The sequence below is a fragment of the Scyliorhinus torazame genome, chromosome 4 (assembly GCF_047496885.1).
Source record: "Scyliorhinus torazame isolate Kashiwa2021f chromosome 4, sScyTor2.1, whole genome shotgun sequence".
Lineage (NCBI taxonomy): Eukaryota > Metazoa > Chordata > Chondrichthyes > Carcharhiniformes > Scyliorhinidae > Scyliorhinus > Scyliorhinus torazame.
In genome coordinates this window covers 307,256,113-307,400,291 of record NC_092710.1, presented here as the reverse complement: position 1 = coordinate 307,400,291, position 144,179 = coordinate 307,256,113, and the positions used below count along the sequence as shown (strand labels likewise).

General features: G+C 50.3%; 1 protein-coding gene across 2 annotated transcripts; it reads left to right on the top strand.

Moving 5' to 3' along the window:
* Positions 1 to 32,484: 32,484 nt before the first annotated feature.
* LOC140411054 (probable G-protein coupled receptor 139) lies at positions 32,485 to 136,667 on the top strand. Of its 2 annotated transcripts, none has more exons than XM_072500041.1 (3): positions 32,485 to 32,753; positions 89,741 to 89,881; positions 135,629 to 136,667. In XM_072500041.1, exons 2-3 carry the CDS (start codon positions 89,803 to 89,805, stop codon positions 136,609 to 136,611), a joined length of 1,062 nt encoding a protein of 353 aa, XP_072356142.1. In that variant the 5' UTR covers positions 32,485 to 32,753; positions 89,741 to 89,802; the 3' UTR covers positions 136,612 to 136,667. The 2 variants fall into 2 exon arrangements, with proteins under 2 accessions (XP_072356142.1, XP_072356143.1); XM_072500042.1 differs by lacking the exon at positions 32,485 to 32,753 and adding an exon at positions 64,465 to 64,538.
* The last annotated feature ends 7,512 nt before the right edge of the window (positions 136,668 to 144,179 follow it).

Here is a 144,179-nt window from a genome sequence, read left to right as displayed (position 1 = left end):
CCCCAATATCTGTTAGGATACTGGACCAGACCCCAATATCTGTTAGAATACAGGACCAGACCCCAATATCTGTTAGAATACTGGACCAGACCCCAATATCTTTAGGACACTGGACCAGACCCCAATATCTGTTAGGATAATGGACCAGACCCCAATATCTGTTAGGATACTGGACCAGACCCCAATATCTGTTAGAATACGGGACCAGACCCCAATATCTGTTAGGATAATGGACCAGACCCCAATATCTGTTAGAATACTGGACCAGACCCCAATATCTGTTAGGATATTGGACCAGACCCCAATATCTGTTAGAATACAAGACCAGACCCCAATATCTGTTTGAATACTGGACCAGACCCCAATATCTGTTAGAATACAGGACCAGACCCCAATATCTGTTAGGATACTGGACCAGACCCCAATATTTGTTAGGAGACAGGACCAGACCCCAATATCTGTTAGGATACTGGACCAGACCCCAATATTTGTTAGGAGACAGGACCAGACCCCAATATCTGTTAGAATACTGGACCAGACCCCAATATCTTTAGGATACTGGACCAGACCCCAATATCTGTTAGAATACTGAACCAGACCCCAATATCTGTTAGGATACTGGACCAGACCCCAATATCTGTTAGAATACTGGACCAGACCCCAATATCTGTTAGGATACTGGACCAGACCCCAATATCTGTTAGAATACAGGACCAGACCCCAATATCTGTTAGAATACTGGACCAGACCCCAATATCTTTAGGACACTGGACCAGACCCCAATATCTGTTAGGATAATGGACCAGACCCCAATATCTGTTAGGATACTGGACCAGACCCCAATATCTGTTAGAATACGGGACCAGACCCCAATATCTGTTAGGATAATGGACCAGACCCCAATATCTGTTAGAATACTGGACCAGACCCCAATATCTGTTAGGATATTGGACCAGACCCCAATATCTGTTAGAATACGGGACCAGACCCCAATATCTGTTAGGATAATGGACCAGACCCCAATATCTGTTAGGATACTGGACCAGACCCCAATATCTGTTAGAATACGGGACCAGACCCCAATATCTGTTAGGATAATGGACCAGACCCCAATATCTGTTAGAATACTGGACCAGACCCCAATATCTGATAGGATACAGGACCAGACCCCAATATCTGTTAGAATACAAGACCAGACCCCAATATCTGTTTGAATACTGGACCAGACCCCAATATCTGTTAGAATACAGGACCAGACCCCAATATCTGTTAGGATACTGGACCAGACCCCAATATTTGTTAGGAGACAGGACCAGACCCCAATATCTGTTAGGATACTGGACCAGACCCCAATATTTGTTAGGAGACAGGACCAGACCCCAATATCTGTTAGAATACTGGACCAGACCCCAATATCTTTAGGATACTGGACCAGACCCCAATATCTGTTAGAATACTGGACCAGACCCCAATATCTGTTAGGATACTGGACCAGACCCCAATATCTGTTAGAATACAGGACCAGACCCCAATATCTGTTAGAATACTGGACCAGACCCCAATATCTTTAGGACACTGGACCAGACCCCAATATCTGTTAGGATAATGGACCAGACCCCAATATCTGTTAGGATACTGGACCAGACCCCAATATCTGTTAGAATACGGGACCAGACCCCAATATCTGTTAGGATACAGGACCAGACCCCAATATCTGTTAGGATAATGGACCAGACCCCAATATCTGTTAGAATACTGGACCAGACCCCAATATCTGTTAGGATATTGGACCAGACCCCAATATCTGTTAGAATACAAGACCAGACCCCAATATCTGTTTGAATACTGGACCAGACCCCAATATCTGTTAGAATACGGGACCAGACCCCAATATCTGTTAGAATACGGGACCAGACCCCAATATCTGTTAGGATACTGGACCAGACGCCAATATCTGTTAGGATACAGGACCAGACCCCAATATCTGTTTGAATACTGGACCAGACCCCAATATCTGTTAGGATACAGGACCAGACCCCAATATTTGTTAGAATACTGAACCAGACCCCAATATCTGTTAGAATACAGGACCAGACCCCAATATCTGTTAGAATACTGGACCAGACCCGAATATCTGTTAGAATACTGGGCCAGACCCCAATATCTTTAGAATACTGGACCAGACCCTAATATCTGTTGGGATACAGGACCAGACCCCAATATCTGTTCGGATACTGGACCAGACCCCAATATCTGTTTGAATACTGGACCAGACCCCAATATCTGTTAGAATACGGGACCAGACCCCAATATCTGTTAGGATACAGGACCAGACCCCAATATTTGTTAGAATACTGAACCAGACCCCGATATCTATTAGAATACAGGACCAGACCCCAATATCTGTTAGGATACCGGACCAGACCCCAATATCTGTTAGGATAATGGACCAGACCCCAATATCTGTTAGAATACAGGACCAGACCCCAGTATCTGTTAGAATACAGGACCAGACCCCAATATCTGTTAGGATACAGGACCAGACCCCAATATCTGTTAGAATACTGGACCAGACCCCAATATTTGTTAGGATACTGGACCAGACCCCAATATCTGTTAGGATACAGGACCAGACCCCAATATCTGTTAGAATACAGGACCAAACCCCAATATCTGTTAGAATACTGGACCAGACCCCAATATCTGTTAGAATACAGGACCAGACCCCAATATCTGTTAGAATACAGGACCAAACCCGAATATCTATTAGGATACTGGACCAGACCCCAATATCTGTTAGGATACTGGACCAGACCCCAATATCTTTAGGATACTGGACCAGACCCCAATATCTGTTAGGATACTGGACCAGACCCCAATATATTTTAGGATAATGGACCAGACCCCAATATCTGTCAGGATAATGGACCAGTCCCAATATCTTTAGGATACTGGAGCAGGTTTACCAGGATGTTGCCTGGTCTGGAGGGTGTTAGCTATGTGGAAAGGCTGAATAAACTCGGACTGTTTTCATTAGAAAGACGGAGGTTGAGGGGTGACCTGATAGAGGTCTACAAGATTGTGAGGGGCATGGAAAGAGTGGATGGACAGGCACTCTTTCCCAGGGTGGAGGGGTCAGTCACCAGAGGCATAGGTTTAAGGTCCGTGGGGTAAAGTTTAGAGGAGATGTGCGAGGCAGGTTTTTTTTACACAGAGGGTGGTGAGTACCTGGAACGCGTTGTCAGGGGGGGGGTTGTGGAAGCAGATACATTAACGGCGTTCAAACGGCATCTCGACAAATACATGGATAGGATGGGTATAGACGGATAGGGCACAAGGAAATGCTGACGGATTTGGCAAAGGTTGGTATCATGACTGGTATAGGCTTGGAGGGCCGAAGGGCCTGTTCCTGTGCTGTATTGTTCTTTGTTCTTTGTTGAGTGTACAATTCAAAGGATAAGAAAAAATGTTTAGTCGTTACGGGTTACCAGAGCAACATATGACACAGAATGGGCCGTAGTTTGTCTCACAGGAGCTTGATAACTTTGAGATGTAATAGAATTAGATGCATCATCTCTGCACCAAATCATCCATCCACTAACAGATTAGCAGAGAGATTTGTTCAAACCATGAAACATGCTTTCGGTCGTCACAAGGACATTCCTCTATTCGACAATGTCTGGATACATTTCAGCTGACACGCGGAAACATTCCACACACTAAAACTAAAATATCTCCAGCACTCCTACGAATGGGACGGCAATTGCGCATTTGCTAGGATATGCTGAAACTAACGAAAACACAACAGGCTTTGCAAGATCAACAGCACAACCGAGTTAAGATAAGGATACAAAGGTCAAAGCCATAAACTTTCTGTTCTGGACAAGACTTTTTAGCTTGTAATGATGCTACTGGAGCTAAATGGGTTCCTGCTACTGGGATTGCTCAGACTGGACCTGTTTCGTACACAGTCCAAACAGTGAATGATCTCACATGGCAGAGACATGTTGACCAACTGTTGACAAGTTTTGCCAAGTCCAACTCGATCTCTGGACACACCCCTTCATGGAAGATCCTGATTTCACCACTTTCGGCTCTAAAACAAGGAATGCCAACTCCAGTCTCACCTCCTCCGTCTAACTCGACTGAAGTTTAAGTCGTTTCACCTTTGTCATGTTGGGTGTTCCGATACACAAACGAACCAACACGGTTGTAGATGGTACAACTCTGTTTTATTATTCTGTACAATAATAACTATTAACTTCTGGCTGTGGTTCGTACTTCACCAGCTAACCTGTGGACCCAGCCCTAGCACCGTCTTAGTGAGGCACTCAGCACATGGTGTTTGTCTGAGTGGCACGCTGTGAGCTCTGTGCTCTGAGCTATCTCCTGGTAGAATGAGCAGGAACTGTGGTGTTCCCTGTTTTATAGTGCGTGTGCTCTCACTGGTGATTGGCTGTGATGTTGTGTGTGTTGGTTGGTCCGTCTACCTGTCCATCAGTGTGTGTGTGTGATTGCACCATACAAAGAACAAAGAAATGTACAGCACAGGAACAGGCCCTTCGGCCCTCCAAGCCCGTGCCGACCATGCTGCCCGACTAAACTACAATCTTCTACACTTCCTGGGTCCGTATCCCTCTATTCCCATCCTATTCATGTATTTGTCAAGATGCCCCTTAAATGTCACTATCGTCCCTGCTTCCACCACCTCCTCCGGTAGCGAGTTCCAGGCACCCACTACCCTCTGCGTAAAAAACTTGCCTCGTACATCTACTCTAAACCTTGCCCCTCTCACCTTAAACCTTTGCCCCCTAGTAATTGACCCCTCTACCCTGGGGAAAAGCCTCTGACTATCCACTCTGTCTATGCCCCTCATAATTTTGTACACCTCTATCAGTCTCCCCTCAACCTCCTTCGTTCCTGTGAGAACAAACCGAGTTTATTCAACCGCTCCTCATAGCTAATGCCCTCCATACCAGGCAACATTCTGGTAAATCTCTTCTGCACCCTCTCTAAAGCCTCCACATCCTTCTGGTAGTGTGGCGACCAGAATTGAACACTATACTCCAAGTGTGGCCTAACTAAGGTTCTATACAGCTGCAACATGACTTGCCAATTCTTATACTCAATGCCCCGGCCAATGAAGGCAAGCATGCCGTATGCCTTCTTGACTACCTTCTCCACCTGTGTTGCCCCTTTCAATGACCTGTGGACCTGTACTCCTAGATCTCTTTGACTTTCAATACTCTTGAGGGTTCTACCATTCACTGTATATTCCCTACCTGCATTAGACCTTCCAAAATGCATTACCTCACATTTGTCCGGATTAAACTCCATCTGCCATCTCTCCGCCCACGTCTCCAAACAATCTAAATCCTGCTGTATCCTCTGACAGTCCTCATCACTATCCGCAATTCCACCAACCTTTGTGTCGTCTGCAAACTTACTAATCAGACCAGTTACATTTTCCTCCAAATCATTTATATATACTACAAAGAGCAAAGGTCCCAGCACTGATCCCTGTGGAACACCACTGGTCACAGCCCTCCAATTAGAAAAGCATCCTTCCATTGCTACTCTCTGCCTTCTATGACCTAGCCAGTTCTGTATCCACCTTGCCAGCTCACCCCTGATCCCGTGTGACTTCACCTTTTGTACTAGTCTACCATGAGGGACCTTGTCAAAGGCCTTACTGAAGTCCATATAGACAACATCCACTGCCCTACCTGCATCAATCAACTTAGTGACCTCCTCGAAAAACTCTATCAAGTTAGTGAGACACGACCTCCCCTTCACAAAACCATGCTGCCTCTCACTAATACATCCATTTGCTTCCAAATGGGAGTAGATCCTGTCTCGAAGAATTCTCTCCAGTAATTTCCCTACCACTGAAGTAAGGCTCACCGGCCTGTAGTTCCCTGGATTATCCTTGCTACCCTTCTTAAACAGAGGAACAACATTGGCTATTCTCCAGTCCTCCGGGACATCCCCTGAAGACAGTGAGGATCCAAAGATTTCTATCAAGGCCTCAGCAATTTCCTCTCCAGCCTCCTTCAGTATTCTGGGGTAGATCCCATCAGGCCCTGGGGACTTATCTACCTTAATATTTTTTAAGACACCCAACACCTCGTCTTTTTGGATCTCAATGTGACCCAGGCTATCTACACACCCTTCTCCAGACTCAACATCTACCAATTTCTTCTCTTTGGTGAATACTGATGCAAAGTATTCATTTAGTACCTCGCCCATTTCCTCTGGCTCCACACATAGATTCCCTTGCCTATCCTTCAGTGGGCCAACCCTTTCCCTGGCTACCCTCTTGCTTTTTATGTACGTGTAAAAAGCCTTGGGATTTTCCTTAACCCTATTTGCCAATGACTTTTCATGACCCCTTCTAGCCCTCCTGACTCCTTGCTTAAGTTCCTTCCTACTTTCCTTATATTCCATGCAGGCTTCGTCTGTTCCCAGCCTTTTAGCCCTGATAAATGCCTCCTTTTTCTTTTTGACGAGGCCTCCAATATCTCTCGTTATCCAAGGTTCCTGAAAATTGCCGTATTTATCCTTCTTCCGCACAGGACCATGCCGGTCCTGAATTCCTTTCAACTGACACTTGACAGCCTCCCACATGTCAGCTGTTGATTTGCCCTCAAACATCCGCCCCCAATCTATGTTCTTCAGTTCCCGCCTAATATTGTTATAATTAGCCTTCCCCCAGTTTAGCACATTCATCCTAGGACCACTCTTATCCTTGTCCACCAGTACTTTAAAACTTACTGAATTGTGGTCACTGTTACCGAAATGCTCCCCTACTGAAACATCTACCACCTGGCCGGGCTCATTCCCCAATACCAGGTCCAGTACCGCCCCTTCCCTAGTTGGACTGTCTACATATTGTTTTAAGAAGCCCTCCTGGATGCTCCTTACAAACTCCGCCCCGTCTAAGCCCCTGGCACTAAGTGAGTCCCAGTCAATATTGGGGAAGTTGAAGTCTCCCATCACCACAACCCTGTTGTTTTTACTCTTTTCCAAAATCTGTCTACCTTTCTGCTCCTCTATCTCCCGCTGGCTGTTGGGAGGCCTGTAGTAAACCCCCAACATTGTGACTGCACCATGATATGTTAATATGGATATCATGACAACCTTCACCAGCATTAGATAAGACTTCAAGTTCAGGTTGTTATGGGCCAGGATTTAGAGAACCCCAAAGTGTATCATGGACCCACAACTTTAAATAGGTTATGGTTATGGGGAGCCTACGGGCTTGCTCTGCAGGTTGATGCAAACAGAAATCTACAGTACTTTTAAATTAAAACAATGTTTATTTGTGAAACCAGTTAACACTTTATAAACCCACAGTAAACATCTTAACAACTATCAACACAAATAAATCCCCAAAGAATGCAGTACTCGACAGATAACCCTTAATAAATTCCCAAACAACATCCGGAAGACAAAAGATCCTTTTTAACACCAAGATCAGGTTGAAATTCACTATTGAGAGCAGTCAGCACTTTAAAATCACCCAATTGATTTGGAGACAGTCCTTAGTTTGCAGAGAGAGATCCTTATGCAGCTCCTTGCTTTGCCTGAAGCTATCCAGCTCTCAAAATGAAATAACCACACCTGTAGCAAACAGCCTAAAACGAAAGTAAAGCAGACAGACAGCCCAGCTCCACCCACTCTCTGACATAACTGCAGCTATCTAATAAACACCCATTTCTTAAAGATACACCCAGTACAGTGATTTTATAAACCCCCATTTCTTAAAAGGTACACCCAGTACAGCTATTTTAGAGAACAGAAATGGACTGTTATTATTAAATGTTTGCGTGTTTTGTTTTGTTAAAAAAAAACGTATATTCATTGTCCATATTTCTTAAAGGAAAGTGAAAAGGTGAAAAATGAAACCATCTTGAAGTTGATGGTTTATTTTTTTTTCTTAGGGGGAGGTGTCATGTGAGGGCACCTTTAAGATCGTCGATGTATACCGCACAATTGGGTTAACAATTAGTTAACCATTGAAATGTGGCTGCGGCGTTTTTCATGCCAAATGGCCTAACTTTGAATTGGTACATACCATCTGGAGTCACACAAGCTGAAATTTCCTTCGCCCTTTCAGATAAAGGTACCTGCCAGAAACCTTCAAGTAAATCCAGTTTCGAAATAAAAGCTGATTGTCCCACATTCTCAATGCAATCCTCCAAACGTGGAATAGGATAAGAGTCCGTTCTTGTAACTGCATTAACTTTTTTATAGTCCACACACAACCATTGGGTACCATCCGGTTTTGGTACCATCACTATGGGTGAGCTCCATTGGCTGCAACCCCTTTCAATTATGCCATTTTTAAGCATACTCTCAATCTCTTTGTTAACCTGTGCCTATTTTAAAGGGTTAAGTCTATATGGATGTTGTTTTGGAACAGCATTTCCCACATCTACATCATGGATAGCCATTTTAGTGCTTCCCACCTTATCTCCACAAACTTGCCCATGTGATATCAATAACTCTTTCAGGTCAGTTTGTTTTTCCTCTGGAAGGTAACTCAACAATTTATCCCAATTTTTAGGGCAGCACGGTGGCACAGTAGCTAGCATTGCTGCCTATGGCGCTGAGGACCCGGGTTCGATCCTGGCTCTGGGTCACTGTCTGTGTGGAACTTGCACGTTCTCCCTGTGTTTGCGTGGGTTTCACCCCCACAACCCAAAAATGTGCAGGATAGGTGGATTGGCCATGATAAATTGCCCCTTAATTCGAAAAAATTATTGGGCACTCTAAATTTTTTTAAAAACAAACAATTTATCCCAATTTTTAAGAAGATCCTCGTTTTCCAATTTAATTTGAGGTATGTCAAATTCCAAGTCATCTGGATTTGGTTCATCACTTTGCATTAAAATCATTAAAACCTCCTCCTTTCTCTCTCCTTCCCTTTCAAAGTACCTTTTAAGCATATTCACATGACACACTCGGTGAGTTTTCCTTCTATCTGGCGTCCGTACCACAGAATTCACCTCACTTAATTTCCTTTCAATCTGATAAGGTCCACAAAATCTTGCTGTTAAAGGTTCACCTACCACTGGTAACAATACTAAAACTTTATCTCCACTGGCAAAACTACGAACTTTGGATTTCTTGTCCGCTACCCGTTTCATCATATGTTGTGCACCTTTTAAATGTTGTCCAGCCAATTCACCTGCTCTATTTAATCGTTCCCTAAAATTTGACACATAATCCAATAATGTAATTTCCGATTTCTCACTCACCAATTTTTCCTTAATCAATTTAAGTGGTCCTCTTACCCCATGACCAAAAATTAGTTCAAAAGGACTGAATTTGGTTGACTCATTAGGTACATCCCTAATTGCAAACAATACGAATGGAATTCCTTTATCCCAATCCTCTGGATAATCTTGACAATAAACCCTCAACATTGTCTTTAATATCTGATGCCACCTTTCTAACGCTCCCTGCGATTCTGGATGGTACGCAGTTGAATTAAATTGTTTATTCCTAAGCTATCCATAACTTCTTTGAATAACCTTGAGGTAAAATTTGATCCTTGATCCAATTGTATTTCTGTGGGTAGTCCATATCTAGTAAAGAATTTAAGTAATTCCTCCACAATCATTTTAGCTGTAATATTAGGTACTGGAATGGCCTCTGGAAACCTAGTAGACACATCTATTATAGTCAATTTTGATTCCCACTTTTTGTTTCAGGAATCAGTCCCACGCAATCAATTAGGACCCTTGTAAAAGGTTCCTCAAATGCTGGAATGGGTATTAAGGGCACTGGTTTTATCACTGCTTGAGGTTTCCCTATCACTTGACATGTGTGACATGATCAACAAAATTTAACTACATCTTTATGTAGTCCAGTCCAATAAAAATGATTTTGGATTTTAGCTTGAGTTTTCCTTATTCCCAAATGACCTCCCACTAGTACCTCATGTGCTACTCGCAACACCTCTTTCTATACCCTACCGGCAATACTACTTGATGAACTTCTGCCCACTTTTCATCCGCCTGCAGATGTAAAGGTCTCCATTTTCTCATCAAGACATCATTTTTACGGTAATAACACTCTGGTATACACTCAGATTCCTCTTCCGTGTATGCTTTCTGATACATCCAGTTTATTTCTACATCTTTCTGTTGTAACTCCATCAATTTTCCTGAACTAAAAATATCCGCCTTAACCTCCACCTGTTCTTTCCCAACCATCTGATCAAATATCGTTTCTGATAATTGCACTTTACCTTTATCTTCACTCTCTGATTTCTCCTCTTGTCTTAACCTGTGACTTTGCGACCTTGTTACTACACAATCCGGAAAATACCAGGATACTCGTCCTTCAACACTTTAGTTGTCTGATTTTTCACAGGCTTATCAACCACAGTAGGCATCACTCCCACTTGCGATCCAGCTCTATCGTTACCCGAGATAAACTGTATTCCTGGACAAGATAGTTTCTCTATTACTCCTACTGCCACTTCACCACTCTTCACTGGACTTGCCAACCTTACCTTATATAATGGAACACTACTCCTCTCACCCTGAATTCCACATATTATCACCTTTTCTGGCAACATTCTTCCAAAACTACATGACTCCTCATCTCTTACCATCAAAGATTGACTAGCTCCCGTATCTCTTAAAATTGTGACTTCTTTACCTGCTCCTCCTGATACGCATGAGTAAACTTTACCCACACAAGTAAATTCTTTAAAGAGATCTGGCACCTTCTTATCAATCACCTCTTGATCAGGCTGTACAACCTTTTGCACCTCTTTTGCCTCACTTGGGCTTTCCTTCACCACTTTAACAAACCCCACTGTTTTATCGTGTTTTACCATATCAGCCTTCCCAGTGCTTTTCTTCAACCACCAACACTGTGACTTTACATGTCCTAGTTTATTACAGTGAAAACATTTTAAACTTTTAATGTCTCTTCCATCCTCCTGGATTTCCTTTTTAATCTGAGGTATACTCTCCTTATTATCTCCCATCCGATCACCTTTACCACTTGAGTATTTCTCATGTCCCCAGTTTCTATCCCTCACAGGCTGAAACTGATGTTGTAAACCAAACTTTGATTTATGAACTAATTCATAATCATCTGCCATTTCCGCTGCTAATCTCTCAGTTTTAACCCTCTGTTCTTCCACATGAGTTCTCACTACATCAGGAATTGAATTTTTAAACTCCGCCAAAAGTATAGTTTCTCTGAGAGCTTCATACGTTTGGTCTATTTTCAAAGCCCTTATCTACCTATCAAAATTACCCTGATTGATCCTTTCAAACTCCATGTATGTTTGACCAAATTCTTTCCTTAAATTTCTAAACCTTTGCCTGTAGGCTTCAGGCACTAGTTCATATGCACCTAAGATGGATTTTTTCACCTCCTCTTACGACTCAGATACCTCCTCCGCTAGTGATGCAAACACTTCACTAGCCCTACCTACCAGCTTTTTTTGAATCAGTAATACCCACATGTCCGGTGGCCATTTCATTTGTTTAGCCCCCTTCTCAAATGAAATGAAAAAGGCTTCTACCTCCTTCTCATCAAACCTTGGACATATTTAAATAGATCCCCACCAGGCCTTCGACTATGAAACTCTTTCACTTCATCCTCTTCACTATCCTCCAACTGTATGTTTTTCTTTCGCCAATCTTAACTGACTGACATGTTTCAGGGCTATTGTCTGAAGTTCAAACTCTCTTTTTTTCCCCCTGTCCTCTTTTTTTCCCTGTCCTCTCTCTCTTTTTCCCTTTCCTCTCTCTCTTTTTCTTTTTCCATGATCTGTATCTCCCTTTCTCTTTCTTTTTGTTCTGCCAGGGCTATTCTTTTTTTTCCCCTCATTGCGTATTCAAGCTGCTTTAATTCTTTTTCATGTTCAAGTTGCTTAATCGGCAACTGGATCTTTGTCATTTCCAATGAGTCAGACTGTATCTCAGGCAATTTTAAATGCTCAGCTACCGCCATAAGTACCTCATCTTTTCGCATTTTGTCAGGTAATGTTAACTGCAATGTTTTTGCCAAATCTAAAAGTCTGTTTTTAGTCTCTGTCTTTAAGGAACTGCGTGTGACCATCTCCACCCCCAAAAACGTCAGAGCCTCTGAAAGAGCCATTGTCCACAACACACTCCCTACTTAAACTAGAACACCACACCTGAAAAGCAACCACAATATGCTCACCCCTCACTGTCTTTAAGTTCACTGAGCCAATCCAATAGATAGACTTTTATCCCCCTCAAGCCCCCAATTTGTTATGGGCCAGGATTTAGAGAACCCCAAAGTGTATCATGGACCCACAACTTTAAATAGATTATGGTTATGGGGAGCCTACGGGCTTACTCTGCAGGTTGATGCAAACAGAAATCTACAGTACTTTTAAATTAAAACAATGTTAATTTGTGTAACCAGTTAACACTTTATAAACCCACAGTAAACATCTTAACAACTATCAACACCAATAAATCCCCAAATAATACAGTACTCGACAGATAACCCTTAATAAATTCCCAAACAACATCCGGAAGACAAAAGACCCTTTTTAAACACAAAGATCAGGTTTAAATTCTCTATTGAGAGCAGTCAGCACTTTGAAATCACCCAATTGATTTGGAGACAGTCCTTAGTTTGCAGAGAGAGATCCTTATGCAGCTCCTTGCTTTGCCTGCAGCTATCCAGCTCAAAACAAAACTAACCACACCCTGTAGCAAACAGCCTAAAACGAAAGTAAAGCAGACAGACAGCCCAGCTCCACCCACTCTCTGACATCACTGCAGCTCTCTAATAAACACACATTTCTCAAAGGTACGCCCAGTACAGCTATTTTATAAACACCCATTTCTTAAAGGTACCCTCACATGACAAGCTACAAGACCCAAATTGTTATTCATCTCCGAGGAACATTACCGTGTAAATGGACCAGAAGTCCGCTGTAACCCACATTTGCAGAGAAGACTTCCTGAGTGTCTGAATTATACTTAAGGCAAACACATGTATTAGTTTTGGAGGCAATCTATCCTCTTTTGCTAATTCCAAAAATGGTTTGTTAAACCAATATTTCCAATAAGTGGGGCAGAATATGTCGTGTATTGTGTGTTTTGTCTGGCTTACCGTACTTTGCAAGCCAGTGCATTGTGGGATTGCAGGATCCATGTTTTCTCATAATTCAACTGAGACAGCAACAAAGGACTGTTGCAATGTTGATCACCCTTTCCCCCCCCCCCCCCACCTCCCCCCCCCCCCCCCCCCCCAATCTGATTGATCTTGGAAGTTACCAAGACTCAAAAGAGTAACAACAGACAGCGCGGTGGCACAGTGGTTAGCACTGCTGCCGTACGGCGCTGAGGCCACAGGTTCGATCCCGGCCCCGGGTCACTGTCCGTGTGGAGTTTGCACATTCTCCCCATGTCTGCGTGGGTCTCACCCCCACAACTCAAAGATGTGCAGGGTAGGTCGATTGGCCACGCTAAATTTCCCCTTAATTGGGAAAATGTTTTAAAAAGATTTAAGCATAACAGGAGGTATCTGTGAAATATACTCTTGAAGACACATGATGGGTTTCAAGGAGCTAGTTTTGTATCTGGAGAATGAGGAAACCAATGCGACACATGTATTGTGAGATCTGATTGAGTCTGCTCCGACCCTCTGAAATCTGTACACAATAAATAATTCTGTCTCTCACTCACTCAAAAGGAGAATCACAGAGGGGGCTTCCGGTTGCGGCTATGCGAAGCTAAGTCACACGTTCAGTAGCTCCCGCCAGAAACGGACTTTTGGGCTCTTTTTGGTGGCATTTGTTCGAAGGTTCCCAGTGTGGTAAGGTGACAGTAACATTTCCCCGGCACTGTATGGATTGGACCAGGAGTGGAGCGGTGAAAAAAGTAGTTTTGGAGCAGCGAAAAATGTGAGGGAGGAAAACCAAGATGGTGGCGGGTGGAGACCAGGCAGCGTGGGCGCAGTGGTCGCAGGAACAGCAGGAGTTTCTCCAGCGCTGCTTCACGGAGCTGAAGGCAGAGCTGCTGGAGCCGATGAAGGCTTCGATAGACAAGCTGCTCGAGACCCAGAAGGCCCAAGCGGCGGCGATCCGGGAGGTGCGGCAAAAGGCCTCAGAGAACAAGGACAGGGTCTTGGGCCTGGCGGTGAAGGTAGAGGCGCACGAGGAAATGCATAAGAAATGGCAGGAGAAGTTCGAGGACATGGAGAATCGGTCGAGGAGGAAGAACCTGCGGATTCTGGGTCTCCCGGAGGCCGTGGAGGGGTCGGATGTTGGAGCATACGTGGTCACGCTGCTGAACACATTGATGGGCGCCGGGGGCCTTCCCGAGGCCCCTGGAGCTGGAGGGGGCCCACCGAGTCCCGGCGAAGAGGCCCAAGCCCAACGAGCCGCCTCGGGCGGTGCTGGTGCGGGTCCACCGCTTCGTGGACAGGTACTGTGTCCTAAGGTGGGCAAAGAAGGAGCGGAGCAGCAGGTGGGAGAATGCAGAGGTCCAGATATACCAGGACTGGAGCGCGGAGGTGGCCAAGAAGAGGGCCGGGTACAATCGGGCTAAGGGGGCTTTGCATCGGAAGGGGGTGAAATTTGGAATGTTGCAGCCGGTGTGACTGTGGGTCACTTTCAAGGACCACCACCATTACTTCGAGACGCCGGAGGAGGCGTGGACATTTATCCAGGCCGGAAAGTTGGGCTCGGATTGAGGGTCGGTTGCGAGGGGATGTCGAGAGGGGATTGATGTGATTGTTGTGTTTTGGGGGGGATGTTCTGTTCTGTTTGGTACTGTTTTTGTTTGGGTGCTGGGTGGGGTAGGGTGAAATGGTTCGTAGTAGGGGTTTGATGAGAGTGAGGGCGTCGGTGGTTGGAAGAGGGCGCCCCATTGGGGGGGGGGGGGGGGAAGGGGAGAGGGGAGGCCCGAGGTGGGGGAGCTGGGGTAGGCCGCGAAAGGGAGCTGCGCCAGAGGAGGCGGGGCCGGCTTGGTGGAAAGCGCGAGCTTTCTCCCACGCTAGGGAAGGAAGGGGGCGAGGTCGGAGGGGAGGGGTGGTGCTGGAGAGGAGGTTTCTGGACCAGATGGGAGGAGTGGACCCATGGAGGTTTGTTAGGCCGGGGGCCAGGGAATTCTCTTTCTTTTCCCACGTCCATAAAGCCTACTCCAGGATTGACTTCGTTTTGAGCAGGGCGCTGATCCCGAGGGTGGAGTGTCGTGTTGGGTGCTCTGCTACACAGACGAACCAACACGGTTGCAGATGGTGCAACACTGTTTTATTACTATCAATAACAACATCTGTAAACTTGTTACTGTGGTTCGTTCATTACCCTTTAACCTGTGGGCCCAGCCCTAACACTATCTTAGAGAGGCACTCAGCACATGGTGTATGTCTGAGTGGCCTGCTGTGAGCTCTGTGCCCTGAGCTGTCTCCTGCTGGAATGAGAGGGAACTGTGGTGTTCCCCGTTTTATAGTGCATGTGCCCTTGCTTGTGATTGGCTGTGATGTTGCGTGTGTGTTGATTGGTCCGTTGATCTGTCCATCAGTGTGTATGTGTGTTTGCACCATGATGTTTATCTGAATATCATGACATGGAGCCATAGCCATCTCAGACCATGCCCCACACTGGGTGGAGCTCGAGCTAGGGGAGGAGAGGGACCAACGCCTGCTGTGGCGCCTGGAGGTGGGTTTGCTGGCAGATGAGGAGGTGAGTGGGCGGATCCGGGGATGCATTTAAAGATACCTAGAGGTTAACGATAATGGAGAGGTGCAGGTAGGGGTGACTGGGAGGCGCTGAAGGCGGTGATTAGGGGAGAGCTAATCTCCATTAGGGTCCACAAGGAGGGGAAGGAGAGGAGAGAGAGGGAGAGGTTGGTGGGGGAGATTTTAAGGGTAGATAGGAGGTATGCAGAGGTCCCCGAGGAGGGACTACTCAAGGAGCGATGAAGCCTCCAGGCCGAGTTCGACCTGTTGACTACCAAGGAGGCGGAGGTGCAGTGGAGGAAGGCGCAAGGGGCGGTGTATGAATACGGGGTGAAGGCTAGCCGGATGCTGGCACACCAGTTGTGGAAGCGGGAGGCGGCAAGGGAGATTGGGGGAGTTAGGGATAAAGGGGGGATCACGGTGTGGAGTGCGGTGGGAATAAATGGGATATTTAGAGACTTCTATGAGGGGCTGTATAGGTCAGAGCCCCTGACAGAGGAGGGGGGGATGCATCGATTTTTGCACCGGCTGAGGTTCCCGAGGGTAGAGGAGGGGCAGGTGGCGGGGCTTGGGGCACCGGTAGGGCTGGAGGAGCTGACTAAAGGGCTGGGGAGTATGCAGGTGGGGAAGACACCGGGGCCAGATGGGTTCCTGGTAGAATTTTACAGGAAGTATATGGACCTGTTGGGCCCACTACTAGTGAAGACTTTCAATGAGGCGAGGGAGGGGGGGGGCCTACCCCCAACGATGTCCAGGGCGCTGATCTCGCTGATCTTGAAGCGGGACAAGGACCCTTTACAGTGTGGGTCATATAGGCCAATCTCGCTCCTCAATGTGGATGCGAAGCTGTTAGTGGAGGTGTTGGCTACCAGAATTGAGGACTGTGTCCTGGGGGTGATTCAAGAGGACCAGACGTGTTTCGTGAAGGGAAGGCAGCTAAACACCAATGTGCGGAGGCTCCTAAATGTAATCATGATGCCTGCAGTGGAGGGGGAAGCGGAGATAGTGGCGGCTATGGATGCGGAGAAGGCCTTCGATAGGGTGGAGTGGGGGTACATGTGGGAAGTGTTGAGGAGGTTCGGGTTCGGGAAGGGGTTCGTTAGTTGGGTTAGGTTACTGTGCGAAGCCCCGGTGGCGAGTGTGGCCACAAATCGGAGGAGGTCGGAATACTTTCGGCTGTACCGGGGGAGGAGGCAGGGGTGCCCCCTATCCCCCCTGCTATTTGCGTTGGCAATTGAGCCTTTGGCGATGGCTTTGAGGGAGTCCAGGAACTGGAGGGGGCTGGTGAGGGGGGGGGGGGGGGAGGAACACCGGGTATCGCTGCATGCAGACGACCTGTTACTGTATGTGGCGGACCCGGTGGGGGGGTTGCCAGAGGTGATGCGGATCCTCAGGGAGTTTGGAGACTTTTCCCGGTATAAGCTCAACATGGGGAAGAGTGAGTTCTTCGTGGTACACCCAGGGGACCAGGGACGAGGGATAGACGAGCTTCCACTGAAGAGGGCGGAAAGGAGTTTTCGGTACCTAGGGATCCAGGTGGCCAGGAGCTGGGGGGCCCTACACAAGCTCAACTTGACGAGGCTGGTGGAGCAGATGGAGGAGGAGCTTAAAAGGTGGGATATGCTGCCACTCTCCCAGGCGGGTAGGGTACAATCGGTGAAGATGGCGGTGCTCCCGAGGTTCCTTTTTATATTCCAGCGCCTCCCCATCCTGATCCCTAAGGCCTTTTTTAAGCAGGTCAGCAGGAGCATCATGGGGTTTGTATGGGCGAAAAAGACCCCGAGGGTGAGAAGGGTGTTTCTGGAACGGAGCAGGAAGAGGAGGGCTAGCGTTGCCTAATCTGTGTGGGTACTACTGGGCTGCCAATATGGCGATGATATGCAAGTGGGTAATGGAGAGGGAGGGGGTGATGTGAAAGAGTCTGGAGATGGCGTCCTGTGTGGGCACGAGCCTGAGAGCGCCGGTGATGGCACTGCTGCCTCTCCCGCCGACAAGGTACACCACGAGTCCAGTGGTGGCGGCGACCCTCAAAATTTGGGGGCAGTGGAGACGCCACAGGGGGAGGCAGAGACTTCGGTGTGGTCCCCGTTCCGAGAGAACCATCGGTTTGTCCCGGGGACAATGGATGGGGGGTTCCTGAGCTGGCACAGGGCAGGTATTAGAAGGATGGGGGACCTGTTTATAGATGGGACGTTTGCGAGCCTTGGGGCGTTGGAGGAAAAATTTGGTCTCCCCCCTGGAAATGCCTTCAGGTACATGCAGGTAAGGGCGTTTGTAAGACGGCAGGTGAGGGAATTCCCGCTGCTGCCAGCTCTCGGGGTGTGGGTTGGAGAAGGCAAGATCTCGGCGATCTACCAGGAGATGCAGGAGGAGGAGGCCTCGGTGGAGGAGCTGGGGGAGGAGATAGACGAGGGTACATGGGCGGACGCGCTGGTTACGGTAAATTCTTCCTCCTCTTGTGCCAGGCTTAGCCTGATACAATTTAAGGTTTTGCACAGGGCGCACATGACTGAGGCAAGGCTGAGTCGTTTTTTTGGAGTAGAGGACAGGTGTGTGAGGTGTGAGGGGAGCCCAGCAAATCATGTCCACATGTTCTGGGTGTGCCCAGTGCTGGATGGGTTCTGGAGGGGCGTGGCGAGAACGGTGTCTAAGGTGGTAAACACCCGGGTTAAACTGAGTTGGGGGCTCGCACTATTTGGGGTATCGGACGAGCCGGGAGTGCAGGAGGCGAAAGAGGCCGGTATTCTGGCCTTTGCGTCCCTGGTAGCCCGGCGGAGGATTCTGCTACAGTGGACGAATGCGAGGCCACCAAGCGTGGAAGCCTGGATTAGCGACATGGCAGGGTTTACTAAATTGGAGAGGGTAAAATTTGCCTTTAGAGGATCTGTTCAAGGGTTCTTCAGGCGGTGGCAACCGTTCCTAGACTTTCTAGCAGAGCGTTAGGAGGTGGACAGTAGCAGCAGCAACCCAGAGGGGGGGGGGGGGGCAAGGGGGGTACTTTGTGTTTACTACTGTGTTTATTATCGTTTAATGAGGGGCTTGTATATTAGGGGAATACGTGACTGAGCTGTAAGATGTTTATTTATGTGTTCTTTGTTTTTTCTTATTTCTGTAATGGGGGGGCGGGGGGGTTTGTTGAAAATATGTAAAAAGTTGAATAAAAAATATTTTTAACAAAAGAATCACAGAGAGAAGAATAGTGAAATATCGCGGATATTGGAAATCCAAAACGTAACAGTAAATGTTGGAAATTCATCAAGTCGATTTGACTCCTTACTGTGAGCGCTGTAGCATGTCAACACCATGCGGGAGGATGACCCTCAGCCAAATGACTCCCTCTTTTCTCGAATTCCTAAAAGAAAATTAGTAAGTGCTGAAAGAAAGATGTCGCATCGATGTATGTCCCTCCTAAAACACATCCACAAGCCATCAGAAAGTTCCCCACAATGAATTACTTCCGAATTCCACTAACCTGCTCGGTTTGAAGACAACGTTTACAATTCCCTTTCAGACCTTTTAGCATTTGCCATTTTTAAAAAAAAATTATCTCTGAGGTTCGTAGCAGCTGGACTTGTCAGCTTAGAGTGGCTGTAAACTTTACCTCATGTAAAAACAAAACAACATTTCCATATTTAGGATTTTATGACCATGAAATACTCTGATGTGTGACGTAGGCCAATTTGTAGTGTCATGGGACTGTCCCTTTTAAGAAGCGTTTTTGTCTTATCACGTGGCTTCAGTGATATCATTGTGTAGGTGGAGCTGGGCTGTGGCTCTGGGTTTTTACTTTCGTTTCTGAGTTGGGAGCTGGGCTGTGGCTCTGAGTTTTACTTTCGCTTTGAGTTTGAGCTGGTTTTGCTCTGCTTAGGTTGGAAGAAGATTTTTTTCCTTCATTTGCATTTTACAAGCTGTTTCCAGACTGCTTGATAACTTGAAAAGAAATAACTGCTGGAAGGAGTTCAAACCTGCTGTTTTGAAAAGGACACAAGTGCATCCAAACCAGGCCTCGAGTGCTGTGTGCTCTCTTTGAAAAGGGTTTTCTGGTTTATGGGATCTTGTTATTAAATTGGAACAGCTAACGTGGGAATTTATTAAGGGTTATACATAGAGTACTGTAGCTGTGTGAGGCATTTATGTTGGTAGTTGATAAAAATGCTTACTGTGTGTGTTTCTAAAAATGTTAACTACATTTGTAGAATAAAGCTTGTTTTTTTATTAAAAGTGCCTCAGGCCTCTGTTGACTAATACCTGAAAGGCAGGCCCTTGTGCTCATCATAACCCAAATCAATAACCAGTTATAGGTCAGGTGAACTCCATGATATACTTTGGAGTTTTCTAAACCCTGGCACATAGCAGGGACATGCGGGGGCAGGGTCTGCAGTGCAAACTGAGGCCACCGTGTAGCCTGTTGGACCTGGTTGGGCACGAGGGTACGCACCATGCTGAAATGGTGGCCTTTCGCCCCTTGCAGACAATGGATATTGGAATAATCCTAGTCGCCGCAGCCCTGGGTGATGCACTGTGGTTGTACGAGCTGGAGTTGCTCGAGGAGGAGGAAGCTGCAGCAGCGGAGCATGTCCAGAGGAACAGGAGGCAGCCGCTGAGAATGAAGAGCTGGCTGGCCAACAGGCTGTTGCTAACTTTTGGTTGGTTCAATTGGCTCTGTTTTATAACCTTTGCTCTAGAGTCGCCAGGTATCTTTATGATACCGCCACGAGGTTCAAGTTCAAGTAATGATCAATAACTCAATACACCAATTAGTAAGATTCAAATCAAAGCACATTTATTAAACACCGTAAATCACTACTCATGCATAAACTCTACTTTCTAGGCTATTTCTATAACTAACAGGCCTATACTTAGCTTCGGACTGGCCCACCAGGTCAGGGGAACAAATGGCCTTTTGTTTGGGTTCTGAGTCTGCGGGATTCGAAGTTGGTACGGATTGGTAGCTAGGAGCACCTATCTCATAGCGAGCGTTGACTTGAGACTTAGGTTCTTGGAGGCAGCTGGACAGGTCACTGTCAAGGGTTGCTTCGCGTTGCTGAGTGACCCTGTCAAGAAGGACGATTTGAACTTGGGGGCTTTACTTTATAGTCCCCAGGGGCTTCCCGCCTTTCGGGGCGGACCCCATACCTGGTTTCAAGTGATTGGATTTTGTTCCAATCGCTTGGTTCGATTTCTCCAATACTGGAGCTGTTCCCTGATCGTTGGGCGGTCTTTAAGTGTCCATTAACCTCTTTTGTGTTGGCTCCTGCTGGCGCTGAGGAGTCTGGCTTGGCCTTGTTTACCTCAAATGTTTTGATTGATCCTGGGGATCGCTCATTACTATGTAGATGGCTGCTACATTACTATGCAGATGGCTGCTTGTATCGATGCTGTCTGGGCTTTTGCAGAGTCTAACACACAGTAAACTTGCACCTGCTAGTTTTTGCCTGTGTTGGCTGAATTTCCCTTCAGCCTTTGCAGTTCTCCATTTTAAGTCGGGAAGTGGCCAACTCAGGTGGCTACACTCCTCCTTGTGATCCTAACGCGAAGTGTGAAGGATCACATAGCTGCGTTGTCTTCATTCCCTGACCCAGCGAGCACTCTTCTATGGCCTCTACACTGACCATAACTATGCAAGAAAATTTTTAACTAACAATTCTAAGTGGTGCTATGTCAAAACAGGGACATGCATTACAAAGTAAGAAACACGGTACCTCTAACTGTCCTTAATAAACTCCACTCACTCAAACATTCAATCGTACTAACGTCTTAAACAATACACACAAAATCATGGCAGCATTATTCACATTTTTCCTGGCTTGGCAGTCAAGCTCAGGATTGTACAATCGCTCATGAAACACATTTCTTTATTCACAAAACAAAAGAACGCAAACAAATGTTCTTTATTATAGATCGCGGGGGTCTGGTCATAACCGAAAATAGGGGATCTTATCCTATATACCGGGGTGCGAGCGCGGTAGTCTCTCCTTCGCCATTTCCTTAGGCGAATAGTCTGCACGATGCAGCAGAGTATCGCCAATACTAGTAGGGATTCTATTAAGTAGCACAGGGAGTACCAGGTTATAAACCTGTCACACCAAGATGGTGTGGTGTCGCTTGTGACTGGGCTCTGGGTACTATGGGGAAGTGAATCATTAACGGCTGGGGGGGGGGGGGGGGGGGGGTTGGGGTCAGGGGGTTCGCGTTCGCGCGCAACCAAATGTTCATTAGGGTGATGAGCAACACGGCGGATGTCCTCATGGTTCTTCTTCTTTCTCTTCTCTTCGCTGGAGCTTCTGGAGTTCTGTGGGATCAAGCAGTGTCTGTTACTATCTTGGTTTAATATCTCGTCTGTTAGTATGTCTGTCCTTCAGTGCCAATTATCCCGTTACAATTTGTCACCATGTGTGACTCCCTCGGTTTTTTTTAACTGAATATTCCGGACAAGACACATTTAACAAATACTGAGACAGTGCGAGCCGTCTCGCAGGCTGTGCGATTTACCATCCAAATGTGTGAGGATGTAAATAGCATAGGGATGGCAACCTAAGGGTCACCTGAAACAAACCAAAATTGCCGAAATGAGGTGCGTATGAGCCGCGACGGGTAAGATTTGGATGGAATCCCCGGGTAGGACGGCGACCAATGCTGTGTGTGCTCTACCCGAGCGTAGCTGACCAGAGGGGGGTTCCCAGGCAGGGCGGGTCCCAATGCCGTTTCTCCACTGCCTGAGCAACCGACAAGAACGGGCAAGAAATGTAGTCATCGTGGGGGGGGGTTGCCGTATTGGTTCTTCCTTCGAACCAGAAGGACAGTTACGATCGGGGGTCTATGTTTCTGTCGACAGACGCGTTCCTCTGAACTGGCGTCTGGGACATTAACAAGTCTCTGCGGACAAACTAGTTCCTCTGAACGAGCGTCCGGGACAAACTAGTTCCTCTGAACGAGCGTCCGGGACAAACTAGTTTCTCTGACTGCCAGTGGGTGTCAGAAGGGTAGTGGAATGGGGCATAGTGATGCCAGTCCCGGTGGCCCGCTGGCGTCGTGACCTGGGTCTGCGTGTTCACGGTCACGGAGCACAGAGAGTGGACCGCCTCCGTCTGGGACGCTCTCAGCCGTGGCCCACTGTGACTGGGCCACCCTCTGGAGTGCCGCTGCAATGTCCAGGTGGCTCTGGGACATGGCTGCCTTCCTGGGTCTTGGCCACCGACTGCCGAGAGGGCACCAGGCCTTGGACATGGCCAAAACCTTCAGCACCAAGGCCTCCATTGCAGATGCCACCTGTGTGGTGTTGGCCTGGGTGGCACGCATGGTTGGCACCACTTCCTGTCTCTGCAGGTGGTTGGACTCCTCCAGCTGCTGGATGCTCGCTGCCAACCCCTCATGTAGTCCCTGGCTCTGGATGACACAAGTGCCATAGGGAACCACAAGGGGTCTCACTTCCTTGCCTGATGCCGACCTCCACCCCAGAAACTGCCCTTTCCTCTTGCCTGCTGACCACGTCCAGTGCCCACTGTTCTGCTGAAGGGGGGGGGGGGGGGGACAGAAGACACAGTGCTAGACAGTGTGATGCATGCAGCCCAGGGGGAGGGTAGCTGGTGGCTTCAGTGGCCAGGACACCCGGCCCTGGCGGCCGGTATGGGTGCCGGCATGTGGGGCAGGGTGGGGGGCCCTCCGGGTTGGGTCGAGTGGGGTTATGGGTGTGTGGGACGGGTGTTGATGCTCGGGGCACAGGTGTTGCCGACTCACCCTGGCCGCCTTGATGAAGTCATGTGGTTTTTCTGGCACTGGTGGCTGGTCCTAACGGTGTTGCCTACGGTGCTGACCGCCTCTGCCACCTACGTCGAGGCCCGGCACCCCGGGTGCAGAATCGCCCACCTCTCCTCCACAGCATACAGCAGGGTCTCCAGTTCCGAGTCGGAGAACCTCGGGGCCGTGCATTTTGCTGCCAGCTTGCTGGGATGGTGTGTGTGGGGAGTGTCATGTGTAAATGTGGCTGCAGCTTGTCAGCCTCCCGGGTGTCAATCCCGGACCTGGCGAGTCCCGCACCATTTCTCATTGGAATCGACTGTGTCCCACCTGATGCCGCTGTTAGCCCCATAATGGTCATTGAATTGGTCCAGAAGCGGCGCCAGTTTTGCTGTCGTCGAACTCCACGAATCTTGCCCCTTAAGTCTCGGGAATGGAGAATCCGGCTTCAGTCTTTGCACTTCAGCTCCCAGGTCCGCACCATCCGGAGTCCTGCTCCCAGGGGCCCACACAATCTCCCCATTGGCTAGGGTTCACGGCCTCCCACGCAATTGATCCTGAGCTGGTCACGTGATCTGTGGAGCCCTCCTCCCTTAAAGGGACCAGGCTACCACCTATTTAGTATCCAAGCACCTATTGGTCCCTGTATTCAGGACATTTATTAGCTGAACATCCACATCCCTCTGAGATTGGGCATTCCAAAGATTCTGGACAGCAGGGTAGCATAGTAGTTAGCACTGTTGCTCCACAGCTCCAGGGTCCTAGGTTCGTTTCCCGGCTGAGTCTGCACGTTCTCCCTGTGTCTGTGTGGGTTTCCGGGTGCTCCGGTTTCCTCCCACGGGTCCCGAAAGACGTGCTGTTGGGTGAATTGGGCATTCTGAATTCTCCCTCAGTGTACCCGAACAGGTGCCGGAATGTGGCGACTAGGGGCTTTTCACAGTAACTTCATTGCAGTGTTAATGTAAGCCTACATGTGACAATAAAGATTATTATTATTGTGGTGATCTCTGTAGGTGCATGCACACAAGGGGTTAATGGGTAGATAGCAGCACCACATGATCACCAGAGGGCTGGACCAACAAGGGTATAAAGGGCAGCCACACGGGGTCTCTGTCTCTCTCTCGGGTGTGCTGTGAACAGGGAAACATCACAATCACATAGATAGTTAGTGGAGTTACATTTAGTTACAATTGTTAAATCTTGTTATCCAATTCCTAGTTCCCATGTTAAGGTAAAGAACTCCCGCATTAATAGTTATAGTTACTCAATAAACCTTTGTTGTTACTGGATGAGTTTGAGTCTTCTTCAACAAGATTCAGAGGACCTCACCATCAGCCAAGGATTGAGTAACACGTGTTATCGACCACGCAGGTAACACTACATGGTACCACGGAGTGTGTTGGCCTTAACAACAAAAATAGAAACTAGCTAGCTTAGGTTCGACAGACAAGAGAAAAAAAAAAAAGAAAAAAAAACCTGGGTAAGATATTCGGCCAAGGAAGGCATCGCTACACTCGGATCTCTCGGGCACAAACCGGTAAGATGGAATCACTTCCAGAACACCTCAGAACCTCTGGTAATCTCCAGTATAATTGGAAGATTTTCCTGCAACAATTTAATTTGTTTCTGGAAATTAAGGACATGACCACTGCGCCAGATAAAAACAAATTGCATACCTCTTAGCTGCGGCAGGGAAACCGGCCATGGAGATATATAACTCATTTACCTATGCCGAAGGGGAGGACAAGAGTAAGTGGGACACAATTATAAAAAAAGTCGATACGCACTGCAAATCGGAGGTGATTGAAACATTTGAATGCTTCAAGTTCACCAGGCGTATACAAAGACCAGGAGAATCATTCAGCAGCTTTCTCACTGACTTAAAGCTGCTGGCCCAATCCTGTAATTATGAGACCCTCCGTGGCTCCCTCATCAGAGACCAGATTGTCAGTGGCATTTCTGGTGAGGGACTCAGAAAATCTCTCCTTAAGCACAAAAATCTTGATCTTGAAATGGCTACACAACTATGTTCTGCTCATGAAATCACCCAACCCAGCTTGCAAAAAAGATGACATACGGGGTCAACACTGCAAGCACAAATGAAAGTCCGCTACTAACGTCAACTTACTTCGACCATTCCGATGTCTCATGATGTCCTCACGGACACACATAAACACTGACGGTCACAACGACATGGCGACATCAACACTGCCACCTCAACGACAGGCCAAAGGATCAATCCACCTGATCAAACGCATACAGTCTGGACTCACAAAGTTCTCTACCACAGAAGGCTGTGGAGGTCAAGTCACTGAATGTATTTAAGAAGGAAATAGATAGATTTCTAGCCTGTAAAGGTGTCAAAAGTATGGGGAGAGCCCTTGAGAATGGTGTTGAGATAAAGGATCAGCAATGATCATATTGAATGGTGGAGCAGGTTTGATGGGCTGAATGGCCTAATCTTGCTCCTATTGTCTATGTTTGTAATAGAATCCAGCAAGTTCACTACCACTGATGTCCTCTCTCCCTCCTTTCTTGAAAAGTGGGGTTAGATTTGCTCGTTTTCAATCCAGGGAAACCACACTAAAATTGAAGCATTCTGGAAGATCAAAACTATTGCATCCACTTTCTCTGTAGCCACCTCTTTTAAACCCCTAGTGCACCAGGATTGCTGACTTGTAGTCACACTAATTTCTCCAGGACTATTTATTGACTCGCAGTTATTAAGTTCCTTATTCTCGCCGGCTCCTTGGTTCCCCACTATCCTGAAATGTTTTTGCATCTTCTACTAAACATCAGAACATAGTGGGGATCCCCACTACAATGTCTCCTGTCTCTAAGGGACCCTCATTTACTTTTGTAGACACCTTTCTTCTTGTGCACCTGTAGAAGTTTTTAACATCCCATGATCTTTAAAGCAGAGATGAGGAGGAATTTCTTCAGCCAGAGGGTGGTGAATCTGTGGAACTCTCTGCCACAGAAGGCTGTGGAGGCCAAATCACTGAGTGTCTTTCAGACAAAGATCGAGGTTCTTAATTAATAAGGGGATCAGGGGTTATGGGGAGAAGGCAGGAGAATGGGGATGAGAAAATATGATTGAATGGTGGAGCAGACTCGATGGGCAGAGTGGTCTAACTCTGCTCATATGTCTTATGTTCTTAATAAAGATTATTATTATTAAGCTGAGTGGGGCTGTCTGTGCAGGATCGTTGCTGCTCTCCCTCATTAGCGGGGGGCTGGCGAGCGTGGTCCCGGCGAATCAGCCGGTGAGACCATCATTTGTAGCATGAATCCTGCGGTGCATCGTTAAGTGGACCGATGACATGAAAGATGGTGGTGTGGAACATAACAAGGAGGAAAGTCTGAGATCACAGGGTGCTATAGATGGGCTGGTTAGGTGGGCAGAACAATTGTGAATGGAACTTAACCCTGAAAAGTGTGAGGCGGTGCATTTTGGGAGGACTAATAAGACAAGAGAATACATAATGAACGGTACGATGTGAGACAGTATGGAGGACCAGAGGGACCTTGGGGTGCCTGGGTTCATAGGTCCCTGAAGGCAGCAGGTAGATAAGCTGTTTAAAAAGGCATATGGGATACTTGCCTTTATTAAATGAGGCATAGAATATAAGAGCAGGGAGGTTATGATGGAGCTGTATAAAACACTTGTTACGCCAAAGTGTGAGTACTGTGTGCAGTTCTGGTCACCACACTACAGGAAGGATTGTACTGGAGTGGGTGCAGAGAAGATTCACCAGCAAGTTGCCTGGGCTGGAGCTTTTCATAGAATCATAGAATCTACAGTGCAGAAGGAGGCCATTCGGCCCATCGAGTCTGCACCGGCTCTTGGAAAGAGCACCCTACCCAAGGTCAACACCTCCACCCTATCCCCATAACCCAGTAACCCCACCCAAGGGCAATTTTGGACACTAAGGGCAATTTATCATGGCCAATCCACCTAACCTGCACATCTTTGGACTGTGGGAGGAAACCGGAGCACCCGGAGGAGACCCACACACACACGGGGAGGATGTGCAGACTCCGCACAGACAGTGACCCAAGCCGGAATCGAACCTGAGACCCTGGAGGTGTGACGCAATTGTGCTATCCACAATGCTACCGTGCTGCCCCATGAAGAGAGGCTGGTTAGGCTGGGATTGTTTTTCTTGGAACAGAGAAGGCTGAGGAGGGACCTCATCGAAGTGTTCAAAATTATGAGGGATATAGTTGGGTAGGTAGGAAGCCTTTTCCCCTTAGTAGAGGGATCAATAACCCGGGGGAATAGATTTAAGGTAAGGGGCAGGAGAATTAGAGGGGAATTGAGGAAAAATGTTTTCACCCAGACAATGGTGGGAATCTGGGACTCACTTCCTGAAAGGGTGGTTGAGGCGGGAACACTCACAATACTTTAGAATCATTTAGATGAGCACTTGAAACGCCACAGTGTGCAAGGCTATAAACCAAGTACTGGAAAACAGAATGAGAATAGATAGGTGCTTGATGGCCAGCACAGACACAATGGGCCGAAGGGCCTCTTTCTGTCCTGTAAAACTCTATGATTCCACAATTATAAAATCCTTCGACTGCTAGAGTTCTCCCAATCCTCAAGTTTACTACTGCTTTTGGCGACATTGTAAGCCAAATAGGCTTTAATCTAATACGCACTTTAACTCGTCTCTTTAGCCAGATTAGGTAATTTTCCCCATGAGGTCTTATTTATCAAGTTGAGTAATATCATGAATTAATTATTTAAAATGTTAACCATTGCTTATTGATCATATATTTTAATATAGATTCCTGTTTTCCCTCAGTCAAATCACCCCCTGTAAACATAGTTTCCCATATTGAGATTTAAGACCCTAGTCTTGGTCGTAATTAAATGACTCTCAATGTAACATATTATGATCACTCTTTCCCAAATACTCCATCACTACAAGATTATCAATTAATTCTGCCTCGCTCCACCATGAGTGTATTACAGTTCACTCGGGAAAGCCAAGTTACTCTGGCCAAATGCTGTTTTGCATGCTGCAGCCTGGAGGTTAGGATAGCGATGGCTGGTAGGTAGAGGATTCAACATTTTTTCCCCCATACGTGGCTTACCAGGAATCTAGCTCACTCTTCCCCACATTGGTGCCTGTTGGAAGGATTCGAAGGTTGATAATCAACCATATTGAGCTCTGCCATGAGTGCACTTTCCTTGGCTATTAAGTCCTGGGCTGGGACTGGGACTGGGGATGGGGCTGGGACTTGAAATGAAATGAAAATCGCATATTGTCACAAGTAGGCTTCAAATGAAGTTACTGTGAAAAGCCCCTAGTCGCCACATTCCGGCGCCTGTTCGGGGAGGCTGTTACGGGAATTGAACCGTGCTGCTGGCCTGCCTTGGTCTGCTTTCAAAGCCAGCGATTTAGCCCTGTGCTAAACCAGTCCTGTAGGGGCTGAACCTGGAGCTTTTGGTTTAGCGACATAGAAACATAGAAAATAAGAGCAGGAGTAGGCAATTCGGCTCTTCGAGCCTCAATAGTCTGTTCCTGCCTTCCCCCCTGTATCCATTGATCCCTTTAGCCCCAGGAGCTATAGCCAACTCCTTCTTGGAAACATACAGGGCAGAATTCTCTGTTTCAGAGACTGAGGGTTGGATTCTCTGATTTTGAGGTTATGTCCAAGGAAGTGTCTAGTTTTACAATGAAAAAGTCTGCGGCGCCCCCACACCGATGTTCCACCCAGTGGGGGGCTAGCAGCCGTGCACGTAAATCCCTCAGATTTACCTGCAGATACGGATGGAGAATTGCTGGGTCCGTGGCCGGGCGTGGTGGTGCCCTGCGGCGGCCGCGCCCGACAACATGACACTAGCTGCGTGTGGACCCGGCTTGCCAGATAGTGCCCCCCCTTCGCCACCCCCGAACCAGTCCCCCCAGCCCCCGCCGAAGCCATACCAGCCAGCAGAACGGCTCCACCCCCCACCCCCACACCCCGACTGTGGCGGTGCTGGACACAGTCCTCAGCCGTCACACGACCGACGCCGTCAGGAACATAAGAACATAAAAACTAGGAACAGGAGTAGGCCATCTGGCCCCTCGAGCCTGCGCCGCCATTTAATGAGATCATGGCTGATCTTTGTGGACTCAGCTCCACTTTCCGGCCCGTACACCATATCCCCGAATCCCTTTATTCTTTAGAAAGGCATCTATCTTTTTCTTAAAAACGGTTAAAGAAGGAGCCTCAACTGCTTCACTGGGCAAGGAATTCCAGATATTCACAACCCTTTGGGTGAAGAAGTTCCTCCTACACTCGGTCCTAAATCTACCTCCCCTTATTTTAAGGCTATGCCCCCTAGTTCTGCTTTCCCCGACCAGTGGAAACAACCTGCCCGCATCTATCCTATCTATTCCCTTCATAATTTTATATGTTTCTATAAAACTCCCCCCTAATCCTTCTAAACTCCACTGAGTACAGTCCCAGTCTACTCAACCTCTCGTCATAATCTAATCCCCTCAACTCTGGGATCAACCCATGGAAGTCAGCCCATCGGGGGGAGGAGCATCAGGGGAGGGTCTCCGGTGACGTCCTGAGGCCGTCCCAACGGCGATTAGGCTGTTTTTGAGGGGGCGGAGCATCGCCAAAAGTGACGGTGGTCCCAGGATGATTCAGGACATCCTAATATGCTGGCACCAGCACCACATGGAACTAATGCAATTCCAACAAACACTGGCGTGTGATTCGCCGTGGTTGGGATTGGCATTCGAGAACTTGACAAGCTGCAGCTCCACATAAACACACCACTCCCCACACACGCTCAGTGCATCCAAGACGATGACACCCCAAAGAGCGGCTCCGAGGTTTGCTGCTGCAGAGCTGGAGATGCTACTGGATACCATGGAGGAGGAGCGGCACACCCTGTTCCCAGGGGTGGGAAGCAAGCTGCCAACGACCTATGCTGTCCGTGCATGGATGCCCTATGCAGCACGGTAGCCTTGTGGATAGCACAGTTGCTTTACAGCTCCAGGGTCCCAGGTTCGATTCCGGCTTGTGTCACTGTCTGTGTGGAGTCTGCATGTTCTCCCCGTGTGTGCGTGGGTTTCCTCCGGGTGCTCCGGTTTCCTCCCACAATCCAAAGATGTGCAGGTTAGGTGGATTGGCCATGATAAATTACCCTTAGTGTCCAAAAAGGTGGGGTTACTGGGTTACAGGGATAGGGTGGAGACATGCGCTTTAGTAGGGTGCTCTTTCCAAGGGCCGGTGCAGACTCGACGGGCAAAATGATCTCCTGCACTGTAAATTCTGTGATTCCGGTCCCATGGGAACCCCCCGGCCCATCCCCTGGTCGCCCCCCCCCCCGCTACTCCTCCTGGCAGATGCCCCCCCCCCTCACCAAGCCAGCGGCAGGACTGGCAGACCACGTGGGAACCATGTGGCAGCCTTTGGGAACCGGTCAGACCTTCTCCACCCCACCCTCCCAACAGCCACGCGTGTTTCCCGATTTTAAGTACCACAAGTGGACCTCCCCATTGGCAATTCCGCCTGGCGGAGGCGGGGCATCGCGGGAGGCCCGGAGAATACTGGGTCAGGCACGTTAATGATATGCCAATGGCCTTTACTGTACAATTTCCATGTCCACACCGTGGGCAGCGAGGAACGCATTCACACCGCTGTCAACGCTTCAGGGCATGACATTCTGTTGGGTGCCCGGCGCCACCCTCCATCTTTGGTCCGGCATTGCTGGATGAAGAATCCCGCCCACAATGTTTTGGCTTCAACTGCTTCCTGTGGTAACGCATTCCACAGGCTCACCACTCTCTGGGTGAAGAAATAACCCCTCATCTCTGTCCTAAATGGTCTACCCCGTATCCTTAGACTGTGACACCAGGGGAGGGATTCTCCACAATCGGCGCGATGTCCGCCGACCGGCGCCAAAAACGGCGCAAATCAGTCCGGCATCGCGCCGCCCCAACGGTGCTGAATTCTCCGCATCTTGAGGGGCCGAGCCCTCACCTTGAGGGGCTAGGCCCGAGCCGGACTGATTTCCGCCCCGCCAGCTGGCGCGCATGCGCAGTGGATGGGGTCTCTTCCGCCTCCGCCACAGTGAAGACCATGGCGAAGGCGGAAGGAAAAGAGTGCCCCATGGCACAGGCCCGCCCGTGGATCGGTGGGCCCCGATCACGGCCCAGGCCACCGTGGGGGCACCCCCCGGGGCCCGATCCCCCACGCGCCCCCCCCCCAGGACCCCGGAGCCCACCCGCGCCGCCTTGTCCCGCCGTTCGAAAGGTGTTTCAATCCACGCCAGCTGCCGTGGGTTGACAGCGGCGGGACTTCGGCCCATCGCAGACCGGAGAATGGCCGGGGGTGGGCCCGCCAACTGGCGCGATTCCCGCTCCGGTGGCGGAGAATTCGGGACACGGCGGGGGTGGGATTCACGCCGGCCCCCGGCGATTCCCCTCCGGTGGGGGGTCGGAGAATCGTGCCCCTGGTTCTGGACACACCCACCATCGGCAACATCCTTCCTACATCTACCCTGTCCAGTCCTGTTAGAATTTTTATGTTTCTATGAGACTCCCCACCCACACCCTAATTCTTAACTCCAGCCAATATGATACAATCTCTCCTCAAAGATCAGTCCCACTCACTATCCCAGAGGCACACCGACTCCACCCAAAGACCTCAATACTGGATCTAAAATCAAAAATCAACTTTGTGGCAATGGTGTACAATGGGCACTATCCAATTTCAGCTCTTATATAAGTCTGATTTCCTTTTCCAAATCATCAGAAAGGAACAAACGGGCATTGAATGGGCAAGTAACACCATTTTACACCATTGCCCCGGTGTTAAAACGATCCCCCTTGTCTTTGTATGAATTGCAAAATCATAACATGCTGGAAAACCTTGGGAACGTGATGGGAGACTGTTGGAATACCTTCACATTTCCCTTCACCAATTTCTAAAAAACTGTTTCCGATGAGGATCCTGTTCCTGTGCACTGCTGAAGTTTGATCAGTTGCGCACACCTCCAATTTAAGCTCAGGATAAACTGCAAATTTCAGACCAGGGTTTTGTGGACTTCAGTAAAAGAGACTATTTTTGCAGGCGACGATGCCAGCTTCCCCGCCTTCAGTGTCTGCCAGCATCAAAGGCAGAATCCCCTGAGTTATCCACATTGTGACTGGAGGGGGGAGTGTTCGCCGATAGGAGGGAGGTTCAGGGAACAGCACAGGGGCTGTCACAACTCTCAGCCACCAGAGAGAGAGAGAAGGCAAGGTAGAGGAGGGGAAGGAGCTAAGGAAGCAATTGCACCCTGCCGGAAATCTCACGGACAGGAGGTAAGAGACCAGCTACCGAATCACCATGATTAAAAGTTGATTTCGTGGTTTCAATGGCATTGTAATTGAGTTGAAACGCCTAGTGAGCCCTGGCTGTTAATAAATTAAACCTTAAAAAATAAATCTGCGATTTGAATGAGGGGGGAAAGGGTTTTTTCCGAGACCCCCTTGCACTGAGCAAGAGGTATCACTTTCAGAGAGTGGCTCTATTTCTATATTCCTGCTCGGCTCTGGGATTGTTTTATTTCAATACCTATATCTGGGAGTGAGATTTGAACCCACGATCTATCCTGTATATCTGTATGCAGGCGAGAGGCGGCTTATCTTTTACACCATGCGGCTTTGCCAACTCAGGGCTGGGCAATGCTGAGTCCCAGTGGGTATTGTATTGTGGCGGGTCCCAACCCGCCTGGAATCCCTTTTAGTCTATTTTCCGATTTTACCCATTGTGTGTGTTTGTTTGCTGGCCACATCCCTGTGCGTGAACTAAGCCCAATGAATGAATGCACTTCGACATGCACTCTCTACCGTCCCCATTATATTCCACTCCATCCTGCACTCTCTGACAAATATGGGTGGATACCGTCAGAAAGATGTCCCCAGGAGTTGGGTGCCTGGACTTGCCGGGGGGAGGTGATTTTGACCATGTTGAAGCGGGGCTGACTTGGAGCTGGGTTGCACTGTGCGTCCCTCGCTGCCTCACACGCACACTGGTGCTTCATTGTAAGTGACACTTGTTGAGCGGCACCGTGGTTTGGCCACCCGACAGGTTGCTTCTGTTGCTCCCTCCGAGTCGACCCAGGGGTTTGGACAGCGTCCCTTAACGAAAAAGAAACCTGATCAGGCACCAATCGAGTTTGAGTTAGTCCCTGGCCGTTCCCAACCTGGACATTTTCAACCCCACCACTTGGGTTTGGGGTTTTAAAATTTAAGTTGCGTTTAATTTAGATTCGAGAGAGTCTCAACCATCAGAGCTGGGCGCGGGGAAATAGCAAATAATATCAGAGTTTGTTTTAAAAGGAAGCATATATACTTATTGAAAATATATGACCAACTTTATAACTTCAATTGGGTGATCAGCCTGAGGTTGTCACACCCACTGAGACTCTCCAAAATCCTACTCCCCCCCCCCCCATCTCCCCCATTTTCCAACCATTCCCCCATATTTCCCCCCCATCTCCTCCATTTCCCACCCACCCAAAAATGTCTACTCTCTCCCTCTCCCTCAAGCCTGAACTGTACAATTTCTCCCCCCCTTGCTCTAGACACAAAGATAATTCGCAAAACCACACTTTTAAAAACATTAATTTAGAGTACCCAATTCGTTTTTTTCCAATTAAGGGGCAACGTAGCGTGTCCAATCCATCTACCCTGCACATAGAATCATAGAATTTACAGTGCAGAAGGAGGCCATTCGGCCCATCGAGTCTGCACCAGCCCTTGGAAAGAGCACCCTACCTCCACCCTGTTTTTGGTCACTAAGGGCAATTTAGCAAGGCCAATCCACCTAACCTGCACGTCTTTCGACTGTGGGAGGAAACCGGAGCACCCGGAGGAAACCCACGCACACACGGGGAGAACGTGCAGACTCCGCACAGACAGTGACCGAAGCTGGGAATCGAACCTGGGATCCTGGAGCTGTGAAGCAACTGTGCTAACCACTGCACCACCGTGCTTCCCTCAAAACCACACTTTTAACCTCTAGTTAATGTGACCACTTGTACACATTGCCCTAAACTTGGTGACAATGGGGGTATTTCAAGATGTTCCACTTATCTGAAGTTATGCAAGCTTCATTTTCTAATGTTGCATTTGGACAGGTCAGGGTGATATGGTGTATTTTGGATAGATTGGACACTCACCTCCTATAGATACACTTGTAATTCTCGGGTAGGAATGTTAGGAAAGATCCAGCCTTCAGCAACTGCTTAATTATTACTTACTTATTGTCCAATTACAATGTAATTGAAGTTCACTACTTAGTAGGTTACTAATGGTCTAGGTTAATATAGGTTAGTATGCTTCATGAAATAGTTTGCTTGTATGCAGGGACAGTAAGTAATTAGGAAAACTAATATAATATCATTTATTGCGAGAGGAATTGAATACAAAAATAGGGAGGTTATGCTTCAGTTGTACAGGGCATTAGTGCGGCCACATCTGGAGGATTATGTACAGTACTGGTCTCCTTATTTAAGAAAAGACGTAAATTCACTGGAAGCCGTTCAGAGAAGATTTACCAGACTGGAATAAGAGGATTGTCTTATGAGGAAAGGCTGGAGAGGTTGTATCCATTGGAGTTCAGAAGAGCAAGAGGTGACTTGATTGAAACCTACAAGATCCTGAGGGGTTTTGACAGGGTGGATGTGGAGAGGATTCTGGGAGAATCAAGAACTAGGGTCCCTGTTTAAAAGTAAGTGCGTCTCCCATTTAAATGGAGTGGCACAGTGGGTAGCACTGCTGACTCACAACACCAGGGACCCAGGTTCGATTCCGGCCTTGGGTGTTTGTCTGTAGAATATCCCTGTGTCTGATTGGGTTTCCTCCGGGTGCTCCGATTTCCTATCACAGTCCAAAGATGTGCAGATTAGGTGGATTGGCGATGCTAAATTTCCTTTTAGTGTCCAAAGGTTAGGTGCAGGGTATAGGGTATGGTATAGGGTATAGGTGTAGGGTATAGGGTGGGGGGTTGAGCCAAGGTGGGGTGCTCTTTCAGAGGGTCGGTGCAGACCCGATGGGCTGAATGGCCTCCTTCTGCACTGTAGGGATTCCATGAGTCTTTGGAACTCTCATCCTGAGGAGGCAGTGGAAGCAAAATCTTTGAATATTTTTAAGACGGAGGTGGATAGATTCTTCGTAAGCAAAGAGGCGATAGGTTATCGGGATTAAGCGGGATGCAAATTTGAGGTTGCTATCAGATCAGTCATGGTCTTATGAAATAGCGGAGCAGGCTCGAGGGGCCGAGTGGCCTACTCCTGTTCCTTGTCCATATGTAGAACTGTGTGAGCCACAAAATGGCTATTTTTTTGACAATATATTAATACAAAATGGCATCTTCACCTTGTTAGCTTAATGTAATAAATATAACATGAAAATGGTCTATCAGTGATTGAACTAAAAGTACATACACCTCCCTCCAATAGATACTGATTTGTCAAAGATAGTCGTCCTTAATAAGTTCAGTTCTCAGGAGGTCTTTGTCACTCGGTTCTCCTAGGTTATAGCGACTGTCATTTGTTGTTCTGTTACCTTTATACAAATCTATTTAAACTGCATGCGGGTGCTCCTTACAAGGGCAGACCGGTAATACTGAGATTTTAACTATGGTTCATTTCAATCCCATTATACACATGTTGGCTATCTGGAGCGTTCAGATCCCATCTAGCGAGTATTATAAAATAATTGTTCGAACTATTTCTCTTCAATATATTATTTAATCCAATTTTGCTGCTGCTAAAATGACCCCATTCTTTTAAGAACTCTTAATCACATCGCTGCAGGAATATGACACCCTCAAGTGCTTTCAGATAAAACAATAAACCAAAATGCCCCCTGTGCTGTCTGGTGGATGTAGAAATCCCGTGCATCTGGTTCGCAGAAAAATGGGAAATTTGACCTGTTCGTCCTGGCTGATGTTGATCGTTCAGGCATCAAAAACAGATTATTGATCATGTATCCAATGCTGTATGTGGAATCCTGTTGGGTACAAGTTGGTTTTGGGTGTTTACCAACTTGTGTTGGAAGTAAAGCACTTTGGGACAACTGAGGCATGCCAACCACACTAAATAAATGAGAGTTCTTCTTTCACTGAACATAACTCAACATGGGTGGCTCAGTGGTTAGCACTGCTGCCTTACAGCGCCAGGGACCCGGGTTCATTTCCAGCCTCTGGTGAAAATGAAAATCGCTTATTGTCACAAGTAGGCTCCAAATGAAGTTACTGTGAAAAGCCCCTAGTCGCCACATTCTGGCACCTGCTCGGGGAGGCTGGTACAGGAATTGAACCGTGCTGCTGGCCTGCCTTGGTCTGCTTTCAAAGCCAGCGATTTACCCCTGTGCTAAACCAGCCCCTGTCTGTGACTGTCTGTGTGGAGTTTGTACATTCTCCCCCTGTCTGCGTGGGTTTCCTCCAGTTGCTCTGGTTTCCTCCCACAGTCCAAGGAGGAGCAGGGCAAGTGAATTGGCCACACAAAATTACCCCTCGGGGTGGGGTTGCAGGAATAGGGCTGGTGGATTGGGCCCAGGTAGGGTGGTCTTTCCAGCGGTCGGTACAGACTCGATGGGCCAAATAGCCTCCTTCTGCACTGTAGGGATTCTATGATCTATGAACTGAATTGGTGTTTTCTAGGATAAACTTTCACAAAGAATGGAGCTAATCTAGTTTGCGGAGGAGATTAAGTTAGGGAGAACTGTGAGAGAGAGTGCAATTGGGAGAGCGTAACTACAAAGAGACGTGGAAATGTTCGGGGAGTGCTCAAAACAGATTCCAATGTGGGCAAATGCCAGATTATCAGCTTGGGAAGATCAGTCAGAGTATTTTCTAAATGGTGAGAAACTAGGAACTTGGAGGAGTGGAGAGATGTGTAAGACTTAAGTTCATAAATAACTTGAAGTCAGTAGGCAGATAAGAAAAGCAATCAAACGGCTAATGGATGTTGACCTTTGTCTCAATGGGGCTGGGATGCAAAAGAGGGGATGGAATAATAATTGGTGAAAAATGAGCTTTGGTCGAAGTGACAGATATGGAAAAATTATTTCTTCTGATTGGGGGGGGGGGCGTGTGGTGGGGAGAATCAAGTTCGGGGGGACAAAATCCTAAAATTTGAGCCAGGAGTGAAGTCGGGAAACATCCTTTCTACAAAGAGTTGCAGAAATCTGGAAATCACTGCCCCCAGAGAGCAACGATGGCTAAGTGAAGTGAGGTGTAATCAGCCATGAACAAAGGAGTTTGAGCTGCATACTCCCGTTTCAGCTCATAATGCAGGCAGACACTATAACCCAGCACTGATGGTGTATGGTACTCTCTATTTAAATGTTATCTCTAAACTTGTCTGTCTAGTCGGATGATTCAGAGACATTTAAAGGTCCCGTGGCAATGTTCAAGGTAGAGAGTGGTACTGGTGATAATTCCTCCCCCAGTCAAACAAAACACCATGGAATTATCATTCCCCTCCTCGTGGCCGCTTGTCTTTGTGATAACAAGCGCACAGCGTTGCCATGGATACAATTTAGTGGTAGGGACACTCTGGGTTTCCCCCGAGCCAATTTCCCCCCCCCCCCCGATTCGATGCTTGTTAAACTTCTTCATATGAAATAGGAGCAGTAGTAAAGCCTGCTCCACCATTCCGTAGGTAATTTTTGCCCCAAACTCCATTTCTCTGCCCATTTCCAGATCCCTTAATTTCCTGAGGTATCAAGAATCTGTTGATATCCATCTTGGATACGTTCAACAGCTCCCTGGGGTAAAGAATTCCAAGGACTCTCGATCATTGAATGAGGGAACATCTCGGTCTTAAATGCCTGACCCTTTATCCTAAGTGTATGATGCCTATTTCTAACCTACCAGCCAGGGGCTGCAGCCTCCAGGTGTCTACCCTGTCAACACCCCTCAGAATCTCATAAGTTTCATTCAATTATCTCTCACTCGTCTGAACTCATTAATATTGTCTCTACTTAGTGGAGAGCCTGCACTCATCCTTGTGACACCCGACTAGTGGCATCATACCAACCTGATAATGATCCGTTGATTCTTACTCTGTGTCCTGTCCTTTAAGCTATCCTCTATCCGTGCTAAGATGTTACCAACTCAATCAACCTTTATTTGTGATTGAAAATCCAAAAGCTGGGTATCCTACGAGCAAATACCATCAAAGGAAATCACCGATAGATTTGTCAAACATGATTTCTCTTTCATAAAGCCATGAAGACTCCGGTTTCTTGCCTTTTCCTTTGACCTGGACCCCACCAAAAGAAATCTCTTCTTCCCACACCCCCTCTCCCTCTGCCCCCCCAATCCCACCACACTTACTAAGGATATTGATACTGCAAAGGAAATGCCTCACTCACCTCCTTTGCTCTCTTCTGCCTCCAGCTCCAATTTCACTTAGATTTTCTCTCCGTTTTGCTCTCTCTTCCTTGATAGAACCATAGAGAAGTTACAGCACAAAGTAGGCCATTCGGCCACTCTTCTGTTTTATTTCCTCCACCTTCTCTTCACTTACGTTATTTCTCTCACTCTTTCCCCCTCCTCCCATTCCGCTACTTCCAACTTCACTCTCATGTCTTTCTCACTCCTCCTTTCTCCCCTTTGCCTCATCGTCTCTTTTGCTTTCCCTCTCCCGACAGGAAGTCAGGAGTTTGATGAAGGTGAGTGAGTTGGATAGGCCTCGCAGTTATAACCAATAAGTGACACTTCAGAAGGAGTGGAATGCGTATATTTTTGAAAATTGGGCCAGTGTAAATTCACGAAGCGTTTTGGGGAATGGGAAAGAACTTGCTCCCTGAACTTTGGACCCAACCACCTCTGTCAGCCAAAGCATTTGAAAGGAATGTATTGTAAAACACATTGTTTAAATCTGGGGAGATACCAGTACCATAGATGCCGATGGAGAAACAATGAGGAAATGGAAGTTGTGCTGAATGAATGATTCCTCACAACAATGTGGTGTGAATAGTTAACCAGAAAAATACCAGAAGTAGGGCAGCACGGTAGCACAGTGATTAGCACTGTTGCTTCACAGCACCAGGATCCTGGGTTCGATTCCTGCTTGGGTCACTGTCTGTGCGGAGTCTGCACGTCCTCCCCGTGTCTGCGTGGGTTTCCTCCGTGTGCCCCGGTTTCCTCCCACAAATCCCAAAGGACGTGCTGTTAGGTGAATTGGACATTCCAAATTCTCCCTCAGTGTACCTGAACAGGCGGCGGAGTGTGGCGACTAGGGGATTTTCACAGTAAATGTATTGCGGTGTTAATGTAAGCCTACTTGTGACAATAATAAAGATGATTATTATTATTAGGATTAGGCCATGCAGCCCAACAAGCTTGCTCTGCCTTTCACTAAGACCACAGCTGAACATTTGCATCAACCCCTCTTTCCTGGCAATTCACATATCCCTTGGTCCCCTTAAATGCCCCCAAAATTACCCATTTCCAACTTGAATGTGCTCATCAACTGAGTATCCACAACCCTTTGGGATAGAGAATTCCAACGATTCATAATCCTCCTCAGTGAAGAAATTTCTCCTCATCTCAGTCCTAATTGGCTGATTCCTTATTGACACCTAATTCTATTAGACCATAAGACATAGGAGCGGAAGTAAGGCCATTCGGCCCATCAAGTCCACTCCCACCATTCAATCATGGCTGATTTCAACTCCATTTACCCGCTCTCTCTCCATAGCCTTTAATTCCTCGAGAAATCAAGAATTTATCAACTTCTGTCTCAAAGACACTCAACATCCCGGCCTCCACCGCCCTCTGTGGCAATGAATTCCACAGACCCACCACTCTCTGGCTGAAGAAATTTCTCCTCATCTTTGTTCTAAAGTGACTCCCTTTTATTCTAAGGCTGTGCCCCCGGGTCCTAGTCTCCCCTGCTAATGAAACAACTTCCCTACGTCCACCCTATCTTAGCCATTCGTTATCTTGTAAGTTTCTATTCGATCTCCCTCCAGGCAAGGGAAACAACTTCTCAGCATCCATTCTGTCGAGCACTTTTATTTGTTTTATTCAGATCATCTGTCATTCTTCCAAATTCCAGACAATAGAGGCCCTTTCAAGTGAAACCCACCTCATAGGGCATCTCCTTCACCCAGGAACCGATCTAGTAAAACTAAGTTGCACCTCTCCGATATATTTCTTTCCTAATGTAAGACCACATACAGAATTTCTGATGAGGTCTCGTCCACACCCGATATAATAGTAGCAAAACATTTTTACTCTTATATTCTGACCCCTTCACAACAAAGACTAACATACCGTTTGCTTACTGTGACTGCTAATACAAATACCATGATTATTCTAAGATACTTGAGTATCAACCAGGAACTGTATAAATACAGATAAAAGAGCCAATCTATCCATTGCATCTGAATGATTTTGGGCATTCATTTGGTTATAACCTAAGTAAACGCAGAGAACTAAATATTTTGAATAGATTCTGGAATCTTTTCCAAGTTTCTTTCAGTGTTGTAATCCTTGGTATCCACTTGTTGCCTCACACAACACCAGTCACTGTGGGGATCTGCAGTGTCAACCTGCATCCAATTACTATGTAGTCAAACCAACACACTTATGTGATCCCATTTTATGCCCCACACCAATGGTTTTCCTTGTAACGGTTAGGAATTCTTGTTTATTTCTTGAATATTTTAAGCTCCCTTATCTCACAAGGTTTTAAAGAGTTGATCTGACTCTCCTATAGATGGGTAACTTGAGGTAGTCTTTGGTGAACCAACAAACCAGTAGATTATTGTCTTAATACCCCAACAACACTCAAGAAGCTGGATACCATTCCAAGGCACAGCAGCCCGCTTGACTGGCACCCCATCCACAAACATTCCCTCCCTCCACCACCGACCCACAGTGGCAGCAGTGTGTACCATCGAGGAATTCACTGAGGCTCCTTTAATTCCTAACCCACGACCCCTACCACCTAGAAGGACAAGAGCAACAGATACATGGGAACACCACCATCTAAAAGTTCCCCTCCAAGCCACTCACCATCCTGACTTGGAAATATATTGTCGTTCCTTCACTGTCACTGGGTCAAAATCTTGAAACTCTCTCCCTAATAATAATAATCTTTATTGGTGTCACAAGTAGGCTTACATTAACACTGCAATGAAGTTACTGTGAAAAGCCCCTAGTCGCCACATTCCGGCGCCTGTTCGGGTACACGGAGGGAATTTTCCTTTGATTCAATCTGTTCGGCTTGGTGTGGACTCCTTTCCGGACCTTATAATAGGGGTGATCAGGTCAACCAGATAGTTACGTCTCGCAGAATTGGTCAGGGCTGGCGGTAGTCTTTGGCTCTGTTGAGAAAATTAGATCTTGCAATGTGGTATCAGTTGCTGGAAGCTTTGTTTCGGTAATATTTAGCTAGCTATGCAGGAGACTTAGTCAACAAGCGGATTTACATTTTTTTGAACTGACTCCAACACACTCCAAATCTCTTTTAGCTTCTTGACAAATATGTAGCCAACATCACAATACCGGTTGTTACTCTCATTGGTGCATTGGGCAGTGCTGGCACCTATAACTGCCATCGGAAATGTTATACTCACAACATATTTTCATTAATGGACATTACAATCACCAAAACAGTTGCTTCAGTCACCACGCAGTCACGAGAGAGCAAACGTCTGGGGCATATTGTTTTTATTCAGATTGACCCAAAGCTTTTGATTCGGACTCTGGCATTCAAAGATGTTATTCAGATTGACACACAGTTTTTTGACAGAAGTTAACATTGTTCTGAGTTTGAAAGTTGAATGGTTGAAGTCTGTACGGAGGTTAGTGCACTCTGCACCTTACAGCACTCATTCAGCCCAGACACCACCTACAAGATTAGGCAGGCATGTATACTATCTTCAGATGTGAATTTAGTTTACTCCTTGAGAGATGGGTTGGGTAGCGTTGTAGCAGTGTGTGCAGAGAGGGTCTGTCAGGAATCATGACCAATGTATACAGGAGTCCGTCCAGCCTATTCGATTAGATCACGGCTGACCTGTACCTCCATCTACCAGCTATTTTTACTTCATCAAAATCGATCATCCTGGTCTTGAAGGCTTCAATTTACCCCAAATTCACTGTTTTCGGGGAGAAGGTTTCAAATTCCCACTCACCTTTATGTGATTAAGAACCTCTTGACTTTACTCCTTTGGCACATTGCATTGCATTTAGAAAGCCTTCATTGCATTTAGATATCCAGGCTGCCAGCTGCATTTTGAGGATATTGATCCAAATATCGATTTGGGGAGGCAGTGACATGGTATTGTCATTAGACTAGTAATCCAGACACCCAGGGTAATGCTCTGGGGACCCAGGTTCGAATCCCACCAAGGTGGAATTTGAATTCAATAAAAATCTGGAATCAAATGTCTAAAGGTGACCATGAAACCATTGTTGACTGTCGCAAAAACCCATCTGGTTCACTAATGTCCTTCAGGGAAGGAAATCTGCCATCCTTACCTGGTCTGGCCTACACGTGACTCCAGGCCCACAGCAATGTGGCTGACTCTTAAATGTCCTCAGGGATGGACAACAAATGTTGCCCCAGCCAATGACGCCCCCATCCCATGAACGAATTAAAAAAACATGCTTCCTAACTATTTGCAATCTGATTAGACACCAGTGTTGTGAATCTGGGGGAGCAGGGTTTAATCGGAATTTTGAACTGAGAAAGTAATTTCCATCAACCTCATTTGGCCATGTTTTCTGTCAGTAATTCTGGATATAACTGGAGCTGTGATGTATTTAATTATAACCTCGAATATATATTGGGTGCTTTCTAAAATACGTTCATGCCAAGCATTTATATTTTGTTTGCAGCACAACTCTTTATTGATCCAATTTATTCCAGATGGTTGATATTTTCTAATTTCAGGTGTCTTTTTAAAAGTATTTTTATTAACGCGGCAAAACCACAGGAATAGTACAGCTCAGCACAAAACAAAAGTCTCCACAGAGGAGAACAGTAATCCAATTGGCTCAGTACAATCATGAGACTCGACTTGGTGTCTCTATAGGCACCACCAGAGATTAAGGGAGAGGAGGATAAGGCCATGAAAACACGGTCAAATGGTGCACACCGTCCCACACTGCAATTTCTTGCAATGACTACGAGAATTCAGGATAAATTTTTTGTGCTTGCTCGGCCGCACCCTAGAAAATCTCTCCCTCAACTCCAGCAACACCAAAGGCACCACTGACGTACTGTAACCCCCTCCCCTTGGATAACAGGCCTGTCTGTACTCCTACAGGAGCCAATCATGAATTCTCAAACCCCAACTTAACAAAAATAGAAAAATACAAAGAAAATGCACAAGAACTCCATAAGACATAGGAGCAGAATTAGGCCACTCGGCCCATCGAGTCTGCTCCGCCATTCAATCATGGCTGGTATTTTCTCATCCCCATTCTCCTGCCTTCTCCCCATAACCCCTGATCCCCTTATGAACCTATCTATAAGACCATAAGACATAGAACTCCAGTTCGAGAAGGATGTTTTACATACACCACTCAACGCCACATCATCCCAACCTCAGGAACAGTACAGAACCATCATCGTTCCACTCATTTACACAGGGAGGATCAGCAGCTATAATTTTGGATTATGGTCAGTTAGTCAGAGCTTCCTAACACATGAAACGAGAAAGGATAAAAAAAGGGAGAGCTACCAGGAGCAAAAGGTCTATGGGTAAAAGAAGACCAAGCTACAACCGTAAGTCAGTCTTCCTCTGGTGCACACCCACCCTCAAGGGTGAAGAAGAGGAAAGGCTGCCGTTCAGATAAGGGAATGTTCCAACTGCAAGGGGTGGGGGGGGAGGCAACAGGATATCAACCACAATACATGACCTGGCTCAACCCCACGCCCTTGTGCACCCAGGAATATATAAACCAAGGATATTCACACACATCCAAAAACTCAGCCTTGTAGGATGTCCCAAACCAAAAAGAAAATGCTGGAAAATCTCAGCAGGTCTGGCAGCATCTGTCGGGAGAGAAAAGAGCTAACATTTCGAGTCCAGATGACCCTTTGTCAAAGCTGAGCTTTAAAAATAAATGGAGCCAGAGCTCACACAAACGCGGTCACTGTCCCCTAATTTCCAGTAAATAAATGGCAATGACACTTAAATGGCTAACTTGATCAATCTTCTCACGTTATGCATGCATATCAACATTTAAAACAACAGCAACAAATTCTATTTGACACTGAGTAGGTTTGGTTGCTAATAATAGACAATGATTATTATGCAGGGTTTGACGTCCTTAGCTGGTTCTTCAGGAGCAAAAGCATTAAGTTGTGAAGAATTGAATTTACTGTAATGGTACTGCCCTGTCATAGAAGCTATTTATTCTGAGGTCTGGCGAGTGTTTGTCACTCTGATAATCAAATTGAATCTTACTGAACAATGTTGTGTCCATAATGTGTTAGGCTACTTCCGATTGATGTTTCATTCCAATGCTCTTATTTGGAAATCATTTAAAAACCGCAAGTGGTTAGCACCGCGGCCTCACAGCGCCGACGACCGGGGTTCAATCCCGGCCCCGGGTCACTGTCTGTCGGTCACTGTCTGTGTGGAGTTTGCACATTCTCCCCGTGTTTCTGTGGGTCTCACCCCCACAACCCAAAAATGTGCAGGGTAGGTGGATTGGCCACGCTAAATTGCCCCTTTAATTGGAAAAAGAATAATTGGGTACTTTAAAAATACACCCAAATGGATAATTGCCTGTCAGTTGCAAAGGCTAGATCAGGGATTATTAGCCAAAACATTTCTCAAACATTTGATTGATGTTCTGCCTAGATTTCACAAGTGACAATAATTAAACTCAAATGTTTCTGACTAAATGCTTGGTTCATGAGGTGATTATTTTCTTTACAGCCACCAAGCCCTAATACTCTGTTTTTTAAAAAATTTGAAGTACCCAATTCATTTTTTTCAATTAAGGTGCAATTTAGGGCCAATCCACCTACCCTGCACATCTTTGGGTTGTGGGGCGAAACCCACGCAAACATGGGGAGAATGTACAAACCCCACACGGACACAGTGACCCAGAGCAGGGATCGAACCTGGGACCTCGGCGCCGTGAGGCATCAGAGCTATCCACTGCGCCACCATGCTGCCCACTATTTCTCTGTTGACTGCATCTGTGATCAAATGCAGAGGAATAATCTTGTTTTGTTATGAACCAGCGATAAATCAGAATAAAGTGATGAATTTTAGTAATAAGGTAGTCCTTGTGAAATCAAACGCTAAAACTATTATTGCACACAGTTTCTTATTGAAACTGTAACTTTAATTTTACATTCATGGTGCCCCCAGCAGTTAATGTCTGTGTCGCTCTTGCCTGTTGACCAAGTGCCTTCCTAATGTGCCTGATTCCAGTTATTGTAACAAATGTTCCCACATAAATTTGCAATCTAAAAAAAAAATTAAAAATCCATCAACTGTGTCAAGTATTAAGAACGTATTGTTTTAATAGCGAGTTCCAGAATTTTTCACATTTATCTAATTACTCCGTCCCAAGATCACCTTGGATGAGGAACAGTTGGCGCGATTGCGTACAACAAAAGCCTGAATAATTGAATGTTGGTGAGGCAATCTTTATCACCCAAATCAAATCTTTTCACAGCAGAATAAACTCTCGTGGCCCAGGGCTCTATATAGAGCTGTGACTGAGCCTTGACTAAATAGCAGACATGCTGGGCCAGTGGCTATAGAAACGCATGGTGAGATAATTAATTTACAACAGGAATGGTTAAGGCTACAAACTCTTGGTGGGAGTAGTGATAGAGAGATGGAAGGCATGGAAAAGATGGGGAGTGGTGTGTGGGAAAAGAGTGGGAAGGAGGGAGGGAGAAGAAGGGAAGAGAAAGGAAGGTTGGAGGAAGAAGGTGGATAGGGAAAGAGGTGAGGGAAGGATGAGGGTTAGGGAGGAGGAGACAGGAGGAAGGGGAAGAGAGTGAGAGAGAAGGGGAGTGAGAGATGGGGAAAGAGAGAGGAGGGCGGACGGGAGACAGGAAAGGTGAGGGTGGAGGACGGAGGGAAGGGAGAGGGAAAAAGAGAAGAAGGAGAACAAAAGAGAGTGGGATCATGTCAGTAAAAAAAATGATTAATAATGGAAAATACAGAGCTGTAGATGTGATGTAACATTGGCTGGAATTCCCTGGCCGTTTGCTGGCAGTGGGAATCTCTGGGAATCTCTGGTCCCGCCGGCAGCACACCCCCGCCAGTGGGTTTCCCGGTGTTGTGGGGTGGCTTTAATGTGAATTCCCATTGACAGCAGAGAATCCTGCCCCCAGCCAAAGGCAGGCCGCCTCCTGCTGGCAAGAAACATGTGGCTGGGAGTGCCAGGGAATCTCACCCATTGGTTTTTGTTTAATATTTATTTTGTTCTTAAAGTTGCAAAGCCGATGGACAGAGTGGACAGGGCATTTCATTGCTTGCTCCAAAAAACAATTCAAATTCAAATTGAATCCAATTCATGGGGCGAAATTCTCCCCCAATGGCGCGATGTCCGCCGACTGGCGCCAAAAACGGCGCCAATCAGACGGGCATTGCGCCGGCCCAAAGGTGCGGAATGCTCCGCATCTTTGGGGGCCGAGCCCCAACATTGAGGGGCTAGGCCGGCGCCGGAGGGATTTCCGCCCCGCCAGCTGGCGGAAATGGCGTTTGTTGCCCCGCCAGCTGGCGCGGAAATGCGGCACATGCGCGGGAGCGTCAGCGGCCACCGACAGTTTCCCGTGCATGCGCAGTGGGGAGAGTCTCTTCCGCCTCCGCCATGGTGGAGGCCATGGCGGAGGCGGAAGGGAAAGAGTGCCCCCACGGCACAGGCCCGCCCGCGGATCGGTGGGCCCCGATCGCGGGCCAGGCCACCGTGGGGGCACCCCCCGGGGTCAGATCGCCCCGCGCCCCCCCCAGGACCCCGGAGCCCGCCCACGCCGGTAAATACCAGCTTTGATTTACGCCTGCAGGACAGGCAATTTCTGCGCGGGACTTCGGCCCATCCGGGCCGCAGAATTGAGCGGGGGGTCCCGCCAACCGGCGCTGCCCGATTCTCGACCCCGCCCAATCTCCGGTACCGGAGACTTCGGCGGGGACGGGATTCACGGCGGCCAACGGCCATTCTCCGACCCGGCGGGGGGTCGGAGAATGACGCCCATGGTCTCCACAAGAGAGAGGCACAAGATCCAAGCTGACGAGAAAAGGCCTCGCACCTTACCTTGGGTTTGGCTTGATCTCAGTCGAATGGGCAAGAAGTGATGTAACATTGCAGCTGGGAAGTGCTCGGTGCATTTGACGAAGTGAGCTAATTTTCCTCCAGCACAAGGCAAAGGCATTTCCTGAGATCGCCATTTCCGTGCAGCTAATTTCCAATCACAATCTTCAGATTCAATGAGCATGATTACATTAGTTGGAAGTTAAGTAAGCGCATTACTGCTGAAACTGCTGAAATAAAATCTCGACGAGGTACATCTGCTGCTGTTGTTTATAGCCATTCAAATAACACCTGACTAATTATTTCCTTTAGTTACGGATTATTATTGTTGAAGGAAAAGTTATCTGGACTTAATCACCCACTTGTTCAAAGTGAATTAGAGGATCATTAATGCTGTTTCAATCTTTATTAAACGGCTGGTTACAATCAAGCTTACCAAGGAGATTGATGCTTTTCTTCATTATTGGCCATATGGAAGAGATTTTACTGGAAATTTCCTGAAGGGAGCCTTCACAGAATCAGGGAATTGTTACGGTGCTGAAGGAAGCCATTTGACCTGTCGTGTATGCATCGGCCCTCCAGACGAGCATCGTGACTTGGTGCTGTTCCTTGCTTTTTCCCTGTACCCCTGCACATCGTCAGTTTTCCATAGCTCTATTCATCAGCTTCAACAGCCACTAAGTAATTGGTTGAAGATGATTTGAATATTCCAACGGCAAATAAATCTATCAGCCAAGTATTACTTGCGAAACATATAAGAGATTGGAGGAGTAATAGGCAATCCAGCCCTCAAGCCTGCTCCACCATTCAATTATATCACGGCCGATCTTTGATACCTCACAACTTGCCACCTATCCCTTGATTCCCTTGAGTTTTGAGTTCAGAACTCTTAGTCTTTTACGCAACAACTGAGCATGGACAGCTCTGTGAAGGTCCAGAACCTTCTGATAGAAGGCATTTCTCCTCATTTCCTTCATAAATGGCCGATGCCTTATCTGAGAGAGGATGACCACTCATGCTAGATTCTCCAGCCATGACACAACATATAGGAGATGGAGTAGACCATGTGGCCCATCCAGGCTGCTCCGCCACTCGATATGATCATGGCTGATCTTGGGATACAACTCCATTTTCCCACCTGGTCCCCACATCTCTTGACTCCCTGAGACACCAAACATTTGTCTATCCCAGCCTTAAATATAATCATCACTGGAGCATCCATAACGCTTTCATAGAATTTACAGTGCAGAAGGAGGCCATTAGGCCCATCGAGTCTGCACCGGCTCTTGGAAAGAGCACCCTACCCAAGGTCAATACCTCCACCCTATCCCCATAACCCAGTAACCCCACCCAACACTAAGGGCAATTTTGGACACTAAGGGCAATTTATCATGGCCAATCCACCCAACCTGCACATCTTTGGACTGTGGGAGGAAACCGGAGCACCCGGAGGAAACCCACGCAGACACGGGGAGAACGTGCAGACTCCACACAGTCAGTGACCCAAGCCGGAATCGAACCTGGGACCCTGGAGATGTGAAACAATTGTGCTACCCACAATGCTACCATGCTTTCGAGTAGATAATTTCAAAGTTTCATAACCCTTTTAATTTCTCCTCATCTCATTCTTTTAAACTCCAGGTAAATACTTTTTAAAATTAGTTTTAAACTCATTTTGGGTTTCACTGGTTAGACCAACACTTATTGCCCATCCCTAGTAGCCCTTGAGAAGGTGGTGGTGAGCTGCCTTCTTAAACCGTTGCAGTCCATGTGGTGTTGGTACACCCACAGTGCTGTTAGGCAGATAATTCCAGGATTTTGACCCAGTGACCGTGAAGGAAGTGATGTAATTCCAAGTAAGGATGGTCGGTGACTTGGAGGGTAATTTCCAGGTCGTGGGGCTCCCAGGTATTTTTTTTTATTTGTTCATGGGATGTGAAGGACCGCAGGCTGTGCCAGCATTTAGTTTTTTCAATCATCTTTATTAGTGTCACTTAAATTAACACTTCAATTCATTTACTGTGAAAATCCCCTAGGTGCCACACTCTGGCGCCTGTTCGGGTACACAGACGGTGAATTCAGAATGTCCAATTCACCTAACAAGCACATCTTTGAGGGGGCAGTTAAGAGTCAGAATAAAGAGTCACATTAAGGATGGCAGATTTCCTTCCCTGAAGGACATTAGTGAACCAGATGGGTTTTTCCAATAATCGACAATGGTTTCAGGGCCATCATTAGGCTTTTAATTCCAGACTTTTATTTAATTGAAATTTCACCATCTGCAGTGCATTATTCCAGAGCATTATTCTGGGACTCTGGCTTACTAGTCCAGCGACAACACCACAACACCATCGCCTCCCGCTTGTCCTTGTCCTTCTAGATGGTTGTAGTCGTGGGTTTGGAAGGTGTTGTCTAAGGAACCTTGGTGAGTTCAATGTAGTGAATCTATTAGATGCTGCACTTGCTGGCACTGGGCATTGGTGGTAGACGGAGTGAATGTTTGTGGAAAGGATGGTAATCAAGCGGGCTGTTTTTTTCTCGATGGTGCCAAGCTTCTCAAATGTTAGAGCTGTACTCATCCAGGCAAGTGGCGAGTATTCGCTCACACTCCTGACTTGTGCCTTGTAGATGGTAGTCAGGCTTTGGGTAGTCAGGAAATGAGGTGCTTGCTGTAGGATTGCTAGCCTCTGATCTGCACTTGTATTTAAATGATTAGTCCAAATCAGTTTCTGGTGAATGGTAAAGCCCAGGATGTTGATAGTGTGGGATGGGGTGTCAAGGAGTGATGGTTGGGTCCTCTTTTGTAGGAGTTGGTCTTTGGCTGGCACTCGTGTAACGCAAATGTAACTTGCCACTTGTCAGCCCAAGCCTGGATAATGTCCAGGTCTTGCTGCATTTGGACATGGACTGCTTCATTATCTGAGGAGTCGCGAATGGTGCTGAACATTGTGCAGTCACCTGCAAATACCCCCACTTCTGACCTTATGATGGAAAGGAAGGCCATTGATGGAGCAGCTGAAGATGGTTGGGTCTAGGATGCTACTCTGAGGAACTCCTGCAGCGATGTCCTGGAGCTGAGATGTTTGACCTCCAATAACCACAACCATCTTCCTTTGTGCCGGGTATGACTCCAGCCAGCGGAGAGTTTCCCCCCTGATTCCCATTGAATACAAAACCCAATTTAATCAGCCTCTAATCCCATCCCAAGAACCAATTTGGGCTGTATCACCTCCAAAGTAAATTTAGAGTACCCAATTTTTTTTCCCAATTAAGGGGCAATTTAGGGTGTTCAATCCACCTACCCTGCACATCTTTGGGTTGTGGGGGTGAAACCCACGCAGACACGGGAAGAATGTGCAAACTCTACAGGGACAGTGACCCAGGCCAGGATTCGAAGTCGGGTCCTCGGCGGAGTAGTCCCAGTGCTAACCACTGCGCCACGTGCCGCCCTCGAGATTTGTCGGATTTAAGCCAATTAAGTTTTGCCAATTCTTTTTCTCTACTGATATTAATTCCCTCGCTTTTTTGCCCTTCCTTTACTGTCTATTTCTGGTACGATACCCGTGTTTTCTACCGCGAAGACAGGCACAAAATATTTGTTCAAAGCCTCTGTAATTTCCTCATTCCTCAGGATAATTTAGCCCGGCTGGGATTCTCCGAAATCCCGCCTCAGCATTGACGCCAGCGTAAATCCTGGCGAAGTGTTTTTTGAAATAAATTTAGCGTACCCAATTGTAAGCCTCTGATTCTTTTAATCTGATTCTATCCTTTACTTCCAAGTGAGCCACACATGGGTGTTTTTCACAGGGGTTTTGTTTCTCAATGGGATTTATTTTTGTTGGAGGTTTTGAATTGCTCATTTAAATGTTTCCCACTCTCATTGATCTCCATACCTTGCGTTTATTCGCCACTTAACTGTAGTCAGTTCTCCTCTCATAACTGTGGAATTTATTTTTTTAAATTTAAGATGTGGAGATGCTGGCCCTGTACTGGGGTGGGCACAGAAAGAGGTCTCACAGCACCAGGTTAAAGTCCAACTGGTTTATTTGAAATCACAAGCTTTTGGAACGCTATTAAGGAGCTGCGCTCCGAAAGTTTGTGATTCCGAATAAACCTGTTAAACTTTAACCTGGTGTTGTGAGACTTCTTACTTTAAACTTATCGGGCGGAATTCTCCGTGGCAACACGGGCGCACGCCCGGCCGCTTGGAGAATCGCCAAAAACGGTCGCAGCGGCGATTCTCCGCTGGAGCAGGGATTCTCCGGGCCGGACGGGCCGAAGTCCCGCCGGCGTGACCGGATGTCATGCCGGGAGGAGGTGGGTGACGGCGTGGAGCGGGCCCCGGGGGTGGGGGGGGGGGGTGGTCGTTGACAGCGTTGGGGGTGGGGAGCCTGGGAGGGGGAGCGGCGCGGCCGTGTCTGCGGGCGGTGTGGGGGAGCCTGCCGGGGATGGGGGTGCGGGACAGGGGGGGTGCCACACATCTGGAGGTGTTGGGGGGGGGGGCACACATCCAGGGGTGGTGCAGGAAGGAGCGGTGGGGGCAACAAAGGCTGCGGGCAGCCACGGCCTGCCATGGCAGGACGGATCAAACGGCCAGACCCCGTGACGGCAGACACACGGCTGTCCACCCAACCCGTTCGCAGTCGCGGCGCAGTCGGCATGGCCGTCCTGACGTGTGCCAGCCACCCCCCCCCCCCCAACCAAACTGGCAGCACCCACCAGCGGATAAGTCCAGGGTGGCATACACAGGAGCCCTCCGGTGTGGGCACTGCCACGAGATGGTGGCCCTGGCAGACGGCACGGCCGACAGGTCTCCGGGCACCAAGGGGGCAGAGGTGGGGCGGGTGCTGGCAACCGAGCTGGCCATGTTGCCCATGGCAGCTGGCTAGAGTCCTTGCGGGCCGGCTGCTGAGGGGAGAGTGCTGGGGGTAATGTGCTGAGGGGAGAGGGCTGAGGGGAGAGGGCTGAGGGGAGAGGGCTGGGGGGAGAGGGCTGAGGGGAGAGGGCTGAGGGGAGAGGGCTTGAGGGGAGAGGGCTTGAGGGGAGAGGGCTTGGGGGGAGAGGGCTGAGGGGAGAGGGCTGAGGGGAGAGGGCTGAGGGCTGAGGGGAGAGGGCTGAGGGGAGAGGGCTGAGGGGAGAGGGCTGAGGGGAGAGGGCTGAGGGGAGAGGGCTGAGGGCTGAGGGGAGAGGGCTTGAGGGGAGAGGGCTTGAGGGGAGAGGGGAGAGGGCTGAGGGGAGAGGGCTGAGGGGAGAGGGCTGAGGGCTGAGGGGAGAGGGCTGAGGGGAGAGGGCTGAGGGGAGAGGGCTGAGGGGAGAGTGCTGAGGGAGAAGGGCTGAGGGAGAAGGGCCGAGGGCTGAGAGGAGAGGGCTGAGGGGAGAGGGCTGAGGGGAGAGGGCTGAGGGGAGGGTGCTGAGGGGAAAGGACTGAGGGGAGAGTGCGCTGGGGGAGAGTGCGCTGGGGGAGAGGGCTGAGGGGAGAGTGCTGAGGGAGAAGGGCTGAGGGAGAAGGGCCGAGGGCTGAGAGGAGAGGGCTGAGGGGAAAGGGCTGAGGGGAAAGGACTGAGGGGAGAGGGCGCTGGGGGAGAGGGCTGAGGGGAGAGGGCTGAGGGGAGAGGGCGCTGGGGGAGAGGGCTGAGGGGAGAGGGTGCTGGGGGGAGAGGACTGAGGGGAGAGGGCTGAGGGGAGAGGGCTGAGGGGAGAGGGCGCTGGGGGAGAGGGCTGAGGGGAGAGGGTGCTGGGGGGAGAGGGCTGAGGGGAGAGGGTGATGGGGGGAGAGGGCTGGGGGGAGAGGGCTGAGGGGAGAGGGTGATGGGGGGAGAGGGCTGGGGGGAGAGGGCTGAGGGGAGAGGGCGCTGGGGGAGAGGGCTGAGGGGAGAGAGGGCTGAGGGGAGAGGGCGCTGAGGGGAGAGGGCGCTGGGGGAGAGGGCTGAGGGGAGAGAGGGCTGAGGGGAGAGGGCTGGGGGGAGAGGGCTGAGGGGAGAGGGCTGAGGGGAGAGGGCTGAGGGGAGAGGGCGCTGGGGGGAGAGGGCTGAGGGGAGAGGGCGCTGAGGGGAGAGGGCTGAGGGGAGAGAGGGCTGAGGGGAGAGAGGGCTGAGGGGAGAGGGCGCTGGGGGGAGAGGGTGATGGGGGGAGAGGGCTGGGGGAGAGGGCTGAGGGGAGAGGGTGCTGGGGAGAGGGCTGAGGGGAGAGGGTGCTGGGGGGAGAGGACTGAGGGGAGAGGGCGCTGGGGGGATAGGGCGCTGGGGGGAGAGAGCTGAGGGGAGAGGGTGCTGGGGGAGAGGGCTGGGGGAAGAGGGCTGAGGGGAGAGGGTGCTGGGGGAGAGGGCTGAGGGGAGAGGACTGAGGGGAGAGGGCTGAGGGGAGAGGCCGCTGGGGGGAGAGGGCTGAGGGGAGTGTGCTGGGAGCAGTGTGCTGAGGGGAGAGGGGCCAGGTGGGGGGATCTCATTTGGAGGCGCCCCCCCGATCTCGGCATTGGCAATCTCCCAGTCCTCGGGTACACCATCTATGTCCAATGCCCTCTGATCGTGCCAGGTGAGGGGCCGCAAGTCAGGTTCACCCCCTCCGGTTTGGGCACGCTCTCGCTGGTTATGGGCGCTCTTCTCCTGGTGGTGGGGGGGGGCGGCATTGTTAGGCGGTCCGATGCATGGTTGGATCTATGGTGGCATCAGTGCACAGGGCACACGGCCAACGCGGCTTGCATGGGTGGCTGCAGCCATGCGGGTCACGGCTGTGGTTGTACTGTCCCCCTGGGGAGGGGGTGGGTGTTACCCATGTGGGGGTAGGGGGGTTGGTGCCATGGGCACATTGCTGGGTGCTCACCCTGGCTGCCCTCAGTAGGTCATTGAGCTTTTTGCGGCACTGCTCGCCAGTCCTGGGTGTCAGCGCGATGGCACTGACGGCCGTGCCCACCTCCCTCCACAGACGCCGGGCCACGTTGGGTGGGACCCTCTGGCCGGGTCCAGGGTACAGGCGCCCTTTCCACTCCTCGAGGGCGTCCCGGAGCGTCTCCAGGTCATGGTCGGTGAACCGGGGCGCCGTCCGGCGTGGTGCCATGTTGCTCCATCGGCAGCCTGTGTGCTCGCGTCGCCTTATGTGTGGCACGGCGCCGTGTCGATTGCGTGGCGCCGCATCTCCGACGCTGCTCCGAGGCCGCACTTCACGCAGTGCCCCTGCTGGTCCCCTTGTACGGCACAGAAAGGGGTCCCGGAACGGGAGAGGGCTGAGGGGAGAGGGCTGAGGGGAGAGGGCTGAGGGCTGAGGGGAGAGGGCTGAGGGGAGAGGGCTGAGGGGAGAGTGCTGAGGGAGAAGGGCTGAGGGAGAAGGGCCGAGGGCTGAGAGGAGAGGGCTGAGGGGAGAGGGCTGAGGGGAGGGTGCTGAGGGGAAAGGACTGAGGGGAGAGTGCGCTGGGGGAGAGTGCGCTGGGGGAGAGGGCTGAGGGGAGAGTGCTGAGGGAGAAGGGCTGAGGGAGAAGGGCCGAGGGCTGAGAGGAGAGGGCTGAGGGGAAAGGGCTGAGGGGAAAGGACTGAGGGGAGAGGGCGCTGGGGGAGAGGGCTGAGGGGAGAGGGCTGAGGGGAGAGGGCGCTGGGGGAGAGGGCTGAGGGGAGAGGGTGCTGGGGGGAGAGGACTGAGGGGAGAGGGCTGAGGGGAGAGGGCTGAGGGGAGAGGGCGCTGGGGGAGAGGGCTGAGGGGAGAGGGTGCTGGGGGGAGAGGGCTGAGGGGAGAGGGTGATGGGGGGAGAGGGCTGGGGGGAGAGGGCTGAGGGGAGAGGGTGATGGGGGGAGAGGGCTGGGGGGAGAGGGCTGAGGGGAGAGGGCGCTGGGGGAGAGGGCTGAGGGGAGAGAGGGCTGAGGGGAGAGGGCGCTGAGGGGAGAGGGCGCTGGGGGAGAGGGCTGAGGGGAGAGAGGGCTGAGGGGAGAGGGCTGGGGGGAGAGGGCTGAGGGGAGAGGGCTGAGGGGAGAGGGCTGAGGGGAGAGGGCGCTGGGGGGAGAGGGCTGAGGGGAGAGGGCGCTGAGGGGAGAGGGCTGAGGGGAGAGAGGGCTGAGGGGAGAGAGGGCTGAGGGGAGAGGGCGCTGGGGGGAGAGGGTGATGGGGGGAGAGGGCTGGGGGAGAGGGCTGAGGGGAGAGGGTGCTGGGGAGAGGGCTGAGGGGAGAGGGTGCTGGGGGGAGAGGACTGAGGGGAGAGGGCGCTGGGGGGATAGGGCGCTGGGGGGAGAGAGCTGAGGGGAGAGGGTGCTGGGGGAGAGGGCTGGGGGAAGAGGGCTGAGGGGAGAGGGTGCTGGGGGAGAGGGCTGAGGGGAGAGGACTGAGGGGAGAGGGCTGAGGGGAGAGGCCGCTGGGGGGAGAGGGCTGAGGGGAGTGTGCTGGGAGCAGTGTGCTGAGGGGAGAGGGGCCAGGTGGGGGGATCTCATTTGGAGGCGCCCCCCCGATCTCGGCATTGGCAATCTCCCAGTCCTCGGGTACACCATCTATGTCCAATGCCCTCTGATCGTGCCAGGTGAGGGGCCGCAAGTCAGGTTCACCCCCTCCGGTTTGGGCACGCTCTCGCTGGTTATGGGCGCTCTTCTCCTGGTGGTGGGGGGGGGCGGCATTGTTAGGCGGTCCGATGCATGGTTGGATCTATGGTGGCATCAGTGCACAGGGCACACGGCCAACGCGGCTTGCATGGGTGGCTGCAGCCATGCGGGTCACGGCTGTGGTTGTACTGTCCCCCTGGGGAGGGGGTGGGTGTTACCCATGTGGGGGTAGGGGGGTTGGTGCCATGGGCACATTGCTGGGTGCTCACCCTGGCTGCCCTCAGTAGGTCATTGAGCTTTTTGCGGCACTGCTCGCCAGTCCTGGGTGTCAGCGCGATGGCACTGACGGCCGTGCCCACCTCCCTCCACAGACGCCGGGCCACGTTGGGTGGGACCCTCTGGCCGGGTCCAGGGTACAGGCGCCCTTTCCACTCCTCGAGGGCGTCCCGGAGCGTCTCCAGGTCATGGTCGGTGAACCGGGGCGCCGTCCGGCGTGGTGCCATGTTGCTCCATCGGCAGCCTGTGTGCTCGCGTCGCCTTATGTGTGGCACGGCGCCGTGTCGATTGCGTGGCGCCGCATCTCCGACGCTGCTCCGAGGCCGCACTTCACGCAGTGCCCCTGCTGGTCCCCTTGTACGGCACAGAAAGGGGTCCCGGAACGGGCGCTGACCGCGGAGTGAAACACTCCCGCTGCCGTCACTCTGCCGTCGGAGCGGAGAGCCGCGCCCAAGATTCTTCATTCTTTTATTTTTTAAAAACTTTTTATTGGCATTTTCAAAATTATATACTTTGCTGTTCGTTTTCATTTATTGAAACTTAAGATTCTTGATAACAATTGGAGTATGGCACTTTCAAACTTAAAACAAATGCAATGTTAGCATTCATGTCGAGAGGGCTAGAATACAAAACCAGGGATGTACGTCTGAGGCTGTACAAGGCTCTGGTCAGACCCCATTTGGAGAATTGTGAGCAGTTTTGGGCCCCGTATCTAAGGAAGGATGTGCTGGCCTTGGAAAGGGTCCAGAGGAGGTTCACAAGAATGATCCTTGGAATGAAGAACTTGTCGTATGAGGAACGGTTGAGGATTCTGGGTCTGGACTCGTTGGCGTTTAGATGGATGAGGGGGGGATCTTATTGAAACTTACAGGATGCTGAGAGGCCTGGATAGAGTGGACGTGGAGAGGATGTTTCCACTTGTAGGAAAAACTAGAACCAGAGGGCAGCATTTCAGACTAAAGGGATGGGGCGGGATCCTCCGACCCCCCCGCCCGGGCCGGAGAATCCCCGGGGTGGCGTGAATCCCGCCCCGACAGCGGCTTCCCAATTGTCCAGCGCCAGTTTTGCAGCGGAGCGGGAATTGCGCCGTGCCGGTCAGGGGCAGTCGGCAGCGAACCCCCCCTGGCAAATCTCCGGCCCATGATGGGCCGAGTGGCCGCCGGTATCAGCGGATCCCGCCGGTGTACAATACACCTGGGGCAAAATTCTCCGTTATCGGCGTGATGTCCGCCGACCGGCGCCAAAAACAGCGCAAATCAGTCCGGCATCGCGCCGCCCCAAAGGCGCGGAATCCTCTGCATCGTGAGCAGCCGAGCCCAAACCTTGAGGGGCTGGGCCCACGCCGGACTGATTTCCGCCCCGCCAGCTGGCGGAAAAGTCCTTTGGTGCCCCACCAGCTGGCGCGGAACTGACAATGCCGGGCGGCGCATGCGCGGGAGCGTCAGCGGCCGCTCACGGCATCCCCGCGCATGCGCAGTGGAGGGGGTCTCTTCCGCCTCCGCCATGGTGGAGACCATGGCGAAGGCCGAAGGAAAAGAGTGCCCCCACGGGACAGGCCCGCCCGCGGATCGGTGGGCCCCGATCGGTGGGCACCCCCCCAGGGCCAGATCGCCCCGCGCCCCCCCAGGACCCCAGAGCCCGCCCACGCCGTCTTCTCCTGCCGGTAAGAGAGGTGGTTTAATCCACGCCGGCGGGACAGGCATTCCAGCAGTGGGACTTTGGCCCATTCGGGCCGGAGAATTGCCGGGGGTGGGCGCCAACCGGCGCGGTGCCGGAGAATTCGGCAACCAGCGGGGGCGGGATTCACGCCAGCCCCCGGCAATTCTCCGACCCGGCGGGGAGTCGGACTATCCCGCCCCAGGTCCGTACCGGCGGGACCTGGCTCTGTGGGCGGCCTACGGAGTCCTCGGGGGGGGGGGGGGGGCGCGATCTGCAGGCGGGCCTGTGCCGTGGGGGCACTCTTTTCTTCCCCGCCGGTCAGTGTAACAGTCCGCCATGGCCGGCGCGGAGAAGAACCCCCCCTGCGCATGCGCTGGGATGACGCCAGCACACGCTGGCGCTCCCGCGCATACGCCACCTCGCGCCAGCCGCCACCTCGCGCCAAGCTCTTCGGCGCCGGTTGGCGCAGCGCCAACCCCGTCGGCGCCAGCCCAGCTCCTGAAGGTGCAGAGGATTCCGCACCTTCCGGGCGGCCCGACACTGGAGTGGTTCACACCACTCTGCGGCGTTGGTATGGCCCGCCCCGCCGGGAAGGAGAGAATCCCACCCATGGGGGCGCGAGGTCGGAGAATCGCCGGGGGCAGGCGTGAATCCCGCCCCCGCGGTGTCCCGAATTCTCCGCCACCGGAGATTCGACGGGGGCGGGAATCGCGCCGCGCCAGTCAGCGGAAATCCCCCGGCGATTCTCCGGTCCGCGATGGGCCGAAGTCCCGCTGCTGTCAACCCACGGCAGCCGGCGTGGATTGAACCACCTTTCGAATGGCGGGACAAGGCGGCGCGGGCGGGCTCCGGGGTCCTGGGGGGGCCGCGGGGAAAACTGGCCCCGGGGGGTGCCCCCACGGTGGCGTGGCCCGCGATCGGGGCCCACCGATCCGCGGGCGGGCCTGTGCCGTGGGGCACTCTTTTCCTTCCATCTTCGCCATGGTCTTCACTATGGCGGAGGCGGAAGAGACCCCCTCCACTGTGCATGTGCGGGGATGCCGTGAGCGGCCGCTGACGGCATAGTCATTTCCGCGCCAGCTGGCGGGGCACCAAAGGCCTTTCCCGCCAGCTGGCGTGGCGGAAAACATTCCGGCGCGGGCCTAGCCCATCAAGTTGAGGGCTCGGCCCCTCAAGATGCGGAGAATTCCGCACCTTCGGGGCGGCGCAATGCCGGACTGATTCACGCCGTTTTTGGCGCCGGTCGGCGGACATCACGCCGATTGCGGAGAATCCCGCCCATGATCTTTAAAGCAGAAATGAGGAGGAATTTCTTCAGCCAGCGGGTGGTGAATCTGTGGAACTCTCTGCCACAGAAGGCTGTGGAGGCCAAATCACTGAGTGTCTTTAAGACAAAGATCGAGGTTCTTAATTAATAAGGGGATCAGGGGTTATGGGGAGAAGGCAGGAGAATGGGGATGCGAAAATATGATTGAATGGTGGAGCAGACTCGATGGGCAGAGTGGTCTAACTCTGCTCATATGTCTTATGTTCTTAATAAAGATTATTATTATTAAGCTGAGTGGGGCTGTCTGTGCAGGATCGTTGCTGCTCTCCCTCATTAGCAGGGGGCTGGCGAGCGTGGTCCCGGCGAATCAGCCGGTGAGACCATCATTTGTAGCATGAATCCTGCGGTGCATCGTTAAGTGGACCCATTAACGTTTTGTAGCGGTGACGGCCTCGCCAGTCCGAGCGCCGGGAAGCTCGCAGTAGTTCACGCTCAATACCACACTTAGAAACATTTTGGTTAAACCACGCCCATTAATAATCAACCCTGCTTCATTCCACAATTCTAGGTCTAAGACAACTTTACCCCAAGACAGTTCCCCAACGTATTGCTCCAAGAAACCGTCATGGAAACATTGTACAAACAATATTAGTAGAATTCCAGGAGTAATAGCTTCTCACTATCTACCCTGTAAAGTCTTTCAAGAAATTTATACTTTTCAATGCGATCACCTCTCATCCTTTTTAAAGGTTAGAGAATCTAGGCCCATTTTAACTCATCAAATGGATCAGGAGAGTGAAACTTTGTTTCATTCCTCCTGGTCAAATATATCCTTCCTTGGGTAAGGCAACCAAAACTATGCCCCACACCCTAGACTGGTCTCGCCAAAGAAGCTCTGTAGAAATGCAGCACAATGTCCTTATTCTGATGCTCCAGCTCACATTACATTTGCATTAATTACTTGCTCTACTTGCATGTTAATTTTCTGCCATATCTATCCAAGGACATGCAAATCCCGCTGCGTATCATTATTTCCCATCTCTCGCTTGTTTTTGTATTATATCCACTTTTCTTGCTACAAAAGCGAATAATTTCTCATTTTCCACATCCTCCTCCAATTGCCAATTTTTACCTGACCATTAAACCTGTCCACAACCCTTTTCAGTCTAATTTCACACATTCTAGCAGCTTACTTTCATACCTCGACTTGTGCCATCAGCAAACTGTGACATGCGTAATCCCCGGTGCCCCAGCGAGAAATCATTCATTGGATTTTGATTCGTTGAGGCCCCCAAGCACTGATCCTTGCGATTGCCCCACTAGTTAGAACCAGCCCACCTGACAAAGTCTCTGAGATTAATTGTCAATCCTTGCTAATGTATTACATCCCAAAACTCAGGAGTCCTAATCTTTTGTTAACAACCTTTTGTGTGGTACCTTTCCAAATGGCTTTTGAAAATCCAGATATACTCCATCTACCCTGACACTTACATCCTCACAAAAACCTCAGGCAGGTTTGTTCAATAACATGTCCCTTTCATGAAACCATGTTGACTACTTAATCATTATTCAACACTGTTACCGAGTCCCTAATGATCAATTCTGGAATTTTGCCCACTGCTGATGTCAGGCGGTTACTAATAATAATCTTTATTGTGTCACAAGTTGGCTTACACGGTAGCATTGTGGATAGCACAATTGCTTCAGAGCTCCTGGGTCCCAGGTTCGATTCCGGCTTGGGTCACTGTCTGTGCGGAGTCTGCACATCCTCCCCGTGGGTGCGTGGGTTTCCTCCGGGTGCTCCGGTTTCCTCCCACAGTCCAAAGATGTGCAGGTTAGGTGGATTGGCCATGATAAATTGCCCTTAGTGTCCAAAATTGCCCTTAGTGTTGGGTGGGGTTACTGGGTTATGGGGATAGGGTGGAGGTGTTGAGTTTGGGTGGGGTGCTCTTTCCAAGAGCCGGTGCAGACTCGATGGGCCGAATGGCCTCCTTCTGCACCGTAAATTCTATGATATCTATGATTAACGCTGCAGTGAAGTTACTGTGAAAAGCTCCTAGTCGCCACATTCCGGCACCTGTTCGGGTACACAGAGGGAGAATTCAGAATGTCCAATTCACCTAACAGCACGTCTTTCGGGACTTGCGGGAGGAAACCGGAGCACCCGGAGAAAACCCGCGCAGACACGGAGAGAACGTGCAGACTCAGCACAAACAGTGACCCAAGCCGGGAATCGAACCTGGGGCCCTGGAGCTGTGAAGCAATGGTGCTAACCACTGTGCTACAGGGCCACCAAATTCCTGCTTCCTCTCTCCCTCATTTCTTGAACATCAAGTGCAAATAATTCAAAACAATATTCTCTTTGAATTTGAGCAGCTTTTTCCATAGGTACTGTGGAACAATAAAAAGAAATTAAAGCGGATGCTGAAAATCAGAAGGAAAAGCAGAAAATGTTTGAAAGACTCCGCAGGTCTGGCGGCATTTGTGGAGAGAGTACCCGAGTTAACTTTTCGAGCCTCTTTGACTCTCCAGCTACTTTTTAATTGAAACGCCCAGCAGTCATGGTGGGGCAGGGGCTCGCTCACCAATACAATCAAGGCTGATTGCAGCCCCACCCTCCAGACAATAGAACAGAGAACAAAGAAAAGTACAGCACAGGAACAGGCCCTTCGGCCCTCCAAGCCCGTGCCGACCATGCTGCCCGACTAAACTACAATCTTCTACTCTTCCTGGGTCCGTATCCCTCTATTCCCATCCTATTCATGTATTTGTCAAGATGCCCCTTAAATGTCACTATCGTCCCTGCTTCCACCACCTCCTCCGGCAGCGAGTTCCAGGCACCCACTACCCTCTGCGTAAAAAACTTGCCTCGTACATCTACTCTAAACCTTGCCCCTCCCACCTTAAACCTATGCCCCCTAGTAATTGACCCCTCTACCCTGGGAAAAAGCCTCTGACTATCCACCCTGTCTATGCCCCTCATAATTTTGTAGACCTCTATCAGGTCGCCCCTCAACCTCCTTCGTTCCAGTGAGAACAAACCGAGTTTATTCAACCGCTCCTCATAGCTAATGCCCTCCATACCAGGCAACATTCTGGTAAATCTCTTCTGCACCCTCTCTAAAGCCTCCACATCCTTCTGGTAGTGTGGCGACCAGAATTGAACACTATACTCCAAGTATGGCCTAACTAAGGTTCTATACAGCTGCAACATGACTTGCCAATTCTTATACTCAGTGCCCCTGCCAATGGAGGCAAGCATGCCGTATGCCTTCTTGACTACCTTCTCCACCTGTGTTGCCCCTTTCAGTGACCTGTGGACCTGTACACCTAGATCTCTCTGACTGTCAATACTTAGGATCAGACACACCCTCCAGCCAATCCTGCTATCACACTTTTGCACTTATTCTGGCTGATGGTGAGTATTTTGGGATGTTGCTGGGCTCTTCCTTTCCCTGTGTGGCCTTCATTGAGTAGAGCTGGTGTTGTGATTGGAGCAATCCCTGCGATTGGATCCGCTTCCCAGTTTATTATGAGCAGCTCAATGAACAAGCGTGAGTCATGTTGTCTGCCCTGCATCCAGGATAACCCACACACACACCCCAAAAAATCAGCCTTACATTAATTTATGGTGTGATACCTTGTTTTCCCTCTAACATTTTGACAGAAACAACGGGCTTGATTTAGTACTGGTCCACACAAACGTGGACCAGGCGTAACAGCAAATGGGGCCTCTCCCAGGCCATTGGAGACCCCTGGGTTTTCGGGGATAGGGCAGCGTGGCAGCCGGGTTCTCCCTCTGACACCCGGGTTCTCCCTCTGACACCCGGGCACCTAGGCTCTGCCAGCCTGGCACCTTGGCACTCCCACACTGGCACTGTCAGGCTGACAGGGGCATTGCCAGGGTTGCAGTGCCTCGAAGTCAGGGTGGTGCTGCCTAAGGTCGGGGCCTGAGGGTGGGGCCATGCACATGAAAGAGGGGATGAAGGGGCTATGAAGGGTGGCGGGTTGAATGGAGGGTATGGAGGGGCCTCATAAAGGTGGCAGTAGGTGAAGAATGGCGGTTATGAAAGGGGAGGGGCCCAAAAGGGGTGGGGTGGATAGGCCTGAAAAGTGGGGGGGGGGGGCCATAGCAGGATGTCCTCGTTTGGGGGCGTGTGGGGTACCGCCTATATGTGTGTGTGAGGAGGGGTGACATTGGCCATGGCTGGGGGGTGTGGGGGACCCTCAATCACACTTAGAGATTGGGGCAAACTTTCAAAATGGCGTCCTGATCCCTGCCCGTCTCGCCGGCAAGTTCAGCTTCCCAGTGTTGAAATAAATTCCTCGGTGTGGCCCGGACCGGAGAGAAACTCCCCAAGGCCCAAAAAAATGACTAAAAGTGTGGGTGAATCCGGTGTGGACCTCATCCAGAAAGCCGGCGGGAAGCATTGCGCCAAACATGCCCAAAGTGACACTTGGAAATGTTTTGAATCAATTCCACCCAACTTTGCTGCAAATAATTGACAGATGTGCAGGGATTACTGTCCCGTTGGAAGTTTCAGCTAAGCAGAGAGGCTGGTTAGGCTGACAGCAAAGAAGGGGGACCTGACTGAGGTGAACAAAATTATGAGGGATGTAAATAGGAAGAAATGTTTCTTCTTAGTATAGTGGTCAATTACCAGGGGGCAAAGGATTAGAGGAGATTTAAGGAAAAACCTTTTCACCCAGAGGGTGATGGGAATCTGGGACTCACTGCCTGAAAGGGTGGTAGAGGCGGGAATACCACAGCATAAAAGGCTAAGGACCAAGCGCTGAGTAATGGAGTTAGAGTAGGTGGGTGCTTAATGGGCCAAGGGCCTCTTCATGAGCTGTAAAATCTATGACTCTACAATGTTTTGTCAAATATCAAATATTACAATAAATACACCCTTCTGTTACAGGTTTTTACTCTGCATAGATTTCAGAGCTCAAAAGTGTGCTTGCGGGAAGGAGAGACAGGGAGAATGTGCAAACTCCACGTGGACAGTGACCCAGGGCTGGGATTCGAACCTGGGTCCTCAGCGTTGTAGGCCGCCGTGCTCACCACTGTGCCACATGCCGCCCCGATATAACTGACCAGGATATCCTCCTGTTTTTACTGCCTGCAAGTAGGCATATTCATTAAATGTTTTTAAGATAAAGATAGATAGTTTTTTGAAGAATAAAGGGATTAAGGGTTATGGTGTTCGGGCCGGAAAGTGGAGCTGAGTCCGCAAAAGATGATCTCATTGAATGGTGGAGCAGGCTCGAGGGGCCAGATGGCCTACTCCTGCTCCTAGTTCTTATGTTCTTATATTGGAAAGATTTTCAGGCTGATAATCAACTTGTTTGGCCGAGTTATGAACGCGCCTTACCTGGCCATCAACTCCTGGAGTGGGATTGTGTCTGGCTCAGAGGTAACGATGCTGCCCACTGTGCCACAGCCCCTCCACCTTCCTAAACAGTCTTCAGAAAACGCAAATATTTGGAATTTCTCCATTGCTACGAGTGGCACCGATGCTTAATTCGACCAGGCGTACGGTACAAATGTAACCAGGGTAAGCAACTATAACTAAATACCGAGTCAACTGCCAAAGGACTTTCTGATTTGCACTGATCTGGGTGTGTACGTTCCCTTGGGTGGTACAGTCGTATAATTCAATCAGGCATACGACATAACCAACAACAACCACAAGTATTTAGAAGGTCAACCCACACAGTGCGTCCTTGGCTAATCCCTGTGTTGGCAGCTGGCGACTCTGGGAAGCGCAGGCTTGTTTTCGTCGTTCTTGAGCTTCTTTTTCACTAGTTCACTATTTCAGTTATATCACCCTAAGTTGTGGATTCAAGTCCTGCAGTGGATTGTCAAGCATGTGACTTAGAACTGGGCGGACAACAGGCTGGGCCACGGTGACACCCCACTACCGTACGTATGCATTTCAAGTGTAAGAGCTGGTTATGGCACCCTTGAGAACGCGTGGCAGCATAATCTTATTCAACAACAGCTCCAGCCTGCCTTCATATAGCACCTTTAATGTAGTTTTACAGGAGGACGCAAACTAGGGGACAGTGGTGGCATAAAAATCAGGTGGCGTGGTGCGTGTCGCATGCCCATTGCCAGTTACCCACTGCCTTTGGTATTATACCTGGTCCTGCCTCCAGCCCCATGCCAGGATCTGCCAGTCTGGCCCTGGGAAAACTTCCCCACTGATTGGCGCACTCCAGCAAGGATCGCTATCGGGGACCGGCTGCTGTTCCAGCAGTGGCCATCATTCCAAGTGGCACTATTAGCTCGAGAAACACTGGCCACTTGATTGGCTGACGGCCAAGTGGAGACGTGGAGAATATGGAGGCCCCAGAAGTCATTTGTATACTCTAACCACAGGCTTCAAATGGTCCTGTAATTGCTAAGTTCAGGTAGCTACAGCTATAGCCTCTGAATCCTCCCCATTGTAATTGCTTTCACACATGGCGAACCAACCCTCTGTCTATGCTGACAGGAATCAGGGAGTAGACATAAATGGGTCATTTGTGGTGCGGCAAGCTGTTACAAGCAGAACACCACAGGAATCAATTGCTGAGGCCTCCGTTAGAGCATCCCCTAACTTAACTGTTGGGAGATCCTCAAGTCTCCCCTCACCCCACCTCATTAGGACAGGGCACCCCGGGGTCCAATCCCTGGCATGGGTGGCCTGGCACCTTGGCACTGCCAGCCTGGCACCCTGCCTGTGCCAGGGTTCCTGAGTGGCGCTGCCAGGGTTCCCAGGTGGCACCACCATGGTGCCAGGCTGGCAGTGCCAAGGTGCCCGGGTGGTAGTGGGATGGCCTGCGAGACCCCCCCCCCCCCCAGGGGCCGCTTGTGTGGACCGGTACTAAACAATGCCATGGCAAGTTCTCCCAGGCACAGATTCTTGGGAAAATTTGTCACAACATCATAGAATTTACAGTGCAGAAGGAAGCAATTCGGCCCATCGAGTCTGCACCGGCTCTTGGAAAGAGCACCCTGCTTAAGCCCAGACCTCCACACGATCCCCGTCACCCAGTAACCCCAATTGCTGATTGGGCCTAATAGTTAAGTGACCCTAATTGCTCACTTAAATATGCAAATCTGGATCCTGCGGGATCCAGATTGCGACGTCTCGCCAGATCTCGCGAGGTGTTCCGAGCATTGCAAATCCCGCGAGATGCCTCTCGCGTGAGTTAACTGGGTTGGGCGTGACGAGGCCGTTTGATCGTGGCCCAGATGTATGGTCGCTAAATGTGCTGATAGCACAAAGACAGGCAGGGAGATAAATTGTGAAGAGATGATAAGGAATCTGCCAAGGGCCATAGATAGGTTAAGTGAATGGGAAAATAAAATTGGCAGATGGAGTATATTGTGGGAGAATGTAAACTTGTCCACTTTGGCAGGAAGAATAGAAAAGCAAAATATTATTTAAATTCCATAGATTTCATAGAATTTACAGTGCAGAAGGAGGCCATTCGGCCCATCGAGTCTGCACCGGCTCTTGGAAAGAGCACCCTACCCAAGCCCACACCTCCACCCTATCCCCATAACCCAGTAACCCCACCCAACACTAAGGGCAATTTTGGACACGAAGGGCAATTTAGCATGGCCAATCCACCTAACCTGCACATCTTTGGATCTGCACATCTAAATAGGGAAAGACTATAAAACTCTGAAACACGGGGATCTGGGTGTCCTGGTACATGGATCACAAATAAGATACAGGTACAGCAAATGATCAGAAAGGCAAATGATACGTTGTAATTTATTGCTAGGGAAATGGAGTATAAAAATAGGGAGGTTTTGCTACAGCTGTGCAAGGCGTTGGTGAGACCACATCTGGAATACTGTGGATAGTTTTGATCTTATTTAAGAAAGGACGTAATTGCATTCAAGGCAGTTCAGAGCAGGTTCACTCAGCTGATCCCTGGGATGAGGTGCTTATCCCATCTGTTTGTACGGGATTGGACTGTGTTCATTGGATTTTAGAATATTGAGAAGCGATCTGATTGAAACATGCAAGATCCTGAGAGTATTTGACAGAGTGAATGCTCAAAGCATGTTTCCCTTGTGGTAGAAACTAGGACTGTCTCTCATTTCAGATGGAGATGAGGATATCTCTTTTTCTCTGAGGGTTGGTACTCTGGGACTCACTTCTCCAGAATGTCGGAGGCAGGTCATTGAATATTCCTAAGGAAGAAGTATCTCGAAAACAAGGATTCCTACATCAGGGGCGAAATTCTCCCGAAACGGCGCGATGTTCGCCGACTGGCGCCCAAAACAGCGCCAATCAGACGGGCATCGCGCCGCCCCAAAGGTGCGGAATGCTCTGCATCTTTGGGGGCCGAGCCCCAACATTGAGGGGCTAGGCCGACGCCGGAGGAATTTCAGCCCCGCCAGCTGGCGGAAACGGCCTTTGTTGCCCCGCGAGCTGGCGTAGAAATGACATGTCGGGGCGGCGCATGCACGGGAGCGTCAGCGGCCGCTGACAGTTTCCCGCGCATGCGCAGTGGAGGGAGTCTCTTCCGCCTCCACCATGGTGGAGACCGTGGCGAAGGCGGAAGGGAAAGAGTGCCCCCACGGCACAGGCCCGCCCGCGGATCGGTGGGCTCCGATCGTGGGCCAGGCCACCGTGGGGGCACCCCCCGGGGTCAGATCGCCCCGCGCCCTCCCCCCCCCAGGACCCCGGAGCCTGCCCACGCCGCCTTGTCCCGCCGGTAAATAGGTGCTTTAATTTACACCGGCGGGACAGGCAATTTATCGGCGGGACTTCGGCCCATCCGGGCCGGAGAATCGAGCGGGGGGGCCCGCCAACCGGCGCGGCGAGATTCCCGCCCCCGCCGAATCTCCGACCCGGCGGGGGGTCGTAGAATGACGCCCCAGATTCCTATTGATTGACTACAGCTCCGCCTTCAACACCAGAATCCCAGCCAGACTCATATCAAAGCTCCAAAACCTAGGACTTGGCTCCCCACTCTGCAACTGGATCCTCGATTTTCTGACCAACAGACCACAATCAGTAAGAATGAACAACAACACCTCCTCCACAATAGTCTTCAACACCGGGGCCCCACAAGGCTCGTACTTAGCCCCCTACTCTACTCCCTGTACACACACGACTGCGTGGCAAAACTTGGTTCCAACTCCATCTACAAGTTTGCTGACGATACGACCATTGTGGGCCGGATCTCGAAAAACGATGAGTCAGAATACAGGCGGGTGACATGGGGCGCAATTCTCCCATCGGGGGACCATGGGCGAGATTCTCCGACCACCCGCCGGGTCGGAGAATCGCCGTGGCCTGGCGTGAATCCCGCCCCCGCCGGTTGCCGAATTCTCCACCACCGGATATTCGGCGGGGGTGGGAATCGCGCCGCGCCGGTTGGCGCCCCCCCCCCACCGCCGCTAAAATGCCTGTCCCGCCGGTGTAAATTAAACCACCTACCTTACCGGCGGGACAAGGCGGCGCGGGCGGGCTCCGGGGTCCTGGGGGGGGCGCGGGGCGATCTGGCCCCGGGGGGTGCCCCCACGGTGGCCTGGCTCGCGATCGGGGCCCACCGATCCGCAGGCGGGCCTGTGCCATGGGGCACTCTTTCCCTTCCGCCTCCGCCACGGTCTCCACCATGGCGGAGGCAGAAGGGACTCCCTCCAATGCGCAAGCGCGGGAATGCCGTCAGCGGCCGCTAACGCTCCCGCGCATGCGCTGCCCGGAGATGTCATTTCCGCGCCAGCTGGCGGGGCAACAAAGGCCTTTCCCGCCAGCTGGCGGGGCGGAAATTCGTCCGGCGCCGACCTAGCCCCTTAAGGTTGGGGCTCGGCCCCCAAAGATGCGGAGCATTCCGCACCTTTGGGGCGGCGCGATGCCCGACTGATTTGCGCCGTTTTGGGCGCCAGTCGGCGGACATCACGCCGTTTCCGGAGAATTTCGCCCCAGGTGTGGATGGCACCAGCGGGAACCTGTCGTGTTGGGCAGGTCGCTCGGCCCATCCGGGCCGACGAATTGCCGCTCGCCCATTACCAACGGCAAGCGGCGATTCTCCCAGCGGCCAGCCGTGATTCGCGCCGCGCCGGTTTGGGAGGGGTGGGAGAATCGCGTGCGGGTGCCGGGGCGGCGTGGTGGGACTCGCACGGTGCCCGGACGATTCTCCCACCCGGCATGGAGGGGGCGAATTCCGCCCAGAGAACCTAGTGGAGTGGTGTAGCGACAACAATCTCTCCCTCAGTGCCAGCAAAACTAAAGAGCTGGTCATTGACTTCAGGAAGCAAAGTACTGTACACACCCCTGTCAGCATCAATGGGGCCGAGGTGGAGATGGTTAGCAGTTTCAAATTCCTAGGGGTGCACATCTCCAAAAATCTGTCTTGGTCCACCCACATCGACGCTACCACCAAGAAAGCACAACAGCGTCTATACTTCCTCAGGAAACTAAGGAAATTCGGCATGTCCACATTGACTCTTACCAACTTTTACAGATGCACCATAGAAAGCATCCTATGCGGCTGCATCACAGCGGCACAACTGTCAGCAAACTATAGTGATGTTGGACACCACCCCCCCCCCCCCCCCACCCCCACCCCCCTCAGCAGCCACGATGCCGGTTTCATGATTGTGTACAAGTGTACTGCGCTACCGGGAACTCTGCCTATCGGAGCTGGAGAATTGCGGAGGCCGCGGAGAATATCGGGTCAGGCCCGCTAATGATATGCAAATGGTGTTGTCCGGTACGTGCGTTCCGGACCGCATTGACGCTGCTGTCGAGGTGACGGAGAATTGCGATTCGGTGTCAAATCGGTGCCTGTGAGTTTGGCGTCGGAACCGATTCTCCGCCCAGTCGCGCTTCCCAATCTCGGCATCAGCCAACGGAGAATCCCACCCCATTTGCTAGCACGGGTTGGTTGGGTACAGTTAGTACTTTGTTGGGTTGGGTACAGTTAGTACTTTGCCAGTTACAAACAGCTAAAGGGATGTGTTGTTTAAGATGATCAGCCAGTCACTGGGGCCTACAGTCTACATACCTGGCACCATGTCCGCACTGAATTTCACACGCCACATTACTGATAAGCAGAACATCTTTCTGGATTGATAGTAGCATCCTGTTTGGGACTGGTGTTGTTAAGGCACGGTAGCAGCATGAAACATGTGCTTCAGCTGTTCTTCAAATTTTGGCACACCTCACCCTTCCACGGTAATCTGAGGTAGACCGGGCTCGTCTCAGGAGCAAAAGTGATGGTCTTAGGCCGATTTATGAGTTTGCGCAATGCACAGCAAACAGTGATCAATGTTGTACCTAAGTGCACGCAATATACGGAACAAGGTAAATGAGCTTGTTGCGCACATTGGAATTGGCCGGTACGATGTTGTGGGCATCACAGATACGTGGCTGCAAGGGGATCAGGACTGGGATGTAAATATCCAAGGTTATGTGTCCTATCGAAAGGACAGGATGGGAATAGAGGGATACGGACCCAGGAAGTGTAGAAGATTGTAGTTTAGTCGGGCAGCATGGTCGGCACGGGCTTGGAGGGCCGAAGGGCCTGTTCCTGTGCTGTACATTTCTTTGTTCTTTGTTGACAGGCAGATGGGCAAAGGGGGCGGGGTTGCATTGTTGGTAAGGAATGAAGTTAAATCGATAGCAAGGAGCGATATAGAATCAAAAAGCATAGAATCTCTGTGGGTAGAATTGAGGAATCGCAAAGGTAAAAAGACCCTGTTGGGAGTTATGTACAGGCCCCCTAGCAGTAGGATGTGGAGCAGAAAATAAATCAGGAGATAGAAAAGGCATGTAAAAACGACATTATCACAATAATCTTGGGGGACTTCAATATGCAGGTGGACTGGGAAAATCAGGTTGGTAGTGGATCCCAAGAAAAGGAATTTGTGGAATGTCTAAGATGTGTTTGGGGCAGCACGGTAGCACACGTGGATAGCACTGTGGCTTCACAGCACCAGGGTCCCAGGTTCGATTTCCCGCTGGGTCACTGTCTGTGCGGAGTCTGCACGTTCTCCCTGTGTCTGCGTGGGTTTCCTCCGGGTGCTCCGGTTTCCTCCAGTTAGGTGGATTGGTCATGATAAATTGCTCTTAGTGTCCAAAAAAAAGGTTAGGAGGGGTTATGGAGATAGGGTGGAAGTGAGGGCTTAAGTGGGTGTATTACCTATCCTATCGCATTAATGATGTCTTTTATCTTATTCTGATATATCTCACTTAATCTTTCGATTTATTAAAGGGCCAACTGTAGAAGCCAAGTATTTCTAATACACCTAATATAGGTAAAAGATAGCTGTTTAAGCATAAATATTAAGCCCCAGTTTTAAATACCCATTTTAAATTCACTTATAACCTCAGGTCATCTCTGAACATACAGAGACACAAAAACAGCATGAAACAGCATAATTCCATCAGAGATTAAAACAGCACAGTTGCAAGACAGTTTGACACTATACTTGTGCTGTCAGATCAAGGACAGAGCTACACCATAGCAACGCCACAGTAATATGAAGGCACCATTGTTCACAATGCAGATAACGGCTAAGTCAGCAGAAGACCAGTTTTTGCTGGTCAAGATAGTAGCACAGAATCGTATTCCATAACATGCACTAGTATTCAGACATGAAACAATTAAAACTAATGTTGCACATTGAAGATGGACGGCTTGCCGTCAAATCAGATGTTTTTGAGTCTAACCCAAACCAATTAGGATTATATTGGGGTGTGATTAGATGACTTAAGACAGATATGAAAGGGTATAATTGAAGAAGTTTCAGCCCGCCATTTAGTGTGTTTTTTGGTGTTTTAGTTTAGTTGGAGTTTAGTTTTAGATTAGTTTTAGATTAGTTCTCTCTCCCTCTCTCTCTCTTTTTCATATTTCATTTTCAGACTTTGACCTTTTAAAAGTTATCGTCGAGCTGTTTGTCTAAGCAAGAAGATAATGTCTGTGATTCTTTTAAAAGCTTCAAATTGTCTACGAATTGCCTTGTAAATGACTTTCAAATTGTAATCAATAGAAGACAAATAAAACAATTCCTATCGGCACCTGAGAAGTTTTAACTTCAATTTCTACTGCGTTGCAGTAATCGCAAAGTACTGCTGGTAACCGAATGGTTAAATTCTTCAGTGGGACGGTACAGACTCGATGGGCCGAATGGCCTCCTTCTGCACTGTATATTCTATGTATCTATGTATCTTTTTCAGAGCAGCTTGTGACAGAGCCGACTAGGGAACAGGCAATTCTGGATTTGGTGATGTGTAATGAGGCAGATTTGATTAGGGAACTTAAGGTGAAGGAACCCTTAAGGAGCAGTGACCACAATATGATAGCATTTACCCTGCAGTTTGAGAGGGAGAAGCTGCAATCAGATGTAACGGTATTACAATTAAATAAGGGTAACTACAAAGACATGAGGGAGGAGTTGGCCAGAGTTGATTGGAAAAGGAGCCGGGCAGGAAAGACAGTGGAACAGCAATGGCAGGATTTTTGGGGGTTATTCGGGAAGCACAACAGAAATTCATCCCAAGGAGGAAGAAACATGCGAAGGGGAGGACAAGGCATCCATGGCTGATGAGGGAAGTCAAGGACAGCATATAAGCTAAAGAAAAAGCAGACAAAATGGCGAGGATTAATGGGAAGCCAGAGGATTGGGAAGCCTTTAAAAGCGAACAGAGGACAACTAAAAAAGCAATAAGGGGGGAGAAGGTGAAATATGAGTGCAAGCTAGCTAGTAATATGAAGGAAGATAGGAAGAGTTTTTTTCAATATACAAAAGGTAAGCGAGAGGTAAAAAATAGTAATTGGACCACTGGAAAATGTGGCTGGAGAAGTAATAATAGGAAACAAGAAATGGCAGAGGAACTGAATAGTTACTTTGCATCAGTCTTCACGGTGGAAGACACCAGTGGGATGCCAGAGCTCCAGGAGAACCAGGGGGCAGAGGTGAGTGCAGTGGCCATCACTAAAGAGAAGGTGATGGGAAAACTGAAATGTCTGAAGGTGGATAAATCACCTGGACTGGATGGACTACACCCCAGGGGTCTAAAAGAGATAGCTGAGGAGATTGTGGAGGCATTGGTGGTGATCTTCCAGGAATCACTGGAGGCAGGAAGGGTCCCAGAGGACTGGAAAGTGGCTAATGTAACACCACTGTTTAAGAAGGGAGGAAGGTGGAAGATGGGTAGTTATAGGCCGGTTAGCCTGACTTCAGTCATTTATCCAAATACCTGAAGCCCTCCCTCCTACACCATTCCTGCAGCCACGTGTTCAACTGCACTCTCTCCCTATTCCTAGCCTCGCTATCACGTGGCACCATCGCCACCACTATCTCCGCCTCCCCCTCTGGTGGGGGCATCATCATCACCCCTAGCAGCCTCGTATGTTCGTGTTCAGTTGTCTCCCCTTAACGAACCCAGTTTGATCCTCATGGACCACCCCCGGGACACAATCCTCTATCCTCATCGCCATTACCTTGGCCAGGAGCTTAGCATCTACATTCAAAAGGGAAATGGGCCTGTAGGACCCACACTGCATCGGGTCTTTATCCTTCTTCAAAAGTAACGATATTGTCGCCTCCGACATAGTCGGGAGCAAATTCCCCCTTTCCCTGGCCTCATTAAAGGTTCTCGTCAAAAGCGGGGCCAGTAGGTCCATATATTTCCTATAAAATTCCACCGGGAACCCATCCGGTCCCGGGGCCTTCCTCGCCTGCATGCTTCCAATCCCCTTTACCACCTCCTCCACATCAATCTGTGCTCCCAGTCCTGCCCTCTCCTGCTCCTCCACCTTCGGGAATTACAGCTGATCCAGGAAATGCATCATTCCCTCCTTCCCTTCCGGGGGCTGAGCCTTATACAACCTCTCATAGAATGTCTTAAACACCCCATTCACTCTCTCTGCTCCCCGTTCCATCTCTCCCTCCTCATCCCTCACCCCACCTATCTCCCTCGCCGCTCCACTCTTCCTCAATTGTTGGGCCAGTAACCGACTCGGCTTCTCTCCATATTCATACTGCACTCCCTGTGCCCTCCTCCACTGTGCCTCTGCCTTACCTGTGGTCAGCAGGTCAAATTCCACATGTAACCTTTGCCTTTCCCTGTACAGTCCCTCCTCCGGTGCCTCTGCATATTGCCTGTCCACCCTCAAAAGTTCTTTCAACAATCGCTCCCTTTCTTTACCCTCTTGCTTCCCTTTATGTGCCCTTATGGATATCAGTTCCCCTCTGACCACCGCCTTCAACGCCTCCCAGACCACTCCCACCTGAACCTCTCCATTGTCATTAAACTCCAAGTACCTTTCGATACACCCCCTCACCCTTAGACATACCCCCTCATCCGCCAATAAGCCCATATCCATTCTCCAGAATGGGTGCTGTTCTTTTTCCTCTCCTACCTCCAGATCTACCCAGTGTGGAGCGTGGTCCGAGATGGCTATGGCCGTGTACTCCGTCCCTGTCACCTTTGGAATCAGTGCCCTTCCCAGGACAAAAAAGTCTATCCGTGAATATACTTTGTGAACATGGGAGAAGAATGAGAACTCCTTACTCCTAGGTCTGATAAATCTCCAAGGGTCTACTCCTCACATCTGCTCCATGAAGTCCTTAAGCACCTTGGCCGCTGCCGGCCTCCTCCCGGTCCTGGACCTCAACCGGTCCAGCCCTGGATCAAGCACTGTATTGAAATCTCCCCCCATTACCAACTTTCCCGCCTCCAGGTCTGGGATACGCCCCAACATACGCCTCATGAAGTTTGCACCATCCCAGTTCGGGGCGTATACGTTCACCAGAACCACCGCCTCCCCTTGCAGTCTGCCACTCACCATCACATATCTACCCCCACTATCCGCCACTATGGTCTTTGCCTCAAACACTACCCGTTTCCCCACTAAAATAGCCACCCCCCTATTCTTCGCATCCAAACCCGAATGAAACACCTGTCCCACCCATCCTTTACGTAGTCTGACCTGATCTGTCAATTTCAGGTGCGTCTCCTGCAACATAACCACATCTGCCTTTAATTTCTTTAATCGGCCCATTCAGCCCTCTCACGTTCCACGTGATCAACCGGGTTGGGGGGCTCTTTACCCCCCCCCCCCCCCCTTGTCGACTAGCCATCCCCTTTTTTACCCCAGCTCCTCACCCGGTTCCCACGTACCCGTATATCCGTATATCCCACCGACGGTGCCCTCCCGCCTCGACCACCCCGCCCCATAACAGCTCCCCCTTCCCCTTAGCAGCAGCAACCCAGTTAGCTCCCTCCCCCCCCTCCGCTAGATCCCCCTCTAGAGTAATTACACCCCCCATGTTGCTCCCAGAAGTCAGTGAACTCTGGCTGATCTCGGCTTCCCCGTTTGCCCTCGGCCTCTCACTGTGCGAGGCCCCCACCTTCCTGCGTCCCTGTTCCCGCCATAATTACCATAGCGCGGGAACGAGGCCCGCGTTTCCCACTCAGCCCCGCTTTCCTACCCACCGGCGCCCACAGTTCCTCGTACTCCCCCCGCCCCCCCCAAACGAGGGGAAGAGAGAAAATTTACAGGATTAAAGAGTTAACAATTGAAATATCACCCCCCCCCCCTTCCTCGTCCCACATAGTCACCCCACCACTTTGTCCCAGAAGTTCTTTCTCTCGCCAGACTATTCCAGCTTCTCGTCCACTATGAATGTCCACGCCTCTTCTGCCGTCTCAAAGTAGTGGTGCTTCCCTTGGTATGTGACCCACAGTCTTGCCGGTTGCAGCATTCCAAATTTCACCTTCTTTTTGTGAAGCACTGCCTTAGCCCGATTGAAACTTGCCCTCCTTCTCGCCACCTCCGCACTCCAATCCTGGTATACGCGGATCACCGCGTTCTCCCACCTGCAGCTCCGAGTTTTCTTCGCCCATCTTAGGACCATCTCTCTGTCGTTGTAGCGGTGGAACCTCACCACTATGGCTCGAGGTATTTCTCCTGCCCTTGGTCTTCGCGCCATAACTCGATAAGCTCCCTCCACCTCCAAAGAGCCCGTCGGGGCCTCCGATCCCATTAGCGAGTGGAGCATCGTGCTTACATATGCCCCGACGTCCGCCCCCTCTGCGCCCTCGGGAAGACCTAAGACTCTTAGATTCTTCCTCCTCGAATTATTCTCCAGGACTTCCAACCTCTCCACACACCTCTTGTGCTGTGCCTCGTGCGTCTCTGTCTTCACCACCAGGCCCTGAATTTCATCTTCATTTTCAGCAGCCTTTGCCTTCATGACCTGAAGCTCCAGCTCCTGGGTCCTCTGCTCCTCCTTTAGCCCCTCAATCGCCTGTAGCATCGGGGCCAACACCTCCTTCTTCAACTCTTCCACACAGCGCCGCAAGAACTCTTGTTGCTCCGGGCCCCATATCGAACGGCCACCTTCCGACGCCATCTTGCTTCGAGCTTCCCTTCCTTGCCGCTGCTCCGAAGGATGCACTGCAATCCTGCCGCTATCCTCTCCTTTTTCCATCAGTATCCGGGGGGGATTCCCTTCTATTTCACCGCACAGTGATTTTGGCCGTTTAAAATTGCCGTTGGGGCTCTTATCAAGAGCCCAAAAGTCCGTTCCAACGGGAGCTGCCGAAACGTGCGACTTAGCTGGTCATCACCGCACCCGGAAGTCACACTTCTATTTCTTGGGTTCGACACTACTGCTAATCCTACTATAGCTACCCAGACTGACTAACCAGTTGCTGCAATCCACGTGGTGGGTGGTATACTGCATCAACCCTGTGTCTCTACTCACTGACTGTCTCCACTGGAAAGAGGCAGATCATGTGTGTGGTGTCCTTTATATATGGGTTGGTGTAATGCCCCCCTGTGGTCGTGTCACCTCCTTGTGTATCGTGAATGTCCATTGGTCGCGTCCTATCTAACTGATCTATTGGTTGAGTGTGTGTGTGTGTGTGTGTGATGTTTCTGGTGCTCCCTCTATTGTCTAGCTAGCCTACATACATTTACATTGATGCACATCACCACAGAGTGTGGATTGCCGGGGATGGTGCTGGTCTTGCTCAGTGGTAGGGGCCATGGACCTGAGCGGTGCTGTCAAAGGAAGCTTACAGAGTGAGTTGCTGCAGGGAATTAATAAGCAGGATATATCGCACGCTGGTGTGGATTGGAATGAATTGCTGTGGATGACGCCGTGCCGGGATTTACAAGGATGTTGCCTGGGCTTGAAAATTATGCCTATGAGGAGAGATTGGATAGGATAGGATTGTTTTTCTTCCACAGAGGAGGCTAAAGGGGTGGCATAATGATCTACAAAATGATGGGCGGGCCTAGAGAGGGCAGGCAGGAAAGATCGGTTTCCCCGAGCTGAGAAGTTTACTCCCCAGTGGGCATGGATTTAAGGTGATTGAGTGAAGGATCAGAGGAAATGTGAGGAAAACCCTTTTCACCCCAGAGGGCGGTGGGTGTCTGAAATTCACTGCCTGAGTTTGTGGTTGAGGTGGAAACGCTCACCTCAATGAAAATGTACCTGGATGTGTACCTGACGCGCTACAACCTGCAAGGCCTCAGGGGCAGGTGCTGCAAAATGGGGTGAGCATAAATGGCTGATTTCTTTTCTTTTTTGGCCAACGCTGACACGATGGAAAGAATGGCCTCTTTCTGCTCCGTGACGTTTCTGTGGTGAGCGTTTCTGGGAAGACCGACTTTTATTGCATTTGAGAATGTGGTCATAAGCCACCACTTTGAGCTGTTACAGCCTGCAGACACCTGGCTTTTCATTTGGATACAACTGAGTGGCTTGCCAGCCCATTTCCCAGAGTCGACCACATTGGGTCTGGAGTCACATGTTTGCTGGACCCAATACGGATGGCTGATTTCCTTCCCAGAAGAGCATTCGTGAACAAGATGGGCTTTCACGACAATCACCATTACTTTTTATTCCAGATTTATTTAATGAACGGAATTTTAAATTCACTCAGATACCAAAGTGGGATTTGAACTTGTGTCTGTTGAGTTATTGATCTAGGCCTCTAGAGTGTTAGTCCAGTGACGTGCCCATTCTGCTTTTCCTCTGTCCTGTGGAACAGGGAGCTTTGAAGATGAGCTGTATCCAGACAAAGCGGGAAAAGTCCACACCTTGAGCTGATCCTCGAGAAAAGTAGTGAAAAGCATTAAGAATCCACTCGACGATGCTCGTCATCTGTGGGTCATAAGAGTTATTTACACATGACAGCAGTTTAAAACTATTGAAATTGGGAATTGATGTGCATGAGCAAGGGTGATGTGCAAATTTCTTTTGAAAAAATTTCGAGAACCCAATTCTTTTTCTTATCCAATTAAGGAGCAATTTAGCGTGGCCAATCCACCTACACTGCACATCTTTTTGGGTTGTGGTGTGAGACACGCGCAGACACGGGGAGAATGTGCAAACTCCACACGGACAGTGACCCGGGGCCGGGATCGAACCCGGGTCCTCAGTGCTGTGAGGCAGCAGTGCTAACCACTGCGCCACCCCGAGTGATGTGCAAATGTGATGCGAGAGACAGCTTGTTCACAAAGCGAGTGTTTGGGGGTCTGGACTGCACGGCCTGGAAGTGTGGTGTAGACAGGCTCAATCGGGGACTTCAAGAGGGCGTGCAGGGGTATGGGGAAAGGGCAGGGGAATGGCATTAAGTCATGATGCTCGCTTGGAGAGCTGGTGCAGGCATGATGGGCCGAATGGCCTCCTTCTGCGTCGTAACACTTCTGTGATTCCGTGGGTGGGGTGAATAGTGCCAGGGTGAAATTGGTAGCATGGTGGGCAGTGAGTGAGACTGAGGTAGGATGGTACAGGAAGGCAGCGGGGTCCTAATCCGAGCATGTCCACCCCCCCCCCCCCCCCCCCCCCTCCCCGCAACTGCCAGGAACACCACACACGCAGCTCAGAAATGAACAGGAAATTCTACAAATCTGCGGTCTGTCTCACGGATCATTTGTAATCGGACTCCACCAAACTCCTAGCTAATCTCTGAAGCGAGCAAAACAGATTAAAGCTGACAGGAGTTGGTCGGACTTCCCAATTTGAGGCGTTTTAAGCCTGTTGGACAATGCTGCATCGTTGCCAGGCCGAATGGGCCTCCGTTCATTACTCAACCAATAAAGTATCCATTACAAATCTCCCTTAAAGTAAACACTTGAACATTCGTGTTTTCTTCTGCTGGAAAATTGGCAGCCGCCTTCCGCCGAACAGGATCTGAGAGCCTGCTGGGGATAAGCATTTGCACACATTCCCGAGCCAAGAACGTATGGGTTGATGTCAATTAAAGGGACACTGCCTTCATGGAAAAAAACTCCTCGGCTTCTTACTTCAGAAGGAGGAAGTGCGGTCACGTAATCACAAAGGCTGCACAGCCCATCTTAATTCACTGGTGTCCCACAAATCTCCTCCTTGCTTTCTCTTAGCACTCCATCTATCCCCTGGCAATGTATTAGTTAATGAGCACATAGGGCCATCATTATACTTGATGTAGCTTTGTTCAGAGAGCATGTAACTCATGTCAGTCTATTGAATATTTGGAGGAAGTATACATTTCCAACTGCTGCTACATATTTAAAGCTTTTTTGCATTTTTTAATTCATTTTAATTAAAAGTAATATTCCGGTTCTGCATTTTCCATATTGTGAATAGTCCAATATATCTCTTAAGGGTTACCAGGTTCACCACCCTGACTTGGAAATATATCGCCGTTCCTTCGCTGTCATTGGATCGATATCCTGGAACTCCCTCCCTAACAGCACTATGGGTGTACCTACACCCACAAGGACTGCAGTTTTTCAAGAAGGCAGCTCATCCCCACCACCTTGTCGAGGGCAGTTAGGGATGGACAATAAACACAGGCCTCGCCAGCGACGTCCACATCACATCAATGGATGAATGAATTTTAGACGCCTCCTTCCTCACATTGTGGACCTTTGACACTTGTGTCCACCTCGTAGCTCCTCTCCACGGTCTCTCTGCTTGCCATAGAATTTCTACAGTGCAAGAGGAGGCCATTCAGCCCATCGAGTCTGAACCGACCCTCCGCAAGAGCAACAAAAAACGAAAATGCTGGACACTCTCAGCAGGTCTGACAGCATCTGCAGAGAGAGAGAGAGAAGGGAGCAGACTATTTCTCAAAGCTCTGAAAGAGAACCCTACCTAGGCCCACTGCCCGTCCTATCACTGTAACCTTACCGAACCTGCACAAAGGGCAGCGCCAGGGTCCCAGGTTCGATTCCCGGCTTGGATCACTGTCTGCGTGGAGTCTGTACGTTCTCCCCGTGTGTGCGTGGGTTTCCTCCGGGTGCTCCGGTTTCCTCCCACAAGTCCCGAAAGACGTGCTTGTTTGGTGAATTGGACAATCTGAATTCTCCCTCTGTGTACCCGAACAGGCGCCGGAATGTGGTGACTAGGGGCTTTTCACAGTAACGTCATTGCAGTGCTAATGTAATGTATGTCAGGAATAAGCGAATGACTAGGGAAAGAGTAGGACCAGTCAAGGACAGGGATGGGAAGTTGTGTGTAGAGTCTGAAGAGATAGGCGAGATACTAAATGAATATTTTCCGTCAGTATTCACTCAGGAAAAAGATAATGTTGTGGAGGAGAATGCTGAGCTCCAGGTAAATAGATTAGATGGCATTGAGGTACGTAGGGAAGAGGTGTTGGCAATTCTGGACAGGCTGAAAATAGATAAGTCCCCGGGACCTGATGGGATTTATCCTAGGATTCTCTGGGAGGCCAGGGAAGAGATTGCTGGACCATTGGCTTTGATTTTTATGTCATCATTGGCTACAGGAATAGTGCCAGAGGACTGGAGGATAGCAAATGTGGTCCCTTTGTTCAAAAAGGGGAGCAGAGACAATCCCGGCAACTATAGACCGGTGAGCCTCACGTCTGTAGTGGGTAAAGTCTTGGAGGGGATTATAAGAGACAAGATTTATAATCATCTAGATAGGAATAATTTGATCAGGGATAGTCAGCATGGCTTTGTGAAGGGTAGGTCATGCCTCACAAACCTTATTGAGTTCTTTGAGAAGGTGACTGAACAGGTAGACGAGGGTAGAGCAGTTGATGTGGTGTATATGGATTTCAGCAAAGCGTTTGATAAGGTTCCCCACGGTAGGCTATTGCAAAAAATACGGAGGCTGGGGATTGAGGGTGATTTAGAGATGTGGATCAGAAATTGGCTAGCTGAAAGAAGACAGAGGGTGGTGGTTGATGGGAAATGTTCAGAATGGAGTTCTGTCACAAGTGGAGTACCACAAGGATCTGTTCTGGGGCCGTTGCTGTTTGTCATTTTTATCAATGACCTAGAGGAAGGCGCAGAAGGGTGGGTGAGTAAATTTGCAGACGATACTAAAGTCGGTGGTGTTGTCGATAGTGTGGAAGGATGTAGCAGGTTACAGAGGGATATAGATAAGATGCAGAGCTGGGCTGAGAGGTGGCAAATGGAGTTTAATGTAGAGAAGTGTGAGGTGATTCACTTTGGAAGGAATAACAGGAATGTGGAATATTTGGCTAATGGAAAAGTTCTTGAAAGTGTGGATGAGCAGAGGGATCTAGGTGTCCATGTACATAGATCCCTGAAAGTTGCCACCCAGGTTGATAGGGTGGTGAAGAAGGCCTATGGAGTGTTGGCCTTTATTGGTAGAGGGATTGAGTTCCGGAGTCAGGAGGTCATGTTGCAGCTGTACAGAACTCTGGTACGGCCACATTTGGAGTATTGCGTACAGTTCTGGTCACCGCATTATAGGAAGGACGTGGAGGCTTTGGAACGGGTGCAGAGGAGATTTACCAGGATGTTGCCTGGTATGGAGGGAAAATCTTATGAGGAAAGGCTGATGGACTTGAGGTTATTTTCGTTAGAGAGACGAAGGTTAAGAGGAGACTTAATAGAGGCATACAAAATGATTAGAGGGTTAGATAGGGTGGACAGTGAGAGCCTTCTCCCGCGGATGGAAATGGCTAGCACGAGGGGACATAGCCTTAAACTGAGGGGTAATAGATATAGGACAGAGGTCAGGGGTAGGTTCTTTACGCAAAGAGTAGTGAGGCCGTGGAATGCCCTACCTGCTACAGTAGTGAACTCGCCAACATTGAGGGCATTTAAAAGTTTATTGGATAAACATATGGATGATAATGGTATAGTGTAGGTTAGATGGCTTTTGTTTCGGTGCAACATCGTGGGCCGAAGGGCCTGTACTGCGCTGTATTGTTCTATGTTCTATGTTCTATGTAAGCCTACTTGTGACAATAAAGATTATTATTATTATCTTTGGCCACTAAGGGACAATTTGGCATGGCCAATCCACCTAACCTGCACATCTTTGGACTGTGGGAGGAAACCCACGCAGACACGGGGAGAACGTGCAAACTCCACACAGACAGTGACCCAGGACCGGAATTGAACTCGGGTCCTTGGCACTGTGAGGCAGCACTGCTAAACACTGCAAACAGCATTCTGATGGTTTTATTGGTTTCTGCTCTGCATTGATTGCACTTAATTCGCCTGAAATCTATTCTGCCTTCTCGCTGTTGTACTTTGAGCCAATTCTGATCGGCCAACGTCTGATTTTCTCCAATTCACTGTTTAGTCAAGCTCACTGCTCCTTGCAGCTTTGTCTCCACTGCAAGCCTGACTACGTTTGTTGAGCTTCAGAGTTTCGTCTCAGTCCTGAGCCCCTGGGGCGCTTGCACTCAGTACTGACCCTTCCCCCCCCCAACCCCCCTCCATTTTTTATAGCTCCTCTAATGAGTACTCCTTGTTTCATGCCTTTCCATCAGTTCCTCATCCATTCCCAGAGTTTGACCCGAACCCTCAACAGGCTTGAGGTTAATTAATAGCCTCCTGTGTGAAATTTAGTCTAAAGGTTTTTCTAAGTCATGGTGTCGTTTCTCCTAGTAAGTAAATAAAGTCGGCATAGCCCTAGATGACCGTAGGCTGCTTTCAGAGAGCTGGCTGATGGTGATTTAACCTGAGGTTCACCACACCTCAGGTGAGGGGCAAGGTTGAGATGGCGGGGCCTTCAATAACCTCAGCCGGCACAGGAATTGAACCTTGGCTATTGGTCTCCGCTCTGCATCACGAACCAGCTGTCCAGCCATCTGAGCTAAAACGGGCCCTCACACAGTAAACCTGGGGTTGTCACTATAGGATCAGGGGATTTGTGATTGGATTGAAAGTTCTCCGTCGCTATCATGGTGTTAACCTGCTGTTAACTCTGTGTGTGCTGGTGATGAAATCACTACCTGCCCAATAGTGATGTTAAGTTCATTAACAGGTTTGTTATGGTCATTCAGTCATCCAATGGGTCCCCTCGTGGTATTAAGGTCATGGTAGCTGCCTGGAGGCTGCCCCATGGCGTCAGACCCGGAGACGACACTGCAGGCGAACTTTGAGGAATCCCCTCCCGCCCACTTGACCCTCTCCCTCCACAAAGGCGGCTCAGCAGCTGTGGCTCTTTTTTTATTTTGGAGAATGCTGAGGGGGTGTCTCGAGATGGAGGCCTTGTCTTGCTCTCGTTCTCCCTCTTATGCTCTCCCTCGCTCGCTCCCCCTACCTCGCTCGCTCTCTCACTCTCCCTCGCTCGCTCTCCCTCTCTTACACTCCCTCTCTCTCTCTCTCCCTCGCTCGCTCGCTCTCCCTCACTCGTTCTCACTCTCTCTCGCTCGCTCTCCCTCACTCGTTCTCACTCTCTCTCTCTCTCTCGCTCGCTCTCCCTCTCTCGTTCTCCCTCTCTCTCCTCTGACCGAGAGTACGGGTAACTCCCCTAAGGCTGCGGCTCCCAGTCGCCTGGAGAGCCTCCAATAACCTTCCAGCTTCGAGAACCCAAACACTCACCATCTTTAATTGGACCGTGATTTCGGCCTCCAGCTGATGCAGCGCAGGCAGGATTTTCCAGTCCATCCCACCAACATGATCTAATATAAGCCTACATGTGACGATAAAGATTATTATTATTATCAGTAGATTTTTGGCTGTTTTGCCATATCCGCCAGGAAGTGACCTGTTGCGGCAGACTAGAAAATCCTGACAAATGTCAGGTTGTTGCTCCTGACACGCTGCAGAGTCCGCGGAGATCCAGCCGGAAATGGAAGCTCCCCCAAAGTTATTGTTGAACAGATGAGCCTCAACTTCATGTCAGTGTGATTTACAAAACTTCTTATTTCTTCAAGTGCGTATGTTTGTAAGCTTGATCAGGATGGAGGCGTTTGCCGTCTGCAACTGTGCCATAATTTCATAAACAATGAGATCATTTCCAATTGATTGGACTGTCCACGGATTGAAGTTTCCCAGACGTGCGTGTGTTTGTATGTGTGTGTGTGTGGTGTGTCGGTGAGTGGTGTATGTGTCTGAATGGGTGTGGTATGTCTGACTGTGTGTGGTGTCTCTGTCTGTGTGTGGTGCGTCTGGCTGTGTGTGGCGAGTCTGTCTGTGTGTGGTGCGTCTGGCTGTGTGTGGCGAGTCTGTCTGTATGTGGTGCATCTGTCTGTATGTGGTGCACCTGTCTGTGTGTGGTGCGTCTGGCTGTGTGTGGTGGGTCTGTCTGTGTGGTGCATCTGTCTGTATGTGGTGCGCCTGTCTGTGTGTGGTGCGCCTGTCTGTGTGTGGTGGGTCTGTCTGTGTGTGTCGAGTCTGTCTGTGTGTGGGGTGCATCTGTCTGTGTGGTGCATCTGTCTGTGTGTGGGGTGCATCTGTCTGTATGTGGTGCGCCTGTCTGTGTGTGGTGCGCCTGTCTGTGTGTGGTGGGTCTGTCTGTGTGTGGTGCATCTGTCTGTGTGTGGGGTGCATCTGTCTGTATGTGGTGCGCCTGTCTGTGTGTGGTGGGTCTGTCTGTATGTGTTGCGCCTGTCTGTATGTGTTGCGCCTGTCTGTGTGTGGTGGGTCTGTCTGTGTGTAGTGGGTCTGTCTGTGTGTGGTGGGTCTGTCTGTGTGTGGTGGGTCTGTCTGTGTGTGGTGGGTCTGTCTGTGTGGTGCATCTGTCTGTATGTGGTGCGCCTGTCTGTGTGTGGTGGGTCTGTCTGTGTGTGGTGGGTCTGTCTGTGTGGTGCATCTGTCTGTATGTGGTGCATCTGTCTGTATGTGGTGCGCCTGTCTGTGTGTGGTGGGTCTGTCTGTATGTGGTGCATCTGTCTGTGTGTGGTGCATCTGTCTGTATGTGGTGCGCCTGTCTGTGTGTGGTGGGTCTGTCTGTGTGGTGGGTCTGTCTGTGTGTGGTGGGTCTGTCTGTGTGTGGTGGGTCTGTCTGTGTGGTGCATCTGTCTGTATGTGGTGCATCTGTCTGTATGTGGTGCGCCTGTCTGTGTGTGGTGCATCTGTCTGTATGTGGTGCGCCTGTCTGTGTGTGGTGGGTCTGTCTGTATGTGGTGCATCTGTCTGTGTGTGGTGCATCTGTCTGTATGTGGTGCGCCTGTCTGTGTGTGGTGGGTCTGTCTGTGTGTGGTGGGTCTGTCTGTGTGTGGTGGGTCTGTCTGTGTGGTGCATCTGTCTGTATGTGGTGCATCTGTCTGTATGTGGTGCGCCTGTCTGTGTGTGGTGCATCTGTCTGTATGTGGTGCGCCTGTCTGTGTGTGGTGGGTCTGTCTGTGTGTGGTGGGTCTGTCTGTGTGGTGCATCTGTCTGTATGTGGTGCATCTGTCTGTGTGCGGTGCGCCTGTCTGTGTGTGGTGCGCCTGTCTGTGTGTGGTGGGTCTGTCTGTGTGTGGTGGGTCTGTCTGTGTGGTGCATCTGTCTGTATGTGGTGCATCTGTCTGTATGTGGTGCGCCTGTCTGTGTGTGGTGGGTCTGTCTGTGTGGTGGGTCTGTCTGTGTGTGGTGGGTCTGTCTGTGTGTGGTGGGTCTGTCTGTGTGTGGTGGGTCTGTCTGTGTGTGGTGGGTCTGTCTGTGTGTGGTGGGTCTGTCTGTGTGGTGCATCTGTCTGTATGTGGTGCGCCTGTCTGTGTGTGGTGCATCTGTCTGTGTGTGGTGGGTCTGTCTGTGTGGTGCATCTGTCTGTGTGTGGTGGGTCTGTCTGTGTGTGGTGGGTCTGTCCGTGTGTATGGTGTGTGTGGCTGTGTGTATGGTGTGTGTCTGTTGATTTGTGTATGTGTGTGTCTGTCGATGTCTGGTTTCTGTGTGCCTGAGTGTGTCTGCCTATGTGTGGTGTGCTTCTGTGTGTCTTTGTGAGTGTGTCTTTGTGAGTGTGTCTTTGTGAGTGTGTCTTTGTGAGTGTGTCTTTGTGTGTGTGTCTTTGTGAGTGTGTCTTTGTGAGTGTGTCTTTGTGTGTGTGTCTTTGTGTGTGTGTCTTTGTGTGTGTGTCTTTGTGTGTGTGTCTTTGTGCATGTGTCTGTCTGTATGTGTGTGTCTGTGTGTGATGTACATCACAGACATGATATGCATGTGTGTATCTGTGTGGTCAGCTATATCACCAATGTAATTCACTAAAAATGACAGAAAAATCCACCAGTCCCGTTCTCTCCCACTTTCCCACTTCATGTCCCACTCCTTGCCCTACTCTTCCCCACCCTCCTCCCAATTCCACTCATTCCTTTGCTCTTCCAATTAAACCTCCCGCCGACCTCAATGCCCGTTCCTCTATAAAGCAGCTGACTGGATTGTTCCACTAGTCCCTCTAGTGCACTGGCCCCCTGTGCCTCCCAGCATCCTTCCATTCCGTTCCCCGAGGCATTAACTCTCCTTGGGCCTCGTGTCTCCTTCCCCAACCCTAGAATCTGGCTAAGCCTTAACTTTCCCCTTCCCTTCCCCATTGCCACCACCTGCCTCCAACCCCCTAAACTCTAATCTCTAACCTTCTGTAGCCACGTAAAATGGCTGATTCCCGATTAGACTGGTCAAACCCCGATTTAAAATGGCGAACGGAAGAGGCTGATGGGAAAATCAGCCAACAGGACTCAAACGGACAGCTGCAGGTAAAACAGTGTATTCGCCTCTGGGGAAGTCAGCCCAGACCGATACCTGCAGCCATCAACATCACAACAACCCAGCAATCTGCATATTAATCAGCCATCCCCGGGAACAATTGCTACAAATTAGCAACATAAAGCCGACCCAGACCTTTCGGCGCCAGCAGGGGCTGACACAAAGAAAGGTAAACAACCACCCCCCGATCAAGGAATCGCTCCATATTGGAGCATATCGAACCAAGTGATTGGGACCAAGTCCAATCACTTGGAACCAGGTACAAGGTCCGCCCCGAGAGGCGGGAAGCCCCTGGGGACTATAAGAATAGGGGCCAAGTTCAACTCGACCCTTCTCTTCCTGCTCGCAACCTTCGAGACCCTTCTACAAGAAAATTGTAAGTCTTACTCCAGCGATCGCTACCAGAGAGGCGCTCCTGACTATCGACTTGTACCAGCTTTTGAATCCCGCAGGCTCAGAACCAATTCGAAAGACCATTTGTTTCACTGACCTGGTGGGCCATTTCCAAAGTTAAGTATTGGCCTTTAGTGGTAGGTAGTAGTCTAGAAGTAGGATTATCGTATAAGTATTAATTGCTGTATATAATAAATGAGCGTTGATTTAACTCTTACTAAGCGGTGTGTTGCATTATTAATCATTACTTGGACTTGAACCACGTGGCGGTATCAGAAAGATACCTGGCGACTCATGAGCAAAGGTGACAGAATAAGAATAAGTAAACTAAGGCTAAAACGAGCATACTTCCCTCCACTCAAGCCTTCTTACGTGCTCCATTCGTCCCCTCTCCCCCATGGTTTTCACCATCACTGTGCTGGCCCCAGCCTACTGCACCTATCCCAGTGTGCCTGAACATCCAACATAGTTTTCACTCTCAGTGTGCAACACCACAGTAGATTTACAGATTTTAAAAAAAGATTTAGAGTGCCCAATTCATTTTTTCCAATAAAGGGGCAATTTAGCGTGGTCAAGCCACCTACCCTCACATCTTTGGGTTGTGGGGGCGAAACCCACGCAAACACGGGGAGAATGTGCAAACTCCACACGGACAGTGACCCAGGGCCGGGATCGAACTGGGACCTCGGGCGCCGTGAGGCAGCAGTGCTAACCACTGCGCCACCGTGCTGCCCCTAGGTTGACAGATCTAATCATTCTTTTGAGCAATGTTCTTCCTTCTGAAAGAGTTTATGTACTTTTTGTTCTTCACAATTCCACTTCCCCGCCGTGTGTGACCTGATAATGGGAGGAATCCTCCCGGAAATCGGCAAAGGCAGAAGTCGGGCGGGAAACATGTCAAAACCACCGACGACAGTTGGCGATGCCGGCCTCTGATTCGCCCTCCCCGCCAGCAATGTAGTCCCGCGAAGACCGGGGCACCATTTCTCAAGGCCTCCCCAAGGGAATTCACCTGGAAGCCCCCCACCGGGGGAGGGGGGCGGGGGGGGGGGGGGGGGGGGCAATTGGGTTAAACGCTTACACAGCGTGAAATGCGATCTGGAAGTTCTCGCGAGATTTTCTGTCCCGTCACTGAACACGCCCATTTTATTTCATTTTGTGATTGTCTTATTGCATCAACTGTCCAATGGAACAAATCTATTACTTTTTTCTGCTTCACTACCATCTTAGCCCGCGTGAAGAAACAATTTGACTTCTCACCTTCTCGAGGGGAATTGGTGGTGGGCAGCTAATACCAGACTTACAAGTGACGCCCACATCCCATGACAGAATAAAGGATAAAAAAACATGGAGACCGAGCTCAAAGGAGGGGCGGCCCCAAGTTCAGGATGTCTCTCGGTTCCAGCGACTCTGATCGTCAGGGCATCAGAAGGCTCCACCTCTCATGATAGGTCATAGATGACACCTGTAGCCTGTGCGAGAAAGACCTCTTTTCCAGCACAGCAGCTGGGTTAATAGCCAACAAGGTCCCTGTGGAGTGGGAGAGCAGCCTCCCCCATAACCCCCAGCCCCAGGTCTCCGTCTCTCACTGAGTTGGGCACTCTCTTCTGCAATAGGGGAGAGGGTGAGAACTCCCGACCCAGGCATCCCCCCTCAATCCCTGTGGTTCCCGCAATCTCAAAAGGCCAATTCCTGGTGAGCCCTTGTAGCCCAGGGCCTGGTCCCTTTAATTAGAAATCCTTCCGTTGACAGAATGGGCACGTCATCCCGCCCTCCCGGATTGTTCGAAGCCGGAGCCAGAATGGGAAAGTGTGTCCACCTTGGGAGGTTGGCCAGCTGCTGTAATGTCTCCTTCGCGTGACTCGGTGTCCAATGTTTGGGATGTTCTGACTGTTCAGCTGGCTGTGTGAATGCAAGTTGTTACTGTCGTTTGGTCCCGCACACCTTCAGAAAAAAGGCACGGTTCTGATTTTCCTATGTGTGCGAGGCTCACATCTAGTGGGCAGTGGGATTAAGCTGTAAATACCTGTCATTAACACTGGCTCATGTTTGTTCACAGGATCTGAGCAGGAGCATGAGCCACTCCTTATAGTTGCCCTGCACGAAAATTACCTGCTGGATATGGCTCCCATGTTTGACAGCGCATTTATCACTGTACAGAAAATCTACTACCCGTCACTGTGCGCTATCGGCATTCCAGGTAAGCTCACTGGTTTGTGAATGAAGACACACACAATGGCAAGAATAACATGGAGGCAACGGGAGCAATGGGACATCAAGATGGTGGGAGAAATGGGTGTGGGGGAGGGGGGGGGGTGAGACCTGCCCTGTGGCCCCTGCACAGCCAAGTTAACAATTATTCTTTATAAAATAAAATGTTTATAAGCTTTATTACACATAAAACGCAGTGGAAATATCCCATCCCCATCTGATCATTTACATTATTCCACAACATTAAAAACATCTGCCTGCTTGTTGGCCTGAAGCCCTGATGTATTCAAGCCGTTTTGTAAAGTTCCATTTGTAGACTGACCTCGGAGGGCCTGCAGTGTGAGGACAGGTTTCAGAGGCTCGATTTCCCTTGGGTTGAGAATATTACAGGGAACACGGGACTTAGGAGCAGGAGTGGGCCATTCGGCCCTTCGAGCCCGCTCCGCCATTCAATAAGATCATGGCTGATCCGATCATGGTCTTAATTCTACTTTCCTGCCTGTTACCGCATAACCCTTGACCCCCCCCCTTATCAATGGAAAATCTGTCCAGCTCAGCCAGTGCTCAATTCAATGACCCAACCGCCAGTGCTCTCTGGAGAAGAGGATCCCATAAACTAACAATCATCTCCGGGGAAAGGTTTCTCCTCGGGAGGGCTTTTCCGTGTTTCGCTGCGAAGGAGGTTGGCCTGCCATTGGCCGCCCCACCGCAGTCAACGGGGTCTCGAATTGTTTGCACCCTCCGCCCCCAGGAAACCCATGGCGGGGGGTGCGGCCGTTGATGGGAATGGAAGATCGCACTGGCAGGAAGGGATGAAGGATCCATCCCCCTTCTACCACACACCCCCAACAATCCCCCCACCACCATCTCAGTCTTGGAAGGAAGCTTTCTCGTTCTTCAACTTTGTCCCCTGGTTCTGGTCGCCCCCAACAAGTGGAAACGACATCCTGCTCTCTACCTTGTCAAGTCTCCTCCGGATCCTATTTCAGTCAGACCATCCCTCGTTCTTCTAAACAAATCGAATCAAGGTTCTTAAAGTCGAATCCCAGAACAAGGGGGCATAACTGTGAAATGAGAGATTGGCCTCCTGGGGGTGAGATCAGGAAGCAGTTTTTCACACACAGGGTGGTGAATATTGGGAACTCTCCCCTCGAAAAGGCTGCTGAATCATGTGAACGTTTCAAGACAAGGGGTGCGATCTACTGGCCGCGCCCTGCTCGAACCGGGGTGCGACGCGGCCGGTAGATCCAGGGAGAGGCCCCCCAGGGATTCCTGACAGCTGTCTCGTGATCTAAGCGAGGACCTCGCTGACCCCCTTGTAGGTGAATTGGGTCGTTAGGGGGGGTCCGAGGTTTGAGTCAAGGGGTCGAGAGATCGGGCCGCCATTTATAAATGGCGGGCGGGGGGGCGCATTCCCCACCTGGCACTGAAACAAAAGTGCCGTTAGATAGCGGGGCCGTTCCCAGTGTTACAAGCGCCAGGAATGACTCCACTAATCTCACTCAGAACAGACTCTTTTTTAGCTAGATCGTGCCCAAGGTTTATTTCTCCAATAAGAGTATAAGAATCAAAAGGTGAGAAACCAGCTATGATCGAACTGAATGGTGGAACAGGCTAGAGAGGCTGAATAGCCCACCTTTGTGTTAGACAATGGCATGAAGACGGATTTGGCCCGAGTGGACTGGGCAGGTGGACTAAAAGGCAGGACAGGTGATGAGCAGTGGCAGTTGTTTAAAGAGATGGTCAATTCCTCCCAACTTAAATATATTCCAGAGAGTTACTAAAAAAGTAATAAAAAGACCAAAGGTAAATTATGAAAGAAAACTAATGTAAAATATTTAAAAAGGATAGCAAAAACTTATATAAATATAGAAAAGGGAAGAGAGCAGCTAAAGTTGGTTCCTTGATGGATAGGACCGGAGAATTAATGGTGGGGAACACAGAAATGGTGGAGAAGCTAAAACAAGATTTTGCCTCAGTTTTCACCGTGGAGGAGGCTAGTACCATTCCTTTGGTAACAGGTAATGCAGAGTTATTAGAAAGGGAGGAACCTAGAACAGTAAGGAAAACAGTCTATTTGGATTGCAGGCAGGTGGGTCCCCAGGGCCTGGTGGCCTACAACCCAGGGTCTTAAAGGAAGTGGCAATGGAGATGGTGGATCCCTTGGTTATAATATTCCAAAATTCCCTGAATGCGGGAAAGGTTCCAGTGGATTGGAAAAATGCCAATGTAAAGCCCTTACTCAAAAAGGGAGGGAGGCAGAAAGTAGGAAACAATAAACCAGTTAGTTTAACACCTGTCGTCGGGATATTGTTCGAATCCATTATTAAGGAAGCAACAGGACATTTGGAAAGTCAAAACCCTAATCCAACGGAGTCAGCATGGTTTTATGACGGGTAAATGGTGATTGACTAATTTTCTTGAGTTATTCAAGATGTAACAAGCCAAGTGGATAATGGGGATCCTGTAGGTGTAGTCCCATAGAATCCCTACAGCCCATCGAGTCTGCACCAGCCCTCCGAAAGGGCACCCTACCTGGCCCACTCACCGCCTTATCCCCATAACCCCACCTAACCTGCACATCTTTGGACTGTGGGAGGAAACCGGAGCACCCGGAGAAAACCCACGCAGACACGGGGAGACAAGTGCAAACTCTTGTCACCTGAGGCCAGAATATTTAGCGTATCTGGACTTCCAGAAGACGTTTGATAAGAAGCCGCACAAAAGGTTAAGACACAAGGTAAGACCACATGGGATATGGGGTAATTTATTAGCTTGGATAGAAGACTGGCTGAGGCACAGAAGGCAGAGAGTCGAGATAAATGGGTCTTTTTCTGGTTGGCATGATGTAACTAGTGGGGTGCCGGTCCTTGGGCCCCAGCTATTTACAATATGCATTAATGACTTGGATGTAGGGATAGAAGGTTCGATGGCCAAATTTACAAGTGATGCTAAAATAGGTGGGATTGTAAATTGCAATGAGGAAAGAATAAATTTGCAAATGGATTAGGTGAGTGGGCCAAAATGTGGCAGGTGGAGTTTCAGGATAAGGGGGTAAGCAGATTTAAAACCGAGATGAGGAGAAATTACTTCTTCCGAAGGGTCGTGAACCGGTGGAATGCACTACCCCAGAGTACGGTGGATGCCGGGACATTGAGTAACTTTAAAGAGGAGTTAGACAGATTTTTAATTAGTAATGGGATGAAGGGTTATGAAGAATGAGCAGTCCAAAGATCTGCAGGTTAGGTGGATTGGCTATGCTAAATTGCTCCGAGGTGGGATTACGGGAATAGGGCGGGGAATTGGTCCTAGGCAGGGTGTTCTTTCAGAGGGTCAGTGCAGACTCGATGGGCCGAATGGCCTCATTCTGCACTGTAGGGATTCTATGATTCTATGAAAGTGGAGTTGAGGCCAGGATGAAATCAGCCATGAACATATTGAATGGTGTAGTTCACATGTTCTTATGTAATACTCTATTCACTGTTATTTAACATCTGCTTGCCCATTTGTGTACAGTTTTCCCGCAGACTGACCCCCCTGACTCTTCTTTTCCTTTCACGCTGACGTAACTGCAATCTGACTATTGCCTGTTTCCTCTAATTCAGTCCCAATTTCAATACGCTTTAGAAAACCCATCCTGTAGTAAATCAACCTGCTTGGCAAAAGAAGGGGTCTGTACGCAAGCCTGGGTTTGCTTGCTCTATTCTGTTGGATCTCAGCTGGGTCTGGAGCTACTGTAGGTTTGCCAATTCTCCAGAATTCTCCCCTGCAGCATTCCGGGATTGGACAGTGCAAACGTTGCACAGAGCAAACCTGGAGAAAATTCCGGTCGTTCAGCATGGTCCCAAACTCGCAGTTCTCAATGAAGCGAGAAAGCCTGGCTATGAAGGCTGAGATGGTCTCTTAAGGGTCCCTTACCGCAGAAGCGATAGCGACCACAGATTTCTGTGCTCGTGATTTAAGGGGGGAAGGAAGGAGCAACTGGAAAAAGGAAGAAAAACCAACAAGAGTCAGGAACCATTAAAAGGTGAGTAAAAGAGCCTATTATCGGTAAACTGGACCAGTTTGACCGAGGGGCTGAAGATTGGAGCCAGTACATCGAACAGTTCTGCTATTTCTTCACCGTGAACAAGATCACAAGGGAAGACAAGCAGAAGATAATACCTTCTGACAGCTTGCGGGCCCCACATTTCTAATCTAATAAGGAGCCTCACGTCCTGGAGGATAGTCAAGTTGGTCAAAGAATCCAAGGTTCTCGATTATCCTCTAACGTTAGAAATTTAGTTGTGACTCGAGAAAGAGGCTTTGTGTAGGAACAAAGGGGTTTATTAACGAATGGCAACGGCTGGTGATTATACAGATACAGAACACAATTGGATGAGTTTTGTCTCTTTGGCTCTGGGGTCCACACTGTTCAGGATCTGCTCCAGGGCCCTGCACAAACCCGCTATTGGCGAGGTTTGCGCATTCCCTTGCGATTGGCCCTTCAGCCGGTCACGTGATCTGCCAGGCCCACTCCCTTAAAGGGGCCATGCTACCACAGTGGGAATGTCAGATGCCTGGAACCAGGGGAGGGGCTTCCCGAGGCAGCAGCTCAAGTGGTGAAACCGTCAGAAATATATCCAGCCAGGCTTAGCAACCAAACCTGTTTTCATCCCTTCATGGGAAGGAATGACTACATAATTCCAAATCAGGGTGGTGTAGTTTGGAGGGGATCTTTCAGATGGTGATGTTCCCAGGCATCTGCTGCCCTTGTCCTTCTAGATGGTAGAGGTCACGGGTTTGAAAGATGCTGCTGAAGGAGCCTTGGTGAGTTCCTGCAGTGCATCTTATAAATGGTACACACTAGGGCAGCAGGGTGGCGCAGTGGGTTAGCCCTGCTGCCTCACGGCGCCGAGGTCCCAGGTTCGATCCCGGCTCTGGGTCACTGTCCGTGTGGAGTTTGCAAATTCTACCCGTGTCTGCGTGGGTTTCGTCCCCACAACCCAAAAGATGTGCAGGTTAGGTGGATTGGCCACGCTAAATTGCCCCTTAATTGGAAAAAATTAATTGGGTACTCAAAAATAAATGGTACACACTGCTGCCACCATGCGTCGGTGGCGGAGGGTGTGAATGTTTACTGGTGTGGTGCCAATCAAGTGGGCTGCTTTGTCCTGGATGGTGTGAAGTTGAGTATTGTTGGATGTGCACTCATCCGGGCAATTGGAGAGTATTCCATTACACTCCTGACTTCTTACAGTTGGAAATGTGTCTGATGTTGTGCTTGATTCTTCCCAACCCACATTCCAGAGACTGGACCATGCACTTCCCCCACATATGGGATGGAGCTTTGCCAATTGAATCAAAGTTTTGAACTCTGCTTGAATGTTGGCACACCAGCGCTGACGGTTGGACCCTGCTGTGCCAAGTTCAAGTGTCTGGTTCGAATGAAGATCAGACCAGACCAACAGAGGTGGTCTCCCGACCCTGCGAATCTTTCCAGCACCTGGGTCATTGGCAAGCTGGGAGGGAGCTCCCTCAGCTTCACAGGGGCATCATTCCAAATCAGGACCAGAAACGATACCAGGAGGATCTCCAACGCAGAGAGAGGGGGGAGACGGCCTGACCATGCTTGAAGAAACAAACCTTAATCTTTTCCCAAATTTCAACTTGTGGTCTCGGGGTCTGCACAGGGCACTGGTCAGAACAATCATATAATCCCCCCTCTTGACTGAGGACGTTCTTCTTCTTCACCATCTTTCTGAAACATCACCTGACTGTTACTTCTAGACTTGACTATTCCAAAGGTTCCAGGCTGGTCTCCCGCATTCTACCCTACATAGGGTAATTCGAGGTTATCCAAGAATCTCGTGCCCATGTCTTAACTCACAGGATGTCCCGTTTTCCAGTCACCCCTGAGCTCACTGACGAACAGCAACCCATGGTCAAGCAATGTCTTGAGGGTCATCCTCATCTTGAATTCAAATCCCTCCATCACCTCACCCCTCCCAACTCTTCTGCTGTCCCCCAACCCTCCGAGATATCTGTACTCCTCTAATTCTGACTCTTGTGCAACCCCTCTTTTTTTTAATAAACATTTTATTGAGATATTTTTTGGTATTATAACAACAACACAATAAACAATGTACATGAAACTATAAACATAGTGCAAAAGCTGTCTCCCTCCCTTACAGGTCCCACCTTTATTAACCCCTACTCTGCTAAACTAACCCCCCCTTCTGCTGACGATTAATTTTCCGCGAAGAAGTCGTCGGACGGTTGCCACCTCCGGGCGAACCCCAACAGTGACCCTCTCAAGGCGAACTTGATTTTATCCAAACAGAGAAAGCTAGCCATGTCTGATAACCAGGTCTCCGACTTCGGGAGCTTTGAGTCCCTCCAAGCCAATAGTATCCTTCTCCGGGCTACCAGGGAAGCAAAGGCCAGGACGTCTGCCTCTTTCTCCTCCTGGATTCCTGGATCTTCCGACACCCTGAAAATCGCCACCTCTGGACTTAGTGCCACCCTTGTTTTTAACACTGTGGACATGACATCTGTAAACCCCTGCTAAAATCCCCTAATCTTCGGACATGTCCAGAACATGTGGACATGGTTCGCTGGTCCTCCCGCACATTTCGTGCACCTGTCTTCCACCCCAAAGAATCTGCTCATCCGGGCCGCTGTCATGTGAGCCCGGTGAACGACCTTGAATTGTATCAGACTGAGCCTGGCACATGTTGCGGACGCCTTGACTCTACTCAATGTGTCCGCCCATAGACCATCCTCTATCTCACCTCCCAGCTCCTCCTCCCACTTGCGCTTCAGCTCCTCGGTCTGCGTTTCCTCTGACCCCATAAGTTCCTTGTAAATGTCAGAGACGCTCCCTTCTCATACCCACCCTCTGGAAACTACCCTGTCCTGAATCCCCCTTAGGAGCGGGAAGGTTGACACCTGTTTACGTAGGGAGTCCCGCACCTGCAGATACCTGAATTTGTTTCCCCTCACCAACCCAGATTTCTCCTCCAGTGCCCTCATACTCGGAAAGCTCCCCTCTATAAACATATCCCCCATCCTCTCAATCCCCGCTCTCTGCCATATCCGGAACCCGCCATCCATACTCCCCGGGGCAAACCGGTGATTATTACAGATTGGGGCCCAGACCGATGCTCCATTTGCTCCCACATGTCTCCTCCATTGCCCGACTCTCAGGGCCGCCACCACCAGGGGCCTGGTGGAGTACCGTGCCGGCGGGAACAGCAGAGGCACAGTTACCAACGCCCCCAAACTGGTGCCCTTGCATGAAGCCGCCTCCATACGCTCCCATGCAGACCCCTCCCCCACCACCCACTTCCTGATCATGGCTATATTCGCCGCCCAGTAATAGTTACTAAAATTTGGCAGCGCCAGCCCGCCCTCTCCCCGACTCCGCTCAAGCATTACCTTCCTTACCCGCGGGGTCTTGCCCGCCCAAACAAAGCCAGAGATCACTTTGTTGACCCGTTTAAAAAAGGACCGCAGAATAAAGATGGGGAGACATTGAAACACGAACCGGAATCTCGGGAGGACCGTCATTTTCACCGTTTGGACTCTCCCAGCTAGAGACAATGGGAGCGCGTCCCATCTCCGAAAATCATCCTTCATTTGGTCTACTAGTCGGGCCAGATTTAATTATGCAGCCGGTCCCATTCCCGCGCCACTTGAATGCCTAGGTACCTAAAGCTTCCCCCTACTAATCTAAACGTCAGCTCCCCCAATCGCCTCTCCTGTCCCTCGCCTGGACCGCAAACATCTCACATATTTAGCTTATACCCCGAAAACCGGCCAAATTCCCCTAGAATCCTCATAATTTCCTCCATCCCCCCTAATGGGTTTGATACGTACGAAGCAGGTCATCTGCATAGAGCGAGACGACCTGCTTCTGTATGTATCTAAAAGAATTGTGGACTCAGAGTCAGGCAGATCAGCACTCAGCCCCTCGCTCTCTCTCTCAAAGCTTCTCCAAACTCACTGCCTCTCTGCCTTTCGGAGCTCCACCCAGCAATTACCTCATATCCCCAAGCTGACAATACATTGGGTGGGATTCTCCGTCGTCCAACGCTGGAATCGGATACACGATTGGGCGGGAAATTTGACGTCAACCAAAAATTGAGGTTGGCGCCGGGCGCCAAACGGGATCCCATGCTCCCGTCCCACAACAGTGGTGCGAATGCTTTCTTCGCCACCTGCCAACATGGGCATGTAAATTGTACAGTATAGGCCATTGGCATATCATTAACGGGCCCGACCCGGCATTTTCCAGGCCTTCTGTGATGCAATGCCTCCGGCAAGAAGAATTACCGACAGCGAGGTTCTCTTGTGGTATTTCAAATTGGGACACGCGTACTGTGGCTGTTGAGGGTGCGGGAGGGGGTACAAACAATGTCTAATATCGCTATAATGTGCTGGCAGTTGTGCCGCTGATCAAGGGGGGCATCTGCAAGGGCCAAGGGGTATAGTGGAGGGGCGGCTAGGAGGTGGGCCTTGGGGTCAGGGCGAACAGGCATGTACCGCCATTGCCACAGCCTGAAAGGCAACCATGTGACTGTGCGTGCTGCTGACTGGCCATTGGGAACCTAGCACCATGGGTCGTATGGATGACCCCCCCAGGCCACCTCCCAAGTAGTCTCTGGCTCCAGCCGACCCGTCAATGGATTGGGCCTGCTCCAGCGCAACCAGTACCATCATCTTGTCTGGGATGAGTGTCAGCATGCATTGGAATTGCAGTTCTACGTGGCGCGAGAGTGCTAGCCCATTAACGGGACGCAAATTGCTCCGTGACTGGCACCGCTTTCGTCCACATCGAACATTTGCAATTCAGCCCAAGCGTCAACGCGTAGCTTCTCTTTTTTTCAAAAATATATTTATTAAAGTTTTTAAACACAATTTTTCTCCCTTACAAACAATAACCCCCCCCTCGTAACAAAAAAAACGGGAAATCGCGCAGAGCAAGATATATACATGGCAAAATGATATATTTACACAGCTTTGTACACTGGCCCTCACCCGTACGTGCCGGTTTCCCCAACCCTTCATGTTATCTCTTGCTCATCCGCCCTCCCAGGCAGTCCCCCCTCTCCCCCCCCCCCCTCCCAGGACATCCCCCCCCCAAGGTTGCTGCTGCTGACCGACCTTCCTCTAACGCTCCGCGAGATAGTCTAGGAACGGTTGCCACCGCCTGTAAAACCCCAGCGCAGACCCTCTCGAGGCCAACTTAATCCTCTCCAACTTTATGAACCCAGCCATATCATTTATCCAGGCCTCCAGGCTGGGGGGCTTCGCCTCCTTCCACATTAGCAAGATCCTTCGCCGGGCTACTAGGGACGCAAAGGCCAGAAGACTGGCCTCTTTCGCCTCCTGCACTCCCGGTTCGTCCACTACTCCAATTATTGCTAGCCCCCAGCTTGGCTTGACCCGGACTTTCACCGCCTGAGATATTGCTCCCGCCACTCCTCTCCAGAACCCCTCCAGTGCCGGGCATGACCAAAACATATGGACATGGTTCACCGGGCTCCCTGAGCACCTTCCACATCTGCCCTCTATCCCAAAGAACCTACTCAACCTCACCCCCGTCAAGTGCGCTCCGTGGACCACCTTAAATTGTATCAGGCTGAGCCTGGCACACGAGGAGGAGGAATTAACCCTACCTAGGGCATCAGCCCACAGACCTCCCTCGATCTCCTCCCCCAGCTCCTCCTCCCATTTACCCTTCAACTCTTCTACCAGCGCTTCCCCCTCTTCTTTCAACTCCTGGTGTATTTCCGACACCTTGCCCTCCCCGACCCATACACCCGAGATCACCCTATCTTGAACTTCTTGTGCCGGGAGCAACGGGAATTCCCTCACCTGTCGCCTCACAAAAGCCCTCACCTGCATATATCTAAAGGCATTTCCCGGGGGTAACTCGAACTTCTCCTCCAGTGCCCCTAGGCTCGCAAACGTCCCGTCGATGAACAGGTCCCCCATTCTTCCAATCCCCGCCCGATGCCAGCTCTGGAACCCCCCGTCCATCTTCCCCGGGACAAACCGGTGGTTACCCCTGATCGGGGACCACACCGATGCTCCCAGTGCACCCCGGTGCCGTCTCTACTGGCCCCAGATCCTTAGCGTTGCGGCCACCACCGGGCTCGTGGTATACTTTGTCGGCGAGAGCGGCAGCGGTGCCGTCACCAACGCCCCCAGGCTCGTTCCTTTACAGGACGCCATCTCCATCCTCTTCCATGCCGCCCCCACTCCCTCCATAACCCACTTGCGGATCATCGCCACATTTGCTGCCCAGTAGTAGCTCCCCAGGTTTGGCAGCGCCAACCCTCCTCGGTCCCTACTGCGTTCCAGGAACCCTTTCCTTACTCTCAGGGTCTTATTCGCCCACACAAACCCCATAATACTCCTGCCTACTCTCTTAAAAAAGGCCTTAGTGATCACGATGGGAAGGCACTGAAACACAAACAGAAACCTCGGAAGGACCACCATTTTGACCGACTGCACTCTACCCGCCAGCGAGAGCGGTAACATGTCTCATCTTTTGAAATCCTCATCCATTTGCTCCACCAACCTCGTCAGATTCAGTTTATGTAGGGTCCCCCAACTCCTGGCTTTCTGGATCCCCAGATACCGAAAGCTCCCCTCCGCCCTCCTCAGCGGTAGGTCCCCTATCCCTCTTTCTTGGTCCCCCGCCTGTAATACAAAGGGCTCACTATTCCCTACATTGGGCTTATAGCCCGAAAACTCCCCAAACTTCCTAAGAGTCTGCATGACCTCCACCATCCCCTCCATTGAATCCGCCACGTACAGCAACAGGTCATCCGCATATAGCGACACCCGATGCTCTTCTCCCCCTCGGACCACCCCCCTCCATTTATTAGACTCCCTCAATGACATGGCCAATGGTTCGATCGCCAATGCGAACAACAGGGGGGACAGGGGGCACCCCTGCCTCGTCCCTCGGTAGTCGAAAGTACTCCAACCTCATCATCGGGGCTCTGTAAAGGAGCTTAACCCAATTGATAAACCCTACCGCGAACCCAAACCTACGCAGCACCTCCCAGAGGTACTCCCACTCTACTCGGTCAAAGGCCTTCTCCGCGTCCATAGCTGCCACTATCTCTGCCTCTCCCTCCTCCGATGGCATCATTATCACGTTTAAGAGCCGCCGCACATTGGTGTTTAGTTGCCTGCCCTTTACAAATCCCGTCTGGTCCTCGTGGATTACCCCCGGGACACAGTCCTCGATCCTCGTGGCCAGCACTTTTGCCAGCAACTTTGCATCCACATTGAGGAGCGAGATCGGCCTGTACGATCCACATTGCAGTGGGTCCTTGTCCCGCTTTAGGATCAAAGAAATTGTCGCTTCTGACATTGTCGGGGGCAGGGTCCCCTCCTCTCTTGCCTCATTCAAGGTCCTCACCAGTAGCGGGGCCAACAGGTCTGCGTACTTCCTGTAGAACTCCACCGGGAATCCGTCCGGTTCCGGGGCCTTCCCCGCCTGCATGCTCCCCAAACCCTTGCTCAGCTCCTCCAACCCAATTGGTGCCCCCAAACCAGCCACCTCTTGCTCCTCCACCCTCGGGAATCTCAGCTGGTCTAGGAATCGTCTCATCCCCTCTTCCCCCGCTGGGGGCTGGGATCTGTACAGCTCTTCATAAAAGGCTTTGAATACCTCGTTTATTTTCGTCGCACTCCGAACCGTTGCTCCCCTTCCATCTTTGACTCCCCCTATTTCCCTCGCTGCCATCCTCTTACGGAGCTGGTGTGCCAGCATCCGACTAGCCTTTTCCAAATACTCGTAGATCGCCCCCTGCGCTTTCCTCCACTGTGCCTCCGCCATCCCTGTGGTCAACAGGTCAAACTCCGTCTGGAGCCGTCGTCTTTCCCCAAGTAATCTTTCCTCCGGGGCCTCTGCGTATCTCCTGTCCACTCTCAAAATCTCCCCCACTAACCTCTCCCTTTCCATACCCTCTGTCTTCTCCCTATGAGCCCTAATGGAAATTAGCTCTCCCCTGATCACCGCCTTCAACGCCTCCCATACCACCCCCACCTGCACCTCCCCGTTGTCGTTGGCCTCCAAGTACCTTTCGATACACCACCTCACCTTCCCACACACCACCTCGTCCGCCAGCAGTCCCACAACCAGTCGCCACAACGGGCGTTGGTCCCTTTCCTCTCCCAGCTCCAGTTCCACCCAGTGCGGGGCATGGTCCGAAACGGCTATAGCCGAATACTCCGTCCCCTCCACCCTCGGGATGAGCGCCCTACCCAGAACAAAGAAATCTATCCGGGAGTAGGCTTTGTGTACATGGGAGAAGAAAGAAAATTCCCTGGCCTGCGGCCTTGCAAACCACCATGGGTCCACAACCCCCCATCTGATCCATAAACCCCCTAAGTACCTTGGCCGCCCCCGGTCTCTTTCCAGTCCTTGATTTGGAGCGGTCCAGTGCTGGATCCAACACTGTATTGAAGTCCCCTCCCATTATCAGGCCTCCGATCTCCAGGTCCGGAATGCGCCCCAACATGCGCTTCATGAATCCTGCATCATCCCAGTTCGGGGCGTATACGTTTACCAACACCACCCACGTCCCTTGCAGCCTACCGCTCACCATTACATATCGCCTTCCATTATCCGCTACAATAGTCTTGGCCTCAAATGACACCTGCTTTCCCACCAATATTGCCACCCCTCTATTCTTCGCGTCCAGTCCCGAGTGGAATACCTGTCCTACCCATCCCTTTCTTAACCTGACCTGGTCCGCCACCTTCAGATGTGTCTCTTGGAGCATGGCCACGTCCGCCTTCAGTCCCTTTAAGTGCGCGAACACTCGAGCCCTCTTCACCGGCCCATTCAGGCCCCTCACATTCCACGTTATCAGCCGGATTGGAGGGGCTCTCACCCCCCCCCCCCCACGCCCCGCCGACTAGCCATCTCCTTTTCTGGGCCAGTCCCGTGTCCACGCCTCCCTCACCCTCCAGTCCCCCAGAGGGGGGACCCCCGTCCCGACAACCTCTTCTGTGTCCCATTCCCTTTCGGCCAGTGCAGCAGCAACCCTTTGTCCCCCCCTTCCCCCCCCTCCCCTCCCCCCCGCTAGACCCCTGTCTAGCTTTTTTGCTCATCCTATGTCACTCCCGTAAGTCAGCTGACGCCTGCTGACCCCGGCTTCCCCCGCCGTCCCATTGACCTCCCCGCGTGGGAGTCTCCCAATTCATATGCATTCCTTCGTTCCCCTTCCCGCCTTTCTTCCCGCGCGCGGGAAAAAACCCTGCGCTTTTCAAAGCCCGCTCCGCCCCCTCTGGCGCAGCTCCTGGCGCAGCTCTTGTCTCTCTCCCCCAGCCCATGTAACATTTCCTGCGCGTGATTGACCCCCTATATACAGCAACCATCACACATCAAACCTCAAACATCCCCCCCACCCTCACAAACCCTCAGTTAGAGTCCAACTTTTCAGCTTGTACAAAGGTCCACGCCCCCTCAGGCGTTTCAAAGTAATAGTGTTGGCCCTTGTATGTGACCCACAGTCGCGCTGGCTGCAGCATTCCGAATTTCACTTCTTTCCGGTACACCGCCACTTTGGCCCGGTTGAAACCCGCTCTCCGCTTTGCAACCTCCGTGCTCCAGTCCGGGTATATTCGGATCTCTGCATTGTCCCACTTACTGCTCTGCTCCTTCTTGGCCCATCTCAGGACCCACTCTCTGTCCGTGAACCGGTGGAACCTCACCACCATCGCCCTTGGCGGCTCATTTGCCTGGGGCTTCTTCGCCAGCACCCGATGTGCCCCGTCCAACTCCAGCGGCCTCGAAGGGGCCTTCATGCCCATCATCGCCTCGAGCATCGTGCTCGCGTATGCCCCGGCATCAGCCCCCTCCACTCCCTCAGGGAGACCCAGGATTCACAGATTCTTTCTCCTCGACCTGTTCTCCAGGTCTTCGAGTCTTCCTGCCCACCTCTTGTGTAGCGCCTCGTTCTGCTCCACTCTCACCGCCAGGCCCACGAGCTCGTCCTCGTTCTGACTGACTCTTTTCTGTACCTCCTGGATCTTAGCTTCGTGTGCCTTCTGCGTGATCCCAAGTCCTTCAATTGCCGAAAGCATAGGCGCCAACATCTCTTCGCTCATCTCCTCGCGCTGCTCCTCGAAGCAGCGCTTGATGAACTCCTGCAGCTCCCCTTTGTCCCTGGCCACCGCCATTTTGTTTTCTTTCCCTCGCTTCTCCCGTTGCTCCAGTGCCGCTCCTTTGGCCGTTACACTTCTGGTCCGTTTCATAGAAGTTGGCACTGTTTGCTTCACCAGTCTGCCCCAAAAAGTCTATGGAAACTCCTGAAAAAGGTCTGAGAGTCGGTTCCAGATGGGAGCTGCCGAATGCGCGAACTACTCCTCCATGGCCGCCACCAGAAGCCTCGTCCCCGCCTCTTCAATGGCCTTGGTAGATCCTTTCACAGTTGTTCCCTCTGCTGCTAGAATTCACCTTTGATAGAGTCAAGTCAGATTGCAGCTTTAAGCTTGCCCTTCCCCCGCCTGCATGCTGGAAGAGGCCTCTGTCTATTGCTGCAGATCAAGCCAAATCCTTCACTGTTTCTGCCGGGTCTGGCAGCCAAAAGACACAACATTCCTGGGGGACACCGTCAGGGGAATGCTGCAGTCTTCTTCCCACACCGGGAAATGTCAAACAAATGCCGTGGGGGCCCTGTAAAAGAGCCCAAAAGTCTGTTCCAAGCGGGAGCTGCCGAATATGCGACCTAGCTCTGCATAGCCGCACCTGGAAGTGTCAACGCGTAGCTTCTCAAATGGAGAATTCGCCCCATTGTCTCTGCAGCTTCCAAGATTGCATCCATATTGTTACACGACAAAAGCTTCATCAACAATTCAGTTATATGTAATTGCCTGGCCCCGACAGCAGACGGTTTAATTTGATAGTAAGACAGGTTATTGATCGATGCCGCAGCATTCATCATCAGTTCTTCACATTTATAAATTGTTTTGTATTTTGCTTCCTTTGAGGTCTGTTGCGAATAGCCAAACATAATTGGTTAAAGTTGGTGCATTCAGACAGTTCAAGACAATAGTCATTGGATGCTGAAAGTTTGCTGAATATTCTGGCGACATTTGTACCAGCTTTTCAGCCTCTGGATCTAGTATCCACCAGTGATGATGCTCTCTGTGAAACGGTGAGATAGCTCCAGTTCTTCATTTGTCCCTCCTGACCAAATACGACACCTCCTGTGTCTCTACCATGATAGGAATTTGGCTGCTCTAGGAACTCCACAGTTCCTGCATTTTCTTTCATTGCAACCTGTTGTCTTGTGATTAATTCCCTCCCTTGTTGAAGTTGTGGTCGCTCCTCTCCTAGCTCATGCAGACGACTGCTGGTGAGCTGGAGTGTGCAATTTGTTGCTGGATCTCAGTTTTCTCCAGAATCTCCCTTTTCAAGCCAGCTTTCTCCTCTGTGTCACCATAACTGATACCTTCTGCTTGATGAAGCTCCAGTACCAGCCACTCCCTAGTCTTCAGCTCTTCATTAACTCCATCAAGGAGTTTTCTGTTTGGCCTTTACATAAATGAGCCATCTCCGTTTGTACCTGTGCTAACTTTAGGGGATTGAGCCAGTATGGATGGTGTTTAATGGGAATAGCATTTCCTATATCTACATCATGCAGAATTACTTTTGTAGTTCCCAATTTATTCCCACATGTAGCTCTGTGTGACTCGAATAACTCTTTTAGGTCATTTTGATTTTCCTCCGGAAGGTAACTCAATAATGTATCCCAATTTTTAAATACTTCCTCATTATTCAATTTAATTTGAGGACTGTCAAATTCAAATGGTCTGGATTTCTCTCTTCCCCCTGAGCTACACTGACTAACAAATCCTCCTCTTTTAAAGTATCTTTTGAACATATTGACATGGCACACTCTGTCTGGCATTCTTGTCAAACAATTCCCCTCACTCAATTTCCTTTCAATTTGATACGGCTCACTAAATCTTGCTTTTAATGGCTCACCTACCGTTACTAACAATACTAATACCTTCTCCCCACTTACAAAACTATGAATTTTTGATTTCTTATCCTTCTCTTTTTTTATTACTTGTGATAATTTTAAATGCTTCCTAGCCAACTCACCAGCCCACTTAATCTCTCCCTAAAGTATGACACATAGTCCAAGAACGTAGTCTCCGAACAGACTCACCAATTTCTCTTTGATCAACTTGATTCGTCCTGTCACCCCATGACCACAATTCAAGGTGAATGTACTGAATTCAATTGATTCACAGGTGTGCATCCTTAATCGCGACAACATTCACCTCTACCCCAGACTGAATCACCGGCAAATCTGCCCCTCCAAATAAGGCCACCAGCAGACATGGGTTTAAATCCACATGGAGTATCTCTGACATGATATTAAAGAAGGAAGCCCAGAAGCCTACAAGCTTGGGGCAGGACCAGAACATGTTCAATGGGCTGGCCGGGCCAAGAGAACAGTGATCACATCTATCCTCAACATTTGGGGGAAACCCACTCAACCTTTCAGTGATCAAGTACGTCCTGTGTAACGTCTTAAACTGAATTAGGCTCAACCGAGCACATGAGGACATGCAATTGACCCTGTGAAAGGCCTCACGCCAAACCTCACTAGTAAGAATGGGAGCCAATTCACTTCCCCATTTCGCCCGAACTCTAGAATCCATATAAGTCCGAAATAGGCCCCTCGCCAGGCTGAGCTAGGGACAGAATCAAGGAAAAAGGTGGTATCAAAGAAAAGAAAAGATGACGCGAATTTGAAAATATTGGGAAAGGCTGGTGTTGGGCAACTGGAATTTATCAGCTGACTGCCTAAAACTGGCCAACCTCCCGTCCACGAACTGGCCCTCAAAACACTCCAGACCCTTCACTTCCCAAGATTTAAATGTTGGGTCCATCCCGGAAGGTAAGAAAAGGTGATTGCTGCAAATAGGGGCTAATGAAGGCAGGGAGAGGAGCTTAAAATGCTGTTGAAACTGTTTCCAAATCTTAATAGAAGAGACCGCCACTGGGTTTGAAGAAAACCTAGCGGGGGAGGGGGGTGGGGGGGAAGGCAATGGTGCCGTGATTATGGCAACAAGAGTGAAAGTGGTCCTCAAATAGAATCGGGGTCACTGAAAATGGAGGAATCTCTCCTCTGTGATTTTGAGCCAAAAGCACGGACATACAGGGCATTAGTGTACGTGCTAGGCCCATGACCTGCTCCCTGTCACCGCGAGAAGGTTGTATCGATTGCGTTTAAAAGCCAGTCGCGGCCAGCATTCTCAATTTAGAAGCCGGTCGCGGCTGTGGGCGCATCTCCCACGATCGGGAACGCAGCCCTCCGGACACCCGGCCGCTACCCAAAGATTACAAAACCTGCCCTTATCCTTGTACAATCAGCTAATAGGAACAGCTTTTCCCTGTCTTCCTTGTTTGAAGCTGTCAATCTGGTGCGCCACAATCAAATCTGCCCTCAACCTCTTTACTCCAAGGAGGACAAACCTAGCTTCTCCAACCGAACATTCTAACTAAAACCTCTGGAACCATTCTGGTCAATCTCCTCTGCTCCCCCAAGAGGGAGGCAGTGGCAGCTCGAGGTCACAAATTAAGTGACGGGCCTAAAGCCAGAGGCCCAGGCTAACGTTCTGGGGAGATGTGTTTGAATCTCATCTTGGCAGCTGGTGGAATTTAAATCCAATTAATAAATCTAGAATTAGAAAGTTAGTCTCAGTAGCTCTCATTGATAGGCCTAAAAACCCATCTGGCTCACCAGTGTCCCTTTAGGGGAGGAATTCTGCCGTCCTTACCTGGCCTGGCCTACATGTGACTCCAGACTCCCACCCCCGACTCTCTTCAACCTACCATTGAATCAAATAGCAGATAAAGAGGCCATTCTGTGCATCACGTCCATGCTGTCTCTTCAATCCAATTAAACCCATTCCCCCTTTCCTTCAAAATGGTGTACATTTTCCCTTTCCAAGTACTTACCTAATTCCCTTTCGAGAGTTACTGTTGAATCTTCTTCCAGCAACACTTTCAGCCAACATACCATTTGGTGCTTTTACCCCATGAATCATCACAGGAGAAGCAAAGAGTTGACGAATGAACAGACAGTCCCGAGGATAAGCCAAGGATTGGAAGTACTGGTTTTAAAGTGGCGAAAGAAGTTAAGTTTCATGTTGATTGCAGATGCTTCCAACACGTGGAGAGTGGAATTCCACAATCCAGCGAAAGCAGAATCTGAAAGTTTACATGTGCATAAATGGATTGCCATCTGGGTTTAGTCAGGATGACAGCGGTCCTGATAATGGGTCAGAAAGCAAGGTCCAACCCTGCAATGACCATTTGGGGGACACCTCACCGCTCTTTCGGCCCATTAAGCAACAGATTAGTTGCCCAGGGCTCCTGTGGCTTTAATAGGAACTCATCTCCAAGAGCATTCAGCCAATTGGAGCAGTGGGCGCTGCTAAAACTGGACCCAGCTGTGAGTGCGCAGCGATGGACACCATCCTCATAGTCAGCTGTGAGTGCCCAGCGATGGACACCATCCTCATAGTCAGCTGTGAGTGCGCAGCGATGGACACCATCCTCATAGTCAGCTGTGAGTGCGCAGCGATGGACACCATCCTCATAGTCAGCTGTGACTGCGCAGCGATGGACACCATCCTCATAGTCAGCTGTGAGTGCGCAGCGATGGACACCATTCTCATAGTCAGCTGTGAGTGCGCAGCGATGGACACCATCCTCATAGTCAGCTGTGAGTGCGCAGCGATGGACACCATCCTCATAGTCAGCTGTGAGTGCGCAGTGATGGACACCATCCTCATAGTCAGCTGTGAGTGCCCAGCGATGGACACCATCCTCATAGTCAGCTGTGAGTGCGCAGTGATGGACACCATCCTCATAGTCAGCTGTGAGTGCCCAGCGATGGACACCATCCTCATAGTCAGCTGTGAGTGCCCAGCGATGGACACCATCCTCATAGTCAGCTGTGACTGCGCAGCGATGGACACCATCCTCATAGTCAGCTGTGACTGCGCAGCGATGGACACCATCCTCATAGTCAGCTGTGACTGCGCAGTGATGGACACCATCCTCATAGTCAGCTGTGAGTGCCCAGCGATGGACACCATTCTCATAGTCAGATGTGAGTGCGCAGCGATGGACACCATCCTCATAGTCAGCTGTGAGTGCCCAGCGATGGACACCATCCTCATAGTCAGCTGTGAGTGCCCAGCGATGGACACCATCCTCATAGTCAGATGTGAGTGCGCAGCGATGGACACCATCCTCATAGTCAGCTGTGACTGCGCAGCGATGGACACCATCCTCATAGTCAGCTGTGACTGCGCAGCGATGGACACCATCCTCATAGTCAGCTGAGAGTGCCCAGCGATGGACACCATCCTCATAGTCAGATGTGAGTGCGCAGCGATGGACACCATCCTCATAGTCAGCTGTGAGTGCGCAGCGATGGACACCATCCTCATAGTCAGCTGTGAGTGCGCAGCGATGGACACCATCCTCATAGTCAGATGTGAGTGCGCAGCGATGGACACCATCCTCATAGTCAGCTGTGACTGCGCAGCGATGGACACCATCCTCATAGTCAGCTGTGAGTGCGCAGCGATGGTCACCATCCTCATAGTCAGCTGTGAGTGAGCAGCGATGGTCACCATCCTCATAGTCAGCTGTGACTGCGCAGTGATGGACACCATCCTCATAGTCAGCTGTGAGTGTGCAGCGATGGTCACCATCCTCATAGTCAGCTGTGAGTGAGCAGCGATGGACACCATCCTCATAGTCAGCTGTGAGTGCGCAGCGATGGTCACCATCCTCATAGTCAGCTGTGAGTGAGGAGCGATGGACACCATCCTCATAGTCACCTGTGAGTGCGCAGCGATGGACACCATCCTCATAGTCAGCTGTGACTGCGCAGCGTTGGACACCATCCTCATAGTCAGCTGTGACTGCGCAGCGATGGACACCATCCTCATAGTCAGCTGTGAGTGCGCAGCGATGGACACCATTCTCATAGTCAGCTGTGAGTGCCCAGCGATGGACACCATTCTCATAGTCAGCTGTGAGTGCCCAGCGATGGACACCATCCTCATAGTCAGCTGTGAGGGCGCAGCGATGGACACCATCCTCATAGTCAGCTGTGAGTGCCCAGCGATGGACACCATCCTCATAGTCAGCTGTGACTGCGCAGCGATGGACACCATCCTCATAGTCAGCTGTGAGTGCCCAGCGATGGACACCATCCTCATAGTCAGCTGTGACTGCGCAGCGATGGACACCATCCTCATCGTCAGCTGTGACTGCGCAGCGATGGACACCATCCTCATAGTCAGCTGTGAGTGCGCAGCGATGGACACCATCCTCATAGTCAGCTGTGAGTGCGCAGCGATGGACACCATCCTCATAGTCAGCTGTGAGTGCCCAGCGATGGACACCATCCTCATAGTCAGCTGTGAGTGCCCAGCGATGGACACCATTCTCATAGTCAGCTGTGAGTGCGCAGCGATGGACACCATCCTCATAGTCAGCTGTGACTGCGCAGCGATGGACACCATCCTCATAGTCAGCTGTGAGTGCGCAGCGATGGTCACCATCCTCATAGTCAGCTGTGAGTGAGCAGCGATGGTCACCATCCTCATAGTCAGCTGTGACTGCGCAGTGATGGACACCATCCTCATAGTCAGCTGTGAGTGTGCAGCGATGGTCACCATCCTCATAGTCAGCTGTGAGTGAGCAGCGATGGACACCATCCTCATAGTCAGCTGTGAGTGCGCAGCGATGGTCACCATCCTCATAGTCAGCTGTGAGTGAGCAGCGATGGACACCATCCTCATAGTCACCTGTGAGTGCGCAGCGATGGACACCATCCTCATAGTCAGCTGTGACTGCGCAGCGTTGGACACCATCCTCATAGTCAGCTGTGACTGCGCAGCGATGGACACCATCCTCATAGTCAGCTGTGAGTGCGCAGCGATGGACACCATTCTCATAGTCAGCTGTGAGTGCCCAGCGATGGACACCATTCTCATAGTCAGCTGTGAGTGCCCAGCGATGGACACCATCCTCATAGTCAGCTGTGAGTGCCCAGCGATGGACACCATCCTCATAGTCAGCTGTGAGTGCCCAGCGATGGACACCATCCTCATAGTCAGCTGTGACTGCGCAGCGATGGACACCATCCTCATAGTCAGCTGTGAGTGCGCAGCGATGGACACCATCCTCATAGTCAGCTGTGAGTGCGCAGCGATGGACACCATCCTCATAGTCAGCTGTGAGTGCGCAGCGATGGACACCATCCTCATAGTCACCTGTGAGTGCGCAGCGATGGACACCATCCTCATAGTCAGCTGTGACTGCGCAGCGATGGACACCATCCTCATAGTCAGCTGTGACTGCGCAGCGATGGACACCATCCTCATAGTCAGGTGTGAGTGCGCAGCGATGGACACCATCCTCATAGTCAGCTGTGACTGCGCAGCGATGGACACCATCCTCATAGTCAGGTGTGAGTGCGCAGCGATGGACACCATCCTCATAGTCAGCTGTGAGTGCCCAGCGATGGACACCATCCTCATAGTCAGCTGTGAGTGCGCAGCGATGGACACCATCCTCATAGTCAGCTGTGAGTGCGCAGCGATGGACACCATCCTCATAGTCAGCTGTGAGTGCGCAGCGATGGACACCATCCTCATAGTCAGCTGTGAGTGCGCAGCGATGGACACCATCCTCATAGAGAGCTGTGAGTGCGCAGCGATGGACACCATCCTCATCGTCAGCTGAGAGTGCCCAGCGATGGACACCATCCTCATAGTCAGCTGTGAGTGCGCAGCGATGGACACCATCCTCATAGTCAGCTGTGAGTGCGCAGCGATGGACACCATCCTCATAGTCAGCTGTGAGTGCCCAGCGATGGACACCATCCTCATAGTCAGCTGTGAGTGCGCAGCGATGGACACCATCCTCATAGTCAGCTGTGACTGCGCAGCGATGGACACCATCCGCATAGTCAGCTGTGAGTGCGCAGCAATGGACACCATCCTCATAGAGAGCTGTGAGTGCGCAGCGATGGACACCATCCTCATCGTCAGCTGAGAGTGCCCAGCGATGGACACCATCCTCATAGTCAGCTGTGAGTGCCCAGCGATGGACACCATCCTCATAGTCAGCTGTGAGTGCGCAGCGATGGACACCATCCTCATAGTCCGCTGTGAGTGCGCAGCGATGTACATCATTCTCATAGTCAGCTGTGAGTGCCCAGCGATAGACACCATCCTCATAGTCAGCTGTGAGTGCCCAGCGATGGACACCATTCTCATAGTCAGCTGAGAGTGCCCAGCGATGGACACCATCCTCATAGTCAGCTGTGAGTGCCCAGCGATGGACACCATCCTCATAGTCAGCTGTGAGTGCGCAGCGATGGACACCATTCTCATCGTCAGCTGAGAGTGCCCAGCGATGGACACCATCCTCATAGTCAGCTGTGACTGCGCAGCGATGGACACCATCCTCATAGTCAGCTGTGAGTGCGCAGCGATGGACACCATCCTCATAGAGAGCTGTGACTGCGCAGCGATGGACACCATCCTCATAGTCAGCTGTGAGTGCGCAGCGATGGACACCATCCTCATCGTCAGCTGTGAGTGCCCAGCGATGGACACCATCCTCATAGTCAGCTGTGACTGCGCAGCGATGGACACCATCCTCATAGTCAGCTGTGAGTGCCCAGCGATGGACACCATCCTCATAGTCAGCTGTGAGTGCGCAGCGATGGACACCATCCTCATAGTCAGCTGTGAGGGCGCAGCGATGGACACCATCCTCATAGTCAGCTGTGAGTGCGCAGCGATGGACACCATCCTCATAGAGAGCTGTGACTGCGCAGCGATGGACACCATCCTCATAGTCAGCTGTGAGTGCGCAGCGATGGACACCATCCTCATCGTCAGCTGTGAGTGCCCAGCGATGGACACCATCCTCATAGTCAGCTGTGAGTGAGCAGCGATGGACACCATCCTCATAGTCAGCTGTGACTGCGCAGCGATGGACACCATCCTCATAGTCAGCTGTGAGTGTGCAGTGATGGACACCATCCTCATAGTCAGCTGAGACTGCGCAGCGATGGACACCATCCTCATAGTAAGCTGAGACTGCGCAGCGATGGACACCATTCTCATAGTCAGCTGTGACTGCGCAGCGATGGACACCATCCTCATCGTCAGCTGTGAGTGCCCAGCGATGGACACCATCCTCATAGTCAGCTGTGAGTGAGCAGCGATGGACACCATCCTCATAGTCAGCTGTGACTGCGCAGCGATGGACACCATCCTCATAGTCAGCTGTGAGTGCGCAGCGATGGACACCATCCTCATAATCAGCTGTGAGTGCCCAGCGATGGACACCATTCTCATAGTCAGCTGTGAGTGCGCAGCGATGGACACCATTCTCATAGTCAGCTGTGAGTGCGCAGCGATGGACACCATCCTCATAGTCAGCTGTGAGTGCGCAGCGATGGACACCATCCTCATAGTCAGCTGTGACTGCGCAGCGATGGACACCATCCTCATAGTCAGCTGTGAGTGCGCAGCGATGGACACCATCCTCATAGTCAGCTGTGAGTGCCCAGCGATGGACACCATTCTCATAGTCAGCTGTGAGTGCGCAGCGATGGACACCATCCTCATAGTCAGCTGTGAGTGCCCAGCGATGGACACCATCCTCATAGTCAGCTGTGAGTGCGCAGCGATGGACACCATCCTCATAGTCAGCTGTGACTGCGCAGCGATGGACACCATCCGCATAGTCAGCTGTGAGTGCGCAGCAATGGACACCATCCTCATAGAGAGCTGTGAGTGCGCAGCGATGGACACCATCCTCATCGTCAGCTGAGAGTGCCCAGCGATGGACACCATCCTCATAGTCAGCTGTGAGTGCCCAGCGATGGACACCATCCTCATAGTCAGCTGTGAGTGCGCAGCGATGGACACCATCCTCATAGTCCGCTGTGAGTGCGCAGCGATGTACATCATTCTCATAGTCAGCTGTGAGTGCCCAGCGATAGACACCATCCTCATAGTCAGCTGTGAGTGCCCAGCGATGGACACCATTCTCATAGTCAGCTGAGAGTGCCCAGCGATGGACACCATCCTCATAGTCAGCTGTGAGTGCCCAGCGATGGACACCATCCTCATAGTCAGCTGTGAGTGCGCAGCGATGGACACCATTCTCATCGTCAGCTGAGAGTGCCCAGCGATGGACACCATCCTCATAGTCAGCTGTGACTGCGCAGCGATGGACACCATCCTCATAGTCAGCTGTGAGTGCGCAGCGATGGACACCATCCTCATAGAGAGCTGTGACTGCGCAGCGATGGACACCATCCTCATAGTCAGCTGTGAGTGCGCAGCGATGGACACCATCCTCATCGTCAGCTGTGAGTGCCCAGCGATGGACACCATCCTCATAGTCAGCTGTGACTGCGCAGCGATGGACACCATCCTCATAGTCAGCTGTGAGTGCCCAGCGATGGACACCATCCTCATAGTCAGCTGTGAGTGCGCAGCGATGGACACCATCCTCATAGTCAGCTGTGAGGGCGCAGCGATGGACACCATCCTCATAGTCAGCTGTGAGTGCGCAGCGATGGACACCATCCTCATAGAGAGCTGTGACTGCGCAGCGATGGACACCATCCTCATAGTCAGCTGTGAGTGCGCAGCGATGGACACCATCCTCATCGTCAGCTGTGAGTGCCCAGCGATGGACACCATCCTCATAGTCAGCTGTGAGTGAGCAGCGATGGACACCATCCTCATAGTCAGCTGTGACTGCGCAGCGATGGACACCATCCTCATAGTCAGCTGTGAGTGTGCAGTGATGGACACCATCCTCATAGTCAGCTGAGACTGCGCAGCGATGGACACCATCCTCATAGTAAGCTGAGACTGCGCAGCGATGGACACCATTCTCATAGTCAGCTGTGACTGCGCAGCGATGGACACCATCCTCATCGTCAGCTGTGAGTGCCCAGCGATGGACACCATCCTCATAGTCAGCTGTGAGTGAGCAGCGATGGACACCATCCTCATAGTCAGCTGTGACTGCGCAGCGATGGACACCATCCTCATAGTCAGCTGTGAGTGCGCAGCGATGGACACCATCCTCATAGTCAGCTGTGAGTGCCCAGCGATGGACACCATTCTCATAGTCAGCTGTGAGTGCGCAGCGATGGACACCATTCTCATAGTCAGCTGTGAGTGCGCAGCGATGGACACCATCCTCATAGTCAGCTGTGAGTGCCCAGCGATGGACACCATCCTCATAGTCAGCTGTGAGTGCCCAGCGATGGACACCATTCTCATAGTCAGCTGTGAGTGCGCAGCGATGGACACCATCCTCATAGTCAGCTGTGACTGCGCAGTGATGGACACCATCCTCATAGTCAGCTGTGAGTGCGCAGCGATGGACACCATTCTCATAGTCAGCTGTGACTGCGCAGCGATGGACACCATCCTCATAGTCAGCTGTGACTGCGCAGCGATGGACACCATCCTCATAGTCAGCTGTGACTGCGCAGCGATGGACACCATTCTCATAGTCAGCTGTGAGTGCCCAGCAATGGACACCATCCTCATAGTCAGCTGTGAGTGCGCAGCGATGGACACCATCCTCATAGTCAGCTGTGAGTGCCCAGCGATGGACACCATCCTCATAGTCAGCTGTGAGTGCCCAGCGATGGACACCATCCTCATAGTCAGCTGTGAGTGCCCAGCGATGGACACCATCCTCATAGTCAGCTGTGACTGCGCAGCGATGGACACCATCCTCATAGTCAGCTGTGAGTGCGCAGCGATGGACACCATCCTCATAGTCAGCTGTGAGTGCGCAGCGATGGACACCATCCTCATAGTCAGCTGTGAGTGCGCAGCGATGGACACCATCCTCACAGTCAGCTGTGAGTGCCCAGCGATGGACACCATTCTCATAGTCAGCTGTGAGTGCCCAGCGATGGACACCATCCTCATAGTCAGCTGTGAGTGCCCAGCGATGGACACCATCCTCATAGTCAGCTGTGAGTGCGCAGCGATGGACACCATCCTCATAGTCAGCTGTGAGTGCGCAGCGATGGACACCATTCTCATAGTCAGCTGTGAGTGCCCAGCGATGGACACCATCCTCATAGTCAGCTGTGAGTGCGCAGCGATGGACACCATCCTCATAGTCAGCTGAGACTCAGCAGCGATGGACACCATCCTCATAGTCAGCTGTGAGGGCGCAGCGATGGACACCATTCTCATAGTCAGCTGTGAGTGCCCAGCGATGGACACCATCCTCATAGTCAGCTGTGAGTGCCCAGCGATGGACACCATCCTCATAGACAGCTGTGAGTGCCCAGCGATGGACACCATTCTCATAGACAGCTGTGAGTGCCCAGCGATGGACACCATCCTCATAGACAGCTGTGAGTGCGCAGCGATGGACACCATCCTCATAGTCAGCTGTGAGTGCCCAGCGATGGACACCATCCTCATAGACAGCTGTGAGTGCGCAGCGATGGACACCATCCTCATAGTCAGCTGTGAGTGCCCAGCGATGGACACCATCCTCATAGTCAGCCGTGAGTGCGCAGCGATGGACACCATTCTCATAGACAGCTGAGACTGCGCAGCGATGGACACCATCCACATAGTCAGCTGAGACGCGCAGTGATGGACACCATCCTCATAGTCAGCTGTGAGTGCGCAGCGATGGACACCATCCTCATAGTCAGCTGAGACGCGCAGTGATGGACACCATCCTCATAGTCAGCTGTGAGTGCGCAGTGATGGACACCATCCTCATAGTCAGCTGTGAGTGCCCAGCGATGGACACCATCCTCATAGAGAGCTGTGAGTGCGCAGAGATGGACACCATCCTCATAGTCAGCTGTGACTGCGCAGCGATGGACACCATTCTCATAGTCAGCTGTGAGTGCGCAGTGATGGACACCATCCTCATAGTCAGCTGTGAGTGCTCAGCGATGGACACCATCCTCATAGTCAGCTGTGAGTGCCCAGCGATGGTCACCATCCTCATAGTCAGCTGTGAGTGCGCAGCGATGGACACCATCCTCATAGTCAGCTGTGATTGCGCAGTGATGGACACCATCCTCATAGTCAGCTGTGAGTGCCCAGCGATGGACACCATCCTCATAGAGAGCTGTGAGTGCGCAGAGATGGACACCATCCTCATAGTCAGCTGTGAGTGCGCAGCGATGGACACCATTCTCATAGTCAGCTGTGAGTGCGCAGTGATGGACACCATCCTCATAGTCAGCTGTGAGTGCTCAGCGATGGACACCATCCTCATAGTCAGCTGTGAGTGCCCAGCGATGGTCACCATCCTCATAGTCAGCTGTGAGTGCGCAGCGATGGACACCATCCTCATAGTCAGCTGTGAGTGCGCAGCGATGGACACCATCCTCATAGTCAGCTGTGAGTGTGCAGTGATGGACACCATCCTCATAGTCAGCTGTGACTGCGCAGCGATGGACACCATCCTCATAGTCAGCTGTGAGTGCGCAGCGATGGACACCATCCTCATAGTCAGCTGAGAGTGCCCAGCGATGGACACCATCCTCATAGTCAGCTGTGACTGCGCAGCGATGGACACCATCCTCATGCTGGGGGCCCTTTCATGCCCTACTGGGAGGATTCCACCCACCCCTCCTGTGCCCACAAGTTGTTCACCTGGAGGGAACACCCATCACTGGTAAAACTTTCAGCGGCAGTAGGTGGAGGAATTTAATGTGCCATTTAAGCAGCACAGTTGGCCACAGGCTGGAGGTTCCTCCACCTTCCTCATTGCTGGTAAAATGCTCTGGCAGCAGGAAGGAGAAGGGCATCAAACCGGCAATTGTCAGGTAAAGTCGCTAGAGTCCTCGATGACCACAGACTGTTTTTCCTCTTTGTAGGGGAGCACTGACTACTGGTGGACTAACCTGAGGATCACCACACGTCAGGCGAAGGGCAAGGTTAAGAAGACTAGGCCTTCCTGAAAGGGCATTGGTGAGGCTACACCTGGAGTATTGTGAGCAGTTTTGGTGTCCTTACCTGAGGAAAGATGGGCAGCACGGTAGCACAAGTGGATAGCACTGTGGCTTCACAGCGTCAGGGTCCCAGGTTCGATTCCCCGCTGGGTCACTGTCTGTGCGGAGTCTGCACTTTCTCCCCGTGTCTGTGTGGGTTTCTTCCCACAGTCCAAAGACGTGCAGGTTAGGTGGATTGGCCATGATAAATTGCCCTCAGTGACCAAAAAGGTTAGGAGGGGTTATTGGGTTATGGGGATAGGGTGAAAGTGCACCCAACTGGAGCTCCTCACAGACCGCATGGTTCGGTTGGAGCAGCAGTTGGATGCACTTAGGAGCACGCAGGTGGCGGAAAGCGTCATAGATCGCAGTTATGTAAATGTGGTCACACCCAAAGTGCAGGCAGAGAAATGGGTGACCACCAGAAAGGGCAGGTAGTCAGTGCAGGAATCCCCTGTGGTTGTCCCCCTCTCGAACAGGTATACCCCTTTGGATACTGTCGGGGGGGATAGCCTAGCAGGGGAAAACAGCAGCAGCTAGAGCAGTGGCACCACGGCTGGCTCTGATGTTGAGCAGGGAGGGTCAAAGCGCAGAAGAGCAATAGTCATAGGGGACTCTATAGTCAGGGGCACAGATAGGCGCTTCTGTGGACGTGAAAGAGACTCCAGGATGGTATGTTGCCTCCCTGGTGCCAGGGTCCAGGATATCTCCGAACGGGTAGAGGGCATCCTGAAGGGGGAGGGCAAACAGGCAGAGGTCGTTGTACATATTGGTACTAATGACATAGGCAGGAAGGGGCATGAGGTCCTGCAGCAGGAGTTCAGGAGCTAGGCAGACAGTTAAAAGACAAGACCTCTAGGGTTGTAATCTCGGGATTACTCCCTGTGCCACGTGCCATTGAGGCTAGAAATAGGAAGATAGAGCAGCTAAACACGTGGCTAAACAGCTGGTGTAGGAGGGAGGGTTTCCGTTATCTGGACCACTGGGAGCTCTTCCGGAGCAGGTGTGACCTGTATAAGAAGGACGGGTTGCATCTAAACTGGAGAGGCATAAATATCCTGGCCGCGAGGTTTGCTAGTGTCACACAGGAGGGTTTAAATTAGTATGGCAGGGGGGTGGGCACAGGAGCAATAGGTCAGAAGGTGAGAGCATTGAGGGAGAACTAGGGAATAGGGCCAGTATGGCTCTGAGGCAGAGCAGACAGGGAGAAGTTGCTGAACACAGTGGGTCTGGTGGCCTGAAGTGCATATGTTTTGATGCAAGACGTATTACGGGTAAGGCAGATGAACTTAGAGCTTGGATTAGTACTTGGAACTATGATGTTGTTGCCATTACAGAGGCCTGGTTGAGGGAAGGGCAGGATTGGCAGCTAAACGTTCCAGGATTTAGATGTTTCAGGCGGGATAGAGGGGGATGTAAAAGGGGTGGCGGAGTTGCGCTACTGGTTAGAGAGAATATCACAGCTGTACTGCGAGAGGACACCTCAGAGGGCAGTGAGGCTATATGGGTAGAGATGAAGAATAAGAAGGGTGCAGTCACAATGTTGGGGGTTTACTACAGATGATTGATGCAGGTAGGGCAGTAGATTTTTTCTATATGGACTTCAGTAAGGCCTTTGACAAGGTCCCTCATGGTAGACTAGTACAAAAGGTGAAGTCACACGGGATCAGGGGTGAGCTGGCAAGGTGGATACAGAACTGTAGTAGGTCATAGAAGGCAGAGAGTAGCAATAGAAGGGTGTTTTTCTAATTAGAGGGCTGTGACCAGTGGTGTTCCTCAGGGATCAGTGCTGGGACCGTTGCTGTTTGTAGTGTATCTAAATGATTTGGAGGAAAATGTAACTGGTCTGATCAGTAAGTTTGCAGACGACACAAAGGTTGGTGGAATTGCGGATAGCGATGAGGACTGTCAGAGGATACAGCAGTATTTGGATTGTTTGGAGACTTGGGCGGAGAGATGGCAGATGGAGTTTAATCCGGACATATGCGAGGTAATGCATTTTGGAAGGGCTAATGCAGGTAGGGAATATACAGTGAATGGTAGAACCCTCAAGAGTATTGAAAATCAAAGAGATCTAGCTGTACTGGTCCACAGGTCACTGAAAGGGGCAACACAGGTGGAGAAGGTAGTCAAGAAGGCATATGGCATGCTTGCCTTCATTGGCCGGGGCATTAAGTATAAAACTTGGCAAGCCATGTTTCAGCTGTATAGAACGTTAGTTAGGCCACACTTGGAGTATAGTGTTCAATTCTGGTCGCCACACTACCAGAAGGATGTGGAGGCTTTAGAGAGGGTGCAGAAGAGATTTACCAGAATGTTGCCTGGTATGGAGGGCATTAGCTATGAGGAGCGGTTGAATAAACACGGTTTGTTCTCACTGGAACGACGGAGGTTGAGGGGCGACCTGATAGAGGTCTATAAAATTACGAGGGGCGTAGACAGAGTGGATAGTCAGAGGCTTTTCCCCGGGGTAGAGGGGTCAATTACTAGGGGGCATAGGTTTAAGGTGAGAGGGGCAAGGTTTAGAGTAGATGTTCAAGGCAAGTTTTTTTACACAGAGGGTAGTGGGTGCCTGGAACTCGCTACCGGAGGAGGTGGTGGAAGCAGGGACGATAGTGGCATTTAAGGGGCATCTTGACAAATACATGAATAGGATGGGAATAGAGGGATACGGACCCAGGAAGTGTAGAAGATTGTAGTTTAGTCAGGCAGCATGGTCGGCACGGGCTTGGAGGGCTGAAGGGCCTCTTCCTGTGCTGTACTTTTCTTTGTTCTTTGTTGTTCTTAAGTGGGTTGGTGCAGACTTGATGGGCCCAATGGCCTCCTTCTGCACTGTATGTTCTATGTCTATGTTAAGATGTTCTTGCTGTGGAGGGAGTGCAGCGAAGGTTTACCAGGCTGATTCCTGGGATGGGGGGAACTGCTATATGCGGAGAGACTAAGTCAGTTAGGATTATATTCACTGGAGTTTAGAAGAGTGAGAGGGGATCTCAGAAACTTATAAAATTCTAACAGGATTAGACAGGATAGGTTCAGAAAGAATGTTCCCGATGGTGGGGGAGTCCAGAACTAGGGGTCACAGTTTGAGGATAAGGTGAGGAGAAAGTTCTTCGCCCAGAGAGTGGTGAATCTGTGGAATTCACTACCACAGAATGTAGTTGAGGCCAAACCATTGCGTAAGTTTAAGAAGGAATTAGATATAGAACATAGAACATTACAGCGCAGTACAGGCCCTTCGGCCCTCGATGTTGCGCCGACCTGTGAAACCACTCTAAAGCCCATCTACACTATTCCCTTATTGTCCATATGTCTATCCAATGACCATTTGAATGTCCTTCGTGTTGGCGAGTCCACTACTGTTGCAGGCAGGGCATTCCACACCCTTACTACTCTCTGAGTGAAGAACCTACCTCTGACATCTGTCTTATATCTATCTCCCCTCAATTTAAAGCTATGTCCCCTCGTGCTAGACATCACCATCCGAGGAAGAAGGCTCTCACTGTCCACCCTATCCAATCCTCTGATCATCTTGTATGCCTCAATTAAGTCACCTCTTAACCTTCTTCTCTCTAACGAAAACAGCCTCAAGTCCCTCAGCCTTTCCTCATAAGATCTTCCCTCCATACCAGGCAACATTCTGGTAAATCTCCTCTGCACCCTTTCCAATGCTTCCACATCCTTCCTATAATGCGGCGACCAGAATTGCACGCAATACTCCAAATGCGGCCGCACCAGAGTTTGTACAGCTGCAACATGACCTCATGGCTCCGAAACTCAATCCCTCTACCAATAACAGCTAACACACCGTACGCCTTCTTAACAACCCTCTCAACCTGGGTGGCAACTTTCAGGGATCTATGTACATGGACACCAAGATCTCTCTGCTCATCCACACTGCCAAGAATCTTACCATTAGCCCAGTACTCTCTTCCTGTTATTCCTTCCAAAATGAATCACCTCACACTTTTCTGCATTAAACTCCATTTGCCACCTCTCAGCCCAGCGCTGCAGCTTATCTATGTCCCTGTGTAACTTGTAACACCCTTCCACACTGTCCACAACTCAACCGACTTTAGTGTCATCTGCAAATTTACTCACCCATCCTTCTACGCCCTCCTCCAGGTCATTTATAAAAATGACAAACAGCAGTGGCCCCAAAACAGATCGTTGTGGTACACCACTAGTAACTGCACTCCAGTCTGAACATTTCCCATCAACCACCACCCTCTGTCTTCTTCCAGCTAGCCAATTTCTGATCCAAACTGCTAAATCACCCTGAATCCCATGCCTCCGTATTTTCTGCAATAGCCTACCGTGGGGAACCTTATCAAACGCTTTACTGAAATCCATATACACCACATCAACTGCCTTACCCTCATCCACCTGTTTGGTCACCTTCTCAAAGAACTCAATAAGGTTTGTGAGGCACGACCTACCCTTCACAGAACCGTGTTGACTATCTCTAATCAAATTATTCCTTTCTAGATGATTATACATCCTATCTCTTATAAACCTTTCCAAGATTTTGCCCACAACAGAAGTAAGGCTCACTGGTCTATAGTTACCGGGGTTGTCTCTACTCCCCTTCTTGAACAAGGGGACAACATTTGCTATCCTCCAGTCTTCTGGCACTATTCCTGTAGACTTAAAGATCAAAGCCAAAGGCTCAGCAATCTCCTCCCTAGCGTCCCAGAGAATCCTAGGATAAATCCCATCCGGCCCAGGGGACTTATCTATTTTCACACTTTCCAGAATTGCTAACACCTCGTCCTTATGAACCTCAAGCCCTTCTAGTCTAATAGCTCTTGGGGTTAAAGGGATCAAGGGACATAGGGGGAAGATGGGACCAGGATATTGAACTTGATGATCAGCCATGATTGTAATGAATGGTGGAGCAGGCTCGAAGGGCCGAATGGCCTACTCCTGCTTCTATTTTCTCTGTATGTTTCTAACCTCCTCGCCATTTCACTGGCCCCATTGCTTTCCAGCCTGTGCCTAAAGAGCTGGTAAAATCCAACGCTGACAGTGCAGCGGGGACATAACCTTTGTGGGTGGACTGAAAGTGGAAAAAATAACCTTGCCACCGGACTGAGGTATCGTGCTTTCGATAAGTGTGTGAGAAAGAGTGGGTTAAAAACTCATTCGAGCAAACAGCCATTTTGGTCAGCGATGCTGACACATTTCTGGACGAAGGTAACTATTCACAAGTTCAAATATTTTACTTGATCTTTTGTACTTTGGCATGAAGCAAATCTCAACAAAACATATTTTGGAACAAAGAGTAACATGCCACCAAAGGAGATAAATGAAGCACGCGGCTGGGCAAGAACAAGATACTTGAAGCCACAAGTCTCCGTCACTTGCAGTGTCAGTGGTTAGTGCGGAATGTGTTAAGAAGCAGGACTCACTGAGCTCGTGGGTGTGTGTCTGTGTCCGTCAGCACCACCACAGAATGGCTCGAAACAGCCAGCTTACTCAGTGTTCTTCCGGCACACATTCCACAAAGTTCACCATCCCAGAATAAAACTGAGAATTCGCTCAGTAAACGTTATTGTGACATTTTATTTCATGTAAAAGGCACCCGTCTAATTTCTGAAGTTGGGCGTGAGTGAAGCCAGGCGGCGTAGGTTTACGATTAAGGGGCAGGAGGTATAGAGGGGATTTGAGGGAAACCTTTTTCAGGCAGAGGGTGAACTCACTGCCTGAAAGGGTGGTAGGGGCGGGAACCCCCACAACATTTAAGAAGCATTTAGATGAGCACTTGAAACACCACAGCGTGCAAGGCTATGGACCAAGTGTTGGAAAATGGGATTAGAATAGATAGGTGCTTGATGGCCGCCTTGAAAGCGATGGGCTGAAGGGCCTCATTTTGTCCTGTAAACCATTATGAGTATGACTACGACAAGTATAAGTGACACAATGGTTAGTTGGCAACTGCATTATCTGTTGTATCAGATGGCCACCATGATACAAGCTGGCAAACTAGGTAGACCTTAGGCGCGATTTACCGGCTTCATTGAGCCCAACTTGGTGATGCGACGAGGCCCTTGCATCTCGCGAGAGGCCTCTCGCAAGATTTGCGACGTTTGAGACGTTGCATGAGATTCATCAGAATCTTGCTGGGCGAGCTCCAGATTTGCGTATTTAAATGAGACACTGCTCATTTAAATATGTCTGCGCCGGATTCTCCCGGGAACTAACGGCCTGCTCAGGGAGGCCTGGGCTAAGTAGGTGCTGTTTGGTACTGGCCCACACAAACATGGACCAGGCATAACGGCACATGGGGGCGTTCCAAGGTCATTGCAAACCCCAAGATGGTCGGGGATAGGGCTTGGGAGGCAGTGGCTAGTGTTATTGTCACTGGACTAATAATCCAGAGACCAGAGTAACAATCCCACCACGGAAGATCGTCAATAAAAAGAAATATAGAATCATAGAATTTACAGTGCAGAAGGAGGCCATTCGGCCCATCGGATCTGCACCTACCCTTGGAAAGAGCACCCCACTTAAGACCACAACTTCACCCCATTCCCATAACCCAGTAACCCCACCCAACCTTTATGGACACTTAGGAGCAATTCAGCATGGCCAATCCACCTAACCTGCACATCTTTGGACTGTGGGAGGAAACCGGAGCACCCGGAGGAAACACACGCAGACAGTCACCTGAGGTCGGAATTGAACCCGGGTCCCTGGAGCTGTGAAGCAGCAGTGTAACCACTGTGCCACAGTGCCACCCTTCCCGTTAGGGTCTTGTCCTAGGTCTAACCATCTTCAGCTGCTTTATCAATGGCCCCATTCCATCATAAGGTCAGAAGTGGGGATATTTGCGGGTGACTGCACAATGTCCAACACCATTCGCAACTCCTCAGATAATGAAGCAGTTCTTGCCCAAATACAGCAAGACCTGGACAATATCCTGGGTTGGGCTGACAAGTGGCAACTTACATTCGCACCGCACAAGTGCCAGCCAATGACCTTCTACTACAAGAGAGGATCTAACCATCGCCCCTTGACATTCAATGGCATTACCATCGCTGAATCCCCCACAATCAACATCCTGGGGGTTACCATTGATCAGAAACTGAACTGGACTAGTCATATTAATACTGTGCTGGAGGAGCATTCAAAGGCTAGGAATCCAATGGTGAATAACTCACCTCCTGACCCCCCAAAGCCTTTCCGCCAGCTGTAAAGCACAAGTCAGGAGTGTAATAGAATACTCTCCACTTGCCTGGATGAGTGCAGCTCCAACAACACTCAAGAAGCACAACAGCATCCAGGAGAAAGAAGCCTCGCTTGATTTCTCCCCCTTCCACAAACATTCAATCTCTCCACCACCAACGATCAGTGACAGCCGTGTGTACCATCTACAAGATGCACTGCAGTAACTCACCAATGTTCCTGAGGAAGAACCTTCCAAACGCAGGACCACTGCCATCTAGAAGAACAAGAGCAGCAGATACATGGGAACCCCACCACCTGGAGGTCACCCCCCTCAAGTCACTCACCACCCTGACTTGGAAATATATCGCAGTACCTTCACTGTCGTTGGGCCAAAATTCTGGTACTCCCTCCCTAACAGCACTGTAGGTGTACCTACATCTCAGGGACTGCAGCGGTTCAAGAAGGCAGCTCACCATCACCTTCTGAAGGGCAGCTAAGGATGGCCAATAAATGCTGTCTAACCAGCGATGTCCACATCCCGTCAATGAATTTAAAAGAAAGTCCCATCATCTTTACATCATCCTTCAGGCCATTCCCACTGCCTTTACATCATCCTTGCTGTGTTTCTTTCCCAATTTCCTGACAACTCCCTCAGACTCTGTTCTGTGTATTGCACTGACACAAATGGACCGCCGTAGAGGAGGAAATTAAGAACTGGTTTGCTCGACTGGACATGCTCCAGACATCTTCAAGCAGCATCAACTGCTGTGTGTGCATGTCTGCACGTAGGCATAAAGCTAGGCGCCTCACACATGCTGACTAGCATAGGGTCGCCTGGACAAGCAGTCAGGTCTTTGGGTGACCTTGGCAAGTTAAAATTCTGCACTGCCTTATTTTCAATACAATATATACTTCCAGGCCTTCTGTGCGGTGGATAATTCTAATAAACTAATGACTTTTAGCTCGAATATTCTTGAATCGGATGAGAATTTTGAATCGGGGCCAATCTAATGGGTGCAACTACCTAAATTAAGCCTAAATCTCTGGATTTTGGATCCTAATTTGGATTCAGAGGCACGAATCACATTTGGAGCATGTGTTAGGGTAAATGTAAATAGATATAATTCAAAACCGTGTTGAAAGCAAAGGATCTTGAGCTGCTGGAGCCAGGGAAATGTCACACAGCGAAGACATACAAAGCCTCTCCAATAAAGAACTCAAGTGAAGCTTCTTTATCCTGAGAGTGCTTGTAATGTTATCGAGGTATTTTTACTGAGCCTGTCATGGGGTGCGCGTGTCACTGGAAAGGCTGCCATTTCTTGCCCATTCCTAATTGCCCTTGAACTGAAGGGCTTGCCGCACCACTTCAGAGGGTTGTGGGTCTGGAGTCACGTGTAAACCAGACCGGGTAAGGACGGCAGATTTCCTTCCCTAAAGGGGACATTAGTGAGCCAGAAGGGTTTTTAAACAGCAAATCAACAATGGTTTCATGGCCACCATTCGCGAGATCAACTTTTCCATTCTAGATTATGATTTGAATTCAAATTTCACCAGCTGCAATGGTGGGATTTGAACACCTGTCCCTGCGAGAACATTAGCCTGGGCCTCTGGATTACTAATCCCGTGACATTACCTCCTCGCCGCGTGTGAGATGCGCCACCATGGCGAAGTAATTGAGACGTAGTAGCATAAATGCCTCAAATGGGAGTCAGACAAGTGGATGAGGGTGATAGGAAATGAGGTTATGCTGATCAAGATCATTTAGGGTAGGCTTGTGTGGAGCACGAAGACCAACACGGTGTGAGGAGAATGGCCTATCCCTATGGTGTACAGTCTCTGTAGGAGGAGGGTGATTTGAAGTCAGATTTTAGGTAACACCAAATGTTCAAATCAGAATTCAAAGCATACCCTGAACATCCTCCGCCAATATGCCAAACAATTTCTTCATACCTACACGCCTTTCAGTGAAACAAGCACACGTGCAGCGGTACTGCAGGTGGAGGTAGGAATCCCGAGGGGGTGGACAGTTGGAGGGCGGCCCGACCCCAGGGACTAGCTGCCGTCCAGACAGGTTTCGGGCTGCTGCAAAGGACAGTCCCGTCAATCCTGGAGATTCAGTCTCAGAACCAGAGACTACATGAGGGGGTGTCGGCAACCATCCGGCGTCTGCAGCTGGAGGAGTCTGACTATGCGTGCCACCCAGGCCAACACCATACAAGTGGCATCCACGGTGGAGGCCTTGGGGACGAAGCTTTCGGCCATGGGTCACGATGTCCATGGCCAGGACAGGGCTGCCCTATCACAGACAGCCATTACCAGGGCCACCTGGACATTGCAGTGGCGTTCCAGAGCATGGCCCAGTCATAGTGGGCCATGGCTGAGGGCATCGGCAGCATTGCTTGGGCACTGGCCCACATGGCACAGAACCAGAGAGAGGTGGCGCAGTCACTGGCGGATGTGGTACAGGCCCATGCTGGGCAGCGTGGTAGCATAGTGGCTAGCACAGTTGTTTCACAGCTCCAGGGTCCCAGGAATTGAACCGTGCTGCTGGCCTGCCTTGGTCTGCTTTCAAAGCCAGTGATTTAGCCCTGTGCTTTGTTTCAAGCCAGCAAGGACGATCTGTAATCTTCCTTCAATCACACATTTCGTAGAGTATACACCAATCCACACTGAATGATTAGCTACATACCACTCAACGGATTTATTACCTTCGGTGTCACATTGTACAGAAGGCAGCTGTCAAATGGAATCCAATATCCATTGCCTCCGCTAGAGTCAGTGTTTCAGCAGCCAGAGCACTTTTCGCAATACTTCTAAATTCCCAGCTAGGGGATGACATTTCCCATTCCCACACTAAGGGTGGAAAATTTTCATCAGCAGCAGCATTCCCCCCCCCCCCCCCCCCCCCACTCCCCCCCGGTATGTTTTCCGCAGCAGAGGCGCCTTACCATTGCCCCCTTCCGGGTCCAGCGAAGCCTATTGCATTTTGTGTGGCTTACCCGTCCCACCCCCGGGGAATCCACTGCAGGGCGAGACTACAAGAGCAGGGATGTCCTTCTGGGGCTGTGTGAATATCTGGTCAGACCCCATTTGGAGTTTTGTGGCAGGATCACAGGACCACAAGATCCTGCTGCACTAAAACATCCATCAGGAAGATTAGAAAGTGAAGCATCAGTAGAGATAACTAGGTTCATGTTTCATTGGGTCACTTAACGATAGGAGCTTGAGTGAGCATTTATCCAGATTAAAGTTTTGTTTGGTTGTGAAATGTTCTCTACATTCAAATGTGCCTCAGGGGTCAGTGCTGGGACCACAACCTTTCACAATGTACATTAATGATCTGGAAGAAGGTACTGAAGGCACTGTTGCTAAGTTTGCAGATGATACAAAGATCTGTAGAGGGACAGGTAGTTTGAGGAAGCAAGGGGGCTGCAGAAGGATGTGGACAGGCTAGGAGAGTGGGCAAAGTGGCAGATGAAATACAATGTGGAAAAGTGTGAGGTTTTGCACTTTGGAAGGAGGAATGGAGACATAGACTATTTTCTAAATGTGGAGATGCTTAGGAAATCAGAAGCACAAAGGGACTTGGGAGTCCTTGTTCACGATTCTCTTAAGGTTAACGTGCAGGTTCAGTCGGCAGTTAGGAAGGCAAATGCAATGTTAGCATTCATGTGAAGAGGGCTAGAATACAAGACCAGGGGTGTACTTCTGAGGCTGGAAAAGCCAGACCCCATTTGGAGTATTGTGAGCTGTTTTGGGTCCCGTATCTAAGGAAGGCTGTGCTGGCCTTGGAAAGGTTCCAAAGGAGTTCACAAGAATGATCCCTGGAATGAACAGCTTATGGTATGAGGAACGGTTGAGGACTCTGGTCTGTACTCGTTGGAGTTTAGAAGGATGAGGGGGATCTTATTGAAATTTACATGATACTGCGAGGCCTGGATAGAGTGGACGTGGAGAGGATGTTTTCACTTGTGGGAAAAACTGGAAGCAGAGGACACCATCTCAGACTTAAAACAAAGATGAGGAGGAATTTCTTCAGCCAGAGGGTGGTGAATCTGTGGAACTCTTTGCCGCAGAAGGCTGTGGAGGCCAAATCACTGAGTGTCTTTAAGACAGAGATAGATAGGTTCTTGATTAATAAGGGGGTCAGGGGTTATGGGGAGAAGGCAGGAGAATGGGGATGACAAAGATATCAGCCATGATTGAATGGCGGAGCAGACTCGATGGGCCGAGTGGTCCAATTCTGCTCCTATGTTTTATGGTCTTACGGTCCAAATACCGAATGGTGTACGTGTGTCTCCTGCTGATTCCTTTATTTGCCCTTTGTTTTTGCCGTTAACATTTCAGGTCCATGAATGCTGAATGGACATGAACCTTTAGGTCAAGCAGGCGAGAGAATGAGGAATTCAAGAAGTTGCAAAATAGCATATGGTGCTGGATGTTCGAACAGGAGAACTCAGATTTCTCAGCACCCAGGAGATGGGGAGGGACTCGGTTCGATTGGTTGGCTGGTGGCCAAAAGGCCGTATCCTGCCTGTCAACAGGTGGTGATTGGATCCTGCCTGAGTGGGATGATTTCCAGAGACCTAAGGAAAGCAGAGTTGAAGCCTGGACACGCGGGAACAAGGACACACTCCCTCTCTTCTGTGTCTCCAGAAAGACGGGCAACACCAGGTTAAAGTCCAACAGGTTTGTTTCAAACACTAGCTTTCGGAGCACTGCTCCTTCCTCAGGTGAATCAGCAGTGCTCCGAAAGCTCGTATTTGAAACAAACCTGTTGGACTTTAACCTGGTGTTGTAAGACTTCTTACTGTGCCCACCCCAGTCCAACACCGGCATCTCCACATCTAGAAAGACTGTGAGTTGATGTATTTCTGAACTTGCAGAGAACCTGAATGAATGAATCTACATTGAAACCATTTCAGGCTGCAAACAGACCTGGATCTGAAAGCTTACTTTGAAGGAAGGCCTGCTTAAAGACAACCATCTGAAACATAGACTCGTTTTCCTTTGACTTATTATTTTCACCCCTCTCCTCCCCCCTCTGTTTGTCTTGTCTGTGTGTGTAGAGGGTGAGGACATGTTAAAGTGTGGGGTTAGGAATTAGATAACAGGTAACCAGTTGCATTTGCTGCCTATTTCATTGTAGTTCTTGTTATAAATCAAAAGTAATTGGGCGGGATTCTCCTATCCGCATGCCCCAATTTCCGGCACCCCCCCCCCCCCCCACTGGCAGAGGGACTCTCCGTTCCCGCAGCCGGCCAGTGCGGTTTCCCATTGTGGCCACCCCATGCCATCGGGAAACCCGCGGGCATGAGAGCCGGCGGACCGGAGGATCCCGCTGACGGAGAATTCCGCTGATTGTGTGGTGACGGTAATGACTGGGCAGCCAAGGGCCAAGGACTTCAGGTATTTTTCGAAGAGTTATTGGTTAATTCAATTTTGGTGCGATTTTGGGTCGGGGGGGGGGGGGGGGTGGGGGGGCTGGAATTGACCGTGCACTCGCCCAGTGTGTCGTAACGACGGCCACACACCAGAGCTAATGTCTGGTCTAATCTTAGCGCACAACCAGCTCACCATCGCCTTCTCAAGGGCAATTGGGGATGGGTAACAAATGCTGGCCTAGCCAGCGAAGCCCACGTCCCGTGAAAACGAATAACTGACCAATCGGTTGCTCTGTCTGTTCTTTCTGTGCTGACCAAGTAACCGAGACGTGAGTAACATTCCCTAAATTTACAATCCCATTTTGAGTAAGAGCAGACTCACTATGCTTCACATTTAAACCAATATACTTAAAAGTCTCTCAAGCCTGACTCAGGAGTTTGAAATTCCCCGCTAATCTTATCAATGGGCAATTTCTCAAAGTTCACAGTACGATAAGAAATCATTAACCTGCATCAAGAGGATACATTGCAGGGTCTGATTTTAGTTGAACATCACCAATTTTCAGCAAGACTGGCCTCACCAAAAATGACCATTCTGGCCATCGCCCTTTGTTTTGCCTCATCCCCCCCCTATCCATTTTCTGTAAGTTTATATGCAGTAACTTCCTCGTCCTGACTACATATTAGTAGAGGAATATATTTTATAGGCCCAGCAACAAAATTTAGTAACATTACTCCTTTTATCCCATGTTTCTGGATCCATGGAAAGCACCTTATTAAAGTTACATGTCAAACAGGACATGAATCATCTTTCTATACTGTCAATACTGCCTTCCATTAGACTTGTACACTCATCAACTTTCCCAGCATCCCTGAGCAGCGTCTTTGACCATTGACAGGTAGGGTGAGAAAATTGCCTGCGTAATTTTAGGGCAATTTGTTTTGTACTCCCCGTCCTTACCATTATCACCTGATGCCACTTATTTTTGCCCAGCACTGGTGAGAAATGCCAGACTTTAAGGGGGTTCAATAGTGTCACGATTAATTAAACTGCAGATCCACTCATTCCAAATTGCCTTCCACATTTACTCAACAGCATAAGTATCTGAGTCGAATTTAGACCAGTACTTATAAAGTGGCCTTTTCTAACCAGTTTACACGGGACTACCACTCAGGTGGCCTCACATGTAGTCATCCCCTAACCTAAAGCAACTAGTACATTTATATCCCTTGCCTTTGCATCAATTATCACTACTCATCAAGGTAGTGGGCAGCACGGTAGCACAAGTGATTAGCACTGTGGCTTCACAGCGCCAGGGTCCTAGGTTCGATTCCCCGCTGGGTCGCTGTGTGCGGAGTCTGCATGTTCTTCCCGTGGCGGTGTGGGTTTCCTCCGGGTGCTCCGGTTTCCTCCCACAGTCCAAAGACTTGCGGGTTAGGTGGATTGGCCATGGTAGAAATTGCCCTTAGTGACCAAAAAAGGGTAGGAGGGGTTATTGGGTTATGGGGATTGAGTGGAAGTGAGGGCTTAAGTGGGTCGGTGCAGACTCGATGGGCTGAATGGCCTCCTTCTGCACTGTATGCTCTATGTTCCTTAGGCAGCACCTTCCAAACCCACGACCGCTACCATCTAGAAGAACAACCCCGGGAACCCCACCATCTGGAGGTTCCCCAACAGATCACTCACCACCCGGACTTGGAAATATGTCCCCATTCCTTCGCTGTCACTGGGGAAACATCCTGGAGCTCCCTCCCTAACAGCAATGTGGATGTACCTACACCTCAAGGACTGCAGTGGATCAAGAAGACAACTCACCGCCACCTACTGAAGAGCAACTAGGGATGGGCATTAAATGCTGGCTTAAACAGTGACGCCCACATCCATTAACAAATCCTTTTTAAAGAACTTGGCGAATCAAGGCCTCACTTAAACCAATCTATCTGACATACCTTTGAAACACATGCACCAGCACAACAAACAAGTCTGTTACTTACACATTCATCACAGCATTAAAGCTCCCTATAACCAGTACAACCTGTTAATCCTCAACATAAAATCATAGAAGGAGGCCATTCGACCCATTGAGTCTGCACCGACCCTCTGAAAGGGCACCTTACCTGGGCCCACTCAGCTGCCCTATCCCTGAAACCTTTGAATACCAAGGGGCAATTTAGAATGGCCAATCCACCTCACCTGCACACCTTTGGACTGTGGGAGGAAACTGGCTCACCCGGAGGAAACCCACGCAGACACGGGGAGAACGTGCAAACTCCACACAGGACAGTCGGAATTGAACCTGGGCCCCTGACGCTGTGAGGCAGCAGTGCTAACCACTGTGCCACCGTTCCGCCCTGCATCATCGTCACCCATTTTATCACAGCTATAAAGGTTTCGGTTGTCGCCTTTTTGAACAGTTCTTGAACTTTAGGATTTGTGAACAACAAAATTGCTCAGACACGGCATTTGGTTCAACCAAGATTTTGGTGTTTTATTAAACCCAGCAATGTCCCTAATACAGATACTTCTATGATGTCCTCTCCTTTTTATAATAATTCAGACATCTCAAATGTATTTCTTGTTGTTGCAATGTAGTTAGCACATTCCACACATAGTCCAGACAAATCTTGTGCTGGTTGAAACAATACGGGATTTTCCTGGGGAAAATATATGAACAGTTCTCTTGCTGCTTGAGGTAATACAATAATAGCATCAGGCTCCAGATTAATGTTTTTTAATTCATTCATGGGAGCAGTATTTATCGCCTATTCCCATTGCGGGGTCATTTCAGAGTTAACCACATGTCTGTGGGTCTGGAGCCACGGTTACATGTAGGCCAGATCAGGTAAGGATGACAGATTTTCTTCCCTAAAGGGGCATCAGTGAACCAGATGGGTTTTTACAACAATCGACAGTGGTTTCATGGTCATCTTCTAAATTCCAGATTTTACTGGATTCCAATTTCACCATTTGCCAGGGCGGGATTCGAACCCCGGTCCCCAGAGGATTAGCCTGGGTCGCTGCCAGTGAAAATACCACTAGGTCTCTGCCGCCCTTTGCGCTAATATATTGGGCAATCAGGTTCTTCATTTCGTTAGTCGATGGAGGTTAATGCCATTTCCCTGGTCCCATGGTTCCCTGGCAGCAGTCAATGTCCAAACCCTTCGGATGTGCCACTGTTTTGGCTAAGTGTCCGAATTAACCCCTTGCTGCCCCAGCCCTATGCTGTTGCCTGCGGCTTTTTGTTATTTTTATAGTTCCAAGTCGACACGTCCGTGGATTTGGAATTTATATTCCAGAAATGTCCCAGTTGGAGGGAATTCCAATCCTACGCAGCTATTTTCTTCATGCGAAATTTCAAAAACACTGGGTAATTTGCTGCATGATGATCCTTGGAGTTGCATCTATTAACCTTTCCTCAGGCGTTCCTAGAACTCAGATGTGAATTGATACTGTTCCAATTTTGTCCACTTATACAACAACTGCCTTGTGTGTTTTCATCGCCATTCTGTCTGTCTTTAATCCCTTTGTTACACTAAACCCAGTATCTGGAATATTTCAAGCCCTGGTAAGCAGAGAGTCCTCTATCCCTTTTGCCACAGCGGAACGCTCCAGTTGTTCCAGCAAGGCTCAAGAGAATAATTGCTTCCTCAGAAATGTTTTCAGGCAGCTGATTTCTGATCCAAAAAGGTGCTCTCCGAGAACCAAATGCCAGTCAGGACCAGTTGCCTGTCTGTACGCGAGACCTTGGCAAATTCCAGTAACTTAAAATGCTGGAACCAATCAAGGGATCCCTAAATTGAACGTTGTCAACCTTTTTACACAATTTGTTATTCTCTTCCAGGAATTACCATCCGTTTTTCAAAAGTTATCAAAATCATGACCAAGCCTCGGGCTTTTTGACAAGTCACCTTCTCCCACATTCCACCCAGGAATGCTGTTGGAGGGTCCAAACTTCCATCACTGTCCAACTAAGTGACATCCAATTCAGCAAACCTCTAACTTCTGATTTAACTTCATTCAGGAGGCAATATAACCAGGACTGTACCTTGCTGTCTCTTTGGTAGGAGAGTGACTCCTTTCCATATCAACCTCATTCTCCCACTTGTGTGGTTCCAAAACCTCGAACATTGGAGGGTAATCGCGTGCGCCCCCCCCCCCCCCCCAATTTAAACTTGCCTCTGCCGCTTAGGACTCCAGCTTTTAGGCCCAAAAGAGAGAAACAAAATCCTAGTTTCCAACCTCCACCTTTAGGTAACATCCTCAGCTATCCTGTCAAAACTTGGATATTTTCTTTTAATTCACTTACGGGATGTGTTGCTGGTTAGGCCAGCATTTATTGCCCATCCCTAGTTGCCCTTCAGAAGGTGGTGGTGGGTTGTCTTCTTGAACCGCTGCAGTCCTTCAGGTGTAGGTACACCCACTGTGCTGTTAGGGAGGGAGTTCCAGGATGTTGCCCCAGCAACAGCGAAGGAGCGGCGATATATTCCCAAGTCAGGGTGCTGAGTGACTTGGAGGGGAATATCCAAACCGTGGGGTTCCCAGGTATCTGTTGCTCCTGTCCTTCTAGATGGTGGCGGTAGTGGGTTTGGAAGGTGCTGTCTAAGGAACCTTGGTGAGTAACTGCAGCGCATCTTGTAGATGGTACACACGGCTGCCACTATTCGTCGGTAGTGGAGGGTTTGAATGTTTGTGGAAGGGGGATCAATCAAGCGGCTTCTTTGTCCTGGATGGTGTCGAGTTTCTTGAGTGTTGGAGCTGCAGTCATCCAGGCAAGTGGAGTGTGTTCCATTGCACCCCTGATAGCTGAGATGAAGGACTGCAACCTCTTCTTCTTTACTCACGTGCTTTTACAGAAACGCACATTGCATATTGTGCAACTCCATCAATAAACTCTGCTTCCAGCTTGCTCCTCGATATAAGCACAGGTGATTAATCACTCACTACCTGAATACAGTTAACACCCAATTGGTGCACAACAAAGATAATTAGTTAAATGGCCTTTTCCTGCCATTTTATACAGTTGTCCCATTATTAGAACTCGTGCTCATGTCATGTTACAAATGTCTAATTGCTTGTTTCTCTCTATCTCTCTGCAGCGAATCTGTTGACAGTATACACCATCCACTATAGAAAATGTGGCATGTCCAAGGTGGCAAGATGCTATCTGATTTCCCTGGCTATTGCAGACTCCATGTGCTTGTTCTGGGGCGGACTGATAGACCTAAGCCTGGGTTGGCTGGACCCTTACCGTTTCTGGAACAGCTCCCCGTGGTGTGGGCTAGTCACAGTCCTGGAGTATGGCTCCGTATTCAGCTCCATTTGGATTGTCATTGTTTTTACCTTGGAGCGTTACTTGGTGCTGAGGAGCACACACGCCCGGCAGCACTGCTCCCAGACTAAGGTGGCCATCAGAATCATCTTCAGTGTCATCGTAATCACGCATTTGATTGCTGTTCCCGCCTACTGGATCAACAGTTCGGAGCTGCGGAATTTCACCCAGGACAATGAGACCCGTGTGATGCCCATCTGTGGTTACAACGATAGCTTCTACTCCACCGCTGTGGTTTGGTTCCATACGTTCATCTCGGGTGGCATACCCTACATCCTCCTCATCATCTTCAACTGCCTGATTGGCCAGCAACTCTACACGGCCAGCAGGATGTTCACCCGGGAGCAGCTGAAGTCGATAAATGGGGTCACCACTCGGAGACTGGTGAAGAAGTCCATCCTGATCCTCTTCACCGTCTCCTTCGCCTTTGTCGTCCTGTCCCTCCCTCGTTTTGTCACCTACTGCATCCTGAGGACCGTCTACAACACGCCAAAGCATAACAGAGATGACTACAGCCAGCTCATCAACCTGTTTGCAGATATTGGTATCATGTTGCAGTGGTTAAATTCGGCCACCAACTTCCTCCTCTACTGTGTTGTCAGTGAACAATTCCGCACCGAGTTTTTTCTGGTCCTGAACTGCCGATGTAGGATTGCCAAGACCCCTGCATTGCATACACCCTTGAAAGTCTATAGTGTTCAGGGCGCCTCGACTGATGGTTCTTCAATGTTATTTGTCAAACGTAATTAGTCCGCCATGAACTCCACACCTCACAATGGGTTTCTGCTCTCGTAGCAAAAGTTCTTCTTGGGGGGGGTGGGGGGGGGGGGGGGGGGGGGGATTGGTCACGGTGCACCTGAATTCAATATTAACTCTGACCACAACATACTTCAGTCCCAGACAGGAATCAAACAAAGTTCGGTAGGCGAGGAGTGCTGGATAAGGTTTGTTGGGTAAAAAGACTGAAAGGTTTACCGGTAAATACACAGGGGGAAACATTTAAAGAAGCAATTCAAAACACATACCATTAAGAAAAACCAGTTGACACGGTGGCGCAGTGGTTAGCACTGCTGCCTACGGCACTGAGGACCCGGGTTCGATCCTGGACCCGGGTCACTGTCTGCGTGGGGTTTGCACATTCGCCGCGTGTCTGCGTGGGTCCCACCCCCCACAACCCAAAGATGTGCAGGTTAGATGGATTGGCCACGCTAAATTGCCCCTTAATTGGAAAAACAATTATTGGGTGGGCGACATGTGACGCAGTGGTTAGCACTGGGACTACGACGCTGAGGACCCGGGTTCGAATCCCGGCCCTGGTTCACTGTCCGCGTGGAGTTTGCACATTCTCCCCGTGCCTGCGTGGGTTTCACCCCCACAACCGAAAGATGTGCAGGTTAGGTGGATTGGCCACGCTAAATTGCCCCTGAATTGGAAAAGAAAAATAATTGGGTTCTCTAAATTATATTTTAAAAAAGGAAAAAAACCTCAGCAAGAAAGATCACTCGTGGCTGACGAGGGAAGATCAGGATAGAATTAGATTGGTGGGCAGCACGGTGGCGCAGTGGTTAGCACTGCTGCCTACGGTGCTGAGGACCCAGGTTCGATCCCGGCTCCGGAACACTGTCCGAGTGGAGTTTGCACATTCTCCCCATGTCTGCGTGGGTCTCACCCCCACAACCCAAAGATGTTGTGGTTAGGTGGATTGGCCACGTTAAATGGCCCCTTAATTGGGAAAAAAAATTATTGGGTATTCTAAATTTATTTTAAAGAAAGGATAGTATTAGACTGAAAGAAGAGGTTTTAGAAACATTGAAACATAGAAAATAGGAGCAGAAGGAGGCCATTCAGCTCTTCGCCATTCATTATGGTCAAGGCTGATCATCCAACTCAATAACCTGTCCCCACTTTCTCCCCATCAGCTTTGATTTCTTTCTCCCGGAGAGCTGTGTCTAACCCCTTCCTAAAAAACATTTGTTTTGGCCTCAATTCTTTCTGTGGTATCGAATTCCACAGGCTCACCACTCTCTGGGCGAAGAAGGTTCTCCTCACCTCATTGACAGGCTTCAGATCCCAGCATTTTGGGTAGGCCACAGCTTTGAGAGCAGAAATCCGGCTTTCCGGATCTCATGAGATCCAGTACCCCAGTTGTAAGCATGGTGCGGCAGTGTGTTAGCAATGAAAAGCAATTGTTCATCTGTTTTGTGACTTTAAACCAGAGCAACAATCAGGCTGCATAACAAAAGCCCACAGCTCCTTCTGCTGCATGTGTGTTTAAATGAACCTACACAAATTGCACAAAATATGCTTCCATGACTGTGCAAACACAATTTTATTGTAAATAAAAATCTAAAGAGCTGCAGATGCTGGAAATCTGAAATAAATGCAAATAATGTGGAATCAGTGCGAGAGGGGAAGGCGGTAAGTTCACGATTCATGCTTAATGATCCGAAACATTAATTCATCAGTTCTCTCCTCTAATACCGACAATCGGCTGGCACGGTAACTCTGTTTTTAGTTTTGTAATAATTTCTTTCAGCAGCGCACAATCTTGCTGAGCATTTTTGACTTATTGAGGCCTCAATGTTCAGAACCAGATGGCAGAATGGACAGTCAGCTGCGGAAAGTCCGAGAGCCCATCACCACAACGTCAGCTGGATTTTATAGCCCAAAGTGGAGGAGTCGTTCAAAATGGCGTGCGGGCGATTAAGAAAAGACGAGGGTCCAAATTCAGGATACAAAGTGCTGCTGATGTAACTGGGTCTGTCAGATATAAAGGCTGTCAGTGATCATTTTAAAGTCCTTGAATGTATAACTATGTCTAATGACAGTGTTGATGGAAGACCCATGACTCCAGCGTGTCCCAGCTGGGCGTGACTTCATCTTCTGTGGACTGAAGAGTCCAATGTGGGATCAGCATGGATGTCCGCAGAATTGGCAATGCATCTTGCCCTTGTTGGCGGTGTGGGAGGGGGGGGGGGGGGGGGGAGATTTCAGCAGCTACACCACCAGTGGCCTCCCTCTGGTCACGTTGGTGTCGTGCGTTTGGTGCAGGTGGTCCTCGAAGCATGCTGGACCAAATTTCAGCCCTCGCCTCCGCAAGGGCCCGTTGACTGCGAGATGCTCCAAAATGCGGCCATTTTTTCGGGTCCTTTTTGGGTGCCCTTGTATTGTTTGTAGTGACTGCCTGTAGCACCATCGATCACACACGAGGCGAGACGTAGAGAACTTCAATCGAGGCTTTATTGAGCAGACTTGTTCAGACTTGTTCCCCAGCAGCTCAGTCACAGAATGCAGCTGCGGGGAGTAAACCGGGTTCTTATACCCCGCCTGTCTGGGTGGAGCCCAGTAGGCGGCAGATCCAATCGGGACCCAGCATCTGTCCTCCAATAGCTCCTCGGCATTCATGGTGTAATGTATTACCCCTAATACATACCACCACACTGCCTTAATGTTGTTTGCCCTCGCTACAGCAAACTCCACACGGACAGTGACCCAGAGCTGGGATCGAACCTGGGACCCCGGCACGGTGAGGCAGCAGGGCTAACTCACTGAGCCCCGTGCTGCCTCCCAGCTGATCTATTCCTGGCCTGACATAGGTTAGACATAACCTTTGGGCAGACAAACACACCCCACATTGGAATAACTGCTCTAAAAGAGATCAAGTTCCAGAGAGGCATTGACGGTATGCAAGAATGCCTGTACCTGTACATATAAAACACATCCAACCCCAATGATTCTAGATCCTGACGGAAAGGAATGTGAAAGAGTTTTGATATTAAGACCAAGTGACTGTGAAGGACTTACTGTGGGAGGTTGTGGTTTGGTAGCAATCCACAGCCACTAGCAATCCACAGACCCAGACTAAGGGCTCGGACAAACGGCCACGCTGCATCTGAAAAGCCGGGAGACCCCGCTCCCAGGTTCTACCCGGCTCGCAACGCTTCACGGGATTCAACGCGATCTCGCAAGAGGTGATGTGAATCCCACCCAAAATAGGCGGGATCTCTTTATCGCAAATCTGCATATCGGAGCGAGGCAGAAACCTCACTCTAATGTGCAGATTCCCGAGGTACCGGAGCCTTTAGGATTCACCTCAGAGACCTTGGAGGAACGCTGATCAGCTGTGGTCCACGCAGTCGGGGACCAGACGTAATGGAACTCGTGGGGGGGGGGGTCTCCCAGGGGATCAGAGGCCCACAGCTGCCTGCCCTTCGGGCAGGGTGGTCCCCTGGAACTGCTGGTGCCACCACGGCACCCTGGTAGTGTCAGCCTGGAATCCTGGCACTACCAAGGTGCCACCTGGCATGGGCACTGCCAAAGGGCGAAGCTGCCATTTTATATACGAGTGCTTGATTGGGCCGGGATTGCCTGGCGTTGCGTTGAGGGATTGGGGGGGGGGGGGGTACCGAGGACTCTCACATATTACGTTCAGGCTGTGGGGGAGGTTGGAGATTGTTTCTGGGGCCTCAGACAATCGGGCGCCATTTTTAAATGGGGTCCCGATCTCTCGCGACAATGGGCAGTTCCGGCGAGCGGATCTCTCCGCTGTACAGAACAGGGCTATGTGCGGCCCCGGCAGCGTGGTCCCCATTCTGGCCCCTTGGTCAATGCAAGTCGTTGAATAGCCATGTGTTTCTCTGCATTTCAGGCGCCAGGAAACACGCAGTTAAACGCACTCGCTAGGGAACTATGCTCCCTTTCGGGAAAATCGTGCCCTGATGCTCTGGAGGCCCGGACGGCAATCCCACCACGGCAGACGGTGAAATTTGAATTCAATAAAAAATCTGGAATCAAAAGTCCAATGAAATCATTGACGATTGTCGTAAAATCCCATCTGGGTCACTAATGTCCTTACCCGGTCTGGCCTACACGTGACTCCAGACCCACACAGCGATGCAGTAGACTCTGTTGGGTAGTGGGGGAGGGGTTTGTATGGGAGCGGGTGGAGGCGGTCCCATGTAAGGACACTGGTTCGGGGGCACTGTTACCGCCTCTGCCGTTCTAGCCGGCCAGGTACTCCACAAGCCCGGTAGTGGTGGTGGCCTGAGGGTGTGGGGACAGTGGCGACAGCACATGGGGCTGGAGGGGGCTTCGGTGTGGGCACTGATATGTGGCAACCACTGTTTGCTCCGGGGGAGGGGGGGGGGGAGCTCGATGGGAGGTTTCGGGGGTGGCAACAGGTGGGGATCGAGCAATTTGAGGATCTGTTTATGGACGGGGAGATTTCCCTTTTTGGAAGAGGAGTTTGAGCTGCCCGGTAGGAATGGGTTCCCTTACTTGCAGATGGGGGACTTTGTGCGGAGGTAGGTACAGGATAAGGGAGTCGTGTAGATGGGAGTGGGGGAGGGGAAGGTATCTGAAATATATAAGGACTGGGAGGGGGATCCGATAGGGGAGGTGAAGCGGAGGTGGGAGGAAGAGTTGGGTCGGAAGTTGGAGGGTGGGTTGTGGGAGGATGCCCTGAGGAGAGTTAACAAGCCCTCGTCATGCGCCAGGCTCGGCCTGATACAGTGTAAGGTGGTCCACAGGGCGCATATGACTGTGGCCCGGCGGAGCAGGTTTTTGGAAGGGGTGGTGGGCCTGCGACTGGTGTCCATATGTTTTGGGCATGTCCGAGACTTGGGGGGGGATTCTGCCAGGGGTCTGCCGACTTCGGAGGTACTGAAGGTAAGGATGGTTCCGAGTACAGAGCTGGTGATCTTTGGTGTGTCAGAAGACCCGGCGATATCTTGGCCTTTGCCTCCCTGGTAGCCCGGAGACAGATCTTGCTAATGTGGAGGGACTCGGAACTCCCAAATTCGGGGGTGTGGTGAGGGACATGGCGGGGTTTCTCAGGCTTGAGAAAATCAAGTTCGCCCTGAGGGGCTGGGTGCTAGGATTTGCACAGAGGTGGCAGCCATCTATCGACTTCTTTGGAAAGGACTAAGCTGTCAGCAGGAGTGGGGCTTAAAAAGGGGAGGCAGGAGAAGTTGGGCACGGTAGGGAACTCTTGTTGAGGTGTTATTTATGTTTATGTAAGCCATATTGGCTGGGTTTTCTGTGTGGTTGTTCATTGTGGTAAAATTCAGAATATAAATGCCTCAATAAAATATTTTTCAAAACAAAAGTGCCCCCCCCCACCCCAAGAATGATCTGTCACTTTTATCTCTCTTTGGCTCCTCCTAACCTCTTCCCTGGTTCTCGTTGCTACCAGGCCCGACCTTGCACGGCAGGCTGTGCCTGCTAATTCCGGCTGTTGTGGTATTACAGAGGTCACCAGGCATTCAAGCTACGTAAGCATTCAGCTCGCAGTGTCTTGTGTCTTTTGCTACATCTGCAAAGACTCGCATTCAAAGTATTATCTTGCATCATTGACTTGGTCTATATATGCCGTGTTTGTGGAAACCACCACTTCATTCACCTGATGAAGGAGCTGCGCTCCGAAAGCTAGTGATTCGAAACAACCTGTTGGACTTTAACCTGGTGATGTAATTCTTACGTTGCAACATCAGCATGTTAGCTGGGTGGTGTCTTTATCCTGAGTGTGGAATTTTACCAAACTTTTCTTATGCACTATAAAGTTTCCAGAACTCCCTGGGGTTCCTTAATAAATTATGATTGTTGTCTGCCCTAATTAAGCCATATTCATTAGCTTCCCAGGTGAGGGAGTACTCACCGTCGTGTCTGGTAGAGTGTTATGGGCCAGGGTTTAGAGAACCCCAAAGTGTATCATGAAGTTCACCTGACCCACAACTTTTAATAGATTGTGGTATGGGGAGCACACGGCCCACTCTACAGGTGTGGTGCAGCAGAAATGGAAAAGGTATTTTTTAAAGCAAAACAATGTTTATTCTATGAACTCAAGTTAACCTTTTTAAAACAGACTGTGAACATCTTAGCAACCATCAATTCAAATACAACCCCCAGAGAATATAACACTAAGTAACCCTTAATAACTTCCCAAACAACATTTAAAAGACAAAAGACCCTTTTAACACAAATCAGGTTTAAATTCTCTAATGAGAGCAGTTATCCCTTTGGAATCACCCAAATGATCACTCTTTAGCTTGTAGAGAGAGATCCATGCACATCTGCTGGCTTTCACTGCTGCTCTTCTCTCTGAAAACGAAACTAAAACCTCACTCTATAGCAGCCTACTCAATAGCAGCCTACTCTATAGCAGCCTACTATAGCAGCCTACAGGTGACCGAGGCTGGCCAACTCAATATGGAGTCTCGGTAACCGTGTCGTCGGATAGAGGAGTCTAAATAAGTAGTGGTACTGTCACTGGACTAAAAATCAGAAACCCAGGGTCATGCTCTGGGGACCTGGGTTTGAATATCGTTACTGCAGATGGTAAAATTTGAATGCAATAAAAATCTGGAATTAAAAGTCTAATGATGAGCATGAAATCATTGTCGATTGTCCTAAAAACCCAACTGGTTCACTTTAGGGAAGGAAATCTGCCGTTCTTACCTGGTCTGGCCTACATGTGAGTCCAGACCCACAGCAATATGGTTGACTCTTGTCTGCCCCCTCAAAGGCAATTAGGGATGGGCAATAAGTGCCGGCACAGTCTGCGACATCCACACCCTATGAAAATGTTTTAAAAGAAATATTGGTGGCCTGGTTTATCCCGTCCGTAATTCTCTCCCAGAATGGCCTTGGGAATGAAGTTGTGAGTCGAGTGGTGCAATGGTGGGCGACAGGACAAAAGATGTTATTGAGCCTCCATGTGGTTCTTGGCAGAGAAGTTCATCCTCCAGTAGCTGCACTGCTTACCCTGCCAGTGAGTTCCTGCTGCGGCTCTTCTGTCTACCGCGCTCAATGACCATGTGGTGTTTCTGAAGCAGGTTGTGTCCTTGCTGGATGGATGACCCAGGGGCAGGATTAGTCCGTCTGTCCACCTAGTGGGTGAACCCAATACAAAACTGGAAGAGAGATGACTTAGCATGGCATGACACTCATTAGCAATGATGTAAGCAGCTCTGTAAGAGGTGACCCATCCGTGTATAATTAAATTAATATAAAGAGCAAAATGGTGGATAGAAAGAGCACAGAAGATCAAACAACTCACCGGCTCAAGTGACGTGTATAGTTTCTTCAGTGATGTCAAGATGATCTATGATACAAGCGCTCAAGGGCCTACCCTACCATGAGCCAAGCTCTCCAAGAGGGAAGCTCATCAAGGACAGGGGTCAGGCCCTGCTCACTGGAGAGAATATTATGAAGAACTCCTCAAGTGAGACCCTGTCTTCGACTTGAACGTCTTCAACTCCATTCCTCAGTATCCCGTCCAGCACAAACCCGGAGTCTGAAGCTAAGTTTAAATAGTCATT

Coding starts and splice junctions, on each gene's coding strand:
- LOC140411054 (XM_072500041.1), top strand. CDS start 89,803: ATGGCTCCCATGTTTGACAGCGCATTTATCACTGTACAGAAAATCTAC. Junction 89,882..135,628: donor GTGCGCTATCGGCATTCCAG/GTAAGCTCACTG, acceptor ATCTCTCTGCAG/CGAATCTGTTGACAGTATAC.